Below are 142,202 nucleotides of genomic sequence, written 5' to 3'. Positions count from 1 at the left end.
GAAAAACCCCATGACTGTCAGCCTTTGTTCCTATAAGGGAAGGTTGGTAAATAAAATACATAAAGATGAAATGTGACCAATCTGGTTTGAACCATCCTTTCAGCCCAAGCTGTAACATTGGCATGTAAGCCTCCATGCTGCCTCTACTGTCGCCTGCGAACTACCGATAATCTTACTTTGGCACTAAAATGCTCAGACTCTAGAAACCCCGATGTACGCATGTCCCTAAATATGTTTGTGTTAAATCGCTTACTGCATTTAATCATAGAAGTTAGCTGTAATGATTTTACAATGATCACATCTGCTTTCTGTGCTTACTGCTCTGGTTGACTTAAGAGACCTCCGAGATTCTTTTAGGCTCTTTTCTAGGCACTTCAAAGGGAATTTATGGGGACAACTGACATCTAGGCATGCCTGTGTAAGTACTTGCAGATGAAGCGGATAGGATGCTGAAGGGAATGATTACCTGGAGCTTGTAGGCCAGCTTGACAGATTCTAACCTGGACATTCTGCCAATCAAATGCCTGTTGTCAGGCAAAGGGAATCCTGGTGCAGCAAAGCAGGAATCCTGGTGCTGCCCTGATACCTCCAAGCCTTTCTAGGGTTAACATATTTCAAAAAGTGAAAACCCGGACACAGAAGTCGTTGAGCTTTTTTTTAAAGTTGTGCACAAAACTTTCTGAGCTGTTTTTTAAGGGAAATCGCCAATGGGCTGCCATACGTCCGGATTTTCCCATACACTGCTTAAGGGAGCCGAATTCCAGCTATGTCCAGGAAATTCCAGATATATGGCAACCCTGCAACTGGTGCTGCATTTCCTGATCTTGACTTTGGAGCTAAACTAGACAAGATGTTCAGGGCTGGCAGATTTCTTTTATATATGCTGCTCAGATTCATAAAGGGTGTCTCCCCCCCCCCCCCGCCCAGGAGTCAAGAATTGAGTGCAGAGGTCTTTTGAGCCAAGTTCCCCTCCCTCCTCTTTTCTTTTGGCAGACGACACTAAGCCTTCAGGGGAAACTCAACTGCAAACCCAGGATCAGTCCAGAAGTATCTAACCATCTTTCTTTTAAACAAAAACAAAAACAGTTCCTGCAGGCTGTTGCATGAACCTAGTCAAAATAATACCGAAAGGTGAGAAGAGGTAGCTTTAAGGCACCCTGAACAGGAAACCACTCCTGTTGACCTTTGCTTAGTGGGTGTGCTAAATTAACTTTGAAAGCCTTTCTCTCCTTAGACTCCACCTACCCACTTTTCTTCTTCGGGAAGGAGGAACTGCTTTGAAGAGTAATCCTGTCAACCTGTCATACTAAGTCCAGAAAACTTACTGTGTCACTATGGTTACTTACTCACCTCCTGTAGATCATCAAATGGTACTGGCATTCCTGCTACCTCTAGTAGACGACATGGATGCCAACGTAGTGCGTGAGCTGTCTGATCATACTCATACATTAAACCTCATTCATCTAATGGCCTGGGGTATCTAATCAGAAGTTAGAACAAACACATGTGAGCGTCCTTCCTTGCATATGGGGAATACCAGCAGCACAATTCTGACCATGCATGCTCACAAGTTCGGTAAATCCTACTGAATTCAGTGGAGCTGACTCCCAGTTAGGATTGCAGCCTAAATCAATTGTAATGACTGGGTGATTTCAGCAATTATATTCTACTTAAACGAAAGAGGCAGAGACATAGCATTGACTATATAAATATGACCCCAGATAATCTAATCTAGATTAGATTAACGGTAAAATGGAAAATCTGGGTAGAAAGGCTAAGCAAGTCCATTGACTTGCAAATGGTATAATGAAAATCTTAAGTTTTACAATGATTGTTTTGTTTATTGACCAGTGTTTTAGCAGCCACAATGATTCAACAGAGAGAGTATTAGCTTGAGAACGGAGAACATCACCATTTAAATACTAGTGATCCACTGGCCCAATCCTAATCATGTTTGCTCAGAATTTAGGCTTGGGACTGGTTTACAGATCATAAACATCACTTGATTTCAGTTAATTACAAGAGCTGACTGTATGAACAAGGTGTCATAGAAAAGCTGTGTGCCTATGATACAAAAATTTGACCTGCGATGGCTTATTCACACAAGGAAGCCATCACTAGATGTTGCAAGTACCGGTATCCTTCAGGTGCTGATGGGTGAAGCAGGGTTGAGTCTGGCAGCCACAGTTCCCCATAGCCAATGTGCACATTGGAGGGGCCCTTCACACACACACTGGCTGCACATGAGGGATCCCAATTTGATGTGGGGCCATTTCACTCACACGCAGGCTGCACATGTGGCAGGCAGGGGGAGCATGGTTGATGTTCAGGGGGCTTGGCCCACAGCAACCTGCTCCCCCATCAACGCATGAGTGATGTTCATTTGAACATCCCTTCAGTCATCAAATAATAACCATGCACGTGTGAACTAGCCTCACTGATAAGGAAGCCTCTTTGGGCCTGCAGTGCAAGCTACCTTGTCCCATTGATTTTGTCCTAAGTTGCATTGATTTCAATGTGCCTTCTTCAGACATGAGTCTAGTGTAGATAATTCATTTTATGTTAACTGCCCAGGGAGTTTCTACTGAAGGCATGGGGATTTTTATAATACACAAACAGTACTTTGAAGATCTTAGCCTTAAAGACCAAATGCACTCTTGGTTTTTATTTGTCTCAAAACGAATGCGGTATTGCATAAATACTGAATTATATAGGGCCAGTGTGCTCAGACACCACAATGATGACTTTTGCAGAAACGCAGTGGGTTGTTATTATGAATACTATTTTCCCCAGGGGGCTAAGAGAGGCCGTTAGACATTACAGAGCTGTTTCTCCATATCCAGTGTGTTTAATCTGCAAGGGGTCTCCTCAAAGGAATCTCCTGAGTTGCAGAGGAAATATGGGCTTTGCCCTCTCCCATTTTCTTTCAGCCAAACATGTACAAGGGGCGTGCAATTTTGCAGGACGATAATCTCCCCCATGTGCTTTAAGCTGCTTCAGTACTGATGGAAGCGTGTTCCTTCACTTCTCTTACCTCTCAACAAAAGCGAAGGGTACTAAACATTATCCATGCAGATATATTTTTTGCTCCCCACCACCTCACCCATTATTATTATTATTATTATTATTATTATTATTGCAAAGAGAGGCAGCGTCTGTGTTTTCAGAATCTCGAGATGGAAATAATTGCTGCGTCAGAGCCAATGAGCACCTTGGCGTGAGATGCTCGTGCGCCCCACTGCAGTCTGTGGACCACTAGTAGCCAGCAAGGAGGTTGGGAAATTTGAAAGGAATCAGTCGGGCTATAATCGTTATCCGGTTAAACCCAGTGGGGTTTATTCCCCAACCAGTGGCTTGCGGGTCACAAGGCAGGCCTTCTTTTAGCTGGGGATTTATTTATTTATTTGAGGAGGGATGTAACTGCAATTTATGCCGCGTTCCCACGCTGCCATTGTTTGGGCTTTTGTTTCCTATTCCCATCACGTGTCCTAATTAGCCGGAGCCACTGCCTCGCTGGGAGGCGCGCGGCTGAAGCAGCGGCGGAGAGAGATCACTTCCTGGAGAAGGCGAGGAAAGCCGAACAATTCTCTTGCTTTTATTTATTTTTTTGCTCTCAGGCTTTCCCCCGACGTGGAAGCGTTTGTTGGCTGGCAGGCAAAACACTAGAGAGAAACGGCCCTCATTGTTAGAAACAATTAAAGGTACAGACATATTACTCCACCCACCACTTTGAATTTATTTTTGCAGAGTGGTTTTTTCAAAGGCTTCCTATTGCTTATAGGGCTTTAGAGAAAAGCTATATATTCGGGGGGGGGGTTCCTTTATATTTTTAAAACTACATATATCACTGGGTGACCTGCTGAGACTAAAGCTAGCTCAGGCCACAGGCAGTAATGTTAGAAACTGGACAATTCAGGATGCTGGTTTTCTATTTGCTGGGATTGGCGGTAGGGCAAGGCGATAGTTTTCTTTATGGGGTATCACTCAATTATGAACACACACACCCCCACAGACCCACCTGTAGTCACATCAGTATATACTCTAGCAAGAGTTTTCCATAGAATCTGCTGTTGGTATCAATTATATTCCTAGTGACTCATCAGATCACTGCTGCTCAGTCCTTGGGCTCCTCTGGAGCATTAATGGGCATTCAACCTGATACGCTTGCACAAAGCTTATGTGAAGGTGAGACAATGTCTGTCTTCATTGAGCATTCATTCTGATTTGTTTGCAGGCCAGCTATACGACAATGAACATTCATCCTGATTTGCTTGTGCAGTGGTTATATGTCTTATCCGTTAATCAACCAATTTTCCCACCCTATTTAGTGCAATTCACTTTCCTAGCTGCAAAAACTCCTGTGTTTCTAGGTGGGTTTGTTGGGCCAGAGTGCTTTAACCCACTTTTAACTGTGCAAATCTAAATTTCCAGCATGTGATCTCCCAGTTTCTTTTCAAGTCTTGCTACCCAAGGTCCTTTGCCAGGAGATTCCAGCCAGTGATTAAATCCAGGATGGGAAATGGACAAAACTAAGGCCCTCTTTAAGAAAGAGGCAATAAAATCTAAACTGCAGAACTTTCTTTCTCACAGAATTTATATCCTTCATTTCTAGCCCCAAAGGGCTTTTTGAAGTGGCTACTGTGAATTTCCAGCAATTCTATACACGTAAGCCCCATTGATTTCAGTGAGACACTCTCGGTTAAGTATATACCTTTTCTAGGAAATAAGTTCCAGTTTGTATTACTCTGAAGTAAACATGCAAATGATTGTGCTGTAAATGAATACATATATTAGTAGGACCATGAGACAATAGCCAACCTTAGGGTGAGAGACTATTCCTTATTACATCTGTACCAGCAGGTAAAGGTAAAGGGACCCCTGACCATTAGGTCCAGTCGTGACTGACTCTGGGGTTGTGGCGCTCATCTCGCTTTATTGGCCGAGGGAGCCGGCGTACAGCTTCCGGGTCATGTGGCCAGCATGACTAAGCCACTTCTGGTGAACCAGAGCAGCGCACGGAAACACCATTTACTTTCCCGCCGGAGCGGTACCTATTTATCTACTTGCACTTTGACATGCTTGCAAACTGCTAGGTTGGCAGGAGCAGGGACTGAGCAACGGGAGCTCACCCCGACATGGGGGTTCCAACCACCGACCTTCTGATCGGCAAGTCCTAGGCTCTGTGGTTTAACCCACAGGGAGCTGCTATATGTGTCGGATGATTTGATCTGAACTGATCAAATCAATTAAATTTGATTTGAACTGATTTTATAATGAATTGATTTTAGAATGCTGTATTATTTTACTATTTGTTACCACACTTTGCTTTTAAGATTCAATAGCTTCCCTTGAGAGTGGGCTGCCTTTAGCTTCATGAGGCAGTTGGTTGTGTATTTAGGTAAATGCGGAAGGGTGGAAGCAGGGCTTTTCTTCAGCTGGAACTCAGTTTTGGCACCTCTCACATGGGTGCCATTACCATTACCATTGACTGGGAGTGGCCACCTAGACCATATAACAACGGTCCTGAAAGACCTACATTGGCTCCCTGTACATTTCCGAGCACAATTCAAAGTGTTGGTGCTGACCTTTAAAGCCCTAAATGGCCTCGGCCTAGTATACCTGAAAGAGCATCTCCACCCCCATCGTCCAGCCTGGACACTGAGGTCCAGCTCCGAGGGCCTTCTGGCAGTTCCCTCACTATGAGGTGAAGCTACAGGGAACCAGGCAGAGGGCCTTCTCAGTAGTGGTGCCCGACCTGTGGAACGTCCTCCCATCAGATGCCAAGGAAATAAATAACTATCTGACTTTTAGAAGACATCTAAAGGCAACTCTTTTTAGAGAAGTTTTTTATGTTTGATGTTTTATCGTGTTTTTAATATTCTGCTGGGAGCCACCCAGAGTGGCTGGGGAAACCCAGCCAGATGGGTGTGGTATAAAGTAGTAGTAGTAGTAGTGGTGGTGGTGGTGGTAGTAGTAGTATTAAAACATGTTCATGGTGAGTTCCAGCATCTCTTTTTCTAGAAAAATAGCACTGGGCAGAGGTACATGGAGGCCACCCTTACAGTGGTTACGGGCAATGGGATATTATTATCAGAGGCAGTAATGCTTCTGAATACCAGCTGTTGGAAACCGCAGGAGGGTGGAATGCTCTTGTGCTTGGGTTGTGCTTGGACATCTCCCACAGGCATCTGGTTGGCCACTGTGAGAACAGGAAGCTGGACTAGATGGACTATAGTCCTGATCCAACAGGCTCTTATGTTCATGTTGTGGTCATCAGTAGTCAAGGGCACCTGGAAGGAGGGGTGTTATATACATTAAGTCCATTGCGCCTCCTGGACCACCCCACAACTATCAAAGTTGGGTTGTCCATGTTAGTCAACCCCTTGCTTGGTGGGTGTTATGAAATGCCAGGTCACTTCACAGTAAGTCATCTATTCTTCCTGATTCAATCATGGAGGACAGGGCCCACATGGTATGCGTTACAAAGACCTGAGTGGGCAAGTTGTGTGGACTGAAACACCATTGTTATAAACATTCTATCATTCTTACCAGAAAGCCAATCCACTCTGGGACTGGATTTGAGGATGCTGCTTGTGTGTCACCCACCTCTCTGGCTGTCAGGTTTCCCAGGCTGAGCTAGCAGAGGTGGTGTTGCGGGATTTCAGCATTCACACTAAGGTGGTCTCCCATGATGCTTGACACTTAATGGTCTCCCATGGTGCTGCTTCTGGTCTTAGTATAACCCTCCTACCTATGGGTCTCTGATTTTCTCTATCAAAGGTATGTGTTAGATATCACTGTCCACTCTACTCTCCTGGAGCACCTCCAGGATTTATGTGTCCTGGAAGCCTAGTTTTGCAGCAATTTCACTCCTGCCTCCAGGGTCATTTTCAGAGAATAACAATAGGAGACTGCTGCTTGGTCCCATGAAAACTGTCCTGCAGGGTCCCACAGGGTTCAGTTTTAGACTATTTGACAACTATATCAGGGATTGGGAACCTCAGGCCTGGGGGATGGGGTTCAGGTGGCAAAAAATTGGTAATTGGGACTTTTCCAAGACCACACACCATCTCCAGCCCTGCTCCACACCCTACTTGAGAGTTTTTGCCTGGCTGGAATGTGTCCTTGAACTCTGTTAATGATTCTTGTTCGCCTGAATGGATGATAGAGGTGTGTGTGTATGTGTGTAAACTAGCTTAGTGTACAAAGATAAAATTCACATTCGTTGCTCTGTCCACATTTGGTTCTGGCCTTGCTCAAGGGAATGCCCAGAAGGCCCTCAAGTTGAAAAAGTTTCTTCATTCCTGAATTATATGAAGCTGTTAGGAGCAGTCATCAAGGGATTTGAAGCAAGGCATTATGACTATACATAGGACACCCAATTCTCTTCCAGTGGAATGAAGGGAAGCTGTGCAGGTGCTGAACTAGTGCCTGGAGGTGGTAATACATTGGATGTGGGCCAATAACTTGAAGCTAAAGCCAGACAAGATGCAGGTGTCAGGTGGGGAAGACTGTCAGGCCAAGGATTGAGAGAAATCTCCTGTTATTGAAAGAGCAGATGTCTAGCTTGTGAGTGCTCCTGAAGCCAGCATTGTCACTTGAAGCCCAGGTAGCTTCAGTGGCTAAGGGTGCTTAATCCAAGCTCTGGCTCATTCTCCAGCTATGGTCGTTCCTAGAGTTATCCATGGCCTGATAACTTCCAAGCTGGACTACTGCAAACTCTGGCAGCTAGAATACAAATGGGTACCACAAGTCAGGCACATATAAGACCAATTCTCGTACAATCAAGCTGTTTGCCAATTGTGTTCCAGGCCCAATTCCAGGCACTTATGATGACCTACAAAGCCCTAAATGCCTTGGGGCCCAAATATTTGAAAGAATGTGTCAAATACCCCATGTAAAGCTGACCATGATCAGCAGATTCTACCATAAAGGGACGCGGGTTGCACTGTGGTTTAAACCACCAAGCCTCTTGGGTTTGCCAATTGGAAAGTCGGCAGTTCGAATCCGTATGACAGGGTGAGCTCGCGTTGCTATGTTCCAGCTCCTGCCAACCTAGCAATCTGAAAGCATACCAGCACAAGTAGTTAAATAGGTACCTCTGTGGCAGGAAGGTAAACAGTGTTTCCATGCGCTCTTGTTTCCGTCACAGTGTTCCATTGCATCAGAAGTGGTTTAGTCATGCTGGCCACATGGCCCAGAAAGCTGTCTGTGTACAAACGCCGGCTCCTTCGGCCTGAAGCGAGATGAGTGCTGCACCCCATAGTCGCCTTTGACTGAATCTAACTGTCCAGGTGTCCTTTACCTTCTTTTTTTTACCTCTGCCCCACCCCCAGTGAGGTCTGCAGTTGTGCAAGAGGACCTTCTCTGTAGTGGCTTCATAGCTATGGAATGACCTCCCCTCTGAAGTGGGTCATTAATTAAAATTATTGGCACACCTTTTTGCCCTGGCTTTGCCCTGGCATCTCATGCTAATTGATTGAATCTGCTTTCTTTGTTCACTGCTTCCATATAGATATTTAATTGACATTTTGCCTTATGTTCTAAATGTTTTAGCCCATGAAATGTTTTTAAATATGGTCATAACATATTAATCTGGTGAAGAGCGATTTATAAATTTACTAAATATAAGCAGGCAGGCCGCCCTGTCCTAAAGCAGGTTAAAACACCTTTTTTAAAAAAGAAGAAGAAGAAGAAGAAGAAGAAGAAGAAGAAGAAGAAGAAGAAGAAGAAGAAGAAGAAGAAGAGGAGGAGGAGGAGGAGGAGGAGGAGGAGCTAGAACAAAGGACAGGATGAAAGGGATTGAAAGGTTTGGCCAAATGACCATGGCTAAGGTTATTGGTAATTTGGAAAGGTGCTAATTTTAGTACTTAAAAGGGAAAATGGAAGCTGAGACGCAAACTGGGGCAGAATATAGTATTAAAAACAGACTGCACAAGCAATATGTGGCATTTACGAGGAGGGGGAGTCACATGCCGAACAAATTATGGTAAAGATACCTGTTTAGCAAAAACAGGATCTGAACTGACATGAAGTTATGCCGATTCCTGGGCACAAAGCTTATACCCAAAGCAAAGGGGTGTATCCAAGTCAAGACATGCATGTTAAAACTGGATTGCCCACTGTTTCTGTATTTTATTTTAAAACAGAATGAATCAGCAGAATTGGGCATTTTAAGTTTATGAAACTATACATGGGAAGCTGAAAGGAGACCTTCTGCCCACCACTCAATTTTGCCACAACAGCCAAGTAGGTGGATGGAGATTATTTATGTAATTCCCCCAATTGTTTTCTCATCATATTCCTGATTCTGTCATTATTGCATTTCCTTTAGTTGTGCTGTTTTGTCAGCCTATGGGCTTTATGAAGACCTCCTCCCGTCTCCACTCATGGCATTCTTCTTATTGAGCTCATTACAGATCTGGAATGCTTGTCTTGCTATTTGGGAAATAATTACAATTTGTGTGGTCTGATAAGTGGCCCCAGAGTGCTTCAGATGCAAACAGCAGGGCCTACAGGAAATATATCTGGATAGTACAGCAGTTGTACTAATCTACGAGGAACTAAACAAAGCACTTACCCCAGGCAAAAACAAGTAGTGAGGAGCTTAATTGCTTCCATGTCACCGGGAGAAATTACTGTTGCCATATAGACTAATGTGAACCTGATTCGGATTGCACTCCTCTACACACGTACCTGGGGATAAGTCCTAGTGACTTGCTTTTGAATAGGCATCTACAGAATTGCACTGACTTCTTTTTCTGATTAAAGACCATTTTGTTTAAATCATTTCAGATAACCCAGATCATCCATAATACAAAGATCCTTGGCTCAAAAGGACAGGTCATGTGAATAAGGGGCTAAAAGGGGACCTTTTAAAATACAGTTATACTGTTGTAGGCTTACTGTCTGATTACTGCGCACACATTTATCGCTATGGTTTTGCCTTAAAGCAACAGCTAATCAGAATGTGAGGTTTGATTAAAAAATTAACGTTTTTTTTAATGGACAAGGGGAGGCAGCTGTGAAAATGGGTGGGCAGCCTCAGGCCTGAGGGCAAAATGTGGGTGTCTTTATCTGGCCCTGCCTAGGCCAAGCCCCTTCCTCAGTTCACATCCATCACTGGTCCTTCTTAATATCCTCCTTTATTGCTTTTGGTTGGGCCAGTGTGGTGTAGTGGTTAAGAGCGGTGGACTCGTAATCTGGTGAACTGGGTTCACTTCCCCGCTCCTCCACATGCAGCTGCTGGGTGACCTTGGGCCAGTCACACTTCTCTGACGTCTCTCAGCCCCACTCACCTCACAGTGTGTTTTTTGTGGGGCAGGAAGGGAAAGGAGAATGTTAGCTGCTTTGAGACTCCTTAGGGTAGTGATAAAGCGGGATATCAAATCCAAACTCTTCTTCTTCTTCTGCCTGACTGGAATTTGTTCTTGACCTCTGATAATGCCTCTTGGTTGGTTGACTGAATGCACAATAAAAAGTTGCATGTGTATAGAAACTAGCCTTTCATATAAAGACAGAATTCACATTTGTTATCCTGTCCACTTTAGCCTCTGGCCATCCCACTTTTTACCTCTGTCTTCACCTACCACTGACATGTGGAGCCCAGAAAGGAATGTGGCCACTGGGTTCCCCACCTCTCTGTTAGAAAATTATCTTTCAATGAGGGGATGAGGTTGTAACCAGATGCCCGGCTTTCTCTTACTAGTGAGGCTGAAAGGTGTTTCACTTTGGCTGGATCCTACCAATTCCCCTCCGCCTTGGTCTTTTATTAAGGCTTGCCATAAAGACAATTACTAAATAAGCACACCCACACTTCATTACTTGCTTCCTCCTTGTTGCTCTAGCAACCTAGCCAGCTTACTAGAAATCTAGTCAGCCAGTATTTCATTAGGTCACATTAGGGTTGCCCCCTCTTTATGCAGCTTGACTCCTCTAACAGCTGCACAGCTAGAAGAAATTTTGAAAAAGCCAAAGCATTTCCCGGCATGCAGATTTCAAGAGGAAAACCACCTGCTGACTTCCTGTTTATCACACAGCAATTATAGGCACAGGAATCTGCCAGAGGAGATGGTAACCATGGGTCAAACAGGTAGTTCTCCAGCCTCCGAAATGTCTGCCTGTGCTACATAAAGAGGAGAGAGTACAGTAAGTTGTCACGCTACCATGTGTGCAATAAAATTAATTTATGGTGCACCTTTGACTGCCTCACCTCCACACATTTCACTAATCCACTCCAGCTGGATCAGCTTCTAACATTCCAAACTTCTGAGCTGCCTCCGACAGCTGCCGCTGTTTGTTCTTTACCAACCTGCTATAGAGAGACGTTTCATTTGTTTCTCCGCTGAAAAGTCTTGATTCCCTTCCCCCACACACAATCATCTATCACATTTAAAATTAGTTTCAGTAAAATGTTCAATCATATACTTTCCTTTAAAAAATAATGCTCCATACAATAAAAAAATATGACCGTATTTGTAGCAGGCAGGGAAGAGACTTATAGCCACCTCCCTTTCTAATGGCTTAAGCTAAAGGTACCTGTTTGTACACTTGCACTGGTGTGCTTTCGAAACACTGAGTCTCTTGGGCTTGCCGATTGGAAGGACGGCAGTTCAAATCTGCAATGCGGCGAGCTCCCTTTGCTCTGTCCCAGCTTCTGCCAACTTTGGAGTTCAAAAGCACACCAGTGTAAGTAGATAAATAGGTACCACTGTGGTGGGAAGGTAAATGGCATTTCTGTGCGCTCTGGTTTCCATCACGGTGTTCTGTTGCGCCGGAAGCAGTTTAGTCATGCTGGTCACATGACCTGGAAAGCTGTCTGCGGACAAACGCCAACTCCCTCAGCCTGAAGCGAGATGAGCGCCACAGTCCCATAGTCTCCTTTGACTGGACTTAACCGTCCAGGGGTCCGTTACCTTTACCTAATGATTTAAGGAGGACACCTATGACATCAGTTGATTGAAACTTCAACACTTACCATACTGAGTTCCTAATTCTTCCCTTGCAACCATGGCTGCAAATAAACACTTGTTTGACACACATGATCTGCATATGTCAAGATGGTGCTTCTGCTGTGAGGGTCCTGCGTGTTGCCTGAGAAAATGCAACACTTCCCTCAGACAGTGCATTCCATGTGGAACATGAGGGGTGTCTACCTATTTAGTATCTCTTGGTTTGCAATTCCATCCTTGGAATGGCAGTATTTGAAAAATGGGAAGAGTACAGCCCTTTCACCATCTCTCTTGACCCACCTTTGTGTGTGTGTTTTATGCTTTTATTTATTTTTATTTTTAAAAATTATGCACATCACACAGAAAACAATTCACAACACATCAACCACGTTGCTTTCTCAAATTCTTACAGTTTACTCCAAAAATCCTTTCCACATATTGCAATGAGATCTTAGGAGGTTATAAACACAATCTTCTTGATGCATATAATCCAAAAATGGTTGCCACACACTATTTAAAAAGATGGGAGTTAGAATACCCTTCAGTTGCACATCAGCTTTTCAGCGAGGGTTACTGTCCATTCTCTGGAGCACTATGCTTCAGTGTTCAAGTCCAAGACAGTGCACCATTGCATTGCTATTTTCATATATGCTGCCACGAGCAGAAACATTAAAAGTCCTTTATGAGCCATGAGTGGAGTAGACATGTCCTTTATTCCAAGTAAAGCAAGTTGAGGGAAAGGTTGTGGATCTGTTTTGTATATTAAACTCAATGCTTTAAATACCAAAACCCAAAATGAGTAAACAGATTTGCAAAATCACCACATATGGATGTAAGACCCTTTTGTGAAACCTTGCAAGGGAGGCTATGGATCTTTAGCATTACCTATGATTCTTTGGGAAAGATCTGACAATTAAACTGATTTAATTTTTTTAGAAGCACAAGGGCAGAGCAAATTTCTAGGTCATTCTCGCCACTCCCTAACTCCCCAATACTGTAGGAAGCTCATTTTTTAGAAGAATCAGTGGAAGGTGGTAGGACAGAATAGCAAAATGTCCCCAAGTCAGTCCCAACTAGCTAGGATCAGCTGACTTGTTTCTACTCTCACTATTGGCCTCTTCCAGCATCATTCAAGTTGGGTGAACAGATGATGGGGCCAATGTGGATGAATTTGCAAGCGCTCTCTCTTTCTCACATACACATCACTGTTTTGATCAAGTTCCATGGGCTGCTGCTTATCTTCTGTAGCAGGGAGCCCCTGTACTTATGGAGAAGGTTCCTGTGGAAGATTCCCCATGCATTTTAGAACCCTGATTTTCCAAGTTCACAAGTTTGCCCTCCCAACTCATGGAAGGCAACAGGAATGGCGAAGGGTTGGGGGTAGAGCTAGTGCACATGCTTACTGAACTCAAATAAAGAACGCCTGAAGAGGGTTTATGTTTTCATACATTCCTGGTGGTGCTTTCAGAAGATGGCCATTCCAATTGGTTGCTCACACAGACTCTTCCTTTCTCCTCTTTTTTGACACCTGGTCTGGGTTTTCCAAAGGAGATATATGATCTGGAGCAGGCCAAGCAGCTGTAGGACACTCATAGTTTCCTGATGTCATCAGCCTGCCAGCTTCAATGGATAAGTGCGCAGAAACTCCTGTGTGCCATTACCGATTAAATGCAAAACATGCGGCACCATTTCAGGAGTATCTTTTTTCTACTTGCATAGGAAACAAGTACCGTAACTGACTTTGCAGTATAGTAATATGGGGTAATCTCCCTCTTACAGACCAATTTCAGTCCCTTGGTCCCTGTTCACATCAAAGGACTGAATTCTGTATCTGATTTACACGTTGCTCAGCTCTAAATCAACTGAGCTTTGGGCCACCCTATCCCTCTGACTGCCAAAGTACTATATATATATTGGAGTGCTCTGATGCCTAAGTAAATGTGGAAATTAGGTTAGTCATACTTTCCTGTAATCTATATTCCGGCCCATTTGGCGACAAGCTGTACGTTTTTATGAGTGTTCTAGCAGGAGCCAAAGCTGAATGCTTGTCAACAAAAAGAAGTACCAGTCAAGACAAAAATGTAAACTTATGCCACAGTGTAAGAGTACGTCTGACTCATACAACAACAAATTACTTTAGAGTGCTGCTGAGGAACATGCTTTGCAAACAGAAGAAACCATGTCCTATTCCTAACATCTGAAGGTACAGTAAAGGATTTCAGGAAGCAGGGCTAAGAAAGACTTCTGCTTGAGACCGTTTATAACTTTTGCCAAATGGAATGAATAGTCCTGAGTGAGATGGGACTGAATGGATAAAAGGCAGCTTCAATCGCTCAAGGATTTCTTTGCAAAATGAAAGTTCAGATCAAGCAGGCCATGTTACAAGAATAACTTCTGACTTGTTCCCAGGAAAATCAGATAGAGATGATCCAAAATAGTTCAGATGCTATGTTACACTGCCTAAGAAGAACTAAAAAAGCAGTCTTCTCCAACCTGGACATTTTGGACTTTCATCAGCCACAGCCAGCACTACCAGTGAATGGTATGGGGTGATGGCAATTGTGGAAGGCCACAGGTTAGCCACTCTTGGCATGTCTCGTAAACTAGGGTCCACTTCATCAGATGTTCATCTAGCTGTCCCACCCACATGTCTTCATTGATGTTGGGGATATCTGAAATACCAGAAGTTGCAGACTCTGGTAGGCTAAGTCTACTGTCTCCTGCCATGGCAGCTGTTGAATGTCTTCCCAGCACACTGAATGGACAAGAGCCTCCTTTGACTGAATAATCAGCAGTACTGGCAAAGACTCTGAACTTAGCCTTGGGGCTTGATTTGTGCCAGGTTTGAGTTCCAGAGCTTACCCTCTGGGAATGCCAAAGTGTAATACTGATGGCAGTGCCAACGAGGAAATGCACAATTTTCTTCCCTTTACCACTGAACAACCACCTCCAGTAAAATCAAAGCAGGTGACTACCAAGCAAGTTCTGTACCTACCCCCAACTGCTAATTTAAAAATTAACCAGTGCTGAAGTTTGTCAAAATGGTTCAGCTAAGTCTTGGTCAAATTCACACCTGATAGCAGCGAATTTTTAAGCGCACACACAGAGAGAGAGAGACTTCTTGCCAAGCTAAGGCAATTGGAAGTCAAATAAAGGAGGATTGTCCTGAAAGTGGGTTGCATAATAAAAACAAACCCAATATTCTGTTAACGAGGGTTTAGAGGTCAGGTTCTCATCCCTGCCCACAAAGACATGTGCAAGCCCAGGAGATTAAGGGGAGGGTGAGGGGAAAGGAGCTGGAGGGAGACTGTTTCCTTCCTCCCCACCCTGGTGCGTTTCTCTCCTCCCACCCCCAATCTCCTTGCAGACTGACACTGAAAGAGAAAGGATCGTTTTTTAAGGCGCCGAGGTGCGATTGCACCAGAGAATGCCATGCATTGTGCACTTCATTGCAGGCAGGCCAGCATTTCAGTGCCAGTAGAGGAAACAAATGCTGCCCCTCTGTCTCCTGGAAATCCCGCTCTCATCCCTGCTGGGCGAGCTCATTTTGACGCCAACTGACTTTTTGCCCTCTTCTTAATAGAGCTTAAAAGGTTCCAGCTTTCTTCTGTCCTCTCTCTCTCTCTTTCTTCCCCCCACCCTGCTTGCCGCATGCAATGATCCCAACCATGAGACATGTGCATAATCCTGGTTCGTCACCAGGGAACATACTGGTGGGGAGGGGGGGAGACCCCGGGGTGGTAGGGATTAATAGGAGGGTGCTTCTCCTCCAGCTTGCAAGGGGTGTGTGTGTGTGTGTGTGTGTGAAGCTGCTTGGGTGCGAAGGCTTCTCCCCGCAGCAATCTGAGCAAAACACTATAAAAACAACTGATCTTAAAAGGTAGCAGCTAAAGCCACCCAAATCCCCTCTGGAGCCTGACCTTTACAGCTGCGGGGCTGGATGGGCCCCCCAGCAGATCTTTCTCATACTCTCTCCCCCTAATGATGTTTTCACTCCCCTGGAGGCGCACACTCAGCCCCTCTCTCCCCCCCCCCTCGGCACGGAAACAAAGGTTTTGTGTGAAGTGCGGCCTGGCCTGCCTTGGGCCTGCCACCGGGGAGCCCTTTCAGCCTCAAAGAGGCAAGGCTCCCAAGGCGGTGGCGGGCCTGAGGTAGGCCGCTCTCCAGTAATTAAGTTAGCTCTGAGCTTCTGTGAGCGGAGGCCTTCGCCCCAGCTGCACCCCCCCCCCCGTCCCTCTCTCCCTCCTCCCCCCCCCCCCCAGACTGTGTGTGTTTAGGAGGTGATGTTTCCCACAGCTCTGATCTAATTCAACTGTAATTCAATCTCCGTGTGACCAACACTCAGCCAGCGCTCTCCCACCCGCCGGCAGACTCCTCTCTCTCACAGGCTGTGTGTGTGTTACACATTTGCACTGTCAATCTGACATACTCCCCTCAAACAACCTCCCCGTATAGATTTACGGTGTCAATCAGGCAGGCTTGGGTTGGGAGGGGGGAGCCTGTCTGCAGCAATAACTCTCCACTCTGGACGCCTCCATCCGTTCCTACCTTCCTTTTCCACCCACCCCTTCTCTGTGTCCCCTTTTATGCTGTGGAGAGAGATACCCTATACCTGCCACTCAGCAACTTGCAAAGGGGTTTAATAGCGGTTTGGGAGCAGCCGCAAAGACAAAAGGCACCCCCCCAAACCAGATAAGGCTGAGAACCTGAAGCAGATGTAAAGGAGATCAGGCCCAGCTTGCCCCTGGATCGACTTGTAAAAAAATTATAATCCCTTTTAACCTCTGTCTAAATTGGGGCTGCTTTACGACTGATGGAACAAGGCTTGCTGCTTATCTTGAAAAGCAGCCTAAAAAGCAGACAGAAATGGTGAATTCTTATCATGCAGGAGTTTGGGCAGCTAACTACATTTCTTGTTGTTTCGCTCCCTCTCCCTTCAGTTATCTTCTTCTGGCTTCATTCTGTGAATCCCCTGAAATATCCCAGTAGTTCCAAACTAGTATAAATATGGCTGCATATGTATCAGCCCATTGCATTGACTGGTTGTTCCCAACTTCTCAACAACAGATTGTCCACCAAATTTCTCAGTGCAAGTATCGTTTCAGTTGGTTCAATCCCCAGCACATTCAGGTAGGGCTGAAAATGTCCCCAGATGCTTCTTCACACAGTGCATACATAGTTAAACTACAGAACTAGAGGCAGTGGTGGCCACCAACTTGGAAGAGAATTAGATAACTTAATGGCGGATAAGGCTATCAATGGTTACTAGTCATGATCACTACGTTCTACCTCCATTGTTTGGGGCATCATGTAGCTGGGAATCCCAGGTGGGCAGAGGGCTTTACGCTCATGTCTATCTTGCAGGCTTCCCATAGGTTAGCCGCTGTGAGAGTAGGATGTTAGACTAAATGGGTCATTAGCCCAATCCAGGAACATCATCTTATGCAAAGGAACTTGGGTCTCTCCAGACACTTAAGGGACCCACAAGCCTTCTTCAGGCATTTGAGTTGAATGCATGTGGGCCAAATGTGAGGAGAGGGGTGGAGTTGCACATGCAAGCCCTGACCCCAACACCCCCACATGTGCTAGCTCCACTTCAGACCTTCCCACATTTTGAGAATCTGGAGAAGGTGCACCATGAGAATAATATGTTTTCAGGCATATACCTGTGTAGTGCTACAGTGTGTGTTGTAATTATGCGGTGCAATTAGTCACAATTCCCCATCCCCAGGAATGTGAAGCGGTACAGCCCATAATTCCTTACTGGATCCCAGTGCCTCAATCTTCTGCGCATGGGCATAGCCAATATTTTTTTGGGGGGGGCAGGCCTTAGGGGGAGCAGAACCGCATTTTGTTATGTATTTTTGTTGTTTTTGAGGGGGCAGCTGCCCCTCCCTGCCCCCCTGGCTACACCCATGCTTCTGCATGTGCAGATGAAACCTTGGATACAGGTTTTTTCCCCCCTCATTTCCTTAACTGGTTTTCCCATTGGTAGAGAAAGCTCTGAACTACTCCTCCCCTCCCCCACCCCAGAAGTTTTTCATGCTTTTTTTGGTGCTGAAATCTACTGATGGTTAGAATGCCAGAAACATTGTTGTAAATCGCTGTGATATTTTCATGAAATAGCAGTGTGTGTGTGTGTGTGTGTGTGTGTGTGTGTGTGTGTGTGTGTCTGTGTGTGTGTATTTAAGAATGCAGTAGTATTAGGCCAAGTTTAATTGCTGGACAGCACCACTGAAAAAAACAACATTAAAATCGAGGAAATTTCTTCATCTTTTTTTTTTTTTTTAAGAAAACTATCCATCCTCCTCCAGCAAATTCCAGTTCTGCACATTAACCCTAACACTGCAGTTCTGTAATCCCCATTTGCCTGGAAGTATGCTCCATTGAGGGACGCAGGTGGCGCTGTGGGTTAAAGCCTCAGCGCCTAGGACTTGCCGATCGAAAGGTCGGCGGTTCGAATCCCTGCAGCGGGGTGCGCTCCCGCTGCTCGGTCCCAGCGCCTGCCAACCTAGCAGTTCGAAAGCACCTCCGGGTGCAAGTAGATAAATAGGGACCGCTTACCAGCAGGAAGGTAAACGGCGTTTCCGTGTGCAGCTCTGGCTCGCCAGAGCAGCGATGTCACGCTGGCCACGTGACCCGGAAGTGTCTCCGGACAGCGCTGGCCCCTGGCCTCTTAAGTGAGATGGGCGCACAACCCCAGAGTCTGTCAAGACTGGCCCGTACGGGCAGGGGTACCTTTACCTTTACCTATGCTCCATTGAACTTTGTGGGACTTATTCTGAGTAGGCATATAGAATTGCACTGTAAGCATCTAGTTTAGCTTAATCTTAAAGACCAATCTCACATTTACTCTGGAGAAAGAATTAAGGATCACCCATGACAGATGACAATTTTTCTTCAGCTCGGAAATAAAAGCGCCAGGACTTTTTACTTAAAGTCTCAGTGAAATATTAAAACCCCAATAGAACCATCATCTTTCAAAGGATATGTGGTGCTCGTTAAGCTTCATTAGACAGCCTTGAAGATTTGCGTTTTCCCCCTCGGAAAGTAGAAAGGGTAGCTGTATCTTGGTGAAATGTCTCCCAAGTCCTCAATCACTATTTAAGAGATTGTGGGCTTTTGAAGGGCCATAGAGGAATGAAGTTGTTTGGGGATTACGTGAATAGCTTTTATTTCCGCCCATAATGGTGTTGGGAAATGCAACAGATGCCCCTGGGCAGATAAGCTGATCCACAAAATACTGCTCAAGTGCCTTTGGTAAGCTAGAGGATCAGCGTCAACAATGCAAAAAAGAAAACCCAGCCTCTTTTATTCGGTCATAAGTCATAATGTTTTAAAGCACTGAACAATGAAAATGTCAATGGTCATGCAGCGCTGAAAGAACCTGCAGCCGTTACATGCACATCCCCTTTGAAGTGACTTCAAAGTGACTACTCCTATAAGCAGAGGGTGTGGTTTCACCCTGCTTGGCTAACGAAGGAATTCTAAAAAATATTTAAGAAAAAAGAAAAAAATGTAATATATCTGAGCGTGTTTGTGTGTCGTTGGAGCTCCTAATATTGTTAGCTAGCTACTGACACTTCATTTCAGCAGAAGATGTTTGTGCTACACTCCGAAGAGAAACTATTTATCTTTGGCATTAACTTGCACACAGACACCAATGAAGACCTTTTAATTGTGCACACCTAAATTTCCCTCCATGTGCTTGAAACCTTCCCACAAAATACCGACAATCTGGAGGTGCCTCTGGTCGGTTGCTGTGGAAGGCAGGAAGATGCTGGGCTACACTTGACAAATCCTTGGTCTGAACCAGCAAGACTCTTGCATTAAATCCTTTAAATTGAAACACCCTTGCAGTGAGGAATCCAGTCTTATAGATTGCACGCCTGTTCCTCTCAGTTTTTGAACTCAGGGAGATTCCTCTAGCCTGAATCACCTCCCACATCTGGTTTGCAGCAGTGATCAAGTGCACCAAACTTTTGATTAGTGGTTGTGGAACAAGATTGTGGAACACAAGGAACAGGAGCTTTCTAAATGATCCCCTCAGCTTGGCCGAAGATAACAACACAACTTAGTTATGTGTAGCATGGAGTGAGGGACACATGGTGGTCCCACACTCTGCACAGGATGACTCATGTTGAATATTCTGTTGCATGAAGACAGCAGCTGGGCTGGGACTCCTCTTTTGCAGGCACAGGTGGATAAAGCCCCAGCTGCAGCATCCTGAATACAAAGCCAAGGCAGCCAAATGGGGAAATTGTCAAAACCAAGAGAAAGGTTGGCCAAGATGTATACATCACAAAGCAACAGCATCCTCTCTCTCTCTCTCTCTCTCTCTCTCTCTCTCTCTCTCTCTCTCTCTCTCTCTCTCTCTCTCTCTCTTCAGCTGCTCTCTCAGGACATACTTGTTGATTTCTTGTTGCTTTCTTTTTTGGAAACATCACAAGATGATAGTGGAGCTTCTAAAAACACAAAGGGCACAGGAAGTTTCCTGCTCAGGCTCCATTGAAACAAATGAATGCCAGTCTCTTGCCTCTTGATAACACCGGGATTTTGGTAATCCTTGGTGTGTAAATAAAGGTAAAAGGACCCCTGGACAGTTAAGTCCAGTCAAAGGCGACAATGGGGTTGCATCGTCTATCTCGCTTTCAGGCCGAGGGAGCCAACGTTTGTCCACAGACAGCTTTCTGGGTCATGAGGCCAGCATGACTAAACCCGCTTCTGGTGCAATGGAACACTGTGATGGAAACCAGAGCGCACGGAAAGGCCATTTACCTTCCCACCACAGCGGTACCTATTTACTTGCACTGGCGTGCTTTCAAACTGCTAGGTGCGCAGGAGCTGGGACAGAGCAACAGGAGCTCACCCCGTCGTGCGGATTCGAACCGCCAACCTTCTGATCAGGAAGCCCAAGAGGCTCAGTGGTTTAGACCACAGCGTGTGTGTGGTCAGGGTTGACCCTACCATTAGGCAGAGTGAGGTGCCTTCCTCAAGGAAGGCAGTCAGGTGTGTGACATATAAACTCAGCTTTGCACCCTGAGCTTGCCTGCTGCCCACAGATTTGGTGGAGATTGCTGTTCTGCTGCCAATCTGGCTGGCCCCAGTTGTGAGTTCTGGGGAAAGGGGCATCCTGGGATGGATCCACACGAAAATTTTAAAGCATACTCAATGCACATTAAAAAAACAAAACATAACTTCCCTCAAAGAATCCTGGAGTTTGTTAAGAGCACTAAAAATTGTAGTTCCACTCCATGAGGGGGGAAACTACAGGTCCCAGTTTCTATGGAGAAGCCATGTGCATTGAATGTGTTTTAAACTTATAGCGTGTAGCTGTTCTTGTTCTTTCCCTCAAGCAGCAAAATGTTTTGGGTTGGCTCTGAACGTGAGGGGGAATTCTGGAAGAGGATAAGCAGGGCAAAGCTACTGATGGAGAATACCAACTACTAGCCACAATGGCTATGTTCTGCTTCCACTACCAATTTCTAGGAATCAGAAGTGGGGAGGCGCAAGTCCTGCTTGTGGACCTCTCATACGCATCTGATTAGCTACTGTGAGAACAAGACGTTGGATTAGATGGGCCTTTGGTGTGATTTTCTGAGGCTTTTTTATGTTCTTGAGGAGGAGAGAGAAATTGGTCTCTCAGTGGCCCTGACTTCCCCACTCCGAACTACTCAGATCACTTCACAGTTTTGTCCTTTCTCCCAGTAATTCAGTTTGTTGCCTTGTATGGGATAAATTTAGGGGACTATATTTGGGATGACTGCAAAAATTAGTCTATACCTGTCATCTTCCTCATCTCTTAGACCAGTGTTTCCCAAACTTTTTTGGGCAACGGCACACCTGTTTACTGAAAAAAAATCTCACGGCACACCACCATTAAAGCCCCGCCCCGTGACATCAGCGCGCAGCGTCACGCCGGGAGGGACGCACGAAAGTGAAAGTTTTTTCCCTCCCCCTTGCCGGGGAACCTCCAAGCTTTGGGGGTGGGAGGAGGCAGCAGAGCGAGGGACTGAGGGACGGCGGCAACTGAGGCGGCGGCGGCTGTTGTGGTGGTGGCGGCGATAGTGGGCGGAGGAGGGGGCGGCGGCGGGGCTTGAGGAGCCGTCGCCGGGAGTTGCTGCTGCTGCTGTTGCTGCTGCTGCCCGGACATGCCGGCCTCCTCCTCCTCCGCTGTCTCGCGCTCCTCCCTTTTGCACGCGCTGCCCCGCCGCTCGGCACCACCACCGCGGAGCCGCCCCCGGCTCGACGCGGATCCTCGCCGCCGCCGCCTCTCACCGCCCGACTCGCCCGCCTCCCTCCCACGGCACACCAGCCAATGTCTGACGGCACAGTAGTGTGCCGCGGAACACCGGTTGGGAAACACTGTCTTAGACTACCTCATAACACCTTTATGCTCGTTCACCCGGAGACATCAACACAGCATTTGCTTTCATAGGTCAAGGAAGTATCCATGGCTCATCCGGATCTGCACCTTGTTAGTTTATGGGAAGATTCTAAAATCTATAGCTTCAGCATTTGAAGCAATCACTTGGGGGCAAACAGAATTCATCAGTGCCAAAGCTACTGAGTATGGAGCTGAGGGATTAGAAGAATCATCAAGAAGCTTCAACATATAAATAATGAGATCAGGTAAAATGCTGGGAGGTACAGAAATAAACAGAACAAACTTCAGGAAAAAATTGGAGGAGCAAAAATAAATATTGAATATGGCACTGCAAAGCTTTTTTAATCCAACAATGCAAAACTAGAAGATAGCATGCTTGCACTGCACCTCATTGCCCACACTTTGGCAAACACCTTAAAGTTCTGTTAATCTCAATATGAGAACTAAGCACATGCTTCAATCTCTCCCTTGAAATAAACAGAACTTAAAACCAGTTTGACATCAGATGGATTGCAACCAGTGTTTTCAATACAGTAAATACTTTAATATAACTTCTAAGATTTTAAAAATGTGGACTACTAACATTGCACATTTTTTTCGTTTAATGTTGCAATCCATGTCCATGATAACTTGTAGTTAGTTCCATTCAATTCAATGAAACTTTTTTCTGTATGAGATTAGACTGTATTAATATAAAAGCAGCAAAAAAGAAAAAGTAAGCGTGAAATAGAACAGAAAAGGCATATTTAGGAATTCTAATTTTAAAATAATCTGTCCTTCACATAATACAATTTAAAGAAGTTATCTGCAGAGTTTTCTTCCTTCCCAAATTGTATGAGTCAACAACTGTCCCAGCAACATCCCACAAAAGTGAATGGCAACTTCATAAAAACACACTCCCATTATTTCTGTAGGACTCACTCAGGAAACATTCTCAATGGATTGTAATCACCATCAGGGGACCCCCCTCAGCTGATATAGCAAATATTAACAGGAGCTCTTTGACCCTGTACATGTTAGTTTTGCCATTGTTGTCGATGAAGAAAGAGCAGCCCAAACAACAATAGGGATAGTTCTGAAAAGAATTCCCAACTATATATGGAGGGTGGCTCCTTTTAAGAAAAGTACCTTTCTGCAGCTGATCAGGAAGTCCACAGTTAAGTTGTACAATTTCTCATTCTCAGAATTGTTTCCCTCTGCCTACAAACTTTCTATTGTTCCCTAAGCATTATCCTAGAACAAATCATATCCTTGAGAAAACATGCCCTTTTAAGCCACTCTGTTGTTGTTGTTGTTGTCTCCTCCCGTCCCTCCCTGGATCAGATTTGCCTGACGCACAGAAGCCAGTCTGTCCTTGCTGCTCTTGCTGCTGCTCAAATCTTATTAGGAGGGAAACAAGGACAGAAGGATTCTTACAAAATGTACAAAAATACATACGTGAAGCCCTCTGAACTTTCCTGATGTCACCCTGTGAAGTACAAGGACACATATTAACTCCCACCAAATATGAGTTCCTATATCTGCTTAGGGAAAGTCCATAGCTCAGTAGCAGAGCACATGCTTCGAATACAAGAGCCCCAGGTTCATTCCCTAGACTTTCCAAGTCTACATCTGAAAGCCTGGAGATTTGCTGCTGGTCAACGTAGAGGCAGTGGTTTGATTTGTACAAGGCACATTCCTATGTCACTTTGAAGCCCAGCTGATACTTTTCCTTCTTTTCCACTGACAATAGACCAATTGGTGTAAATATGTTTACTGTTGAAACTGCTCAACCATTTCAACATGCTTGAATATTCCCACTTGTGCGGTGCTGCTATTATGTTTTTATATGTGCTGCCCAGAATGGCTGGGGAAACCATGTTGCAGTGGCTTCTGTTGCTACTTTTCAAATTTGGCTGTTTGTTTTTGCTGCACTCTGAACTTTATTGGAAAATGACACGGTGTTTAAAAACAGGGTCTTTGCTTCATAAATAGTCCATTCATAAATGGGGACCCCACCGTAAAAGGGGTCGCCTCTCCCTTGGACAAGGTGGATGGAGGGTGACGCGTTGGACGGCCATGTGCGCTCATCCTGCCCTCCCTGCAGAATCTGGGCCCTCAGGCCTCCTTGGGGTCCCGGCTGGCTGTATTCTCCCCCTCCTTCCCTCCTTTGGCTCTGGGGGGCTTGGACCCCTGGCCAGCCTTGGCTTTCTCCCCCTTTGTCTCTTTGGTTTTCTTGGCTGCTGCAGGTGTCTTGGCCTCTTCCTGGGGGCCCCTCATCCTCGGCCCCCCGTCTTGCTTTCCTTAGACACAGCTTTCCGGGGGGGGGCACCAGGTGTGTTTGCCGGCAAGGTCTTGGAAGAGCTTGGTTTCTTGAGGATTTGGGCTGCTTTCTCCCCCTCGGGGGACTTCTTCACCTTGGGCTTTGCTGGAGGTTTGCCTGCATGCTTGCTAGCTTTCGCCTTGCTGGGAGCTAACTCCTTCTTCTCCCCTTCTGTGATTGATTCCTGCCTCGGTTTCTCCACAGGAACCTTCAACTTGGGGTTCTTGGCTGCTTTCTTCAGTTTGGGCACTGTTTTCCCATCTGAATCTGATTTTTTTTCCATGGCTTTTCTTTCCCTTGGCTTCCTCTGTACCCAGCTTGAATCTCCCCGTGGCACCCAGCGTGGAAGAGTTTTGGGGCCGGATGAGGCAGCCCCTTTCCAGGCCTTGGGCCAGGGTGTACTTCAGGAGGATGGGGTCCACCCCGGGGTAGCTGCCCAGGATGTAGCACTTTGTGGCCACAACAGAGACCCCCTTGCGCTTGTCCAGGGTCTTCACCACCTCCATCACCATGGTCAGCGTGGGTAGGTGCTGTGCCTTGGGGCAGTTCAGGAGGGCCAGGGGGCTGGCCAGTGGGGCAGAGGACTTGGCTATTGACAACGCCTCCATTGCAAGCAGCCCCCAACTCTTCCACCCCTCTCCACCTCTTTTCAAAGATGATTTGCACAGATATAGGTTGTTTAACCAGAGTCCCCCAAAACACTCTATTGTGAAGGGTGAGAGCAATAATTGTCAACATCGTGCAAATGTTCTGGCATGATGATGCAGTATCCTGAAGCATGGCTCTTGGTTTATTTTTATTCTGCTGATAGGGCTCACCAGGAATCTTCTATTCAGAAACTGGTCAGGCCCAAATCTGCTTAGAATCAGAGGTGGTTTTATATCACACCTCTTTCACTTCCCTGTGACATATCAATGGAAGAATGATCAAGAGAAATATTTCTTCCTCATTTATTTCTTTTTCAACACAGGACATCTAACACAGGACTTAAGAAGCTGTGAATGGTGTTCAACTCTTGAGTTCCATCAACTGTAGCCAGCATGGACAATGGTCAGGGAGGATGGGAACTGTAGTTCAACAAAATCTGGAAAGTCACAGGTCTCCCAGCCCTGATCACACAATTAAATTGATGCATCTTGGTTGGTTCTCAAAATATGGGTAGGAAGTCATGGGAATGAGAAGACCCGGGCACAAATTAATCTGTCATGTGAAGGACAAGGGTGAACCTAATCCCTTGTGCATGATGATACATTCATTTCACTTCTGCAGGCCTTTATTTGCCAATTAAATGCATTCACAAAGCCACTGATTGTGCCAATTGCTGGGGTTCTCATCGCAGTTCCATATTAGCAGGATAAGCATCCTTCTGTCACTATCCTCCTGCAAACACACTTACATAAAACACTGCTTGGCTCCATTAGCCTAACTTTAAAGCAGACTCTGAGAACTCTCATGCCAGCGGAGCGGGTGTGTGTGTGTGTTTTTCTATCAATACAAGAAGTCAAACTAGAGGAAACAATTTTAATTGAATCGGAGGCCTCCTGTGGTTGCAGTTTATGTGCCACCAGATCGGTCTCTTCGTGAACAAATTCATTAGACTTCAGGCCTGTCAGAACTGCTAGGCATGTTCCTACTTTAAAAAAATTAAGAGGCCAAAGTTAAATTATTTTGAGGTCGGGATTTCAACAAAAGTTGCCTAAAATATTATTATTTTCAGCACCATTTTTAAAAATTTCACAACTAAAGCAAAAAAGAAAGATTCCCCAGTACATCCCTGAACAGAACCCCCCATTCATTAGGGCCCCAGCACTCTTAATACAATTGCACAGGTGCATGGAGAACAGGTGCTCTAATCACAGGTGGTGGTTAAAAAAAACATTCTTTCCTCAAATGGGAAGAATGTTTGTGAGCCCATCATTTTCTCATTCCCTATTCAGATGGCTTCTCCTCATGAGCACGGTCTTCACTTTGCTCTCAAGAATGGTACAGTGTGCGGACTTGAACCCTGTTTAATATACATGGAGGGCAATTTTTATTGGTCCACAAGCATCTTTGTGTGCATGCATCCAGGTATTTGCCTATTCCTAAATACTCAAATGTGTAATACCACAGCCCTATGCTAAATTAAACTGGGCCAGGACCTACTTGACTTGTCAGTGTTGTTTTTTTGTACTGAATTCAGACTCCAGTCTTCAAAAATGACAATATGTTCATGTCATTGCTTTAAGTAGAGAGTAGGAGTGAATAACAGCACCATCCTATGTACACAGACTCAGAATTAAGTCCCAGTGAGTTATGAAGGAGATAGGATTGCAAACACAATCATTTTAATTTTACAACATACCGAGGATTCCCCCCTCCAAATCTCAGATGTGACTGTTACTGTGATACCCTCTTTATTTGCATGAGAATACTTTTGTTTTCTTTCACTTGGCTTTTATGTGCCAATTAAAAGTATTCCCAATGCCATAGCTGGCTGGCTGGCTGGCTGGTGTGGTCATCAAAACTCCATTTTACCAAGATATTTTGTCTTAGAGTGACCATATGTCCTATTTTACAGAGCAAAGTCCTCAATCTAAAGAGTACTGTTTGAAGGGCTGTTCAGTTTTAAGTCTGTAATTCTATTTAACTTAATATTTCTAAATATTCTATTCAAATCTGTGTCTCCTTTTGTTCTCTTTTTGGGTGATGCCAAGTGGGCATCTGATTTCCTAGGATAGTGGGACCATTTCCCAAGGTATTGCCCTTGTTCTCATTCTTGTGCAAAGCTGGGATAGCTCAGCTGGTAGAGCATGAGACTTTCCATCTCAGGGTCATGGGTTGGAGTCCCACATTGGACAAAAGATCCCTGCATTGCAAGCGGTTGGACCAGATGACCCTTGTGGTTCCTTCCAATTGTATGACTCATGTAATAAGTAGAACAACTAATTAACCCTATGAATTTCAGGTAGTTTTCTTGTCACTGATATAGTTTCAAGAGTAGTCAGTGGGGTGCCGTCTGAATGCTGCTGGACTACAACTTCCATCAGGCACAGCCACCATGGCCAATGGAGAAGGATGTTAGGAGTTGTAGTGCAAAAACATCCAGAAAGCATACATTGGCTGGTGGTGGTTAGAGCACCAAACTAGGGCTGGAACTCAGGGAAACAAGCTTTGAATCTTCACTCGACCATGAAGCTCACTGGGTGAGATGGGGCCAGTCACTGTCCAACAGCCTGAGCTCCTTCTCAGTGTTAATGTGAGGATAAAGGAGTACAGTGGTACCTCGTGTTACGTACTTAATACATTCTGGAGGTCCGTTCGTAGCAGCAAACTGCTCGTAACATGAGGTGAGCTTTCTCTAATGGCGCCTCCCGCTGCTGCCGCACCGGCAGAGTGCAACTTCCGCTCGCATCCCGGGGCAAAGTTCGCAACAAGGGGCGTCTACTTCCGGGTTAGCGGAGCACGTAACCCGCAGCATTCGTAAGGGGGACAGTACGTAACATGAGGTACCACTGGTAGGTGGGAAACAACTGTGTTAATTTCTGGATAGTAAGAACCGGGGTGTGGAATATTACAAAGACCACAACCTTCTGCCTTGGGGGGGGGGATATACCTTCCGTTGATTTCAATGGTCCTTAATACATGTAACTGAGCTGTAAGCAAAATGTCTCAAGGGCTTTAATCTGGCTCTGCAAAAGAGCAACATGCTGCATAATTACTCAGCGCAACATCAAGGCAGCCTTGCGAAAGACAATGTTGCTTTAAAGGGTCTGTAAAGCAGAGCACACATGTACCCTATTAAAGAGAACTGAGAGAGATAAATGTAGGGTTTGTCCACTGACACATTTTATTTCCCAGCTCAAGTCGGTGAATAACTCTGTGAACGGTTCTGGGGTGCAGGGGGAGAGAAAACAGAGAGGTAGCGAGCTCTAAATCCTCTTGCCAAGTACCCTTTTCATAATTTATAGTCTGTCACTGGTTTTATCACAGAGAACTGTCCCTCTCTCTCTCTCGTTCTGCCGGCTCCTTTCCCACTGGACAGTCCATGCCAGCTGTCTAGGCAGCAGGAACGTCCTTTTTTTCCCAAGCCCCGACCTGTGGGAAAATCTTCATTGGCCAGTAATTGATTCCACCCTGCCAGCTCCATTACTTTACTCTACAGTCATACTGCCAGCAATCTGGAGACAGGCAGCCTCAGCCCTCCCTTGCTCTCGCTATTGAAGTCTGCTCTTACCAGTGCTGCAAGCTACTGGCTCTCCCAGTTGATGTGTCAGCCCTCCCTGCAATTAGCACTAATCTGAAAATTGGCCTCTGCTTGCAAAGCCAAGCACCTGACAGCTAATTGTTTATGTCAGATTGATGTGCATTTAATATGGAAAGGTTATTTATCAAAGGGTATTCTTCCCTCCCCCTCTTTCTCTTCCCCCTTCCCCCCACCCCTACTGTTTGGCTTAGTTCAGAGCAAGAAGCATCGCCACAGGCTGTGTGAGTTGCCAGAACAACCGAGATCTACGTCATATACCTTAAGAAAGCACCTAAATAAATACCTAAAGCCAAAACAACTCCAAGAAGGCAGTTGACACAGTTTATCAGGGAATAACTGCTAGTGCTCTTCGCTTCTTCAGAATCAGTGCAGCTTGAGGGAAGGAGGCAGAGAAAGAGGGGGGTGGGATAAAATCTCCATGCAGTATTGGGTTGACCCAGTGGCACAAGCAAGCCAAGTTGTCATTTGGGACGGCGGTACCATTTTTGGGAATGCCCAGTGAAGCTTCCTGTGGTTCAGGAGGTGCACCCCATTGCATTGCAAGTCCCTGATGATGCCACAGAGTCTGCTGAGGTGAAGTAAAAGAGCTGAAACCCAGCAAGCGTTGCTACATTACAAGGGATCTCAGTCCATGCAGTGCAGTCTGTTGGGGTGATAAACTGCCCATGTTGTGTTTATGGAATAGGGGCGCTGCGATTTTTTCTAAGGTGCATGTTAAGGAAGTTATGGCTTCCTCTCCAACAGTTTCTTCAGTCATTGAGGCTGGCAACAGAGCAGAAAGTTGATGTTCCACTGGGTCTTAACTGTTTAATTGCCACTGCTGACACAGCTACATAGGAGCCAACTCCTAGGGGCTGAGGTCCCTTCAGCCCCCCAATAAAATATTTGAGGGGGCCACCCCTCAAAGTTGATGGGAATTGTGTGTTTGTGCCATGACATGTGATCAATTATGCAGGCTTACCTGGACCTGCCCAATATTTTATTTAAGTTGGCCTGAGGCACTGTTTTACAACACCCACTTGTTCGCAGCCTGACATCGTATGCAGGGCCAAATGGAAAAGGGAGATCTAGGTGTGGCCTCCACACTCACTTCCAGCTCTTTCCACTCACTGGTACTATTTGGTGCTCATTGAATTTGGTACCTTTTCCAATCATCCTATTGCATGGGTGTGAAAATAGGGCATAGCTTCTGGTCTCATCCAACCAAGAGAAAGCTAGTTGTACTGAAGCCTGATTGAAACCATTTGAATTTAAAGTAAGCCGTGTCAGAATAATTTCAATAGAGCTTAAGCCTATACGTATTATTCAAATGTCATTCATTCAAACATGCATATATATATTTTGTATTCTGCTTTTCCGTTAAAACAAAAATCATGCTCAAAGCAGCATACAACAAAGAAACAGGGATGTGTTTCAAGCAAACGCTATAAAAACAACTTCATAGAATCATAGAACTGCAGAGTTGAAAGAGACCCTGAGGACCATCTAGTCCATGCAATGCAGGAATCTTAACTAAAGTATTCAGGACAGATGGTCATCCAACCTCTTCTTAAAAACCTCCAAGGAAGGAGAGTCCACAACCTCCCAAGGGAAACCGTTCCACTGTCTAGCAGCTCTTACTGTCAGAAAATTATTTCTTATGTTTAGTTGGAATCTCTTTTCCTGTAACTTGAAGCCATTGGTTCGAGTCTTACCCCTAGAGCAGGAGAAAACAAGCTTGCTCCATCTCTCATGTGACAGCAAAACAATAACATAGGATAGGAACCATTTCATACTATCATAGCAAAACAAAAATCTAATAACATACAAAAAAACCCATGTCAGTACTATAAATATAACAGGATTACTTAAACAACATACCTATAGCATCCAATAGAAAGAAAAACTAGGGAGCCTCACAGTTTCACCTTAGCCCTAGAAACTCCCCTCCTGTGATGTTACTTAAAGTAATTGCTGTCATAACGAAAGGTTCCTTAATTTACCGTGGCATAAATATTATAATGTTAAATGTATCCATCTGAACAGTAAATAAATGGCCACACTACTCTGTTGGATGCAGGAAGCACTTTGCCACTTATTCAGTTACTGGTCTATGACTCTGAGGAAGACAAGGCTTGGTTTACACTGTCCAAAGGCTAGTAATAGAAAAAGATATTAACATTTCCATCGCACTGGGTCATTCACTGCTTGAGTCTTCCGCATCAGAAATGTTTTGTGTTACGGTACTTTAAAAAACAATAGCAGCAAAAGATGGCCCTTTAAGATATGATTGTGTAGCTTGCGATTTTTGAAGTTTTCAATTATATCAATGTATTAATAAACAGTGGAAACAATGGTCATCTTTGTAATTTGTAGGAAACACACATAGCATTAACCTAAGCCAGAACTTTCCAAACTTTTCATGTTGGCGACACACTTTTTAGACATGCATCATTTCGCGACACAGTATTTCAGTTTTACTAGCAAACCCTTTCCAGCCCTGGGAGGAGTATGGGGTGCATTCGTGCGACACACCTACTCACTGCAGCTGACACACTAATGTATTGCGACACACAGTTTGGAAAACTCTGGCCTAAGCATAACTCCCCAAAATAGACGGAACTTGGGAAGAATATACTACTAATAATAAAATCTATTACAGAATAGAGAACTGTCAGCTGCAGATTTAGAAGACATTCTTATTCATGAAAAGTGAAAGAAGGAGGTTAACAGAGCTTCACAAATGTTTCAGTTGTGTCCAGTTAATACACACAGATTAATACATACAGTTAATACACTCACACACACATACTTTGGCATAATTTATGAAAGATTATATGAATGTTAGACTCTTCACATGTTACACTGAATGGGAAATATCCTGATTCCTCCTCTACATGCCATGTCGGTTAGCATCTGTACATTCTCATTGTTGTCAGAAGGGTAGACAATCTGGTGCTTTCCAAATATTGTTGGATTACTGTTTCCATCCTCCCTGTCCATTGGCTGTTCAAGCTAAGTTAATGGGAGTTGTTTCTAAAAACATCTGGAGTACCACATTGGCTTCTACACTGTGGGAACAGGTGTCTCAACTGCCCTGCTATCTGATTTTCGTTTGCTTCAACACTTCTTTTCTTTTTTTAAAAAAAGAAGGAAAGAAAATGACAAGGAACATGCATACATTTTATCAGTTAAAGGAAGAAAGGAGAATCAGCATGCCTAAACAAACAACCAGAGGATGAAAGATTAAGATGCATCATGTAAATATTCAGAGGCATCTTTAAGGGAGCAGCAGGGAAATGGAAGCGAAACAAACATTGTGCATTGTATTCTACAGCAATGATTATCTGCCAGTATTAAATGCTTATCTCCCTATCTAGGCCTTTTCAGATAACATACTCAAGTTTGCTCCAAGGACAGTCTGTACCAAGGCACTGAAAACCAGTTGTGATTGAAGATTATGCAAAATGGTAAATCAAAGTGACACTCCTTTCCTCCCCACAAAGACCAGTTCTAAATTCTGTTTGCTTTTTCTTTCATAAAATTCCAATGTAATGAGGGGGAAGGTCCTAGGGGGGAAATGAAGAAGAGGGCTAACATGTCTCACCCCTACACAACTTCTATTCTATAATATGCAATGTGGTATCAAAGGTTTATTGCTCTGTATTAGAGTGGGCTGCTTTTGTCCCTCAAAAAAGTAAACTGAGTAAACAGTGGAGGTACTGTGTGTGATTTGGGTTGGGAGTGGAGGAAAGGGAAGCAATCAGTAGGAAAATAGATTCAATCACATTCTCCTTTTACTGTTTGCACAGGTTTCGTATTGCCTTCTGCGCACAGCTCAAAATACTGGATTTGACCTACGAAGCCCCAAATGCAGACCAAATGCTAATAGTGGTGTTACCAGTTCATGTTTTAACACAGAGATGGGGAACTTTGTGGCCCTCCATATGTTGTTGGACTACGACTCCCATCCTCCCTAACCACTGGGCTGGTAGGAGTTAGGAATTCAACAACATCTGGGGTCCAGATGTTCCCCATACTTGCTGTGAGATAGCAAACCTATTCTTACTGGCCATTATGAGATTGCTCTTACCACCCTCTTTCAGAATGGTAGAGCATCATGCTATGCAGGTGTGTGAGAGTGAAGGGGTGGGGAAATTACATTGGCAGAGTGCTACATTTGAACCAGCAGAAAGGCTACTGACAACTAGGGATGGGTAAAAATTGTTTCAGTGTGTGATTTTCACTTTCCTAAACAACAGAAACCTAATCACTGGCATTCTTCAAAATTAAAACTTCTCTGAATTTTGCAATGCAGTTCTCCAGCCAATTGCAATACTGCAATATTATGTTGGCCTGAATGAAAACACTAAGACTGAAGTTAATGAACAAGCCAAAATGCCTTCACTCCATTCCTTCCTCTTTGTCCCACTCCCCGCCCAGTGTTGTAGTGGTGGTTGCAATTCTGTCTGCTTCCATGGCTAATTAAATCATTGTATCAACAGAAGGACAGATCCTGAAGCTGAGGCTCCAATACTTTGGCCACCTCATGAGAAGAGAAGACTCCCTGGAAAAGACCCTGATGTTGGGAAAGATTGAGGGCACAAGGAGAAGGGGATAACAGAGGATGAGATGGTTGGACAGTGTTCTCGAAGCTACCAGCATGAGTTTGACCAAACTGCGGGAGGCAGTGGAAGACAGGAGTGCCTGGCGTGCTCTGGTCCATGGGGTCACGAAGAGTCGGACATGACTAAACGACTAAACAACAACATGACACCAGAGGCATATCAGATCTAGCAAAGGAAACTTGCTGTCCCTTATCAAGATGTATGGCACAGGGCTGCATCGCTCTAGCCTTATATACCTTGCAGCACAGAAATGAAAACACGGATAAAATGTCACCTTGCAAGAAAAAAAGAAAAAGACTACCAAGGATCACAATAATCACAACAATGTAGAAAGTGCATATTGCTAACACTTGTCTTCTTAGGACCAGAAACAACCATCAGGACCCAAAATACTCCCACAACTGGGGCCTAAAGGATAGGGTTTCCATATTTCAAAAAGAGAAAATCTGGACAATTTTGTTTTTTAGTTTTGGCCAAAGTTGTTGAGCCGAGCTTTGTTGGGCCAAAGTTGTTCACAAAGAATTTGGATGTTTTTGAGCTATTTCTGAAGGAAATTGGCAAAAATGACACTGGCAACATGGGCTGCCAAAAATCCAGATTTTCCCAGACATTTTGCCAATTTTCACGAGGACGCTGCTTGCAGCTACAGTATTCCGGATATGTCTGGGAAATTCCGGACGTATGGCAACCCTACTCAAGGACATAGAAATCTACCTTATATTGTGTCAGAACATTGGTGCATTGGCTATCTTGACTTGAGAACAGCTCTACAGAGTTTTAGTCAGGACAGAATCTCTCCCAGCCCTACCCAGAATGCCAGGAATTGAACCTTGGAGCTTCTGCATGCAAGGCAGATGCTGTACCACTGAGCTATGAACTCTCCCCAAACAAATGGGAGCAGTTAAATTCAAGTAGGACTTGCAAATATCCTACATCCCTCACTCTGTGCACAAGAGCAAGCAGAAGAGCCCACCGCCCAATACCACCAGATGACTCCTCCTGAACAGCTGCAAAATAGGGAAACATGTATTATCTTAACAGCCTTCTCTTAATCCACAAGCTACATATATTGTCAACCAGCAGGCCATGACAATCATCCAAATGAAGATGGAAATATGGTTGGACAGCATAATGGGAGCTGGCTAACATGGAAGGTTTCTGGGGCATAAATGGGCCAAGTTAACAATGTGAGGCTATCATGCGTGTTAGTGTGTGTTTCCATCCCTTTTTCCCGGGGAGATGGTGGCAAGATCTCAGTTTGCATAGATGCTTTGTTCCCACAGTGGAACTCAAAATACTTGGGATCCCACTTGGATTCCCCATGTAGAGTACCTGTCCAAGGCACCATAATAATTCAAACACAATTAATTTCCTTTGCTTCCTATGAAACATCACAAAGCAATTAAACCAAATTTTCTGCCTCACCTTTCCCCCCTTGCTGTTAATTGGTGGATGAGTGTGATCACAAATATGTTACACTGGCATCTGGTATGTTGCTAGGGGTGGCCTGGAAGGGTGGCAGAATGAGCTATGGATGCTGGGAGAGTCTTCTGTTGGCCAGGTGGCCACCTGACCTAACTCCCAGGAGCATTCATGAATGCATTGCTTCCAAGAGAGCCAGTGGCTAATGTTTGACTTTAGACTGGGGAATCCAAGACTGGGTTGTTTTTTATTATTGTTTTTTTCATTATGTACATAAACACTCACCTAGAGAAGTTTTCTTTAAGGGGACAAATCAATCAATTAATAAATAATGGGGGGGGGGAGAGGATAGAGAGCAAGCAAGCAATCATTATCCTACACCACATCTTGTGTCCTACTTAGCTGCCCACTATCCTTCGTTTTTAGAAATTAAGTGACACCACAAGACTAATTGAGCTTCCATTGTGAATAAAGGCTGCCTTGAAGGATGGGCCATATGGGAGCTTCCTGGTCAGCCCTTCTTGTTCAATAATAATAAAAAGGGGGGGAAAAATATTTGATGGGAAAGAGGGTGGAGGAGACACTCCCCACAGCTCCCTAATCGCTCGCGATAGTACTGCCTGTACTATCCCTGTCACAGCAAACTAGCAATTACAGGGAATATCCTGTGGCAATTGGATTCTGATTCTCACGTCAAAGGCAGGTCTCACCATTTGCATGCAATAAATTATGCAGGGCTGTCAGCTGCTCAGATGGGAATTGGTACGTCTGTGGTTAAACGCTCGCCACATGGCTAATTTGAGGTGTGCCCACCAGAGCCTTACCCCCACTCAAATTAAATATTATCTGGGGTGCAGACAATCCCCATCTGTGCCACAAGCTCATGTAATTTGGGTGAAGAATTGTGGTTTTGTAGATGTGTGTTCATGTCTCTGTGTATATCCATCTTCTGGCTAAGGGGGCAAAGCAGTGTGGGTGGAGGAAGATAGTATCGTAGTGGGACGATCCAAATTTCAAAAAGACTAACGTATTTGCAGCCTGCAGAATACCTTGCTAACGTTGTTATTTGCACAAAGTAAAACGAACATTTTCAAATATGCTCCACATTTTCAAAAAGCCCACCAATATTGAGCAAGCAATAAATTATACAAGATGAAACATAAGGTCACCGTTGTTAACTAATCTTGGTTGCTTATTTAATTAAGGTACCGTACTTAAATACTGGGACGCAGGTGGCGCTGTGGGTTAAAGCCTCAGCGCCTAGGACTTGCCGATCGAAAGGTTGGCAGTTCGAATCCCTGCGGCGGGGTGCGCTCCCGCTGCTCGGTCCCAGCGCCTGCCAACCTAGCAGTTCGAAAGCACCTCCGGGTGCAAGTAGATAAATAGGGACCGCTTACCAGCGGGAAGGTAAACGGCGTTTCCGTGTGTGGCTCTGGCTCGCCAGAGCAGCGATGTCACGCTGGCCACGTGACCCGGAAGTGTCTCCGGACAGCGCTGGCCCCTGGCCTCTTAAGTGAGATGGGCGCACAACCCCAGAGTCTGTCAAGACTGGCCCGTACGGGCAGGGGTACCTTTACCTTTACCTTACTTAAATACTGCTTTTCAGGCGGTCCTCACAAAGCTGTTGCAATAACCATCACATCTAAGATTGCCATCACTTGTCTGGGCAGGGATAGTTGAAGGAAATTGCTCATCATATTAGATAATAGAAGATGTTTATATGGGGAGACATTTCTGCTGCTGCCTATCTGGAACTGCAGAGCAAATGGGGTGGCAGGGAATTCATGGATGTGTGCAAACGTATCTGTACACAGAGAGTCCCCCAATCTGAGCTGGCAGTGGTGCAAGCCCTGGTGAGGCCGAGAATGAAATAGGAGTGTAAGGCAGCTTTCCCCCAATGAAATGCTCTCCAGCTCTTTTGGACTACAGCTCTCATCTTCCCCACCCAATGACCATGCTCTCTGGGGCTGATGTAATTCTTCAGCAAAGGGTTCATTCAAGGAAACTGACCCATAAGACTCATGCACCATACTCCCTGATCCACCGAGTCTGCATTTAGGCAGAGGGAAAATAAAATAACAAATGAAGAGTCCTGCTCCAGCCCAGTATGCTCTTCTCACAATGGCCAACCAGTTGCCTGTGGGAAGACATGAGCTCAACAGCACATTTTCCCTCATGTTCCCCAGCAATTGGTTTGATCTTTGATACGCTGTGGCAACACCTACATAATGGCCAGAAAGGTGTACTGCTGTTACGCAACCCATTCAGATCATCTTAGGAGCTAATTGAAGGCCAATCGCAGATGCTTCAGTTCAAGCAATTTGTCAATTAAAGCAGCCTTTATAGCACAATTTTATGCATTCCTGCTTATATTTATTTTGATGGATTATTTAATTTCTTGACCGCTTAACGTATCTGTAAGCGGTATCCAAAATCTGAAGCAACAACAGACAACTTAAAAGATTACAAAAAACACAGAGTTACCCAACTACAGTTATCCTACATTAATTTGCCACTTTAGAATTGTGACTTGGGTCTTACGATGCACAGAGCTCATGTCTCCAAACGCAGCAGATGGATTCAGGACAGTTTTATATGATTACATAATTTAGTGTTACATCGCACAGTAGACACACTCCCCCATCCCTCCACCTCCCAGTGTTATTTGTAACATTCAAAGCAATCCTCAGGCTTCTGGGTTCATGTGGGAGATGGGCCCCAAGATGGTGGCAACGGAAACACTTTTCCTTGCTGGTTTGAAGTTCCATGCCCTTGCCTAATGGGGCTGCGAGAGCAGCAGGGAGCAACAGCTGTGGATCCTTGATCTAGGGAAGCCCTAGAAGTAATGTGCAGTAAGCAGGTGTGGTGCTAAGCCGGGGGCCTTAGTAAAGGGTTTGGAAATGTTGGGTGGGATGTTAGTGGGGAGTGAGTCCGTCACTGATTATTTTAAGTATTAACTTTTTCTGGGAAAAGACCTAATGTGTTCATGTTTGAAATATCTTGAAAATGTATTTTGAGTCTGTAAGTCTCAAAAATCCCATTGTGACTTTCAAGTTTATTTTCACAGGTGCAAAAAATACTGATGGATTAAAATGTGGTTACAAATGGGTTCCAAGATACCACCTATTTTAAGAGCAATCTTTTGTTCCATAATATCATAGTAACAGAGAATGTGATATTTCCACTCATTCTTTTAAGAAAAAAAATATTGTTCATTTAATCATGTTCCCTGAACACTTGGTAGCCTATAAATCACTACATTTTAAACCATCATGGTAAAAATGAAAGGGCCTAGGAATCACGTGTGTAAAATGAATTTTTTATTATGTTAGCAACAAAAAAGGGATGGATCAGGAACGAAGGTGCTGGACATTTGGTTTTTCTGTTGTAGTAGGTCTTTCTCCAGTGTCCCTCAATGAATATGTTCTTAGTAAATAAAACAAAAACAAAAGGCTTCTGAGAAATTATTGGCACTTGAACTTTCAGGGCTCTAAATGAAAAGCACGACTAATTTTCCAATTAAGCCGTTTGATAGGCACGATGACATGTGCAAAAGAGGAGGGCAAGCTTGAAGCTGCATTTTTTATCAAAATTTCTCATGACTACAGCGGCCTCTCTCCTCACTGACAGCTGAGAAGTACACTTTCCCATGCCGTCAGGGGTGAGAAGGTTACAACTTAAGTATTGTGGCAGTTGTTTTTCACACAAGAATCCAGCTCGCTTGAAAGAATCCAGTCCCTTGAAAGAGATGCAAGCGTCCCCCACCCCCCACGCACCCGGCTCTTTCCTCTCCTTTTATTGCACGCTACGCCCCCCACTTGAGTGGGCAGCTCAGTTTAACCCGCCATTGATCTGGACAACTTGCAACACTAATTGGGAACAGGGGCTTTTTTTTCCAAAGCTGCTCAGTCGGTAAATGAAACTTCAGCTCCCCTGTGATCCAGCGTGTGCAGGGAAGCTGCAGCCCAAGGGGCAAAGAGCACAGCAAAGAGAGATTCCAGGCAGCCGCTGCTCTTTCACAGCTCACGCTTGCTTTGCCCCAAAGCCAGGCAGCTTGCTTTGTTTGGCAAAATGGGGGGACACACACAGATCTTGATCTCCCAGCACTCCTCCCAACCCAGGGTTCATGGGGCTACGCAAGGCACCAGCAGGCTTTTCACTACTGGTCTCATTACTGTAATAAATATTCCTCCAAGCAGCTCTTCAGCAGCGGAGGTAGCCGATCAGGTACCTGGGGTGGCGTAGAGCCTGCAAGTGCCCAAGCCTCCACGTCACTCCTAGGAGAGACGTGTGGCTCCCAGTGCCCCCTGCCGCCCCCCCAGCTATGCCTCTGCTTCTCTCCCTCTCCCATTTCATCTTCAGAGCTACCCTTGTGAGTAGCCTCAGAGGTGATGGCCGGCCCAAGGTCACCTAGGAATCTGTACTGTTTAGTGGGGCTTTGATAATAACTGTGCTGAAACCTCCTCCCTCAACTACTCAGAATCGTAGAATTGTAGAGTTGGAGGGAATCTCAAGGGTCATTTAGTCCAACCCCCTGCAATGCAGGAATCTTGGCTAAAGTATCCATGACAGATGGCCAGCCAACTTCTGCTTAAAAACCTCCAAGGAAGGAGAGTCGACAACCTCTAGGAGTCCGTTCCACTGTTGAACAGCTCTTACTGTCAGAAAGTTCTTCCTGATGTTTAGTCGGAATCTCCTTTCTCCTTGAAGCCATTGGTTCGAGTCCTACCCGCCAGAGCAGGAGAAAACAAGCTTGCTCCATCTTCCATGTGACCGCCCTTTAGATATTTAAAGATGGCTATCATATTTCCTCTCAGTCTTCTCTTTTCCAGCATAAACATTCCCAACTCCTTCAACCGTTCCTCATAAGGTTTGGTTTCTAGACCCTTGATTATCTTGGTTGCCCTCCTCTGCACATGTTCCAGCTTGTCAACACCCTTCTTAAATTGTGGTGCCCAGAACTGGACACAGGACTCCTGGTGTGTCTGACCAAGGCAGAACTCTTCATTCCCTGGAACACTATACTTCTGTTAATGAAGCCTAGAATAGCATTAGCTTTTTTTGCTGCTGTATCACACTGTTGACTCATGTTAAGCTTGTGGTCCACAAAGACCCCTAGATTTTTCCACATGTACAAGCCGGGTGTCCTCCATCTTGTGTTTGTGCAGCTGGTTCTTTCTGCCTAGAAAACTCAAATGTTTTCTACATCTGCAAAAGAGGCTTTCAGTTTTCTACCTTTCACAGGACACTTTAGAATTTTGGTATACGTTCATCGCATAGAATTTCTCTTTGTAGGGTGCCTCTGGATAGTGTGTTTGTTTTTTTGTTGCAGTTAAATATTTTTGCAGCCTCCCAAGCTGCCTGTGCCTCTTGATCATTGAAAGCCCTATGGAAGGAATTACCTCATGACAGCCTTCCCTGAATTTTAACTGATGTGGGAAGTTGTAGGTGGATACCAAGCACCTAAGACTGGTGTGCATGCCCATTTTGTTTCTAAAGGGAACTCCCTCCATCTTTCTTTCTTTTTAAGCTTTCTGCCCTGATTTATTTACAAGTGAAGAGCTCACTTAAAAACCACAACAAGCAGCAGACAGGCACAAGGTAGTTAGCATCCCTGCCTTCTGTACTCAGAGTAGCTCAGCCAAGGACATTGTGGGTTTTCCAAGAAGTGTAGGCACCCAGGAAGGCTGCAGAGTGCAGACCAACTGAATGTTTATTTGTGTAATGTTTCATTATGTTTTTATACAGTGCTACCTCGGGTTACATACGCTTCAGGTTACATATTCTTCAGGTTACAGACTCCGCTAACCCAGAAATATTACCTCGGGTTAAGAACTTTGCTTCAGGATGAGAACAGAAATCGTGTAGTGGCAGCGCAGCGGCAGCAGGAGGCCCCATTAGCTAAAGTGGTGCTTCAGGTTAAGAATAGTTTCAGGTTAAGAACGGGCCTCTGGAACAAATTAAGTTCTTAACCCGAGGTACCACTGTAATTCCTTATCACAAAATACATAGCCTTTTTTCAAGTTCTACATAACTCATTGGGCTAGATCATGGGTAGGCAAGCTAAGGCCTGGGGCCCGGATCCGGCCCAATTGTTTTCTAAATCCGGCCCATGGACGGTCTGGGAATCAACGTGTTTTTACATGAGTGGAATGTGTCCTTTTATTTAAAATGCATCTCTGGGTTACTTGTGGGGCATAGGAATTTGTTCATTTTTTCCCCTTCAAAATATAGTCCGGCCCCCCACAAGGTCTGAGGGACAGTGGACCGGCCCCCTGCTGAAAAAGTTTGCTGACCCCTGGACTAGATGGTAAACAGAACAGTGTGGCAGGGTGTTTGTGTGTATGTTGGTGATGCTGAAGCCATAGATACTTTTGTCTGTTTATGCTAGCTCCTAGTACTCAACCGACCTACCTCACTAACCACAACATATGAAAATTTGCTCCAATCCATTTAATAAGCACAGCTTTAGCCACTGGCATTATGTCTTATGCAACCTCATTCAGGACACAGTAGTCTACCTGAGTTCTGGGTGTACTTTGCAAAGTCTGTTTGAACATGTGGTTACACTGATTAACCCAGACAGTATCGGTAAGTTTCATAATTCAATTTGCATAACCAATAATATCTCATAGTTCTCAGGGGGAGGGAAATGCATATTGGATTGTGACTGACAGGTCAGAAGAGTCTCTACATATTCCCAATCCAAAGAACTTCATTAAGCAGGGTATAATTGTTGGAGAAATATGTTTCCCATTGATTTGATGCTGAAGAGTCAAAAATGAGCAACCACAGACATAGCCATGTCCTTGAAGTGGGAAGGGTGTGTAAAATAATGAAATGCGATTGTGGACTTGCTAGTGATACTGTAAGTTCTCTGAGGTGGCTCACAAAACAATACAACATTTAAAATGACAACTGTTAAAATGAAAAAGGCATACAAAACACAGATTTTAAGGACTTGGTCATAAAACATAAGTTATTTCAAAGGCCTGGATGTTCACTTGATAGCAGATAAAAAATAGTACCAGGCAAACCTCTCTGGCAATGCTGTTTCATAACGGGGGGACTACTACTTTACATGAGTAGAATGTGTGATTCTATTTAAAATGCATCTCTGGGTGATTTGTGGGGCATAGGAATTCGTTCATTTCCCCCCCTTCAAAATATAGTCCGGCCCCCCACAAGGTCTGAGGGACAGTGGACCGGCCCCTTGCTGAAAAAGTTTGCTGACACCTATACCAGGTAGCCTGACATCTGGCTGGTTGATAGCGGATCAAATACTTATTTCACTCATTATAATGCACATCAATCTCTGGCTTTCTGGGGGTTTTCCTGTTGTTATTCTGTCTCTCACAGCTACAATAAACCTACCATTAAATTATGAACTGAATCATTTCTTCGTCAGAGGGCAAATGGGCAAATTTAGCAGGGGATCAAATACTTTCCCCCCCCCCTCACTGTTTAGAAGAAGGCAGTCTGTCAGGTAACCTGGTCCCAAAAGTGCTTTGAGTTTTAAAGTTTAATGCTAACAGTTTTATTTGGGCCTGGAAACAGTCTGGGAAGCAGTGCAGCTGTAGAGTATGGTCAGCTCACCAGTTAATAATATTCTAGACTTGCATAATTTCTAAAGAAACACACTGTAACATACAACATTTTGCCAGACCTGGGGGCAAGGCTGAAGTGGAGCAAGATTTAGTTTAATTTTATTTTATTAAAACATTGGAACCTGCTTTAATTGGGCAGTTCTGCATCTGAGTCAAGGTTAGCTCGCCTACATCCAAAATAATTAATTTTAATTTAATGTACAATTGAAGCTAACTAAAATTACAGTATTGTGGGGAGGAATTCAATGTAACACTGTGGCAATCATTCTGTCAGCACAAGCATTTCAACTTGCCAGATGGACCCCCCCCCCTCCTTCCCCCATGCACTACTCTGGGGTAGGGGGATTCTGAGCCAATTTTAGGGGGGCACAGGGGGAGGAAAAGCCCTGTTCTGCTAGCATAAGTCCTTGCTGGCTGAATCTGGCCCAGCATTTGGTGTTTAACTAAACAGCTCACAGACAAGCCAAGAAGGATGGTAATTCCTAGCAATACCAAAAGCTCATACCAAAGAAGTACAGATGTCATATTTTGTATGGAATATAAAAGAAGCAGGGACATAAAATTATTTCTGGTTGCTGCTCCCTTCCCCCAATATTTGCTGGTGACACTTGTTGGTTCCTGAAAATGTATTGCCCATCTCTTTGTTTTTTAACCGGAGGGTAACATATGGAATTCATGTTCAAGCTCTCCTAATAAATAACACCAAGAGAGATCAGTTGTCTTTGGCTCAGAGCATTTCCGATCTGACAAGCAACCTCTCATTATTGGTTGGTATGCAGAATATGCTAAAACATGTCTCCATTCCAAGCATGTTATTTTTAAAGGCATCTTATTACCCAGAATGTGCTGTGAGAAATCTGTTATGGCTGTAGCTTATTTTAGAGTCAGAATTACCCTTGATAACTGGGCTGGACTTAAATCCAGTTTATTCTTTTACTTACCAGAAATACTGAAGAGAAGATCAAGAGTAGCTACACAGGACATTTCAAATAGTCTGGTCTTAAATGTGGAAGAAATAATTTATATACAGTGGTACCTCTGGTTACGTACTTAATTTGTTCCGGAGGTCTGTTCTTAACCTGAAACTGTTCTTAACCTGAAGCACCACTTTAGCTAATGGGGCCTCCTGCTGCTGCTGCGCTGCCGGAGCACGATTTCTGAAGCAAAGTTCTTAACCCAAGGTACTATTTCTGGGTTAGCGGAGTCTGTAACCTGAAGCGTATGTAACCCGAGGTACCACTATACTCTGCTACGCTTCTAGTTAAGACTTGTAATTCTATGAAAGACAGGTTTAATGGGATTCAAGATACGAGTCACAAATGCATTATGAACTTACAAATGCATTATGAACACATCACTGAAATGACTGGAAGTGTTGAATAATTCCTTTTAAAAGTTGCATATACTGAATTTCTCCTGACTTATCATGGAGACCAAAATACACATTACATTTAAAATATTGTGAATAAAATGCGCTTACACCAGCAGCTTTTATTCTGAAGGAAAGATGAGCTGATTTGGAAAATGCTTCTGCACCAGTTTCCTGCTGACCTCCCTCCACCCCCACTGCTATGTGCAAACAGCTAGTTTGTGGTCAAGTAGTAGTTGGGGGTGGTAGTGTGCATTGGCCTTCAGAATGTAGCCAGTTGGTTGTCACTCTGGAAGCTTCAGAGTTTAAGACATTCAACAGTTCACTCTTTAATCAGAAAACTTCATATTTCATCTGTCATGAATTTGTGTCGCTGTTTTGTCATATAATCAGACACGGTGAAATATACCTCTTTCTTGGATTAAATATGAATACAAAATAGAATTAATATAAACAATTAATAGTATGGAGACAACAGAAGGGAAATAGATATTACAGAACCAAATTTGCTAAGATGGTTTCTTTTAAATTTATATTTACTTGCATCAATTAGGCAACAGAAGTGGAAGAATGGTTTCAACATTTTAATTCAATTCAAATCTTTATTGCTTAGCCAAGCCATCACAAAAAAAACTAAAAGTGCTGAACAAATCAAATAACTACCTAGATTTGCTAAAATGTAGTCAGGAGTGAATCTATATTGAGGGTTTTTGGGAGGGGAAATAGCATTTGCTATTTTTGTCTATTTTCTTTGCTTTCCACAAGTCCCAAGAGTACTGCATCAGCTTCCAGTAAAGTTGTGTCTGTTTTGGCTCCCAAGAATCTAGATGAAAGTTCAAGGTCAGTAAGTCTCAGCCGGACTTTGGATCCCTTCTGATATTTCCTGGTGAGAAAAAGGAAAAAATGTTCAGCACTGTTTGTACTTACATCTTCTCAAATAAGGCATTTCAAATTTGGCAATAATGTGACTGTGTTGAATTCTTTCATTTACCGTAAGATACAGGGATGCGGGTGGCGCTGTGGGTTAAACCACAGAGCCTAGGACTTGCCGATCAAAAGGTCAGCAGTTCTAATCCTCGCGATGGGGTGAGCTCCCGTTGCTCAGTCCCTGCTCCTGCCCACCTAGCAGTTCGAAAGCACGGCAAAGTACAAGTAGATAAATAGGTACCGCTCCAGCGGGAAGGTAAATGGCGTTTCCGTGCACTGCTCTGGTTCACCAAAAGCGGCTTAGTCATGCTGGCCACATGACCCGGAAGCTGTACGCTGGCTCCCTTGGCCAATAAAGCGAGATGAGCGCCACGACCCCTAATGGTCAGGGTCCCTTTACCTTTACCTTATCCTTTGTGATCTTCAATAAGCTGCTTCAAATGAAAAGCTATTTTGTTGTGGTGCTTGTCACCCAAGGTACAGATCCTCATGGAGCCTCATGTTTTTTATATAGTTTGACAATAAAACAAACATCAAATCACAGAACACATCTGTGGCCTATAATCTGAGAGGACCCCTTGTAAAAATTATGAGGGTACTTAAAGACCCATGCTTTCTATTCATGTTTTTGTGTTGTGATAGCACTAGAAAGTACCAGCGCCATAATTTTAGGGTTCAGTCAATGGAGACATGAGATCTGTGATTCGATGGTGGTTTGAGAGAGGGGGGAACTATGGGGAAAATATCCAATTTCAAGAGTTTCCATTTAACTTAGTCTGGCTTTTGTGTGTGTGCATCTCTCCTGTCTGCTGCAGTACCTTCCTGGTCACCTTGTAGCACTGGTAACAGTAACAAGGAGCTATACAGTTGAAGGCTTTATTGCATGGGTAGGCAAACTACGGCCCAGGGGCCAGATCCGGCCCAATCGCCTTCTAAATCCGGCCCACGTATGATCAGGGAATCAGTGTGTTTTTACAGGAGTAGAATGTGTACTTTTATTTAAAATGCATCTCTGGGTTATTTGTGGGGCATAGGAATTTGTTCTCCCCCAACCAAATATAGTTCAGCTCCCCACATGGTCTGAGGGACAATGGACTGGCCCCTGCTGAAAAAGTTTGCTGACCCCTGATATTTTGATCAGTCAATGCAAGCTATATCTGGAAACATTCTATTGTTATCCTAGGTTCTGCCACCACCAAGTTCCTCTATGGTTACAAGAAAGGAGAAATCTCATCATTAAAGATTGAAATGGCAAATAAGGTATAGCATGTGAAAAGTTCAGTTCTGACTTCCAGTTGCACTTTCCATCGCTTAATTTTTTTTTGCAATAGCCGGAGCCAAACAAATATTAGTTTTTGCCTTAAAGACTCTCATTTACTATGCACCCAAAGGAGCCTGCTTGTCTGAACAGGATAGAAAGAGAGCAATTAAATCTGATTTTGCAATTCTGCATGAGGGGGTGATTTGAAAGCTTTTCACTTGGAGATTTTTATTTTTACTTTTTTACATTTTCCCCCATAGGCATTCCTTAGCATGTGCCAATTCTCTCTAGAAATTGCTTTGCTTTCTTAGAAGGAATTCTCTGTGCTAAGGCTTTGACATGATGAATGCAAAGCACACTGAAGTGAAGAGACCCATCATCTGTTTGGGTATGGATTCATGCTAGAAAAAAAACTTACTGGTACTTCTTTATAACTGGAGCTTCCTGGCTATTACATACACCTCATCCCACTAACACCTGCCATAGCCTTGAAATTAGGAATGGACCTAATTAGTGAGAGAACTCTCACTACAACTAGTTGGAAGAACTAGCTGTCAGTTACTGTTGCAAGCCAAGCCACTATAAAATTTTTGCTTTGTTTTGCCGATCATCAGGGCTTCCAATACAGTTATACAGTACAGTACGTAGTATTCAAAGCCTAAAACAACTGTCATAAGCAGGCCACAATGGAGTCTCCAGTGTAGGGGTAGCCTATGTATCGCTCTCTACACATTGTGGGCTATACTGTTGAGCAGCTCCATCCCGCATGGCTAATGGTCGGTGATGATGGGAGATGAAGTTCCCAACACCTGGAGAGTTCCACACTGGTTCAGGAAAATTCAATATACAAGATGAGTGCTATCACAGGATGTTTTGGTTTCTCTCCCCAGTCCAGATAAACGGCCAGGCATGCAACAGAACACACTTCAGTCGGATTTCCTGTGATGAGATATTCTGATTTTTAGGACAGCTGAGAATAAATTATTATTATTGCAGAATTGTTTATTTTTTAGGAACAGCTTTTTGTATGGTAGAAAGGGGGTGGGTTTGCATTATACACGTCATTTTCATTCAAATGTACACAAAGCCAATCTCCTTCCCAAAGTACTGGACAAAATAATACCATTTAAAAAAGAAAGGCCCATGTGGGATTCAGAAAATTACAGATTTGCTAATCTAAGTGCTATAAAACAGGCACACTGCTGAAAACATTAAAACAAAAGAACTAACTGTATAAAAGAACAAGCCGTATGAAAGAAAAATCTGCATGGCTTCTGCAGTAGGTCACTTTTGACAGGTTGACAGATCCACACTAACTTGACACCATTTGGCATCAGGTGAATCTGTGCCCACCAGAAAGCAGAGGAGCCTGCATTTGGTGCTATATTTAAAAAGCTTTCAGTAGGGATTGACTTCAGCCAGGAGCTCCTGAGTGGAACCAATCTTAGCAGTGCTTAGACTCAGCACCAGATTTAAATAGCACTGAATGTAAGCCCTAATGTGAAGAAACGATCAGGAATGCACACCTGCTGCTGCAACTTTAACCTGTCTCACACCTGATGTCATATGATGACAGGTAGTGGGGTGGCTGGTTGAACATTCTGCCCACGGACCAGAGGTTTCCCTTTCCTGGCATAGGGTGATAGCAAACAAAATCATACTCAAGAGTAGAGCCACTAAAATCAATGTTCCTAAGACAAGTGATTTCAATTGTTCTGAGAGTATGACTAATATCAACAAAAAATAAATTTATTTTAAAAATACATAAGTAAAGCATTCTGGGCTGCAAACTCTCTTTTAATAAAAAAAATTCCAACAGTAATCTGTATACTGTTGCTGCTGCCCATTGAAAAAGTTGTGTGCTGTAGAATGTTGCATCTAGAGAGATTTTTTTTCCAGGGGATGGGGGTGGGGAATCACCTTTCTCTTCTTTTTTAAGGCATATCTGCCTCCCTGTGGGACTTATATACATTTCCTTTCAAATCAAAGATGAAACCTGTAACCTTTTCATTGTGGCAAAACGCAGAAGAATTTGACAACTGAAACTCAGGAAAAGTAACTCCTGTCATCGCAAAACTTGTATTGCATGTGATTATGTCATAAAAAATAGTTAATGCCAGTCACCTTTCAAGGCAGTATTATAGAATTTATCACCTAATTTGAGATGAAACGCCATCTCAAAAGGACAGTGACAGGAGATAACTGTCTCTTTCCTTCAGACTGTCTGAAGTACCTGCACATCTATGCATAACATCAAAATAACTCTTCCTTGCTCTGCCAGCCATATGTTTCCAGTACCATAAGGTTTACATACTTTTTGGGTGCCTCTTGTCAAGCATCAGAGCTTGAATAGCAAAAAGACAGAAGCAAGCAAGCAAGCACACATGCCAAGAGCCCTTAAATGTCACAATAGCCCGCTTACATCAAGACATCTTTCTGTACCCCATATTATCGTCTGGTTCTGGAGGGTGAAGTTGCAAAATGCTAAAAAATAATGGGCCGAACCATAATTCTCCCCATAGCAGCCAGTGTGTGCAAGCAGATATGTAACAATATGCAAACCTTTCCCAGTGTAAGATCTGTGAAACTTGAAAATATTTCACTGAATCCAAGGGTATGTTTTGCCTCTCATTACTATTTAACAATAATGATGTGGGAAACATTTATTTGTTACCACTCTGAATGTAATAATATTTCAGTTGGATGAAAAGCAATGCAAGTTGCTTTGCGTGTTCATTCAAACTGTTTTTAAACCTATTTTTAGTTGTTTTATTGTATATCTTATTGTAAGTACCTTGAGAATAATAAATAAAGCACAGCTTCACAATGAGAATGTAAGGCAACAAGACATCAAGCTGCCGTTTTACAAATGTTTTCGAATTTCATGCAGTTTTCTTTTTTTTAATGTAACTAGCTACTGTATTTCATTAGCCAAGTCCGTGGATTGTCTGTTCTTAGAAGTCCCATTCTGAGGGAGTGTAATGATTACTGCAGTGGTTTGCACCTTGAAAAGAAAAAGAATGACATGCTATCTGAGGTACAGAACTGACAAGAGGAGTCTGTATTCTGTAGTGTAGTTCAAGGCTGCTGTTAAGCTGAAATTTCAGCAAATGAATGGGTTTGTTCCTCAGCATCTCTCACACTTGAATTTCAACAGAATCAGGTCTCACACAAGGGAGAATAGTGATGATAGGGACTCCCACCAATGATATGGCTCAGCTTCCTTTGGTCATGTAAGTTCAGAGCTATGTTGGTGCTCCCAGAGGCTCAGGTTACAACAGACTACTTTCCTGATACAGGAAGCTGGGCTACCAGGAGCAAACAACAATAGTCTGTCAACATTTGCATTGGTTCCCTATTTATCTTGTCTTCTAGGTTCAAATCAAGAGCTATTTTTGACCCACACAACCCAAAAATTGTTATGGTCCAAATACATAAGCCTGCATATTCCTGTACTGTATTAAGTAAGATGCATTTCTGCCACACACACTCCTAAACACAGTTAAGTCCTTTCTATTTCAACTTTTTCAGCGACAATGGTGAATCCAGCAGGTTGGCAGTTTCAAAGTTTGAGGTTTTAAGCTTTCTTACATTGGATTTAAAATTGGGATTCGTGGTTACATCCAATGTTGTATGTGCAGAAGGCAGCTCATGCAAGCAATCTTGCCCTTCTCACACCCCACACACCCCTGAAAAGCTTTCCCAAGGGCCTGAAGACCTAGTGAACATTGTGAGCTGCATTTTGCAGGGCCTCATGCGAGGTGGGAGGAATCTTGCACCACACAAACAAAGCTCCTAGTTTCTCCTTCCACTACAGTCCTGTAAAACAAAACCCACAGTTGTCTGGTAGGTCCTCTATCCAACTTTCTGGAAATGGTACAGGTAACTTCAGAGGAACAGAGAAAGATTTGTTATGTAAACTGCTGTTGACTCAAGCACTACTGGGTGTACCCCCAAGATCTTTTGTCCTTTTCTAATTTTGTGGATACTTACTCCAAGCCTCTGGGAAGTGGTAGCCTATACAGTTACAAAGATAGATGTTTATTGTGTGGCTCTTTTTTATTATTTTTCAAGAAGAGATTCTATTCCACCTCTAGGGTCAAAACTCCTGTAATTCATGTTGTTAAATCTTGAAACGCACAGAAGCGGCATTGATACCTAGAATTGAAGCAAGCCACATGACTATGCTAACTATGTGAAGCATACCTCGTAAGACTGTCTGCCGGAGGAGTATGTTATTAGCCAGGCTTGGATGAAACAATCCACTGCTCACAAAACTACTTTAAATGTACAGTCTCCACTAGAGTGGGGGGAAAGTCAGAAAACTAAAACAATACATTATACTACATTCCCATCACTGCAGCAGTTCCCACCACAGGCAGCACTTTGTCTTCAACAAAGAGACTCACATTCTATGCTACTAAAATCTCTATACTGGCTAATACTGTAAGAACGCCAAGAGGAACATCTGTGTGCTCAGAACTATACAAACCCAGCTTTAAATAAAAACCCTCACAAACAATGCTCATGTGATTGCTTGGTTAGGAGGCACTCCTACATTCTCTTCCCATATCCTCAAATGTATTTTATTATTTTTATCCAAACGCATGTTTCATTGTCTAAATTAATTGAGTTTCATGAAGTTTATCTTCTATCACCAACACTGATTTGCATTTCTTTTTAGAATAAGCAACTGCTGTAGAAGCAGAATTCATCACTGAGTAGCATTAATGCCAGGTATAATGGTTGCAGTTTAATCACAGAATAAAACTAATATGAGATTACTGTAAATCCTAAGGATAATGTATATTGTACTACAGAAAATCATGGTGACAGCCACCAGTTTTTCAAACCGTTATAATGGGGAAAATGTTGTAATTCATCATGATTTTAACAAGAGACTCACAAACACATATATGCACACAATGAGCTGCAGCATAAAAAACTTCAAAACTGCACATTTTAAAAATTATTTATATGGAGGCATAATCTTCAGATATGGGGAATTCAACTAAAAGTACTTCTTCGTTTTATGGTTTGTGAGGTTTTTATTGTGTTCAATGGTATGTTATTTATCACAGAATTATAGAACTGTAAAAGTTGGAAGGCACCCAGAGAGTCATCTGGTCCAACCCCTTGCAATGCAGGAATCTCAACTAAAGCATCCATGACAGATGCCCAAACAACCACTGCTTAAAAGCCTCCAAGGAAGGAAAGTCCACAACCTTCTGTGGGAGTCTGTTCCACTGTCAAACAGTTCTTACGTGTGTTTAAGAATTACTGTCAGGTGCCTTGGTGGGTCTCTTCAACTGAAGGGCTGGGCAAAATTATGTCAGTTAATAAATGAAGCCAGAATCAGACATTGCTCCTAAACACTCCCAGTTAATTAGTAAATACACATTTTTAAGCATTTTTAGTTCTAAGACCACCTTGCACCAAACATTAATATGGTAGCTGAAATTTATAGTAATAGCTATTAAAAATGAGAAAACATTAAAATGAGAAGTGGGAAAAAGTGATCATGTGCACCACGTTAAAGTCTATTTTAATTAACTTAAATGATTGCCCCCCCGGCAAAAAAAATCAGGATCATGCATATATGAAGTATGGATGCAATGCATACCCTAAATGTAACTTGTATTCACAGTATTTCTTTCAAACAGGACAAAACTATGTTTTGAAGTTAAAAAAAAAATACTTCTGATCTTATTGATGCTGCACAAAATGTCAATAATAACAATAAGGAATATCATTTTTTCAACTCACTGTATCTGGGCCTTGTATTTTTTGTTTTTGTTATGTGCAACTAAAATAGCCCCCCTACTACTTTTCATATATTCCCTTTTTTGGGGAAAAAATTATTGATTCATATCCCTGTAGACATACTGTTTGAATAAACCATTATTCTGTATGTTATTTAAACTGTATGTTCTTTAGGATGTGTCTGAGCAATTTCATCTGGGAACTGTTGGCCACCACAAGGGGTTTTCTATCATCGTCTTCTCCAATAAACCTATAGTACAGCAGATCTACTGTGGGTCTTAGTCTGATAACAAATCTGTCGTTTCAGATCAAATAGGTGTCACAGGTTCATAAGTTCCCACTGTGAAGTCCTTCAAGTGTGTGTGTGCTTAACACTGAGGAATATGTGGCTGTATTACAGAACTTGGCTACAGGCCACAATTATGCAGTACACTCTAGAATGTAAGTGGGTAAATAATGGTTAATTGTGTTGTATTGTATTTTTTATTTACTTTGTTGGAAGCCGCCCAGAGTGGCTGGGGAAACCCAGCCAGATGGGCAGGGTATAAATAATTTACTAGTAGTAGTAGTAATGGGACATCAGGGTAAGTATAGCAGTCAGTGCAAAAACGGGGGTTTTCAGGACCACCATAGTAAATTAATTTAAATTTTACATGGATGCAATTCATAATGGGCACAGTTAGTAATAAAGAATACTTGGTTTGAGTCAAACATAAAGCTGTCCTAAAATAAGTGGATAGTGTGATAGGATTATGGCATATTCTATTTATTATAGCACCACCTATAGGCCATGATCAGAGTTTTTGCTCTTTGCCTTGTTTCTCTCAAGCACAGCTTGTTGAGGTCCCAGGCAGCGGTGATTCAGCTTGCTCCATCTAACAAAGAGATCATTCCACATAAGGGGCAACAAAAGGGGGCATTAAGGAGGCAGGTAGATTTCTTCACAGTCTCAGTTCATCAAAGTCCCCTGCTTGGTAACATCTCCCCACCCCACCCCCCACCCTGGAATCATCTGCATGAAACAATTCAGTACTGCAAATCAAGATGTGTTCTCTTAGTTGTGCTGCTGCAGCTTTGTAAGGACCATCAGAGCTACCACCTTCCAAGGAAAATGCTGTATTGTTTAGGCAGATGTTTGGATGTAAAATTTTCTGCATAGCTTTTCTGTGATGGAAAGCATTTGTTTTCCTGAGTATGGCTGCAAATTAATATCAGCTGCATTCACACATGACTAAGCCATGGCCTGTTTAACAAATCACAGATTGTCTCACAGATGAGCAAACAAGCCATGGTTTGTTTCTCCAAACCTTGATTTGTTCTCCAGTTGCTACTGGCTCTGTAGCTTGGGAAGGTTGGATGGCTGAACTAACCACAGCTATGCCATGCTGTTCCATTTCGACCAAATAAAAACAAGCCTTGCCCTAACATTGTGATTTGTTGCCAGGAAACAAACCATGGTTAATCTGCTTGGCTGGGTCTGGGCATTCAAACAAACCACACTTTTAAAAATGTGCTGCACTTCAGTCTGACGTTTTCAGGCTTATAACCTCATTTAAACGAAATGAAAGTATATAAAGGCCTCCTTCCTTATACCAACCATCTTGGGTCCTATGACTGACAGGAGAGGCCCTGTAGGTAGTAGTGCCAGCAGGTGTTGCTTGGTCAGGGCCTTCTCAGTGGCTGATCCTCATTTGTAGAATGTCTTCCCTGGTGAAGTGTGTCTGTCTCCCATGTTAATATTCAGGAGGAATGGAAAACCTTCCTGTTCAGTGAGTCATTTAGTAACTTAAAACATACTGTTTCTGGCAATGCTGAAAGTATTAGCTATGAAGGTATGTTACTGTTTTATAATGTTGTGAAGATGTTTTTAAATGTGTTTCTATTTTATTTTAATTGTATTGTTTTACTATTTGTTGTTTGCTGCACCATGCTACTTTGGCAGGATGGTAGGAAATAAAATAAATCTATGAAGATACTACAGTACTAAGAGCATAATGAACCCATATTTTTTCAGTAGTATACATTTCTGAGAAAATATAATAAATTCAGATTAAGTTTACTGATTTGATCATAAGAAGTTTAAAATACCAACTAGAAATTATATTATATGTAAGCCTACATATTGGTGAAACAATCACAGCAGCTTTAACTAATTTTGCTCTTATTAGGAAAAACAAAATAAATTACTATGCTATATTTATCCTTTCTGACCCAAAGAAAGTCAGCAAAGTACCCTATTAAAATAGGAGGAAGTAGCTGATGCTAAAATGAAATATAAACAGGCCTTTTGTAGTTATGTTGCACAGATGCATAACATATGCATAACATATGTAAAACCCAGCCAGATGGAAAGGGTATAAATTATTATTATTATTATTATTATTATTATTATTATTATTATTATTAATACATGCTATTTTAAAAAATAAGCAACCGAAAAATATCAGAAGTCCCCTTCATAGCAACTTGGAACAAGCCTTTTCAGTGTAGCTGACCCTGTATTGTCATTCAACAGCATCCCTGTTGAAATCTGACAGATACCACTATTTGTCGTTTCCAGAAATAACTAAAAACATCCTTATGTCAACAAGCTTTTCAAAGCTTGGGGGGGGAAGCCGGATTTAGGTCTCTGCCCTGGTTGTTTATTTGCATTGTTTTTAAACTTATCTGTGGGAGAAGTTGCATTGTTTTAAAACCTACTTTTCATGATTTATTGCATAGTTGTAAGTCGCCTTAAAATTCATAAAATGTTGACCCGTAAATCAAATAAATAAAAATAAATGAATGGTTATACCTAACAAAGTCATCCATTAATTAGCACAAGGCCTTTTATCTGGGGGCAACCCAGTCAGATGGACGGGCTACAATTATAGTAGTAGTAGTAGTAGAAGAAGAATTACTACTACTACCTGTGCAATGGGACTTCCCTTCTCTCTTTCTCTCTCCTCTCACTATGCTACCCCCTGCAGCCCTCCCTATTCCGAGAGAGCAGGTTTGAGGGGAGAGGAAGTCCTGTTGTGGCAGTGGAAGTCACTGTGACTTGGTGGGAGCCAACAACAACAACAACAACAAAATAATAATAATAATAATAATAATAATAATAATAATAATAATAATAATGGTTTGTAGAAATGGAAGAGCCAAAATTTAGAGAACTGTACTGCGATTAAGATCTATTTCTCAATGAGTTGGTAAACCAGTATCTGGGCTGTCCCACTTGGTTCACATGATGAAATGATCTTCTACTTTCCTCCTGGATCTTAAGCCCTTCCTTCTAAGTCTAGCCTTCTCTATGACAGCAAGTTTTCTACATACAGGGTATGTAGTGGACAACATGCTAAACCTTGCTTTTGAACTGGCTTATCACAAACCAAACCATAATCAACATGAACTGCAGTTTGTTGATTTGGACAGCATGATAAAACTGTGATTAAGCAAAAATAGAAGTGAAACATTCCAAACTCCTCCTGTTGCTACCTGCTCCTGTCGCATGATGGAATGTCACAAAGTTTAATATAATAGTTCAGCCAGTAAAGCATGAGACTCTTAATCTCAGGGTTATGGGTTTGAGCCCCACGCTGGGCAAAAAAGATTGCTTCATTGCAGGGGGTTGGGCCAAATGACCCTTGTGGTCCCTTCCAACTCTACAATTCTATTATTAAGTCCCATCTGTAACTTTTAGGTGATGCAGTCTGGACACAAGTCTACAACATCAGTGAGAACCAGGCCCAAGGAGGACTAAATTTCAAGATCCTGTCCCTTTAAAAAAAAAAATAAGCAGGCCTCGTGGCCTGAAAATGTTGTATGAATTCATTTTTTTTAACGAATTAAAAAGACAACCAAGTCATGCCTTTTCAAACAGCTGATCTCTTGTAACTTAAAGCCATTGGTTCAAGTTCTACCCTCCTGAGCAGGAGAAAACAAGCATGCTCCCTCTTCCATGTGACAGCCTTTAAGAACACTCCAGATTGTTCACAGATTTCTACGGGTGAGAATCAAACTGCCAAGAACAAGAAAAAAGCCCACCTTCAGCTGGCGAGGGTTATCAGCCATTTCACAGCAGAGTACATTAAGACACACTACACAAATCATATACCTGAGTGTGAGCAAGATTAATTGAACCTAAGTATCTCTCTTTTTATTTGCCATCTCGGAAGGTGCTTGAAGCTTTCCCACAATATCAAGTTGCCTCTGTGTGTGGGTGTGGGTGTGTACACACCAAACACCTCAGAGATAATTCATTTCACTTTCAACCACTTTTTCAAACAAACTTTTCTAAACAAAAGCATTTATCTGCATTTAAGTGGCAGGTGAAATTCTAGCACACTTCTCAATAAAAAGAACAGAGCCGCTTTACTGTTCAACAAAAGATTGAGGAAAGTATTGGCAGTACCAGCAATCTAGAAATACCCTTGGGGTAAAGAATTATTCTGAAAGTTTTCTCACACTCAGACAAAAGGGGGAAAGCAGTGCGTATAAAGTGATTCTATCCACTGATGTACTGGGCCATCCAATCCCTCGTTAAACACTTTGAGACATCTAAATAATGTTAACAGTTGGCTCTCTGAGACAGGAGGCTCCTGATTTGGAAACCTAAACAGGAAAGCAGATATTGACTGCAGTTTATGAGAATTACTTTCTTTTAAAATATATTGTTTATTAAGATCATAATTTGAATAGCATTTAATTGTGAAGTTTATTTGACAATAAAGATATTATTATTATTATTATTATTATTATTATTATTATTATTATTATTATTTTACTAAAATATTATTATTAAAAAATATACAAATATCAAGCGCATATCAACATGGAACCAAACAATAATTTTCAAAATTTACCATCTAATAAATTCCAAATCCAGTTCAGATATAAAAAGAAGTTAGTATTCAATACTTAGCTTACAACTTTACATCAGCTTTTGCCATTCCACTGCCCATTTTTTCAAGGCTGTTCATTTTACTATCTTTAATTGCTCTGGTATCATATTTAATCATTCTCTCTTTTTTTTGGTTCTTTGTTTACCTCTCAATACATAACACAGAATTCCAGTGGTGCTTAATACATATATCAGCTATTTCTGATATAACTTGTGGCAAATTTGCTTTATATAATCAACGGGTTGAGGTTGAATCCTGACGAGACAGAAGTACTGTTTGTAGGAGCAGGGTAGGCGGGTCGGGGTGGGCTCCCTGGTCCTGAATGGGGTAACTGTGTCGTTAAAGGATCAGGCATCAGGATCAATTTGGACTCACAGCTGTCCATGGAGGTGCAGGTTAACTTTGTGTCCAGGACAGTATCTACCAGCTTCATCTGGGATTCTGGCTGGGACCCTATCTGCCTGCACACTGTCTCGCCAGAGTGGTACATGCACTGGTTATCTCCCGCTTCGACGATTGCAATGCACTCTATGTGGGGCTACCTTTGAAGATGACTCAGAAACTACAACTAATCCAGAATGCTGCAGCTAGACTGGTGACTGGGAGTGGCCACTGGGACCATATAACACCAGTCCTAAATGATCTTCACTGGCTCCCAGTACATTTCCAAGCACAATTTAAAATGTTGGTGCTGACTTTTACAGCCTTTTACAGCCTCAGCCCTGTATACCTGAAGGAGTGTCTCCATCCCCATTGTTCAGCCCGGACACTGAGGTCCACTTCCAAGGGCCCTCTGGCAGTTCCCTCACTCTAAAAAATGAAGTTACAAGGAGCCAGGAAGAGGGCCTTCTCTGTATTCGCGTGTACCCTGTGGAACACCCTCCCGTCAACTCCAGTAAACGTGAAAGAAGTAGAAACGCATCTTTTTAAATTCCAAGCACTCTACTTCTAAGATTTTAATTATAACCATACCACAGAAAGATAAAATATTTATAAGAAAATAGAAATTTCCACATTTTTAAGTGAGCATTGAAGTGAAATGCAGGGACAAAAGAAATAAGAATAGAAAACTTCTAACATGTACTCCAAAGCCTCTCTGCCTATATGGAAGAGACATCCATCACATTGTTGCTGAACAACTTGTTTTGGGTACTAGAGATTTTATGAAACGTAGGCCTTCCTCTTCCATAAGAAAGGGCATTTTGCTCAATACCAAGATCCTCTCATGCCTTGCAATTTAATTTTCAAGCACTCCTTATCCCAGAAAGTTTATATTAAAAACTACAAGAGGCTCAAAAGTGTAATGCACTGTGTCACTGGAGCCTGATCTGAACAATGGCTGGTATTATCACATGGAAAAGACTAGTACAACTGCATATTAAATATCCCATTCTGCTTCTGGCCTTTCTTTGCACTCCCCACTTTAAAGAAAATGTTCCCTGCATAATTTTGAAGAAAATGCTGAATGAAGTAACAAAGTCTGAAGTGGCTTAGGGGAAGGCGTTGGTCATTTACTGTTGACAGCCTGGCTTTATGTTACACACAGTATTTTTAGGCTTTTCACTAATCCCTCTTCTTTTTCATTCAGAACCTTATGTTACTTGAGAATTTGACAGGAAGTTTCGTACAGACAAGGCCTTCCACATATTGGCAGCTGATGACCAGATCAAACACCCGGATTGGAAGCTTTCATCCAACAAAGACTAAGCAAACAAATGCAAACTTTATTCTCTTTCTACAAAGTAGAGGGAGGAATACAATTTTCAAGTTTCATGAGTAACCCCAGGGGACCCACTGAAATAGGACTGTGACATATGATAGAACCACAGAGTACTGTAAAATGTGGTTTATTCTACTTATCTTTGGGGAAACTCATTTATGACATTCCTGCACTGCAGGGGGTTGGACTAGCTGACCCTCAGGACCCCTTCAAACTCTACAGTTCTATGATTCAATGAACCTATTCTTCCCCACAAGCCTTCATATGACAGCTGATGGTGGAACACTGAGGGGTGGGGTGGGGTGGGGAGGGAGACGGTGTTTGTCACGTACCCACCGTGTCGCCTTCTTAAGGAAACAGCTGCCAGAAAAACTGTTAAGGGGTTTTTGACCTTTTGCATCCCATTATAAAAGTTGTGTGTGGCCACCGTGGGATATGAAGTGGCTTTTTGATAAGTGTTATGCTCTCTTAAATAAAATTAATTGTTGAACTGTTAGTGCTATAGTCGTATTATAATCTTAATTCTATACAGTGGTACTTCTGGTTGCGAATGGGATCCGTTCCGGAGCCCTGTTCGCAACCTGAAAGGAACGCAACCCGCGTCTGCGCATGGGTGGGTCGCAATTACCACTTCTGCGCATGATGTCATTTTGTGTGTCTGCGCATGCGCGAGTAGCGAAACCTGGAAGTACCGGTAACCCTTTCCGGTACTTCCGGGTCGCCGTGGGACACAACCTGAAAAAACGTACCATGAAGCAAATGTAACAAGAGATATGACTGTATTATGGTTGTGACTCTCACCTTTGTACAGGAGACATTCCAGCCATGCAAAAGTAAGAGGTTTCTACACACACACACACACACACACACACACACACACACACACACACTTCTACATCCAGACAAGCAAGATGCACTATCCAATTTCAAGGACACATTCTAGCCAGGCAGTGGCTCTTGGGGAGGGCTCAGAGCAGGACTGAGGAGGGACGTGGCCTGGGAAAAAGTCAGGGTGGGGGCAACATTCAGTGGTGGCTTACAACTATCAACAAAGAATTATACCAAACAAGAATATCTACACCCTGAACCAATTTCTTGGTTCACCGCTCCCATCACTCCCTGTTGCTGCAGAGGAAACATGCATTTCCTCTCTGCTCCTCCAGCCAGTTAGTCATGTTACAGCTGGGGAGAAGCCAGAGATGTTTGGGGATTTCACCCAGTGCTGGTCATCATACAACTGACGGGCGAAGGAAAGATTATTTGTTGTGCTTTTAAAAAAACCACAATGCACCATATTCTCATATCTATCTTTTCAGTATGTCTGACTTCTGGCTAGAGATATAAACCTTTTTTGATTGTGCACCAATTGTAAATTCTTCTGAAGTTCCAAAGCTGATGTCAGACCCCACTGACTGAATAGTGCAGCTGTCAGTATAGGCAAAATGGTTCCTGTCCTAATCCTGTTCTGACCTCCGAGTGGAGCCTGAGAACCTGCCAGAAAGGTGCTCTCACAGTACCAGACATCAAGCAACAGCTGCACAAGTTGGGCAAATTCAGCAGCTGTTTTTTGTTGTTGTTTTTTGATATCATTCTGGACAGACTTCACATTTCACAATGATTTTGCAGAGCAGAAGACACAAAACATCTAAGAATTTCACGAATGTCTTGTTTTATTCAGAAGAAGATATAGAGAAATTGCCTTCACCGCTACCCAAGTTCTTTTCAAATTTCATGACTGATGCTCTCTCTCCAAGGCAGTACTGCCTTACTTTTTTGGTTTGTTTTTAATCTACTAAGTTAGCTTTAAGAAACAGACCTGAAAGAAAAAGACATTCATATGCCAATATGGAACATTAGATGTATTATTTGACTCTCCCTGACTCCTCAAGTGTTCTTACATTATCTCTTCTCTGTTGCTTGTTATCTGCTTTGTTTGCTTCTTTTTTCTGCTTGCTGTTAAAAGGTTGCACCTTGGGCCTCTCAAAAGTGGGACAAAAAATGAATGCGATACTGTATTATTATCCCCGACATGCTCCCACTGAGAGGAACAGTAGGGCTGGATCTCGATGCATCAAAGAAGCGTTTCAGTTAAAAGCGTTGTAAATTTAAACAGGGGAAACAGGTAGAGAAAAACGGGACTCCACATCGCCATCTGGTGGCACAATGTTATATATACAACGCAGATAAATCACTTTTTCTTTACCAATCTAGCTGAGACCTAGGATATCAACAGGAGGAAATAAAGGGCTGAGCAATCCAAGCCTGCCTCTGCCCCCTGGGCAGTCACAGCAGCAGGTGGTGGTGGTTAGGAGACAGACTGGGTCTGATCAGGCCTGGATTGGACACTATGCCAGAAGACGCTGGCTGTGAGAGGAGCTCAGGATCCAGGAGATTCCACGCTGGGCCCTTTTATTATTTTGCTGTACATGCCAATAAAAAAATACCCCAATTCTGAACAGTGGACAAGATTGAGGTACTAGGCATCCTGCCACCATCATACCCACCCACCATACCCTTCTCGGTGCACTGTTTGGGCTCTAGAAATCCTTCTGTATTTCACATGCCTACAATCTAATGAAAACAAAATGCAACTAAACTTACTGCCATTTCTGCTTGCGCTGAAATTAAGCACACGGTAGACAGAAGAGGCAAGCGCATTTCTTGCATTCTTTCAGACAGGGTTGTGGCACTATGCAAGTGCAAGGTACAGTGATACCTCGGGTTACAGACGCTTCAGGTTACAGATGGTTCAGGTTACAGACTCCACTAACCCAGAAATATTACCTCGGGTTAAGAACTTTGCTTCAGGATTAGAACAGAAATCGTGCGGTGGTGCGGCAGCAGCAGGCGGCCCCATTAGCTAAAGTGGTGCCTCAGGTTAAGAACAGTTTTGGGTTAAGAACGGACCTCCAGAACGAATTAAGTTCTTAACCAGAGGCACCACTGTAGTTTCTTTTAACCTTTCCACAATCCCTGTTCCTTCCCTCAAGGTATCACACTCACACTATCAGAAACTCTGCAACCAGCATTTAAGAAATGCCTATTAATCTGACACAGTAATCTGGTATCTTAAAAATGAGATCAGAAAGGCTTGTTCCTATATATTCTTACTCATATTCACCTAAGAAATAAATGGTATCCATAGTTGCTCTTTGTGCTGTATTCTTATACGGAAAAGCATTTCATCTGGGCTCAGATTTCAGATGCAGAGGAATGAAACATAATAAAAAATACCAAGTTGAAGCAAAAGCAGAAGATCTGAAAGAGAGGCACTTCTCTGTATCTGGTACAGTCTGACAAAGCTGACATTTTTCTAAAGGTTTAATTAGTCCATCCACTTGTGACTGAGTTTTGTTGAGTACAGTGGCTCATAACAATGACCATGTTCACTGACAGTTACCCTTCTTTCCGAAACCTTTATAGAGTTTTTAGACTTTCACTGGGAAAATGTCCACCTGCTTACTTCAAGCCTGGCCAGCATCCTACTTTCTCACAACAGGTAAGTACAAGCACAGAATGTTGCTAAGACAGTCAAGACCCTGCTAAAAACTGATACTACGAGTTTCTGCTGTTGTCTTAGGAAAATCCCATTTTATACTGGCCATGGCTTTCAGCCAATACCTAATTAAGACACTTAGCAAAACAGAGAAAGAAGCGTCTTTTATTCAGCCTATAGGGAGTTACAAATATTGCAAGGAAGCTTTTTAAACAACATGTTGTTCTTTAGACATGGTGTCCAGAGGAAAATTGGTTTACAGTTTCATGCTGTAACATGCCAAGGCTTTGGGTTCTTTTAGTTAGAACAAAGGAAGGGAAAAAACTGAGCAAACTATACTAATAAGATTACAAGGATGCCTAAGGGTTTCAGGTTATATAGATTTTCCAGGGACACAAATTAAAAATAAGCACCAAAACTAGTGGGTAATTTCTTCTACACTAGTGTCATTCAGCTCCTATAAAATCCTTGGAAGGCAGACAAAAAGAAGGAAAAATAAAACATTATTCAACAACACTATCACTTATAGACTGTGTAAAATATTATTTTGTTAAACCCTTTTACCCAGGATACTCCTTTGCTCTTAAATATGCAAAAACACGGGACTGAACTGCTGGACTGATCTAAAGATTCAAAACTACGGTTTTATAAAGTATGGTTGAACGTTCGGCTTTCTTTTATCTTTGTACACTAGCTTGGGTGAGCTTTACCCTAAAAAGTAGCTTATTAAGTATTTTAAATATTCAGAATAGGTGAAGTGCCTGCATATAGCATTTGCCCAGCTTCCCCACTATCCCTTCTGAGGCAAAGAAGAAGAAAAAGCAAACCAGCATTCCTACTGAGCCAAACCTGGAGACAGAGACCTTGTTCTATAAGCAGGGTACTTCAACTGGTACAAAATATAGCAGTCAGACTTTTAACTAAGGCTTATTGTTTGCAAAATATCTCAATCGTCATTGACTGCCATTTGTTTCTGGGTCCAATTCAAGGTGCCATTAGCCATTAAGGGCTTTTAAAGCCATTTGGCGCTAGAATACCTGAAGAACTGTATCATCCCACATGTACCAATTTGTGCATTCTCGTCAACAGCCAAGTCCCTCTCCTCATTCCCCTGCATTTAGAAGTGAGGTGGGTGAGCAGTAGAGCCTGAGACCTATCAGCCATTGCTGATTATATCTTCCTGAGTAGGTCTCTTTGGCCCAATCACTGCTTGCTTTTTACAACTGGCACTGAAAACCTGGCTCTTCAATAATGCTGATGCTGCAGCTTAAGTATTCCCCACCCTCTGTATTTTACATGATTTGACTGTTATAATTTTAATTTTTATATTCTACACAATTTTACTCTTTATTGCTTTTGTGTAAAGCCACTTTGAGAGCCCTTCAGGGGGAAAGTGTGGGCTACAAAATAAAATAAATAATAGAAGTAAACTCATTGTAAGTCAAAGCATTGCATTGCCCAACTTCTCCCACATATTAAAAAAAAGCACACAACACAATTTTTCAACTCTGCTGGTCTCATGCTACGTACAATAAGGGAAAGCAGCTACAATGGTCAGTGTATGGGTGGCAAATGCCCACAGCTGAGGCTGGCACGTACTGATTGTAATATGCATTTTCATAGTCTATAAACTTATTTAATTACTGTATCTTTAAAAAGAAAAGGGTAATGGAAAGATTTGCAAGTATGCCTTGCAATACAGAAGAGGGGTGGGGTGGGGACTCATTGCAATCCTGAAGCTAGAGAAGACATGGCTTGTCCGTGGGGCTTCTGGGATAGGTGAAGCTGATTACTGTTTATATTTACTACTGTATGCCTGATCTACTGCTTGTTGGTGTTGCAGCTATGTGTATAATTACTGTTATGTAATTAAATGATTATTTAATTGTTTTATTGTGATTCTATTTTGTTAGCCACCTTGCAAGTTCTTTTGGATGGAAAGACTAGGTAGAAATAGTTTACTTAAAATATCTGATACTAATAAATAAATGGGTCAGTAACTGAATACAGTGGTGCCTCGCAAGACGAAATTAATTCGTTCCGCAAGTCTTTTCGTCTTGCGAAGCACGGTTTCCCATAGGAATGCATTAAAAATCAATTAATGCGTTCCTATGGAAACCGAACCGCCTTCAGACCAGGTCTGGGGACAGTCTGTCCCCCAACCTCTTCTGAAGGCTGGCGGGGGCGAAAGTCTTTGCTTCCCCCCCGCCTGCCTTCCCGGGACAGTCCCGGGGGCTTTGAAAATGCTGGCGGGCGGCAGTGAAGGCTTCGCTGCCGCCCGCCAGCATTTTAAAATCGCCCCGGAACAGCAGAGGAATTCTCAGCTGTCCCGGGGCGATTTAAAAGCCCCCGGAAAGGCAGGCAGGGGGGAGCAAAGACTTTTGCCCCCCGCCCGCCTTGGGAAGAGGTCTTCCCAAGGCGGGCGGGGGGCAAAAGTCTTTGCTCCCCCCCCGCCTGCCTTCAAAAGCCGTCCGGGGGCTTTTAAATCGCCCCGGACAGTCCCGGGGCGATTTAAAAGCCCCTGGTTAGGCAGGCGGGGGGGGGGCAAAGACTTTGCGATGCAAGCCCATAGGGAAAATCGTCTAGCGAAGCGTCGCAAAAACCGAAAAACCCTTTCGTCTTGCGGGTTTTTCGTCTTGCGAGGCATTCGTCTTGCGGGGCACCACTGTAAGGCTAATCTAGATGCGCCCCTGAAAAACTCAGAAGCTTATGAAAATATGGAAGTGACTTGTATATTATCAAAAATAATAACCAGAAATATATATTCAAAAGTTATCTCCCCGCTAATGTCCTAGTTTTTTCTTATTATTATGGCACCCACCTATCCATGCCAAATGATATATCCATTTGTCAATATGTAGGACTGATAAATATAGTGTGTGTGTGTAGCGGTGGCTTAGACTCAAAACTCAAGTAGCCAGCTAAAAAGCAAAGAGCTGAGAGATCAGTCAAGTTGATCAAGTGAGCTGGAATTATATCTGACTTTACATTCACTACAGCCTTGTTTTCCAAATTCAAGTTCATCACCAAACTTGCAACAAACATTATTGGGCCCTGAGGAGAATAGTGACTTTCAAAACATCTGCCTTCAAAATCCCCTGGAAAATACACTGGAAACAGGCTTTTACATTGGAGGATTTTCAACTGGTACAGTGAATGTCAACCTTTTTTATGCTGAAAGCAAGGCAGCTGCAATAAAAATAATTTATTGCCAGGAATGCTATTACCACCCTAGCACACTTACCACTTAAGGATTTAAAGTTACGCATAATAATGCTATAAATATTGAGCTCCTAGCAGCTCAGCCTAGAGGGATGGTATAACATACATATGTGCCACAGCAGTAAGTCAGTTATGAGAAAGAAAGTGACAATGGTATTAGAATATGAAAAGAGGCAGGAAGGCAAGATACAAAATGTACTCCCCAAACTTGGCTCACAGTCACTGAGAAACTAGATCGGGAAATACAAAACAGCCAAATGTACAGCAATGGAAAAATGCTGAAACAGGTAGGATGAAGAAGTTCATATCACAGCTTTCCCCCCTTACATGTATAAAACTACCTTGTTGACCTGTCAGTCTCACTAATCCATCCTCTACTTCCACTTAATATCATTAAAGTCAAGCTTTCAAGGACCTAGACACTGTAGAGAAAACCACCTATTTTCCCCCCTTAGGGCGGTAACCAGATGTCAATAGCTGCAGCTGTGACTACATAATTACCTGTTTGCATTAACAAAGACCACAGTTTAGATTTAATAGGTCAGATGACAATGCAGCAAAATGCATTTACCCTATGATTACCCCTTTTCAAACATTCTCTCACTCGCAACTTCGACCCTGGGAACATTGCAGGCACAGACTTGGGTCAATAAGAAACATTGGCCGGCACAATAGGCCTTGCCTCAAACAGCGCTGTTGACAGACACCAGCACAAAGGAAGTGAATAGAGTCCCCCTCAGTTCTCACACAGAGCGAAGAATGAGTCAGTGTACTGCTGCTTTGGTGCTCTGTTTGTACAGTGTATACAGCTTTTGTCCTCAGCCACTGTTCCCGGCTCAATGGGGGCTAAAGAGCCTAGGAAGTGAAGGAGGAAGAATGGCGCTGCACTCTCTTCTGCAGCCAACAGAATATCCATGTGCACATGACAAGGTCAAATGAGAAGCCTAAAGTCACCAGTTGACCCTCTCCCACCTTAATTACTCCCACAGCACCTCTGCTCTTCCCCTGAAGATCCAGCAGCAGGGACTTGGAACAACTTCTACCACTAGGATGTGAGCTTGAGATTCACTTTTGCGATTTTTTCCTCTCTCTAGTCAGTCCTGGTGCCTCGGTACATTATTGCTTTGTTAGACATCTGAGAACTGCAACTTCTAAAAGAATACAAGTGGCCTGGGACGTCGAGTGTTAAAAGTGCACAAAGGTTGCAATCCTAACCCACTTACCTGGGAGTTAGTCCTACTGAATTATTTCTGAGTAGAAATGGTTCAGACTACACTGATAGTAGAGTCACAGCCAGTGCTTTTTTTCTGGCACTACACAATGGTAAGCAGTACCGCCACATTTGGGAGGGGGGGGGGACAAGGAGGTGGGAAGGCTCTTGGACCACATCAGAGCCTTGCGCCTCCTTTCCCAAACCCAGAAAGTGTTTGCCCAACTTAGGGAAGGAGACGTGATGCTCTGACAGGATTCTGGAGCCTTGCTGCTTCCTTCCCAAAGTTGGACATGGGAGGCCTCTTCACCTGAGCAGGAACAGTGCCTTGGTAGGTGAGTAGGTGGGCAAGGGAGAGTCAAGCAGCTAACCAGCCCTCAAAGCCCAGAACCCCTTTCTCCCAATTTTTAAAAAGCAAATGTGGAACCAGAAAACATGAGGCCTTCTCCATTTCTGAGGCATGTTTGGTGGCAACATGCAAAAATGATTGCTTTGTTGCAGCACCCCATATGGGGAACTTGCTGTCCCAAGAGGTTTGAGCATCTTCCACTTTGTGTTCCACCAGCACTTAAAGACTCTTCTTTTAGAGCAGCCTATGATTATGAGTTATTCTCTGGTTAGTACTGGCTCTCTGGACCCCATTTTTAATGCTGCTTCACTGAAACTCTGTTATTAAGGTTCCTCAAAGGGAATTGGTTGGAGGTCACATACAGCCAGAGCCAAGTAAACAAGGAAATTCCTTATTTCTATCCATGCCACCATAATCTCTCTCTTTCTCTTTATTTTCTATAAGGGAGAAGGTGTGAAGCAGGGGCGGGGGAAGAGAGAAATAGCTACATTAATCCGGTGACCCTATCCCTATCTTTCTGCTCAGATGTCCTCGACCTGGCAAGGGCAGGAAACCAGGAAGTTCTATTCACCACTGATAGAAGCACCACCTTTGTCCCAGCCTGTACAGCCTCTAGAGGCAATAGGAAAAAGGTGGCACAAGGGAAGAGATATATTCCTAGCCACTGCCGCCGCTGGGATACCAAGTTCTCCTGAAAAGAAATATTTTAGGGAGTTGCCAAAGTTATTGAGCCGCCATGAACTGGTTAACGTTTAGTTCAGTTCAACAGTGCATCTGGCTCTGGTGATCCTTATGTTAACCCATCTACATGTGCAAGCAAAGGATACGAGTTCATTTAGAAAAAGCTGAGTAGACCCTCAAGTACAATGACAATACTGATGGATTATGTTTTGCAATGACTGGCTCCAAGATGTAAATTCTGCTAGCTAATGCTTAATTGTCTACAGCGCTAAACAAAGACGTACTCCAAAAATGGGTACAGATTCATGGTCTCAGCAATTTGGGCAACAGTGTTTTTGTGGAATACCGAACCACAGAAAGCAGCACCTCAGTTTGCGGCTGAAAATAACTTCTTCAGAACAACAAAGTGGGTGGCAAAACAAAAAGTACACTGTAAGGCAACTAAGCGAATAATATGATGTCCACAGTAGATAAAGAGTTATAATTTCCAAAGTATATACTACTATAAATAAAGTTGGGGAGTTATTTGCTGGAAGAATGCATAGATTCAGCCTGCAATCACACAGCTACTATGTGTGAGTGCTGTAAAAAAAAAGAAAAGCTGTCTATTGCTTGACAGTAGACATACTGGCACCACATGCATTGTTTAGACTAAGAGCTATGGTGAATGTGTAACAGCAGCTCTAAAATACTACCCTCTTTGAATTTAAACTTCTTTAAATATAAAATAGCAACTATTCTCTTAAAAACACATACACTTCTATGATACAGAAACAGGACAAGGAAAACCATCTTGTCAAAGATTTCTTTCTGGGATTTCAGTAGTTTGTGGCTAGAAGCGTAAGCATTACATACTTTATTTGCCAGCAACCATCTCAAGTCACTGAAACTCACACCACTTTTTCTTTTGAGGAGGAAGTTAAGGAAAAATGAACACACACAAAAAGAAACTGTTAATAATCAGATAGCTTTGGTTATTCATTGTTAAAGAGAGAAGAGCTTGCAAGGGTGTAAGTCAGCACATCTATTTAACATATTTTACAAAGCTTAGGAATTCCATCCAGTGAGGAAAGGAACAAGTTACAACAAAACCTTTTTGTTATAGTTTACAATCCTGGTTTACAGACTATTTTTGAAACACGTTTTCCTTTAAATAGCTTACCTTTTGCACAGACGTTTAACCAAATTTATTTAACTTAAAGTATTTCACTTAAGTCCACGGTTATTACTTGTAAACTAGCTAAAGAATTATAAAGTTTCAAAGGCATGTTAGGGGACATGGGGGGCAAGTGTTTCAATCCTTCTCCCTCCTATTTTCTCATCTCCTGACCTCACAAACCAACCCTGCCTACCACTTCCAGTCTCTCCTTCCCGACCTTCAATAGCAACAACAACTTCAATGATGGACAGAAAGATAAGAAACTCTTCTCCCAGCTTCCCATCCTTTCATCCATCAATGTGGGGTTGTGTAGGGAGTGAAGTCTGCTTTACTCCAGTTGACTGTAGCAATTAGTGCAGATCCTCTGAAATGGACTGTGTTACCCACTCTTCAAGCCTTGTGCTCAGCTAGCAGACAAAGCACAGGAAATAGACCCAGTACCCATTGGAATGAGAATTCAAAGTGTAACTCTTTTTCTTTGAATGTGATGGAGTGTTGGGAAATAGCTGGTATGTATACAGTGATACCTCGGGTTACATACGGTTCAGGTTACATATGATTCAGGTTACAGACTCTGCTAACCCAGAAATAGTACCTCGGGTTAAGAACTTTGCTTCAGGATGAGAACAGAAATCGTGCTCCGGCGGCACAGTGGCAGCAGGCGGCCCCATTAGCTAAAGTGGTGCTTCAGGCTAAGAACGGACCTCCGGAACGAATTAAGTACTTAACCCGAGGTACCACTGTATTTTAATCTTATCTGACCCCACTGTTGCATGGCAAAATTATCTAAAACCAGAGACCCAGAGCCACATCTGTCTAGTTATTTCAATTCGGTCAGCTCTCATCTCCCTTCTGCTCCCCATACCTCAATTCCTAGAACTATCTCAAACCCTAACTTCCCATGAACAGCATAGAGATCTGTGGGAAGGGCCTCTCTCCAAAATCATTTTTCTCTCTTCTGTTAAGACTTGTTTTACTCAGTTTGCTTTCTACTCTACCCTGTTCCTTCACCCATTCTGTGTCCTGAGGCCCATCTGATGCCTCATGCAATTCCTACTAGAATGCAGGAGCACGTGTGACAGCAGCAGGAGATCATTGCCAGCAACACTATGAGCAGATTTAAAAAGTACTAAAAGCAATCTTTAGCCATAGCTGCCTGTTTTAGCTCCTTCCCTTCTTCTGGAGCCAGGACAAGCAGGAGAAAAATTATACACCTGTACTGCCTCATTAAGAGGCAGAGGGGTGAACAGGTTCCTATACTGTCATAGAAGCCTGTCTATGACATTAAATGCAAAGTATCTTTTATGGTCACTTCCCTTAGCAGCTGGAAAGAAAAGAAAAAACAGACTTTTAAGGCAATGTCTAAACCAATGATGAGATTGTGAAGTTTCAATATCTGAGGGTGAACTTGCCTGAAATACATGAATATTCAACTTTTATCACACATATTATATAATAATAATAATAATAATAATAATAATAATAATAATAATAATAATTTATACACTGCCCATCTGGCTGGGTTTCCCCAGCCACTCTGGGTGGCTTCCAACAATGGTCTGTTAAACATTAAAAGCTTCCCTAAACTTCCATCATGAATGTTTTACTTACTCGCCATCTACTTCTGGTCGCTTGCATACACAATGAAATTTGCCACCAAAATCTATATACAGATCATCTTCTGTGATGTGGAAAATTTCTCCAATGGCAATTTTGTCTTTGCAAGGTCCCATCTGAATTAAAGGAGAGCGCCTCAACATGGATGCAAAGGATTCCGCCTTCCTGGAAGGAACCTAAATAAAAAAATATTAATTTTTCTTTTAGTTACACATTTGGTGCGCCAGCTCATTCAACAAAACACTAAATAAGCATACTTTTGTTTTAGATCATTTGATTCCCAATCTAGAGACAACAATAGGCAGTAATAGCCTACATTCAATGATCCACCTATATAGCAGTGTTTCCCAACCTTTTTTGGGCAAAGGCACACTTGTTTCATGAAAAAAATCTCGAGGCACACCACCATGCCAGATGGGGAAAGGTCACTTTTTACTTATGTAAAAAAAAAAAAAAATAGTAACAGCATAGAAGGTAATGGTAGATGACTGTTAGGGTCTCCCCCCAAATGCAGAATTCTATTAATATCTTCCTTAGCGAGCTGCGTTAACCCCTGTAATGCTTTCTATAGAGTAAGCATAGGGGACACTGGGGGATGTGGAACCAAGGGGGCAGTGGGCCAAAAGAGTTCGGGATCTACTGCTTTAAACAGAAATAAGAGCCAGTGGGTTCTTCCTTTTTTAAAGTATCGTTTCAGCGGGGACAGCAGTCCGGATTTCCAAAAAGCGGCGCTTTTTTGCGTCTGAGCAAAGAAGAGAGAGAGGGGAAAAAAGAGAGAGAGATTGATTTGTGGCTGCGCAAAGGGGGGAGGAGCCCAGGAGTAAAAGTAGGAAGGACGAAGGGAGGGGAAAGGAAAGTTAATAGAAGGAAAGGCGGGTGGGAGAGAAAGAGAAAGAAAGAGGGAAGGAAGGGGGGAAGAGAAGTGGAAAGGAGGGAGACTGAGGCGGGGGAGAAGCGTCTGGAGAGTTGCTCCGAAGTTTGGGGGGCCGCGGGGGTGGGCGCGCGTCCCAGGAGGCGGAGGCCAGCCCGGGCTGGGAGCCGCGCCGCGGCCCGGGGGTGGTAGGCGGACCACGGCTCCGAGGATGTGGAAAGGGGACGGCGGCGCAGGGGGAGGAGACCCGCATGGCTAGGGCAGCGCGCAGGGGGAGGGGAGCGGGCCGGAGGCGGGCGAGGGGGGCCGCGATCCCACGCGCCGCGAACATGGCCTCCTTCCCCGCGGGCCCCGCCGAGCCCCCCGGCCGGGGAGGGCGGCGCGCCCCCGCCGCCGGAGGAGAGCAGAGGCAGGAGGAGGAGGACGAAGGCGCTGCCGAGGAGGCGCGCCAACTTCTGCCAACTTCGGCGCTCGCCCCGTCGCCGCAGGCTCCTCCCGGCCGAGTCACGTGGCCAGCGTGACGAAGCTGCTCTGGTGAGCCAGCAGCAGCGCAGCACACGGAAACGGTCCCTATTTATGTACTTGCACATAAGGGTGCTTTCGAACTGCTAGGTTGGCAGAAGCTGGGACTGAACGACTGGAGCTTGCCCCGCCGCGGGGATTCGAACCGCCAACCATGCGATCGGCAACCCCTAGGTGCTGAGGTTTTACCCACAGCGCCACCCGCGTCCCTAGTGCTGCATGGTACAGCATAATTTATCATCTCCCCACTTCTGATATAAATGATATACAGAGGATGTAATTGTACTAAAGTTACATGAAGAGAACTTTTAAAATAAGGTTGTCTACAACTGCTTGTCGTCCCCCCCCCCCCTGCACTGGATCAGGGGTAGGGAACCAAGCTTCTTCTGCCTAATTTTATGCTGATAGGGGAAGTCTGGAGAGAAAGTTGAAAAAGAAACGGGGGGGGGGGCAGTCAAGACAGACAGAATGGTGGAAAGCAGGGAATCCTCTCAAGTCCATCACATCTGACCTCTGGCAAGAGCAATCTGTTCCTCTCCAGGCAGAGAAAAGAGATGGCCTGGCATTTATAGCTAAATAAAAAAGATAGAAAAATGTAACTTATTGATTAGTGTCAAAAGGATGTTAAAGGATATGTTGATGGTTCAAAGGGGAGTCAAGAGAAAACTTGCTTCACCAGCAGATCAGTAAGCAATTAGGAAATAAACTTTGGTGCTCTGAGGTATACAAAAGTTAACCGTGGAAAAGAATGTATATGCTTGCTGCAAATAGTGAGATGATGCAACATTAGTTATGGGGGCGATCCGTCCAAATGTAACACTTTTAGGTCATTTTCAGTAGGAAAGATTTAAGAATGGGTTGCATCTCCCCCCCCCCCCCCGGAATGGCTTAAAATAGTGATTCACTTGGGTTGCACACCCTGTTCTATGCATTTGTTGTTGAGAACTGGCGCATCTGGGACTCCTGGGCCAGGTGAGAGGGAAGTTGGCTTTGCCTCTTGGCGGTTTGAGAAGCATCCCTGACCTTTGCGGGTGTCCACACACTTCCACGTCGCGCTCCTGGGATCGTGTGGGGACTAAGAGACAGCCGGAGGGGGATCTGGCGAGCCCCTGGGCACGATCACCCTCGATTACGGGGAGCAGGGGGCTCTTCTGAGGGGAAAGCGGAGCGCAAGGGGGGGGAGAGCGCGCTCCCCGCCAGAACCGAAAGGAAGAGCCGGTTCGGGGCGGGGGGGAGCCAGAGCAGCGGCTGCCCCCCTCCCGGCTCCCACGGGGCCTTCCGCCTGAGGGAAACCCTTTTCCCACCCCCGGAGAGCCTCGCGCGCGGGGTCCAGAGGGGGGAGGGGGAGAGAGGCAGAGAGCAGAGGGCGCGCACCCCCCAGCCACGCATGCGCGCCTCAGCCGCGCCTGCTGGGCGGTCCTTTCCCCTGGGCTCCGCCCCTCGCGACACAGGGCCGCTCGTCGCAGCGTCGTCCTGCGGGGCTGGCGCCGGGCGCGGCCACGGAGAGAGCGAGCGAGGAGCGAGAGCGCGCCCGCCCTCGGCTGGCTGACTGGCTGGGCCGGCGCGGCGAGGGGCAGAGGCGAGAGGCTGCGCGCGGATCCGGCGGCGGCGCGCCCCCGCCGCCGGAGGAGAGCAGAGGCAGGAGGAGGAGGACGAAGGCGCTGCCGAGGAGGCGCGCCAACTTCTGCCAACTTCGGCGCCCGCCCCGTCGCCGCAGGCTCCTCCCGGCCGAGAGCCAGAGGACGGCGGCGGAGCAGGAGGAGGAGGATCGGGTTTGGCGACGGCTGCTGCGTCCTCTCCAAGCGCGGGGCTGGCCTCTGCCGCGCCCGATCCTCTCCCCTCTCGCCACCCGACTCGCCCGCCTCCCTCCCACGGCACACCAGGCAACGTCTCGCGGCACACTGGTGTGCCGCGGAACACCGGTTGGGAAACACTGCTATATAGAGTCAAAAAACTACTGAAACTATTTTTTTAAACCTGCTATGTGGAGGAAAGACTGGGATTGAGTAATTCCACTCTCACACCAAATGAGTGATTGGTGCTGTCAAAACTAGCACGTCCTATCAACTGCTGTAATGATAAGCTGGGATAACCACCAAGGTGCCTTCTAGATGTTGTGAACTATTAACTCTTATCATCCCTGACCACTCTAGCTGGGGCCAATGGGAGTTTTAGCCCATAACATCTGCAAGGCACCATATTGGCTACCCCTCAGCCAAGGACATTTACTTGATCGGGACTGATTCTACTGAAGCTTCTTATCAAGGAAGTAGCACAGGCTGATATATGAATAAGCCTTTCAGTTGCACATGCAGTCCCTTCACTTCTGTGTCAGCAAGGAAACTAACTTATTTTGTTTGAACCAGCTTGGGAGCAAGCCAGAATATCAAACCAACTTCCAATCATGGTTTCCTATCCAGGCATGTTCCGAAGCTTTTAACCATAGTTCTCTGGTATGGGCAAAACAGGAAACCTGTCATGACCTCAGAGCCTAGTGGCGATCAAAACACAGAGCTGCAGATTCACCAGCTAAGTAGTCAAACTCTGAGCCTGATGTTGGTGTTCAGGGGATCACTAAATCCAGAACTGGGGGCAGGAGCAACATAAACCAGAACTAACAGAGCTAGGTCTGATGGAGATAGAAATGGAATCCTCATGGGCACCTTCTTCCCTGGGTCTGAAGAACCAAAGACCTCCCAACCCACCACGGAGGTCCAACAGGACAGAGAGTGCAGAAGCACTCATTGGAAGGCATTTTGGGTTAAATCTATATAGTTAGGTGCCACAAAGCTCCACTGCTCTAATGTGACTTCTTCTTCCTCTTCTCCCTCCTGCCTAGTGCCTCCTAAATGTGATCTGGAGGGTCCCTAACCTCCCAGAGCTGGTTTTGGGGACATGTAGGAGGCTGGAAAGGGATGCAGGTGGCGCTGTGGGTTAAACCACAGAGCCTAGGACTTGCTGATCAGAAGGTCGCCATATCGAATCCCTGCGACGGGGTGAGCTCCCGTTGCTCAGTCCCAGCTCCTGCCAACCTAGCAGTTTGAAAGCACGTCAAAGTGCAAGTAGATAAATAGGTACTGCTCCGGCGGGAAGATAAACGGCGTTTCCGTGCCGTGCTCTGGTTTGCCAGAAGCAGCTTAGTCATGCTGGCCACATGACCCGGAAGCTGTATGCCGGCTCCCTCGGCCAATAAAGCGAGATGAGCGCTGCAACCCCAGAGTCGGCTACGGCTGGACCTAATGGTCAGGGGTCACCTTAGGAACCTGGAAGGGACAAAAGAAAGGTGCATTGCACACACACACTGAAGTCTGTTGCACCAGCTGAGCTGCAGCACTACATATGAACCATCGTTCCTCTAAGGCAGTGGTGGAGAACCCTTGGGTATCCTGAAGGGCCAAATATTCCCTAATCCTGCTGTGAAGATTGCAGTTCTCATGAAGGGAATGGACCTTAGAAGAGGACTGAAGGAAAAAGCTCAGAAGGTCTCAGTCCACCTCTGTCACAGGCAGAGCTCTCTGAGGTTCTGCAACTGCTCACCTGCCCAGCCTTGTAGGCTACTTCAAAAGATCAGAGCAGGGCAAAACTATAGTTAATTGAAGACTTCCTGATTTACGTGTTCTTGCCACAAAGGGAGGAGCAAAAGGACCTGCCTGTATGCACACCAAAAGGAATGTTCATCACTTGGCTCAATTAAACTAAGATATGATCAAACTGCGCATTACCACAAGGCCAGATAAACAAGGAGCTGCTATAAAGTTACTGCCAAAGGGCAGCTTATGGTAGAAAAGCTAATTATGTAAATCTACCCTCAGAATTCTGTTGCCAAGTGTAGAGTTTCAATTTAGAACATTTTTAAGTAGCATGGTTAAGAACACAAGAACGTGTTGATATCAAGTAATGCTGAATGTTTGACGATATAGGACACATAAAGTACTTCTTCACACAACACAGGGTTAAAATATGGAATTCAATCCCACAAGAGACAGTGATGGCCACCAACTTAGCTTTAAGAGGATTGTTTGTTTGCTTGTTTCATAAAATTTATACACCGCTTGATTGTAAAAAAAACCCTCTCAATGCTGATTAGACAATTGCATGGAGAATAAGGATAAGGATATTGATGCTAGGCTACACAAGCAACTGGCCTGATCCTACAAGGCTGTTCTTATGTTTTCTTAACAGTGAATGAAGATGTAACATCCAGATATTCATATTTTCCTTACTTTCACAGCGATCATTCATGACATTCATGGTACAAAAAAATGGCATACAAGAGACATTGTCCTGAACCATCCCAATTTGCATCATCCTAGCAGCTAATAAAGCCACTAGAAAACAGGAAAGTTATCACCCCTCTAAGAAAGATATCCTAGTGGTGCAAATGCACAAAGCCAAGTAAGTGTCTCTGAGGTTAGGATGCCAACTCAACTGAGTCCTAGAATCCAGTCCATAACCAAGAAAAGAAAAGAGGATTTATGATAACAACATAGTTTTTCCCTTTAAGCCACGGGTAGCTAACCTTAGGCCCTCCAAATGTTGTTACACTCCAATTCCAATCATCCCCAACCAGCATGGGTAAAAGATATGTAACATTTGGAGGGCCAAAGGTTTGCCAACCCTGCTCTAAGTCTGCATGGCTGGAGCAAATACATAGATAAACTTTGAATGTTCATATATTACTTAATATAATATTGATAGAATGAATGAAAATAAGCATACTGTATAAAAAAGTGCAAACAAATTGAATAACAAGCTTTAAGTGACAAGCCAAGTGGAAACATATATTAGCACCATTCTGCTTTACAAGTACACAACCTCTCTCAAAAACTGTCATCAACATTGGGGTAAACAGAATTTTAAAAACCAAAAGAATAACTATGCTAGCACATATCAGCAATAACAGAAACTTCCTTCTACCTTAGAAACTACTTGGTTTATCTGACAAAAGATTTTGTACCATTATTTGGCACATGGTGGTCAATAAACATATTAGTGTATGTACATTTTATATGTATACACAAGCCAACAGCAAATAAAGTTAATAAGGTGAGAACTGAAGGTAATGAGAATACAAACACATTCTGACTCAGAAGAACAATATACAATGGACAATCTGAACATTTGCTGAAGCATGAAACCAAAAATATCACCTAGATGCTGAAAACACTAGACATTGATACAACCCAACCCAGTAAGAGACATGAGAACCACTCCTAGTCCTTGTTAGCACTGCTTAAAAAATAGCAGTCTGATGTGTTAGGCGAGCCGACAGAAAACAAACAGCAGGAGCAACCTAAGTGAAGTATTGACCTAGAATAATTTGTCAGCTAAATCTGGAGCCAAACTATTCTTATCCAAAATACCAGACCACTTGTGTGTGTCATCTTACAAACAAATCACTAGTTTTGAATTAGAAATAAAGGCAACTATAAATATTAGGCACTAACCAATAGCCAAATATGATGAGGAATTGCATATGAGTGGGCCAGCAGAGGGTAGATGGAGTGCTAACAATTAACTAACAATTTAAACATCCTTTCTCAGTTCCCACCATAGAAATCAAGTGGGCTGCTACAAGACAGAGCCTCCTCCTGCACATTTAGTATATAAATGCAGTTTTTCCTCCCTCCTCTGCCAGCGCCCAGTTTGCCATTAAAAAAGAAGAAGTACCCTTTGTGGGGTTATTTGCAAGTAATGCAGCAAGAATAAACACATGCATAAAATGAAGTTTTGCAAAGGTATGTTTTTATACATATCTGTAGCTCACACAAACCAGATATATGCAAAGAAAAGTATGCCATACATGCTACTCTAACCAATCTATTACCCTCTAACTGATCTCATACCTCTAACCTCTCCCCCTTTCTTTTCTTGTGTGTCACTTCTTAGCCTAAAGACAGGGCCTCATATTTTATGTACTTCGTTAATGTATTTGTCCAAGAAATATTCACCTCATTCTTAGACTTCTGGAGATTAAATATAGCTAGTTTGTAGCTCTGGAAAGTTACATTTTTTCCCTAACACATTAAGAAGCTGTTTGGAGAAGATTTGGGGCTGCTCCACAAAATTACTTTTCTACAGATTTAAGTGGGTCCAACGGTTTTTCAGTACAAAGCAACAAACCAGATTGTATATCTAGCAGCAGTCTGCAAGACCAGAGCCATATTTCCCAGCTGTCACAATCAGAAATATAGCCTGGTTCATATGCTATGCTTGTTTGAGCACACGTCTGAGGATGGCTGCAACTGTTTGAATACCCTAAGATTCCAAGCTGTGACTTGGAAAGGACTTCCAGGATCAAGCGCCACCTTCAGTCTTGTGTACAACTCCATTAAAAGCTAGGTTAAAAATATGTATTTGCCCAATGAAATGCATGTCTGGATTGTGCAAAATGATCCACTGAGAATTGTTAGAAAGTGCTGTTTCCTGAGAGGAACTAAAGAGAAAATAACAAGAGACTATGAGAAAAAGATTCCAACACAGACTGGGTATTTCTCTGTTCCTACTTCAAGCTATGAGTTTAAGTGTTAAATTTTATTTCTATAATTTTCTTTTCTAATTAAAACCTAAATATTGCATATTAGCTGATAAAAAAGAGCTAGAAACAAATACTGTGTTTTATATGCTGAATCTATGCACACTTATTCAGATTAGTTTGTGCGCTATGCCTACTTCAGTGTTGGTGATTCTTGAAGACTGCAGTCTCAAAAGCAAAAACTTATGCAGTCTTTTATTTATTTTGTCTGTTTATACAAAAATGTATATCCTGCCCATGGTGTTGTCTGTTTATATAGAAAAGTATAAGAAAATATACCCAAATGAAGGAGCTTGTATTCAAAAAATTTGGCTTCATTGTGAGTACTTATTCGGTTTCATCATGAATACTAAAAACCGACGGCCCAAAAAACCTGTGAGCTCTATTTTGTTCTGGTACTCGAAACAAATTCCTGGGCTCAGAATTATTTAATTCACAAGACCTATTTAAGCAGTCAAATTATGTGTGTGTAAACAACCAGGCTGATGGGGGGTGGGCCACTGCCAAGCCCTGACCACTTTGATCTTGTTTACAGCCCTCCACATATTTGACAGAGGTCTGAAGCTCGGAGAACTCTTTTTTCATGGAGGTTCCCTGAACAACAAAACAGAATTTACATGTGAGTAATCTAAATGCCCAAATTAGTGTATGTCTCACAGATCCACCACTCCAGTTGGTGGGTAGCAGCATTCTAGTAGAAATCTATTCAGTAGATTCTACAAGCTTGAAATCTGCTCATCCCTATTTTACACTACCTACCAAGGCTGCAGCCATGTACACTCTGACCTGGGAGTAAGCCACATTGGGCAATAACCAGGGCTTACTCCCAAGTAAACATGCACAGACTCAGATCTTCCCGTCTTGGAAACCAGTCCCGCTACGTTCGACGAGCTTAAATGGTAAATGTACCCCTGACCATTAGGTCCCGTGACCGACTCTGGGGTTGTGGCGCTCATCTCGCTTTATTGGCCGAGGGAGCCAGTGTACAGCTTCAGGGTCACGTGGCCAGCATGACTAAGCCGCTTCTGGCGAACCAGAGCAGCGCACTGAAAAGCCGTTTATCTTACCGCCAGAGCGGTACCTATTTATCTACTTGCACTTTGACGTGCTTTCGAACTGCTAGATTGGCAGGAGCAGGGACCGAGCAACGGGAGCTCACCCCGTCGCGGGGATTCGAACAGCCGACCTTCTGATCGGCAAGTCCTAGGCTCTGTGGTTTAACCCACAGCGCCACCCCTGTCGCTTACCTACAAGCAAATGTGGAAACATAAGGCTACAACTCTCTTGTGTATTTTACCAGGGGATAATTAATTACTCCATATAACTCTGCGGGACCGGCTTCCGAGTAAACGCGCACACACGTGGCCAGGCAGTACCTCTCAGAAGTAAATGCGAGAGGGAAAAGAGAGGCAAAGAAGGGACTGGGAGGAGGGGAGATTCCCACACAAAAAAGCATCCACTGACACACATCCACTAGCAGGGCTGGGTTTGTCGCCCTCCGCCCCGGAACAAACTCAAGCCATGCTAGAAGGAAGCAGGGGGAGGGTAAGAAGGGATGCACGTCCGAACGCGCCGCACCTCGCTTCCGCCGCTTCCTGGCCCCGAAAGACCTTGGCGCCGCCAGCCAACTGCCGTTCCTGTAGCCCCGCAGAGGACTCGCGCCTCTACCAAAGAGGCTCTCAGGTGTCTCGCGACGATAACGGCCGCCGCCATGGCAAACACCTGCCACGCGCTTTGCAGTCAGCCAAGCTCCTCCTGCGCCGGAAACGGTCCCTTCTCAAAGCCCGCCCCCGAGAGGCAGAAAGGCTTAAACGTATCTGGGCCTCACGCCGGAAGTAGCCTAGGGAGGCACAACCCTTCTCACTGCAGTTCCGCCCCAATGAAGTTCCGTAGCAACCAACCCGCGCGTCAGCGACGGCCGTTGACGCCCGCCCCTTCCCTTGAGGAGAAATCACGCCAGGAACCATCTCGTCACGTGGCCGACCACGCTCGCGAGGCGGAAAGGAGCTTAAGTGTCTTGGCTTTGTGAACGCCGACAGCCTGTTGAGAGAGAACTGCGCATGCGCTTAAGCCAGACAGCAAGCTTGCTTATTTACTTATGGGAGCTGTAGCTACCAGTTACTTAATGGGCCATTTAGACATTGTAGAATGTAGATCCTTATATAGAAAGACACGAGGGAGGAAGGAGCAACCTCTGGAACTTAAGAGCAGAAATGCAAAAAATAAAAAAATGGGGTGGGGACGAGGACGGGGGGGGGGGTTGAACCCCAGAATAGCTCACTGTAGATGCTGACCAAGGGTGGAAGGAAGAAGAGGGCAAAGTGAGGTTTGGAGAATCCTGGAACAGGACCTGAAGCTCCACACAGGAGCATCCCCACACTGCAACATTTTGTTGCAGATCTCACCTATGACAGGGTATAGGGAAAATGGAGAATATGCAGAGCTACTGTCTTTTTTATTTTATTTTGTCCTATATCCCACAATGTAAAATCATTCTAATGCTACTTAAAATAGCAGTAAAATTATACCAATAGTCGTACCTTGGTTCTCAAACGTTTGACTTCTGAAAATGTTCGAAAACCAAGATGCAGCTTCCGATTGGCTGCAGGAGCTTCCTGCACTCAATCAGAAGACGTGTCGGACATTCGGCTTCCAAAGAACATTTGCAAACCGGAACACTTGCTTCCGGGTTTGTGGCGTTCAGGAGCCAAAACGGATGAGTACCAAAGCGTTCCGAGAACCAAGGTACGACTCTAGTCTACAAACATTAGCCCCAATGAAGCCACTTACTAGTATGTATATTCCACCTTTTCAAGAAGCTTAAGGTACCATCCCCGATTCTGTCCCCCTTTATTCTCATGACAAGCTTATTGAAATACTTTATTGTCATTGTACAACTTGTACACAGTGAGATTACACAAGCACCCCCCCCCCCCGTTTTCTTAGCCTTAATTCCCCTAGTTTACCTGAAAGTCAGTTGCCCTGTTGTTATCTTTTCATTCAGCAGCCTAACAACCCAGATAGAAGCTGTTCTTTACCCTGTTGGTGTGACTAATCATGATTCTATATCTTCTGCCTGAGGGCAGATCAAGAAAGAGCTGGCCAGGGTGTGAATCTTCCCTGAGAATTTTCCTTACTCTCCTGAGGCAACATTATGAGGTACATGAGGCTGAGATCAGGGCTAGCACAAGAGATTTCACCACCACTGCCACTCTTACTCATCCACTTCTCCTACTGGCCGTGGTTATAGCTCCTTCACCTGAGTTACTTTGTTTTGTTGCTGCTAGATTGGTGGAGAACAATTGCTGGGAACAGCAAGTGGGGAGAGTGCTATTGCATGCAGGTCCTGCGAGAAAGAATTGCTGGACTAATGGGCCATTGGCCTAACCCAGCTTGCTCCTTTTTATGACCCTCTTGAGCCAGGCAGGCAAGATGTGTAGTCTTGTCACTGTTAAACCAGCAGTAGCATACCAAGAAGAAGAAATCTCCTTACAAACAATATGCCTGCTTCAGTCTGCCCAATGGTATGCTCAGTTTTGTATATAGCTTTTGACCAGCCTCTATAGATCAGGTTGCCATGAGCATATACCCCAGGCCTCTGGTAATGGCCCCTGAACCGAAAAAAGGTTCTCCAATATTGTGCTGCATTTTGGAGAAGACTAAAACAGAGCTAGATTTGTTGTGCATATTGCGCATGTTGTGCTCCAAAACCCAGTGTTACTTGAGAGACATCACCACTCCTCTCTAAGGCCAGAGGGGTGCATGTGCCAGAGGAAGTAGGGGAAGGGTGGGTAACTATCACAAATGGCTCCAAGTATGGATCTGTTAGTTACTATAATGGGAGTTCTTAAACTGAAACTGTTCTTAACCTGAAGTACAACTTTAGCTAATGGGGCCTCCCGCTACTCTGTTTTAGTCTTCTCCAAAATGCAGCACAATATTGGAGAACCTGTTCTCATCCTGAAGCAAAGTTCTTAACCCGAGGTACTATTTCTGGGTTAGCAGAATCTGTAACCTGAAGCGTCTGTAACCCGAGGTACCACTATACAAGGGTCTACCACATGAATTTGAAATCTAGGTAAGTTCTAAGTCAACTTTTGAAGAATAGTGTCAAATACTTTATATAAGCAGGTGATATAGGTTGGTGCACTGCACTGAATGTTAATCATAGTTTAAGTATAATGAATCACACCACCTTGAATTGTATTATGTTTGCTATTTTCCATTGCCCTGATACTGTTTTATTAAACAGGACTAACTTCAAGACAAAAATGGGGGGGGGGAGAAATTGTTGATTCCCAAGAATTTGTGCACAGGCGTCTAACCCTATGGCACTAGCAGAGCAAGACTGTAGAGGACTATAGTTATGTACTGTTCTTGTGATCCTTCTGTTACCGAAAAATCGGGATATTAAAGTAACAGAAGTAGATGCTTGGTTGGTTTCAGCACAAGACATAAACCTGCCTGACACATTACTTTTTCAAAAGTTTAGAAAACAAAACGCCCTCTTGCTGTTGTAAATATAATGGTTTAGCTCAATATCTTCATTTAAAATAGTTTGTTCAAGTGCTTCCACCTTGTGGCTACTGTGAGACTAGCCTATTTTAGGTATGATTAAAAGGTAAAGGTACTCCTGACTGATAGGTCTTGTCGCCGACTCTGGGGTTGCGCGCTCATCTTGCTCTATAGGCCGAGGGAGCCGGTGTTTGTCCGCAGACAGCTTCCAGGTCATGTGGCCAGCATGACTAAGCTACTTCTGGTGAACCAGAGCAGCGCACAGAAACGCTGTTTACCTTCCCGCCAGAGCGGTACCTATTTATCGACTTGCACTTTGACATGCTTTTGAACTGCTAGATTGACAGGAGCTGGGACCAAATAACGGGAGCTCACCCCATCGTGGGGATTCGAACTGCCAACCTTCTGATTGGCAAGCCCTAGGCTCTGTGGCTTAGACCACAGCGCCACCCGCATATGATTAAGTTCCTTATATTTAAAACAGTGTGTAAGACCTAAATATTTTTGGAGACAGAGTAAGCGTTTTAGGTGAGGGACAGGTAAGTATATCAACACTCAATAACAATCAAGACCCAAAGCTTGACACCCAATTCTCTGGACTTTTTTCTCCCAATCAAATCCTGGAATTCCAGTACTTACTTGGTATATGACCATTCTTTGAAACTGAAAATGGATCCAAACTGAAACTGATGTCCAGACATGACTTTTGAGAATGTGACCTAAAACAGCATCCCATCACAATATCTGGGTGCCCAGGTTGCATCAGTGAGCAAAATGCTCGCTCCTCCTCCAACCCCATCTAGAAAGGAGGTGCTCTCTCAAATGCATATTTAGAAGCTCTAATTGAGATCTTCATTTGAAAAGGATAACCTTGTTTAAAAGACACAAGCCAACTCAAAGTAGCATTTTACATTTGAGAAGACAATGCTTTTATTTTAACAAGTAATCAAGTATTGAGGCTAAATCTGATATGCTACAGAACGCTGTCAAATACAGCAAAATTGCTTAATAGGCATTATTTGTGGCAGCTCCGGTGCAGCTATAAAGATGAAGCCTAAGTTGCAATGCACCTTTTAAGAATGTGTTCTAGTTCATTTCAAGCTTTGTGATTAATGTGGCAAAACACTTCTCCTAAATATAACCTTACAGTGTGCCAGAAATTTGTCTAATGCAGGCACATAGTATACATACAAGGTGGGAGTGCATTTAGCTTCTAAGAAGCCAAGTCTTTTTACAAGATCAGCAACAGGTTTTAGTTAAGAGAACATTTTTAAGCATAGAAAGAGTTGACCATGCTCATTTTTGTATTTCCAGGCTGTGAGATTGCCCACTTTATCTTATTCCAATCTTCCACTGCAGCCAATTCAGAGCTTGGGTCTATATTGCCTACATTCCAATGTGCATTTCCCTCAAATGGAAATGCATAGCCAACTTTGCACTGTTGGTACCATACACTTAATTTATTGATTGATTGAGAGGGAGGAGTGTTATAAGCAGCAGAAATAACATGGACTTTTAGTCGAATGTTCCTTTTCATCAACTAGCAAGCGGAAGGGAGCAACCATTTTATTTTTATAAGTATGGTGCCTCTAAACCACTCCCTTTGCAGTAGGCTTTCAGCCTATATAATTTATGTTAACAGCCTGCCTCATTTTACATTTTGGAAGTCAACTTCTAATACCCAGGAGAAAACATCATCTCTGCTACTTCAGTTCAGTTCAGAGAAGTTTACTATCAGGATTTTTATTTTTTTAGGGAAACCATAAAAATAGTGAATGTTTGTTGGAATCGCCCTACTTTCAGTGTCCACTTACCAAGACCACAACACGTACACTGAGAACTTAACATTGCAATATCAAAGCAAACTTATTCTGCCTGTGGAACCTCTTGCAACAAAACCAGTTAAAGGTACACACTTAAAACAACAATGAAGTTTTCAAAGGTTTTGGCAGTGAATTAAGTATGAAGAGACATGGCATGAAGCAACTGCTATTCGTCCCAGCATCCATCATATACAGTGTTGAGTTTCCCATTTCTAAACCTTTTGTAAAACCTTAATGATTTCTTTGGACCAGAAATAAATCTTTTTAAATACTCAAAATGCATAAAAATTCCCCATCCCACAGATAACATAGGCAAGAGTGTATTTTACGGTTTCAAAAATACTCTGAACCTATAGAAACGATTTACATTGAACAGCTATAAAGCTAAGTGCTAAACAGAAGGACATCCTGGAAGAGTCTACAGCAGAGAGGTGTTGTGCTTCAGCATTTGCTTGCAGCATCTGGCAGTGGGTAGCACAAGGAAGGCAGGACAATCATTGAGTCTCCTCTTCAGTCTGCTTTGTAGTAGCTTCTGTGGCACTGGCATTGGCAGCAGAGTTCAAGACCTCTCCAAAGTCACCCCCAGCAGGCTTGGTTCCCCCAACCTTATACTGAAGAGAGATTTAGAGACTTCAGATTACACTCTTTAGAAGTTAAACTGCAATTATGGTTAACAGCCTATGGCTATATACCCAAATATTATTTCTCTCTGTCTCTCTGTGCAATCCAAATTTAGACAGCAAGGGAACCCAGGTGTCTCACAATTATGAGACTTCCTTCTCCCAATGTCCAAAGCAGAAGCCTGAATACAGAATAATGTTGTTCTTCATGCAGTAATTAATGGGGCAATTTAAAATCCATTATGTATTTCTATTGGGAACAGTCTCAGTTCTGAGCTTTCAGAAAACAGGCTGATACAACTGAATAAAGTGTGTACACATGAGCACCTTAGCATACAGATTAAGTTTAGCCCCAGCAATAGTAGAGGAAACTTTGTAGTAAAATACCAGAGGTAGATAAATGATATAATCCCCAATTTGACGTGCAACATGTTAAAACAACCATATCTGTGCCTTATAGATAAGGTAGAAAGATGGTTATGCCAATTTGCATAATTATGGTTGCAGAAATGCTACACCTGGACAGACATACTAAAAAAAAATCCAGTAAGGTCAGTAGCTAAAATGCTGCCCAGTAAGATTTATTTTCTTTGCTTTCATGAGTTCTTTTAAAAGACACATAATAATAATGATATTACGGGTGTACAAAATTTATATAAATCAGTTATAATTTTAGTAGCCTACCTTAAGCATATCCTCAGGGTGTAGGTGCACACAAGGCATTGCATAAGCTAATGTCCTAATTCAATGCAAGTTTGACTTCCTGAGAGTTTCAACTGTGCTTCAAATTGGTATATGGGGAGAGAAAGGGGGAAACTAACACTGTCCTGCTAATGCATTTCTCAGGCTGTTTTTACTGAGCACACTTCATTCTGGTCCCCTTAAGAAACAATAACCTGTCCTCTGTTTTCTCTTCCAACAATGCAGAAGTTAAGCTTTATTTAGTTCCCAACAGTGTGGTACTGCTAGTAACAGATAGGTAGCCGTGTTGGTCTGCCATAGTCAAAACAAAAAAAATTCCTTCCAGTAGCACCTTAAAGACCAACTAAGTTAGTTCTTGGTATGAGCTTTCGTGTGCATGCACACTTCTTCAGATACACTTCTCACTATATAGAAGGGTCTGGAAACTTCTGTTTCAGTGTATCTGAAGAAGTGTGCATGCACACGAAAGCTCATACCAAGAACTAACTTAGTTGGTCTTTAAGGTGCTACTGGAAGGAATTTTTTTTGTACTGCTAGTAGACACCATAGTAGTTAAATGTTCTCCATTGTTCCAAGGAAGCAGAATACCTACAGATCAAGTATTCTTAGAAATCTCAGCTAATTTTTAAATTTTATTTTAAGAATGAAGTTTGTCGTTAGATTTACCTTTAAGTTTTCCACTTTTTCTTCAAAGGACTTGAATGTTGGGGAATTTCTATTCAGGAAAGAAAACAAGAGTTACATTTCTTGTTTGGCCTTAGAAAATGTATATGCAATGGCCAACCACTTAAAGAAAAGCTTGAAGAGCAGAACAGTACTTTTAAGATGCAGCTATGGTGCCAGTCAGTAGCCTGGAAGATTCCAATTATACAATTTCCTTTTTTTATATTTCATTATTTTCCAGCCCAATCCTATACACCAGGGGAGGGGGAACTAGATCTGGCCAGTGGGCCAGATTCTGAGACACACGCTCCCTGGGGGCACTTGCCAGACAAGTTGGGCCACCCACCTCAGTCATCTGTTGTCAGATTAAACATTTCTGTTTACAGACCAGCTTAACCTCAAACTGGGCTGCAAAGAAAGTTCTGTGCAGCTGATCTTAGTAAGAGCTTCAGTCAGCACCAATCAGTTGAACGCTGGAGTGTAGCCTATCCCACCTTGCATTTGGCACCAAATATATAATACACCAAATGAAAACCCCAATTGCCAAGAAGCCATAGGCAGCACACTTTAAAGCTCCCAATTATTCCTTTATTTTATTTAGGTTTGTTTCTCCACCCCCTACAACAGACATCATATACAATGCTATGCGTCACATACGATACCGTGTGATGTTCTCCACAGCTGGTATTTGCAGTTATGCAGAAGCACATAGGTCAAATGAACCTATCTATCTATCATCTATCTATCTATCTATCTATCTATCTATCTATCTATCTATCATCTATCTATCTATCTATCTATCTATCTATCTATCATCTCCTTTCCCACCTTCCTTATTCTAACAGAAGTCCACAGAATCAGTGGTGACAACGCAGGGTATGTTCCTGCTTCAATACAAAATGGCATTACTCAAACACTCTATATGGGGCAAGTCAAATACACCCTTACCTGTTTTAAATATGCATTTGCAGCAATCAATATTATTTGTCCCTGCTTACATTAGAATAGGAACTGAAACTTAATGCAATTACATACATTACCTCATAGCAGGCATGCTAATTGAATGTTGTAGACAACGTATACTACACGGCAGCGTTAAAAGAAAGGAGAATCAATCAGATTATGAGGAGACGTGTGCCATGTCCCTGCCATTTCGTGTAGCAAAACATTATCAGAATATTTATCCAACACACTCAAAACAGGCATGCAAATCTGTCACCATGCACCACTAAGAGGCAAGCAGTAGCAACATATAAGCACATCATGCTAGGTTAGTAAACAAACTCCACAGGGTGGTTCTTAAAGTAACTGATCAGATTTAGTCAAAAATGCCAAACGTTACAGATTAATCAGATGGGTGTAAACTTCAGGAGTAAGTACACCCAGAATTTTAAAACCTTAACCTAGGGATATAAACATGATTCAGCATATTAGTCAATATCAATGTGTTTTCAGAATGGGGCCAATCAGCTTCTGCCAAAAACCACTCCTCTTTTTATATTAGCACTTTATGTTCATGTTCCTTATAGTACATTTATGTTCATCCTCACAACCATCCTACAGGATATACCAGGCACCTATTATTTTATCTGTTCACCCAGCCTGGAAAAGTGCAAGGAAGAATCGGATCTGGACTATCAATAACTATACAGTGGATCACAATAGCTTTCAGTATACTAATAATGCTTGTTCCTTCAGCAACACAGGAGTAGATAATGCCTAGGGGCAGTCACTACACTGTTATGGTGAGCTGTTACTTTATAGGCCGTTAGATGCTGCCAAGCCTATCCAGATTTAGTGATGCGGTAGTTAAACAAGTCAGTTTTATGACATGTTCCAGATGATCAGGAAGCTAAAACAAAGCTATAGAAAGCTATCAGTTCATAGCAAGGGACAGGTTGTTCTACAGAAACGCTTTCCATCTAGAGAAAAAGCAAAAATGGTTCTCACTTAAGCTGGTCCAAATGTTTCAATTATGTTCCTATATAAACTATTTCTATATACAGTTTGGGCAACACCAATTAGCCTGCCAACTACTAGCTACATAGGGTTGAGTCCAACTAAGTCATGATTAACTTCTGAACTGATTTCAGTGGGTCTGCTCAAAGAGTATGATTTAGCGGAATACAAACCATGGTTCACACTGTAGGTTGTCTTCTACCTTGCAGTTTAAGTAACTGGGTCATATTTTAACATCTGATTTTTTTTAGCCTTGTGAAGACTGCTAACAGCTCCTCTGAATGCTTGGGCATAGAGAACCAAAACCCCACCACCTACATAACAGGAAGTTGGCATTCATACCACCACATATACCCCAAAAGTATATTCACACATGCACCTCTAACTCACCACATCATTTCCCCCAGGTGCATCAGTGCTTAACCCAGGCATAGGCAAACTCAGTCCTCCAGATGTTTTGGGACTACAACTCCCATTATCCCTGACCTGTTAGCTAGGGGTGATGGGAGTTGTAGTCCCGAAACATCTGGAGGGTCGAGTTTGCCTATGCCTGGCTTGACCTCTCATTTTCACCTTTTAACATCTATTCACTTTCTTGCCCTATCATCTTGGTTGCCACTTTCTCTCACACATAAGCTCTTTTCTGTTTTCCTCTTCCTGATTTCCCAGCTGTTCTGCTCTTTGGTGATGAAGCAGTCTCAGGGTTGTCAGGTAGTAGCCCCAGTTCTGCCGCTATCCCTGCATCCCCTTGACCTATATTGCCACAGATCCAATTTCCCTCAAAAGTGCTGCACAATCATTGACAACAGAACTGGAAAGAATACAGCACACTTTCCACTTGCTTAGGGCTGGGATTTGTAGCAGGTGTTTAAAGACAAGCTATCCTTCTTGAAATGCTTACTGCAGCTACAGCACACCCCAAGGGGGCATAGCTCAGTGGCAGAGCATTTGCTGTGCATGCAGAATGTGCCAGCATCAATCCATTGCACCTCCAAAGTAAGGCTGTGAGAACCCTGCCTGAAATCCACTGCTGGTCAGTGTAGACGACACTGAACCTAATGTACCAACTGGTTATGATTCAGTATAAAGAAACTTCCAATGTTTCTAAAGGAATATAGTGCCCAGCGTTGCAAGTGAGCAATAGTCAAAATTGCTAAGAATTAAAAGGTAAAATGTTTTTTGGCTATTGTGATCCTGCACAGGGAAGTTCAGCAGACACATCGTTTGCTTTTCATTCTTCCAGTGCCGCCATCCAAAGGAGGATTATCTTGCCTCTGTTCTTGTTTGGTGCCCGGGTATCTCACTGTGGAGGCAACAGAAATCTCCCTCTTCAGATGTTCCACTGGAAGAATGTGTTATGTGCCCAGCACTATCCCCTTCTACTTTCCCCAGCAGGTCTGGAACATTCAGTCATATAATAGAAGGAACTAGAGAGGGGACAGGAAAAATATCTGAGTTTTAGGTAAATAAGAAAAGATATTGCTCATTTCTGTGCTGAAATTCTGCTCCAGTAAAGTAGAAGAGTATTATCACTGCACAAGTGGAAGTCCTTGCACAGGGCTTCCATGGTTGAATCCCACCCACCAGTGTGGTTTGTGCTAGGGGCAACGAAACTGTTCTCGCTAAGACTCTCTTAACACTAACTACAAAGTCAATCTGCTGTTATTTGATCGTTGGTAACATTCCCTTGAAACAGGCTATTCAATATGTTTTAAGTGCTCAATCCAGGGGAAGCTTGGTTCATAGGAACTTGCAAAAATTAGTAAAACAATTCAAACCAACATATGTAACTATCAAATAACAGGTCTAACATTTCTGGTACATCTTGTAATTGAGAGGTGGCAAAACCTGGTGTAGACCTGACCTCTGAGAAACCTGGTCTATCCCTCTGTTTGGCTCTCAACAGGTAAGGCACCTGTCCATGGATGGATGGGTGTGGTATCCAGACAGCATCCTTCCACTCACCACAGAAACCCTCTGTTCTTTCCCTGGCTCCCTTCACCTCTTCCATTCCTTATTTAATTGCATTGCTATTGCAATCAACTTCACAGGGCTCTCCCCCCTCCCCTGAATTTCACATATTATATATGGCTAACAACATTGAAGTGCCCTTCAGAGTTGCCATATGCTACCTCCCACGTCTTTTCCACAAATGGGTCTTCTCTGTGGACAACTTCATTGGATATAACCTAGTATTTCTAATAATCTATTAAACACTTTTTTTAAAAAAAAGTTTTTGTGGTGGGGAAGGAAAACTACTTTAGCCCTCTTCAAGTTACCCAGTATTATGGTCAGTCAGGAGCTATTCACTAGACAACAGAAAGACTACTTGCATGCTCTACAGCAACTTTTCACAATCTTACCTAAAGGAATGTGTAAATGCGTGCACTCTGTAGGACACCAAGCAAACATTTAAAAATAAAGAGAAAGTTCCAGTATAAACACACAGGGATTTTCACAGTAAAAGTAGTGAGCTTGAGCTAGTACACTTATATGTTAACTGACTACACTCCAGAAGAAAACGCAGCAACAGAAGTGAAGGGTTCGTTTTCTGCAATGAAATCTAGCTCTGAGATTCAGCAGTTCCAAGGAAATATTGTGCAATTAAATGCAAGTGATTTTAATTCTGAGTGAAGAAATCTGAGTGCAAGCACCCACAAACTGAAATAAGAAAGATGCAAATTTTTGTGTCGTCTACACAAAAAGCAGCCCAGAGTGTAACGAAGAACCCAAACTTGGCTTAGTGCAGGCTCCCAAAGAGGAAATTGCAGCCACTTTGCCCCTCCCCAGTCCTTTTTTGCTGCCATGTTGAGCTGGACAGAACTAAGCCAAGCTTAAACACAAGCCCAGATTGGGACACCATGCTAAGCTCCCTGTATATTAGCCATGGAGTGCAGCCAAAAGCAAGCTGGTTACTGCTTGTTTAATGACATGTCCAGGTTCGGGTGACATGCTAAGCCAAACCTTATTGCAGTGCAACAGCTATAAAAGGGCCAAGGAGGAGCAATGCGACTGCAAGCTCTTCAAGCGTCCACATCTTCATACATTCATGTTCAGTCAAATTTTGGCTTAACTTGACATGCAAACCAGGTCACTGTGCGGCTGCTGTTATACCATTAGGTTTCATCACAAGTTCCCACAACCACTGCTTTAATGAAGAAAAACAATTGGGTCCTTCAACCTCAGAAACAACGCAAATATTTTAAATCTTAAAAAAATAAAAAAATAAAGCTTCCAGGATATAGAATCCAAAGTTACAGCTCACACATGCTCTGCTAAGGATACTTAGAGATGTTACACAACCCAACACAAGCACGTTCCATCCCTCACCCCCAGAAAACCTCACCAACAGTACAAAACATATAAACAGAATAAAAGATGAGAAGTTTTGTAAGGCACAATTCTAGGAGGGGAGTTAGTTTTCACAAAAATGCAGGTACTCAGAACGTTCCTGATTTATTTCTATGTGCCTGGGATTCATGCAGCTCTCACATGCTTGCTTTCGGTAGCTTGATGGCTACTTTCTTTCCCGGTGTACAAGTAACCGAAGAAGAGAGAACATGCAACTTGTTTAATCCCATTCCAACTGATGTTTTATTCCCTACTACCTACCCTCCAACATGATTACATCAAGAAAGGAACATCTAGATGCAGGAGCTCTCCAGGATTAGTCTTATCAATTCAGTGCAGTACCGGCCCAACTATTAGGTAGGTTGAGGCGGCGTGCTTCAGATTGCAGATTTTGGGGTTTCGTTAGAGAGAAGCACAATGTAGCGATAGCTTTGTTAACACTCGGGAAGGAAATGCAATTTGCAGTCTCAGGCACCTAATTATCTTGGGAAGTGAACTGAATAGGAGGAACCAAATCAAGACACATTGGGAAGATGCAAGTCTCAATGTGGATCACTATTAGTCCATTCAATCGACTGGGGACCATTTCACATGTAAGTGGCACAGTCCCCACCCACCCATTAAAAAAATAGAATGCCATTAGCACAAGGCCAGAGTAGTTCCCTGCTTGTTCATGTCAAAATAAATAGCTTAGTTATAGAATCAAGCTGTCAGTTCCCAGCTGCAATCCACAAACTCTGCACTCCTGGAAGGATTTGCAATTTTGTGTTTGGCACTGTTGAAACCCTATGCAGTGTAAACAGATACTACTACAGGCGAGGGGAAAATTAAAGTCATACTTCACATCTTCCAACTTCTTCGTTATTGCAGAGCCAACTGTTGAGAATGCAGCAGAAGCTTTCTGCCCAGCTTGAGACAGTGTTTCTGATGTCTTCTTATACCTAAATAAAAAAAAAAGAGTCAACCTATTATCACAATTCTCAAACACCTGCACCACAAGTGTTGGAACAGGCATACGTATTACTTTGCTCCTAGTGCACTTGAAATTAAGAAGTCATGCATTGCTAGTAAGGCAGCTTATGTAAGCTTCTTCAATCCTTAGCATTTCCAGTGAACACTAGCTTCGGTACATCAAATTTATCTGAAAAGTTAGCTTTTGTATCCTGCATCCCTTTCCTCTATCAAAATGAGAGAAACTGGGTTTAGAACTCTTTCCTCTTTTTTTGTAAAAGTGGCATAACTAACAAGGCACAACAAGGCATCTATAGGAGAGCACAATGAATAACTGATTTGGTTTAAAATTGAAAAGGTTTGCCAATAACACATCTCTTTCGCAACACACATGGCAAAATATTTGCTCCACGATACAATTTGTGTGGTAAGAAAACAGTTGGGAGAGTTGCCTCATCTTCCTATCAGACTTAACCAGAAAAAGTTCTAGAAAATTGCAAGACACCCAGGTTCTTTTGTCTGAGATGATGGTGCCAAAATGCCATATTGAGTCTTTTACACACAGTTGCATTAGGTGTTTTCAGCAACTGTAGCATACCACAAAAAATGAACCATCTGACCACACGTTCAACACACATGCTTAAGAGCAGGGACAGGAAGCTGTGGTCCTGCAGACGATATTTAAGTGCTAAACCAACTGTATCTAGCCCAGCATTCTGCTCTCACAGTGGACAATGAGGATGATAAATTGATGTAATGTTGAGATGTGTGTGTTTGTGGTGTAGAAATGAAGAAAGTATGTATCTGACTCCATTTATCAATTGCTTCCCATAAAATACATTGGAAGTGTTTTCACAATGAAAACATCAATGTTCAAAAACAATTGCAACGGCCTTCTCACACCCACAATCTCACAGACAACAAAAAAAACAACACACTGCCTCCAATATATGTGTGTCGAACTACAGCTTAACCCTGACCAATGGTCATGCTGCCAGGGATTGATGAGAGTTGTCGTTAAACAACGTTGGAAGAGCCAGATGCTTAATGGTATGACAATTTTAACCAACCCTAGAAAGAAGCTCCCTTCTGCTTTGACTAAACCTTAATTTCTTATTAAGGACCAATTTACAAAGTTTTCCTAGCTCAGACTTCATGCGAAGTGTCTGAATGCTCTCCCACCACCGAGGAGAATCCAGGTGTACAGAAAACTAACATTTCAGGAAGAATGGTCTCCTCTGAATGGTCCTGCTGAAACCCTCGCTACAAAAATATAATCTGCCATCACTAGATCCTGAAACAAAGGCCTCTCAGAAAGCCCACCAAATTCAGCTGATGAGGAAACTCAAGCCCATCCCTTGCATTCAGGCAAAATAATTTAAGTGAAGAAACATACGCATTTGTTGCTGTGACATCTTGCCACCCTTTGGAAAGGTTCTGCCTCAGCTCCTGCAGCGAACTGATCCCCAGTTTTCTCTTTATTTCTGCTAGATGCTTCTCTTTAGCAGCTAGTACCTGTGACAAAGTCTGGATTTCTTCTTCCACCTACGAGATAGAGCCCATGAAGAAAATCAACTAGGGAAGCATAAGCTACTGAGGAATTATTTTAGAGCAGATGTTTTCACATTTACTATGAACATTTCCTTGTTTGGAACAAATTACACTTGCATCCTTTAAGGATTTAAATATATGTTAATTATAGGTTTCAGTTTGAGACAAAACACCAACAGATTCTGATTCAGTAATCAACTAATAGTGCCCCAATTCAATTGCATGGGTAATTTTCACATCTACTTATTAATGAACTTATTAGTTGCTTTTGGTTATTGGTTGCTTTTTTTCCACAAAAGCAACTCAAAGCAACTTACAATCAAAATAACATTCACATTAAAAACAGCATAAACCAAAACAGAAAAATCTAAAACTTGTAATGGATTGAAGGCAATATAATTCCCTCTGTTCCCAATGTTCAGGCTGCAAGATAATCAGGGTTGTTGGTTTTTCGTTGGGTTTTTTAACAGAACTACAGAAAGCCCTCAGGCAAAAAAAAAAAAAAACCCCAAAACCCAACAACCCCTAAGCGACGGTGAACCCCCCAAAAGTTTGGTGTTGACAGAATGCTCAGTGGCCATGTTGGTTTGGGGCGGGGTAATGGAAAAGAATGGTTGAGTTCCTGAACAGAATCGCTGCACAGTAGAATGTTTTGTTTCAGGTCCCAATGTCACAGAACTAAGAGCAAGAAACATGAAAAGCTTTGAAGGCACAATCAGAGCAAAGTGAGTGCTACATCTGCGATGTCTTTCAAGTGTTCTTATTCTAAACCAAAGCCTTCTGCATTTGCAATTCCAAATGCCAACTTCTGCTTCAGCTCTTTTTTTTAATTCTGTAAGGAGACAGAGCTGATCGAAGCAAGTGTGGCAACAGGTAACCAGGAACTACTTTTGCTTGCAAAATAATATACTGATCAAGGTGTAAATTAAAATGGATGCATTGTATTTCTGTGTGTTTTGTTTTCCCTTTAATGAATTTGCAATTGTTAAAAACCCCAAATATATGAAGCAAACAAATCAGCTGAACCTTTCATGCAGAGAGGTAGCTTAAGCCATAAATCAAGGTTATACATATTGTACTTTTCTTCCAGCAACCACAGAGCTGCTTTACATTTACCTTCCACTGAGACCAAGACACAATTAACTACAGAACAGCACCACACAGCCTTAGGCCATTCACTGTGTCCATTATAAGAACTCTGCTTATTACAAATTATTTTCCAACAGCACTATCAGAAAGACAGCCTCATAACTCCATATTAAATGCAACAGTGGCTCACATATGTGAATCAGATCAGTTTTGAGGGCCACTCATAACAGGTTTACCTTAGCAAGCTCTCTTCTAAGTTCTTCCTGTTCTTCTTCTGACAAAGCCTCTGCAACATTAACTGAAGCAGCAGCATCTTCTCCAACTTCAGGAATTACTTCATTTTTCAGCAGACCTTTAAAAAGAAAAAGAAAAAGGCAATAGATTTGTAATTTGGGATCACTACTTTAAGATTGCTTTGTTGTCAAACATTCGTCATCAAGGCTGGTGGGGTGTGTGAAAAGCAAGACTGGGGGTTTCCCACCACTGCAATGGTGCAGGGATGGTGAACTTGCAGATCCTCACACATTGGACTGCATCATCCCCAACCTTTTGGCTGTGCTGAAGGGTCACAGGTTTCCCATGCCCCTGATAAGAGGACTGTCTGATTTATCTTGCTGTAAGGAGTGTTTCAATGAATGGATGCTTGACAACAGATGATATTTGACAGTGAATACAGAGTTCAATAGAGGCAGAAGCAAAAACTACATTTACAACACTGAGCTGCTTTATCAGGGTTTTGTTATTTTAAGATCAGAATTAACTGCTACTCAGATTTCAGTGCCTTGGCCTCATCTAACCTCTTAAAACCTTCTATCCTTACTACTTCTGTGTGATCCAAGATTTCCCCATTTCACACCTTCCCTTTCACATCATATTCATGCCCTCATGGTATCTTCATCTTGGGCAAAAACTGGGCAAAGGTTTTATAGATCATATGGACAACGCAGAAATGGCAACCAAAGACGCTGGTTTACATGAATCTGATTCCTGAAGCTTGGAAATCTGAAACTTGCAAATCTGTGTGCCAAACAACTCAAATACTGTAGAGGGTATACCGTTCAACACTGGTCTGTTCCGGAAGTCCTAAGTTGTTCCCAATGCCCAGAATGCATCCCAGAGCACAACCAACACAACTATGCAGCTGCACAGTAAGTTCAATAATGGTGGGAAAGCTATTTTGCATTACCAGTCTTCTCAAGGACATAACTGCCCCCAATATGGTTCCCTGGAACAGTCTGAAAATCAGAGGTTGGTGCTAAAGACCGATGTAGTAAATAACACCAATACAATCTTGTCACTCTACATACCAAAGAGAATGTTCTTTTTCCAATAGCAAACGGAAGTATTTCCTGCAAAGCTCTCTTCAGATTACTATCAAGAAGGCAGTAAACCAATTGAGAATTATTCTGCATTACAGGAACATAAAAATCATTTATGCAAAACCTATCCTCAAAGGATGGTAAATAGTGTTTTAAGTTTTCCTGAGACAGCAAGCAACTGAATTAAAACATTCCGCCAAACGCCTCTAGTTCTCTGCAGTAAGTGCATTCTGGTTTAATTTTTTATACAAGTAGATTATTCTAGTTATATTTTTAGCTGTGCTGTGACTTTATTGGGGATATCCATCCAGGAATGTGCCATCTTGCATCCCCCAGAAGGATGGTGGGCAAAAGGGTTTTTGGTTCTTGTGCTGCACAACTCTCCTGGCTGCCTCCCAGTCACGCTGCAGGGAAGTTGTCTCAGGATGCACAGAATGACAGCTGAACACATCAGCAGAAGAGAGTCAGTGCGGTGTTGCAGTTGGAGCGTTAAGATTGGGATCTGGGAAAACTAGGGCTCAAATCCCAAGTCAGCCGTGAAGCTCAATGGGTAACCCTGGGCCGGTCACTTCCCTTCACAAAGAATGGAGTGGGGAAGAGTTAGATTTGCTTCTCTTCCACAATCAAGAGAAGTACTGTAAGGACACTGGTCATCGGTAAACAAGTTTATGTGGAATCCTACCCACCTTGCTAAACATGCATTGCTACTAATGCCATTTAGGATCCTACTAGGCCAAGAAGCATTTCAGATATATTCTTCCATACATCTCATTACCATAGACGAAATTGCAAAGAAGTAATTTCCATCAGGTGTACTCAAGGTAGAAAGCACCAATATTCACAGCAAGAACCCGCTTTTCATAGGATGTATATAGTAGTTATGGGGTACATAATAACCCATCACTCTGCAGGAAGATTGTTGTGCAGAGCGTGTCTAAGTGCAGATTCCAAATTCAGTTTTATCTAACTAAGTTGCAATCTTATTTAAATACTGTAATCAGTTTTAAAAGTATGCCAAGGTCCAATTTTAAGAAAATTGTTGTAGTGGCAAGTATCTAGCTTTACCAAATAACTTAGTAAGTTAGTTATGGCCTGCAAGCATGAAATAGTATTAAAAGTTTGGTGCCTTAGGCATCAAACCATCTCTGCAGAACCAGAAATTCTAGTCTGTCAAAACCTAGCATGCAATGTCTAAGGAAGTCTTTCATGTTTGTAAATTCATTTCTCTCCACACACACACACCCCTTTAATTTTTTGCAAAAAGGTTTGCTGAAATCTGAGCGTTATTCATTCTTTTTTGAGCATAACAAAAGGTGGTAGGGTGAAAATATGCCAAACTATGTTCAAATTTGTCGGAACTAATTTTATTCTAAGTTGTTTGGAATAGTTTCTAGCAGTTATGTTGAATATATATAAGCACTCTGAAATTCACAAAGGTTCCACTCCCAAAATCTTCCCCAAACTAGTGCCCTCCCAGATGTTTTGGACGACAATTGGCTGGGACCGATGGGAGTTGGATTCCAACATCATCTGAACAACATCAGGGTAAGGAAGGCTGTGCTATAGTTACCTAAATCGATGTTTTATGAACACTTGGGAAACACACACATTTTTTCCAAGATCCAGCACAAAGGAGAAGTTCAAGTGAGCTCTGGACCAAGAACCAGAAGAACATTTAACTGGTTGTGCATGTCTCTAAGAGCTTAGAGAGTGTTGGACTATGACCTGGGAGAACCAGGTTCGAATTCTCACTCAGCCATGAAGCTCATTGGGGGACCCTGGATCAGAGAAACACAGAAAGCTTACAGCCTCTGCCCAAGTCCTTGTTGTCAGATGCATGTGAAAGCTTGTTTTGGTACTGGATGCTAATACAACATTCCCCATTCTCTCAAATCATTCTCTATGCCTGATAGTGTTTAAGGCAGCTCTGAGGCAAAGTTCCACTAACATTTAATTACCTATTATTCAAATCAGGCTTTCAGTTGCTTCCATATTATTGAGTGCATCCCTATTTCTTCATTCATTAAATCTAACACACTATGTTTTGTTCCCTTCTGGGAACCCTGTTCTGATCACTTCCATTCCAGCAGAAAAGCACAGAGCACATAACAAACACTTTAGGCTATAACTTTCAGAAAGCATACTGAGCTATGATCTGCTCTTATAAGTATGGATTCTCTTAAGAAGGCTGTAGATATAAAAACAGTTACCAGAATCCTTCAACACAGGAGATCCAGGAGGAGAAAAAGCCATGCTAGGCGACAGGTAGAGATATTTTCTATTAACTCCAGTATCAAAATCAAAAGGAGATTTGTAATCCTCATATAAATCCATATCCAGCCAGTCCATCACAGAGATCTCAGCATGCATGGGGGCCATTCATGTTGCTCCTGCATCCAGTCTTCTCTCCTTTTCTTTGCACAAGTCATTTGACTTGTTAAAATCCGAGGCACCGATTTAAAGATGCTAGGCACTCACACCGTGTACCAGGTTTCCACTAGAGAACCATAAGCAATTGATATGTGAGGTTTAGGATACCAACTTAAAAAGCAATGGCTCGGGTACTCCTTAACTGCAGTAGTTTGCGCAGCTGATGGTTAAGGCTACAACTTTTCAGTAAGCCCAAATCCACTGTACGCAACAAGGCATTTTCAGGAAACTGAATTGCCATGGGCTCTGGGAAGTCTCAGTCCTGTGCAGGATTACACCAGAGTTTTCAGTCTTTTTTTTTAAAGCATCAGCTGACTGCTGTTGCACCAGGATATTCTTAATCTTCTAGGGCACAAAAGGATTACCAGCCATAATCTATCCTATAAGCCATCTGTGTAGGACTTTATGCCTGATTAATGGAATAGATTTTTCTTCTCCAGTGTGTAGCTTGCCAGCCCTGTGTGTCTTTGTATATATAGTAGACAGCTCTAGTCAAATTTCCTGGGGGGGGTCTGTATTTATTGCTTGGACACAGCAGGTTTCTACGAGTGAAGTGCCTCTTTGTCAGACTGCAACAATCCCTTTTCTTACTTCTAGCTTCATCACGTTGCTGCTGTGCATTCTACACTATCAACTGCAGAGATATGTCAGCCGACTGACTTCACCTCAGATGAAGGTCCTGGCGTGTAATGTAGCCTTTGTCAAGCTCTGCTGAACTCAGAAGTGGTACGGGGTATGTGGCTCCCCATCGTTCAGGAAAGTGCAACAGCAAGCATAATAGCTTACAAAGGAAGAAACAAGATGCTAACTGTCATCCTTAGAAAGGATCCATTTAAGAAAATGGGGGAGAAAATGAGTAATGAATACAGGCACAGAATTGCAAGCGGACAGTAGATTCACTAACTGGATGCCGAACTAATTTGACTGTGTAGGATACAGAATCAAGACACATTTTTTAGGGTTTGGTCCAAAACTTAAGTGGTGGTGATTATTTTGGAGGGGAACATAGGAAACTGCCTTATACCAAATCAGACCATTGTTCCATCTCAGTCAATACTGTTGACACCGACAGGTAGCAGTTCTCCCCAGTTGCAGGTAGAGTCTCTCTGTCAGTCCCACCTGAAGTCGCTGAGGATTAAATTTGGGACCTTCTGCATGCAAGACTCTACAATTGCACTACAGGCCTCTTCCCCTGCCCCAAAGCTCTTGCACAAAAAGCTGGCTTATTTATTTATTTATATTTTATTTATTTGTTAGAGAGTTGTATACTGTCCTTCATCTGAAGATCTTAGGACGGTTCACAGCGTAAGAATTATGCAAGAGCTCCTCTATACTTGAGCCACATTTCAAGTATTGAGTGGGCATCTTGCTAGTGTTGTGTTACAGACACATGGTTTTAAGAACTCAAAAGAGCTTAAAGAAAATCAACATGCTTTATTTGTAAAATATTACTGTCCATGATTTTAAAAAAGTTGTTTTATGGAACATATTTCTGTCTCACCCTTCATCGACAGTACTGGGGCGGTTCACAAGAATACAACACAACACATTAATATATAAGGTACATCACAATTCACAGAACATACCTCCCAAGCTCAATATTAACCTCCAAATGCCTAGGTGGACAGATGCATCTTTAATAAGAACTGCAGGCCCATCAAAGTTTGTGCTTGCCATGTTTCAAAGTGGAGACAATTCCATACGCTGGGTGCCTTCATGGAAAAGTTTGAGCTTCTTTTTAGATGGATTACCACACTGACCCCTGATAGTTATGCAGGTCATTTAAAGCCCCCGGAAGCCTCTAAAAAGTCTTATTGCAAGAGTAATAAAGTTACAGGGAAAGGACAATTTGCAGGAGTGAGGGAGAGAATAGGACTGACTTTTAAAGTACCTAAGTATTAATACCTTTTAAGGAACATAATACAAAAAATATAGCATGAGTTATCTGTGTTCCTTTCAATCTCATTGAACACTTTAGTGGTCATTAATATGCCACATGCACCAACAGAAATTGGATGCACCATCTTGTTCATTAATTGGTTCTTTTTTGGTGCTTATAAATGGCGCCAACACCCCACATTTCTGGATGCTTTATTTAAAGATCTGTACTCCCAACCCAACATTTTCCAAAATAGTGAGCATAAAGGAGCTGGGGAGGATTGACAGTAGGTACAATTCCTCTGCAAATGCTGATCGTCTTGTGCAACTACCACCCTCCCTTCAAGGCTGGGGTGGATATTTCAAGGCAATACAGAAGGCACGTCATGTTCAGCTCCACCCTCAGCATTCAATTGTGTGCTTTCCTTCTCCAAAGAGTTTGGAGCCAGTATATGTCTGTTGAGAAGGTGCAGAGAAGTTCTGGAGCACAACCCCACAGTACACTTGTTCACAAGCCTGTAAGTACCTACTGCAGTTGAATCTTAACACAATTCCTTGTTAACTGTGGGCCAGAAGCTTTAATTTTATTACAGAGGTGTTGATGAGACAACAGAGTATATTGCTTGTGGGCAAGGCACTTGAGCCAATTATAATGGAATTAACCTGAATGCGCAGCAATGTAAATTGGCTTGTTCAGGCTCAGCCAAGCATTATCAAGTGTCTTCAACGCTGGTTGTAGTAATTGGATTGCAATATTATCTGCTGAGGCACCGTTTCTTTTCCAATCATCCCTCAGGAGCAGTCCTGGGAAAACCAGCAAGCAGCCACCTAAATAGATACACACAGACGCAAAAACATATTGCACTGCAGAGGCAGTCTGTCACAGCTATGTGGGGAAAATTCATACACCCCTTCCGAGGACATGGCTGCAGCAGAATACTACTAAAATGGATTAATTTGGGGGACAAAGCATAACACCTCTTCCTGAGTGGCATTGAAGCACACTGCCATGCTCCTTCCTTCTGAAGAGCCTAGTCTTCCTTCCACTAAGTTGCTAAACCATTGCTTGAATTAGCAACCATCAGCGGTTAATTGGGCAGCTGAAGGAGAGCAGGTACTCTAATAAGAAGGCGGCAGCTTGTGCTAGTGCATCCATGTGGCAAGGTTGATCCAGAATCCTCTCACATGAAACAGTGCAGAGAGCTGGAAAAGCCCGTCTTAGAGGGCTTGCAGATCATTACAAAGAAGTCTGTGTGAGAGAGGTCCTAAGACAGACAGAGACAGAGTGCACGATGCAACTCCAGGAACCTGCTCTAATCCCGGGAGTGACAGGCTGGCATTGTTACCATTCCATCAGAGGGTTGTTGTGCTCTTCTTCTTCCTCCTAGCTTTAGTACAGATTCACCCTCTACACGCCTCCATATCAAAACAGGACAGGTTAGAACACTCCTTAATATAGCAAGTTACAACTTCCTGGTCCATCTTACCATGTTGGCTTTGGTGGTGGTGGTGGTGTTGTTGTTGTTGAGCTGTTTAGTCGTGCCCAACTCTTTGTGACCCAATGGACCACAGCATGCCAGGCACTCCTGTCTTCCACTGCCTCCCCCAGTTTGGTCAAACTCATGTTAGTAGCTTCAAGAACACTGTCCAACCATCTCGTCCTCTGTCATCCCCTTCTCCTTGTGCCCTCAATATTTCCCAACATCAAGGGGTAGTATCCCCAATTTCCCACCAGGTGTGTAGCTAAATGATGAATGAGAGCAACCTGCAAGTGTGGAAACATCTCAATGTAACCTACTACAGTGTAGTTTTCAGTATAATCCCTCAATGTTATTGTCATAACATGGGAAGTCCTGCAGAAAAATTAAGGCAAAGGAGGTCTGCAATTGCAAGTAGCAACATTTGCAGAGTTATATTCCAAACTAAAGAAATCCTTCACTCCTGCTTTTAGGCATACTAGCAACTACCATGTACCAAATACTGTACAAGTTTCAGTATGGATCCCACTTTGGCGCTTGAGAAAGTCACCTCGTACACAACCCACTTCATCTTCAAAACCAAAGTCCATCTCAGTAAATCCAAGGCTTTGTCTGGATTAGTCTCTGGGCAATTTCTATGCAGATGGAAACATCAAGGGTAAGTCATCAGCAAAATTCCAGCAGAGAGTTTTAAAAACAGATTGAATTTTTTATTTTATACTCAGTTGACACCTATGGTACATCCCTTCCAAAAGAATTGGGACAAGTAGTAAAAAGCAGAGCCCTAGTAAAGGTATTTCCTGGCAGAAAGCTAGACCCATTGGTCACAAAACTACTCCCCACCCGCGCCAATGCCTAGACCCTAATTTTGAGAAACGCAGCAATTTTAAACAGTGACAGTTGTGAAGCAGGCCAAAGGCTTTGGGAGCAACAGGACAACTCAGAGGACAACTGCTTCCCATCAAAGGAGGCCTGAATCTTTCTGAAGCAGCCCAATTCAGTTCAGGATTCAACTGCTTCTCAAGAGCAAGAAGGGGAAGGTGCTCATTTTACAGCACTAGAAATGCAGGTTTGCATCGTCTTCCTCTAAGTGCTCAAAAGACTAGCTTTTCCTGATATTCTGCTGTTGCCAGTCAATTATACCTAGGGGCTTGATCAGATTATACTCTCCCCACTAGAACTTACAAACATCTGAGACAGCAGCAGAGGAACAGTGACTCCACACTCAGTGAAATGTGAGATCTTCCTTCTTCCAAAAGTCCTCTATGTCTTTTGGGGGGAAACAGGATGGACAAAAGGATAACTAGAATAAGTCAACATCCTGGATCAAGTCAAGGTGCATATGAACAGCCAGCGATTGTGGAGGTTGTGCTTCGGGAACTGTTAATGTATTTAAAAGCAGATTCTTGCCTTTGAAGTGACTGCTATTTTTGAAAGCAGGTAGCATTATAAACTTGTTTTAGCTTATACATCACAAAGCTGGCCTCTGTGTCCATCTGGCAGCCAGCCACGAAACTAGAAGCATCATTCTTACATAAACTGCATCTTACAGCTCTGACGTCTCTGTTCTTCCAATTTGTTTTAGAGGCTGAAATGGAATAGAGAGAAGCCGGGACACTCCATACCATTGGGGGGGGGGGAGTGTGTTCAAATAAATATATATTTAAGAGGATTTTATCTAGTAGAGGATTATCTTCTACAAAGGGCTATAAAGTTTGGTTCTGAAATGTCATTTTCAAGTAGCTTGGAGACTATTATTTGAGAAAAGGAATTGATTTTAACATTTTAAGTGTTTCAAGTAAAGAAATAAAACTAGATTATGAATGACATGATCTTGGCATCCCTTGCTTTCATTAAAGATTTGAAGGAACATTTCCTATTTTGTGTGCTTAACTACAGCCCTAGGAATGGCATTAAAGCCCATTTATTTCTCTGCAGATTTCACTCCGAGGAAACCGTAAAGACCAGGAAGTGTCTGGTAACATCAGGTCCAAAATGAAACATTATTATGGAACTGGACCAGGTCTTTAGTTAGAGTGAAGAAACAGCACAGAAGTTTTGAATATAGCAACTGAGGAATAACACTCCAGCTGTGACGGTCATCATCATTTGCAAGGACTCCTTTTAGAAAACAAGGTATATTTTGACAACCAGCCAAAAACATCAGTCACCCAAACCCCTTTCCACATTCCCAGTCTTATGCTGTGCCTCTGTGCATAGAATCGTAGCCTTGCAACACTGGGTCACGGCACAGCTGAGGAACTCCCAAGCAATACAGCAAATAAACAAGCACGTATCCTTCCCTCTAAATTTCGGAATTGCACAACTGCCAGGGCAATCTCTGTCCACTTCAGTTCCAAGGATGTGCGGAAGGCTGGAGCATATCCCACCATGGAGAATCCAGAAAGACAAAGCGTGAAAACCTGCTTAGGGTGCAACTACAGGCAGCCTTTCAAGACCAGGAAAAAAGTTAATAGCTCTAATATCAAAATCAATTTAATATGTTTTCCAACACTGTTTTCAAATAGTGATAGAAGGTTGTGAGGAATGTTTCAAAGGTTTGAAGATTTTTCCCTCCGCAACTTATGAATGCCTGCAGCTGTTTCAGTTATTTATTCTCAGTCGTCTATGTTTTATTTTTAATGTACCTATCCATTTACAAATTTATAAACTTCAATGGGTGTTTTTTGAAGTGGTGCGTAACAGAAATTTCAGAAAACAGAATACAGTATGTACTTGGCAATTTAAAAGCACATTTTAAGAATGTCAAGTTACACAAATTCAGTATATATGGCTAAATATTTATTTATACAGTACTTAAGACAGCACAGTAACTTTTTTATAAGCCAGAAAGAGAACCCTGGCTATGGAATGGTACAGAAATATTGTAAAACACTGTAAATTTGGGGGTGATTATAAACCGAACCTCAATGCCCCGTTTCCTAGACTACTTTTCCACCTTTAGTCCGCTCAATCTAAGTAAGACAAATACAGTGTTAGCTACATGCATGTACATCCATTTTGTATTTCTGAGTTTTAGAAAGAGAAGTGATCCCGGTTTGGGGTGGTGAGTATGGTGCCATTTGGTTGTCTATAAGCTTCTGCAAGACTCCAGCATCCTAAATCTTTTATGCCCATTGCATAACTGTAAAGAAGCAATATTTCCTGAATACTGGAAGATGTCGCTAAATACCAGTTACCCTTGGACTATATAATGTGATACAGCAGTTCTACCATGGGAAAGCACTAATAGATTCTGAACAATTGTGAGCAAGTTAATGCTCCTTTCACTTTGCTCCCCCTCCCAAGTAAGACTAGAGTGACTGGATCCTGTTTTCACCCACGGCATATGGTTTCGGTTTCCAAAGATGGAGTCTCTATACAACAAAACAGTGCTGTGTAATGGTAGTTATTTATATTGCCCTGTTATCTGAGGGACGGAAGGTCAACGTAAGGATGACTCAATATGTACAATCTCATTGGTAGCCAAAATCAGGGAGGAAATGCCCTATCAGGGTGCAGTTAAATGTGTGCATGCAGAACAAGTAATTGGCCCATATGTCAATAATCAAAGAGAAATCTTCTACCATCTCCTAAACATGGCATGCTATGCAGATGCCACTTCCACCCACGCTCTTGCACAGGTAAGTTAGGTGCAATTGTGCAAATATTTGTCCACCTGAACGCGAAAGCCAGTTCCATGGGGTGGGGCTATCAAACAGTTGCTTTTATAATTGCAGACAAGGGTTGCACAACCATACCTCATAGCTTTCTTGGCTGATCTTTCAGTTCAGAAGCTGAGAAGTATCCACAAGTTGCCCAGACATCTAGTTTTTCAGGAAGGAAGAATTGCAAGGTAGCTTATCTGCAGATATCACAAATGTTCATGGTTTTCTCCTCAATACAGCACACAGCTGCCAAGTTTCCATCTCACCTCTACCAGAGGAACTCTAGAACTAGTCTTAAGAATTTAGTGCCTTTCTAAAATATGCAAGCTTTTAAAGCATTTTTACCCAGCAAATGACTTCCTATATTCCTTTCTATTGTTTATTCAAGGTCACATAAACAATCACCAATATTTATTAAGATGTCTTTAGCAAACATCCACCTACACAGAAATTGCACAAACATAATTTTCTACAAACTTAAAACACTTGAGTGTAAGCATTCTACACATTCTGCATTTTTATACAGAATACCATACAGCCATATAAATAAAGTAAGAGAGCTCCCCCTACTGACATTCTGTTGTGTCTGTATGCTTGGGGGGGGGTGTTTGGATGAATATTTACATGCAAAACTGCATACAAAAAATCGTGCACCAAAACAAACATATATACAAAGCTACTCGGATTTCTAGACTTGTATCTATTCAACCCTTGTTTTCCACACTAGTTTTGTTTGCTAGTTTACAAGGACATGGATACGGCAAAACAAATTTTAACTTAATGCAGCGTTATCTATACAAGCTTTTTCGGGGGGTCCTACTTCCCACAGGAGCCAACAGCTGCCTCCAGTCTGCAAATGATACTTGTGTTTTCTTTGCACAGAAATGAGTAAGATGGGATAACATAAAGACAATAATTTTGCCGCAACAGGCAGTGAGACAACTTGAGTTTCTGGTGGGAGACAAACTGCAGCAGAATGGAAACACTGCTGTGTGTAATGAATTGCAGGGCAGAATGGGAAGCAAGGCCTTCTGACAGCCCTAGTGACAGATGAGAAACAGAGAGGAGTGGCTCTTGCCCTGCTCCAAAAGCAAACAAATGGATCCCTTTGAGAAAATGTGGCCCTGGATTTCTTCGGAGGGCGGAGAGAATACCTTCTACACTAGGTAAAATAATGCCTATAATGTTATTCTTCATTCTCTAGACCCAGTATGGCTTTTAACACCCCAAGATCAATAAGACTGTCAATTATTACAATGTCAAGAGTCTATTCAACTGTTGGTATTTTACTTATTTATTAATTATACAGAGTGCCTTTTCCTCCAAGTAGCTCAAGGTTCTCCCACTGCCCATTTTATACTTACAACCACCATGGGAGGTAGGTTAAGGCTGAGAGATAGTAACTGACCCAAGGCCACTCAGTGAGCTCCATGGCCAAGTGTAGATTCGAACCCTGTCCATCTGAAAGGCATAATCCACTCTATGGTTAAACCACAGTGGCTCTCCTCTGCACCACGGAAAGACCAAGGTGTCACAAATTAGCCACATGCACTCGTGTTTCAGATAAAGCACTTCCATGTGAACTATGTCATGTCTTGATCCAAGAGATACACTCTGGCCCAGACCACTAGAATTAAATCCTTCTGACAGGAAAGCCTATGTTTTCTAGACTGCCCCATTTATATTTTGAAACAGAATGGATTTCAACGTACAGTAAGGCTGTTGCATGAAATCGAGCAAGACAGTCATGAGATACTAATCACAACTACTAAAAGCTAGTTTTGTTTCGCCAGCTGTCATGAGTCTGAAGTTAGTAACTTCCTCTGAACTGTACTTTTACGAAGCGATTCATTTCAGAATACTGTATAAAGTGTTAGAAACACATAGCTATATAAGCTAGGCATGAAATGGCCCCTGAAACCTAGGTTACAGTCACCACAACAGAATGTCTATTCGCCAGGGGATTGGACTAAAAATGACCCTCGGGATCCCTTCCAACGCTACAATTCTGTGATTCTATTATCTCAACTACCTTGCTTGATCTTACAACAATTCCCTTTTTTCAGTAGGCAAGGAGGAGAAATGGACAAAGTATTAACTATGGACCAAGGCAGAGGTTTCTTAATTGTGGCCTGTGAATTCCACCTAGGCAGCCTGTGGAAACGCGGCAGCACAGTAAAATGTACCTGTACTCAGCCCTGCACTTACTTTCCTTGACGTGATGATGGAGGACTAAGATGCCCAGTCCACGATTCGTGGGGCGGCGCAGAAGCAGAAGATGTGCATCTCTTGCTGAGAGTGAGTCACCTGGCTCGATGGAGATGTCCATCGCCACCCCAGCACCCAGAAATCTCCATGTAATTGCAATTCAACCTATTTAGTTGAAACCTGGTTTTCACCTGCACTGAACGGCAGACATTAAGCAACAGGTGCGACAAGAGGAAGTTTACACATAGCATTATCGGTATTGTCTAGCTTTTGTCAGTGTTGTGAAAGAGCCCACAAAGTCCTCAGGTTTTTGCAAAGACATTAAAGCTAGACATAAGAGGTTGATTTCTACATCAGTAAACACTGCTTTTAAAAAAAAGTGTGCTTAAAGAAAGCTGTCACGAGAAGAGCCTTGACAAATCCACGTTTGCATTAACTGTACCAGGTCAAAAGGCTGGTACTGTGAAATTGGGAGCTGCAAATAGCATTGCATCACAGATATTAAGAGTTTATTCCCAACTGATCCATAGACTTGACTCCCTGGTGCTAAATTAGCTATCCTATGTACTTTAGATCGTAAGGCGCATTAGAATTACTTACTGTGCTTTTAAGGTGCTGTTCTAATAAAGTAAGCATGTGTTTGGTACTCGGTGACTCCACTTTGTTTTATTATTTATTTATTTATTTATTAGATTTATACTCCACTTTTTCCTCCAAGGAGTTGAAGGTTGTGTACATGGTTGTCTTCCTCCCTACTCTATATTCACAACAAACCCTGTGAGGGTTGGGCTGAGAGATAGTGACTGGCCCAAGGTCACCCGGTAAGCTTCTTGGCTGAGTGGGGATTGGGGCCCTGGTCTCCCAGGTCATAATCCAACACTGACTGACTCCACACTGGTGCTTGTGCACCAAGAACAGTATGGCAGATTTGCATTTTAACTCGTGGTTAACAACTCACCTGGCCGTCATAGTGCACAGAATTCTATGCTGATAAGTGTATGGACAAGTAATGTCATTCTGCTTGATAGAAGACTCTCTTTTTGGGTACTTGCCTGCAAAGAGGTCAGCAGTCTGTGCTTCTATGTTGGCTGTGGAGAAGGGAGCTTGCTCTCCACTGTGGTCAGTTAAAACTGCATATCAATAGCTCTTGTGGGCTTGTTTTAAAAGGCTGTAATACAGTACAGTGGAACCTCTGGCTACGGACGGGATCCGTACCTGAGGCCCGGCCGTATCCCCAAAAGTCCGTAACCAGAGGCGCCCTTCTGCGAGCATGTGAGGCCCTATTGAGCGTTTCTCTGCATGCGTGCAGGTCGCTTCTGCACATGCGCACATGGCGAAACCTGGAATATACACTTCCGGGTGTGCCACATTCGCAACCCGAAAATTACATATCCAGAGGGATACGTAACCCGAGGTACCACTGTACAGCACTCTTTCCTCACTAGGATGCATGAAAATGCCGAAAGTTCTTACTATAATACAAGTATCAATCTTGGAAGCCCTACTTGCAAGTAAAGCTTGCTCTGACACCTATATCCAGATTAAACTATGCCTTTAATGCAATAGGATTACCAGGACACATACAAGGAAATGTGCAGTTCATATTAATAGTAGGTGGACGTGCACTCACACCTTGGGCCACGTAAGACAAACTAAGCCCAGGGCCTGCCCATTTCGTATTTTAGAGCTGCTCAGGCACTGCAAGTCTTGTTTGCTTTTTCCACAAGTGCTTTCAGACATCCTCCCCTCTTCAGAGGGATTCTGCTCAATTTTGCTAAATCATTTGTCAAAATCAGTTGAGAATGTAAAGATACATGAGCCCTAGAAAGCAGCTACTGCCTAGTCAGATTGTTGTATTCTGAAAACAACACTGTCTCAGCAGCAGAGGAAAACAAAGAGTTTTGATAGTTTGGTTTCTCCCTTGAAAATGTAGTTAGTTGCCCAAACTTTATAGTTTGCTGAAACTCCAGTGGCCTCATACAGAAACAAATTCCCTGCACTGCCCATATCCGCATTCCTAGGAATGGGAGAATAATTTGTTCATTCCCTGTTGGTAGGTCCCCTTTTCCTACCATTGTGCAGATTCAGGCAATACATAATGAAGGTCTATTGGCAGTGCCCCCCGCCAAATCTTTTTTAAAAAAATTAGCACATGGCCCTTTGAACAGGTTTGGAATCCTTAACTAGGAATTCAGGGTCAAAACTCTAGGAAGCCCATAGCTTGCACTGATAATTTGTAGGGAGACTTTGTTCTAACAATCTGACGCACTGATCTGCATTTATGCCTTTTCCTTACTCTTCCTTGTTTCTGCTGGTTTTCATGGACTGCTGTCTCTTGTGCAGGGTATTGTAGAGGTGCATTATTCCTTATTACTCAAATGATGGTGCATAATTAAAGTGAAATGCAATACCAGTGGCAAGTGGGTGTTGATGTGCAAGAGGAGAGCAAGTCCTAATTATGCAGACAAAATGGCAAGTTTTAGACCAGGCTGTTACACAAGCTAAAAAAAGATGACTTGCTCAATGCATATTGGCAAAGTTAGGGAAAGTATTTCCAAACCATTAAAAGTGTCAAATGGGAGTCTAAACACTCATTTGTCCTGCATAAAGTTTATCTTATCTTCCACTATGCCAAAAATACTGAAGAGGCTTTGCTGGCAGGCAAACCTCCCCTAGCACTGGTCTTCCCACTTCAAACATATTTTTGGAACATTGTCTGAAGGTACTATAATAAACCCTAGGAAAGAGAATTGGCAATGTTATGAAACGTTTAACACTTCATTCTAACTGAAGCTGATTCTGCACAGTTGCCAAGAGTACAATAAAACTGTCACTTTTGCATAATTTTCATCAGCAGAGGGGATGCACCAGGAATGACCATGTACACCCACAGAGTCATTACTTATGCATGCTGAATAGGTCCAGAATGTCTCTAAAGCATGGCAGAAATTACGCTGAATATTGGCCATGCCAGCTAAAGCTGATGGGAGTTGAAGCCCAACACATATTAGAAGGTCACAGATTAGTCATCCCTGAGATAGAATCATAGAATTGTAGAGTTGGAAGGGACCGCAAGGGTCATCTAGTCCAACCCCCTGCAATGCAGGAAACTCAGCTAAAGCAGCCATGACAGCTGGCCATCCAAATGGCAATAATACTGTACACGATACTCTTAATTCTAGACATGACAATATGAATAGAAACAAGCATGTTCTACACATTCCTTTTAACTGTGTCACTTGAATTGGTGTCAGAATTCTTAAAAATTGAAAACAAGCACAGGGCCTTGATCCAGATTGGACCCACATAGAGAGAGATGTTCAAACATTCAACCCCTGCTGTGGCCCTGAATAAGTCTCTCCCCAGTGTCACAAATAGTAGTAGCTTTAAAAACACACAAACCTCCCATTGGTATTGTTGGGAGCTTTTTATGCATCACCAACTACAAAAAAGTAAAATGTTTGCTAAAAGAGGGGAAGGCATTTGCAGAAAAGCTGAATGAATTATCTGCATCCTTCACAACAGAAGACATTGTTGCCTGAACTATCAGATGTGTCAAGAGACCATTTTTGTTCTTCAAAGATCAGCTTCTATAGCAAAGGACTAAAAAGTATTCACTGCAACACCCATTTTGTAAGAGAGATCCATGAAATTACAGGCCAGTAAGCTTAACTGGTATTAAAAACAGAATTACTAAGCATAAAGAAGAATGAATCTTGCAGAAGAACCAGCACTAATTAACTTTTCAGAGCTCTCAGAGAGTCAACAAGTATTTAGAGATGATCCAGTCAACCCTGTGTACTATAAACTGCAATCTGAACCAAACCTACATGGGAATGATCCTCAATGAATTCAATGGGTCTTACTTCTGAGTAGGCATGGTGAGGATTGCAGTCTAAGACTTCCAAACAAGCTTTTTATTAAGCCCCTCATCAAAGACTCATGAGTAAGCTTAGTAGTCATGGGATAAGAGGACAAGTCCTCTTATGAATGTGTAAAGAGCAGAAAGTGGAGAATAAAAACAAATGGACAATTCTCACAAAAAATTATTATTTATATGCCACCCATCTGACTCTGTGGGGATGTAAGAGGTGAGGTGCTCAATGGTTCAGTGAATCTGAGCTTTTAAAACTTGTCCATAAGTTATCTAGAGCTAGAGGTGATCAGTGAAGTGGGCAAGCTTCCTAATGCCAAATTGTTCAGGGTGGTTAAAACAAAGGATTGCACGAAGCTCCAAAAGACTCTCTCCAAACTGGGCTCTGACATCAAAATGGCAAAGATGACCCAATGTCAGCAAGTGTCAGCACACTGGGACGAAAACTCTTAACTTTATATTTATGATGTTTGAACTGCTAGCATTCAAATTGGGAGTCATGGCAAACTAGCGTGCAGCAGCTGTGAAAAAGGTACATTCCATGTCAGGGATCATTGGAAAAGGGATTGAAAATAAAACTGCCAGTATCATAATGAATGTCATTTTAGAAATATATAGCACCTCAGAAAGGTTATTGTAGAGCTAGAAAAAGTTCCAGCCAAGTGTTTATGGAGCTAGAACCTCCGTATGAGGAAAGACTACAACATTTCAGGCTTTTTAAGTGTAGAGAGAAAAGGCAAGTAAGAGGGAACCGACATGCTATTGGAGAGGGTGTTGTAAATAAAGCACACTTAGTATGGTTTAAATATTATATTCAAAGAAATTCAAATATTTATTTAGACATTTTTATTGGAAATACTTGTAGATATTTTAAGATACAATTCAACAGCTTGTTGTTTCCCTTGCATTGCTTACGGTATATTTTAAGAGAAATTGAGAGTTGTTAACATACTAATTTTAGCATTCCTCAAGAACTGGGGCACATAAATATGTGCTTCCTAGTGCTAGTTATCTGAAGTAAAGTTACTTATAACTTTGACTTCATTTGTTTATTTCACTTCTAAACCACCTTTCATTTGAAAGAATCCCAGGGCATTTAAACGATTTTAGCTTTAACAAAATACCAGCCACACACTGTACTAACTAGCTTATCACAAAATGCATTTCTTAAAAATGAAGTATTTTCCACAGAAATATATAGTAGTGGAAAATTCCTAGAAGTGTAAACTTTTCCATTGCTACATTCTTCCGTGGAAACTTTTCTGCCATACGTCACGGGTCAACACTTGTGCCTTCTAAGTGCAATCTTCCCAATAACTTAAACATGGCCATTTTGCAAGTTATATTCCTTGCCGTCAGTTCTGTCTGAATCCCAGCCACAGACAGAAAACTGTACTCGATTCAGCTGCTCTGCAGAAGTCAGCAGAAATAGCTCAGCAGGCATGAACTCTTCAGAAACGCTGAAACGGCATCAAAAGGACGAGGGAGCACTGCTGATATCCACGGATCGGATTGACACTTGATCACCTACCCTTGATAGCAAAACTGGCAGAAACAGCAATACAAATTGAAGATAAGCAGCTGAAGTAATACCCACTTTAGACCTGACCATTAGAACTGTTAGTAGCCACATTCCATGTTATGAAAAATATTCCTAGTAAATATTGGCTACTCAGATGTGACTGAACGCATGAGGGCCAAACAAGATGTGATGTAAGAAATACACAAATAGGATTTTCTCTGTGTGTGTGCATGCGCTTTAAAGCACTAACAGTAGCCCAAAATAATTCTTGGCACTGGGGAAGGAGGTTAAACTCTTTCTTCCTACATACCATTTCCCCCAATTAAATGTGGACCCTCAGAGCTGTTTGCCCACAGGATGAAAACAGTCATCTGTAGGAGAACAGTCTACTTTGCTTACTGAGCACATAGCTTGTGGGGGAAGGGAGTTCAATTTTCACCTGGAAAATGGTAAACATCATCTGGCAGTCCTTCCCCAGTGCCATGGTCACTATCTAAATTCTCCCCTGCGCCTCCCCACTGTTATTGACCTTTTAGTAAAAGAACGGGAAACTCTAAATGTGGAACTGTCTTTTGACAACAGTTAACTTCCATGTATTGTTAGATCAGCCACTTTTGAAATTATGCGAATAGTGGTCATTTCATATGACAGAATAAATACAGAGCAGTCCTAAGCATGTTTACTTTGAGATACACAGGACTATAGTACACTGGCGAGATTTTACGTTTCCTACACTAAAATTGCTCAGCCTTATAGCGCAAGGTATTTCCAGGTCAAGCAAATGGCACTGTGCTTGGACAACCAAATAGTCTAGTGACACAGGGCCACGTCATCCATAGCTGTTATCTCTACACAACGTGTGAAAAAGACCACAACCTAGGGTTTGGCCTAGTCATGCGCCACAGCTAAAACAGGCAATGTAGAAAGCTTGTGAGCTACATCTGACACTTTAGGCTAGGGTGGAGAATCAAATCTGGCCAGCAGATATTTTCACCAACCCTCACAAGCCAAGCTTTATAAGTGAACAGAGGTACCCACCTGTTAATTGCCTGATATCACAATGTCAGGTGAACTTCTCTTGCCTGCAGGAGTCTTGGCAAAAGGGTTTGCAAGGGGCCTAGTAAAACCCAACAATCAGCTGATCAGCGGTGACCTGCAAACTCCATTTCAGCAAGGCCAGATTTTTACTTGCTTTACATCTGACATCATAAATGTGAGGTCCACTGTACTGGCAGGTGGCTTGCCCATAATGGTCTGGCAGGACAAATGGGGAGGCCTGCTTTATGCAGATTATAATGCAGGGGTAGGCAACCTAAGGCCCATGGGCCACAAGCCCACGGGGGTCGTTTAACCGGCCCATGAGCCACCCCCGAACCAAGCCACCCGCTCAATGAGTCCCCACGTACTGCGCTAAACCGGCACAGTGCGGCACGGGGACTTACTTCCATGGCACTGGAAATCACGGGCGCGCACACTCACACAATCCGGCCCGTGGAGGGATCTCTACTGGAGTAAACTGGCCCAGGCAAGGTAAACCTTGCCGACCCCTGTTATAATGTACTGACTTTCTTCTTTTCTTTTTGAAGGTTAGGGACCAGTTTTCAGGAGTTCATTGTAATGACTGAGAAAATAATGGAAGAGACAGGCAAATTTAGCTTTCCAGCTCTAAGACCTACTAAATTTTAAACACATAGCAGCATTGGTTATTATCACGAGGGACTGTAAATGAACAAAATTTATAGTTCCACTTGAAAAACATCATTCTGGGAATTTTCTATACCACCCAAAAATAACTTTCAACAGCTGTCATTTTGGACCTATAATAACCTCATAAGCTTCATCTGGGATGTTGTAACTGCTCTAGCAGCTACGCAAGCCATGCACCCTTCTAGTTCATGCTAATGTGGATCGAGCATAAACATCCCACTCAGCTGCACCAGTCCAGCTTATTAGATGTTTTTAATGTGACCCTTGGTGTTCAACTGCTCAACTTTGCTGAGTAAATTATCTTTCACATATAGGCTATAAAACTAAAATCTGAGCAAGCCTCATTGAAATACCAAGTATCACAATCCTGCTCCTTAGAAATGGGCACTTTGCCACCAACTTCATTAGGAGGTCTGCACCCTGATCCATTTTAATGCATTATTCATTTCTAACCATCTTCCTATAAAAATAAAGCAGCTTACATTTGAAAAAAAATAAATGTAAAGAAAAGAAACACAAATGTAACAGACAATCTAAAAGGAAATTGCGAGTGTTATATAAAGTTATATAAAGCATGAAAGAGGACTGTAAGACCTTGAACTAGAGTTGTTTTGCAGTCTCACTGAATGATACTATTTCAGTGACCTTGGTGGTTAGCCATTATTTGGTTTCCACGGCCCATGCTGGGCTTTGAAGATACTCTGAAGCAGTGATAATGTCTTGCTCTCTGGGGCTCTAATGCCTGCCATAAAGTGACAGACTACTACTTCCTTTCAGAAGATCCCAATATACCTAAAACAAACCAGAGAACTTAGTGGGGCAGTCTGTCTCTCCTGCACAAACACAAAATGAGGCCCTAGCCACCTCTCTGAGATGCAGGAAGAAATCAGCGCTCTCTTGCTTTATCCTGGGCAAGCCAAGTCACATGGTCACCAGAAGATCTGTGGCTGCTGCTGGCCACACAGAGGCATTTGGCACCTGCTGTGCTAGGAGTATTTTGCCTTCTTCAGCACAGCCCACAAACAACTGCTCAAGTCAGCTGAAGCAAGTGGAAGACTTCAAAAAGGCTTTCCCAGGCATTTGTCTCTTCCTCAGTCACACACCCTAGGCTACCATTGTCACAGCAGATCCAAGGAGCTCAGCCTTGGGTGTCTGAAAAGCAGGCAGACCACGAGCGAACAAAAAGACAAATGGAAACTCAGGGTGGGTGTTGTGTTGCTTTCTGTTCTCAAACAGCAATAAATGTAAAAGTGCAATAAATGTGCCGTAATACCCGAACATGAATAATGGTACATACTCTAAAATATCTCTCTGCTTTTCTTTTTCACTTGCACATACACACAAGACAAATTTAAAGGCTTCAGTGCCCTAATGTAGGGTGCAGAACAGAAAAGGTGTGTTACGGTAGGCTTGCAAATGCCTAAGACGACAAATGACGGGTGGGAGAGGCAAGGAATCTAGTGTCTCCTCTGAAACACTTTGCTTTGTCCCCACACCATTTGCCTCAGACCCTTTCAAACCACCCAATTCAAGCCTGGAAAGAAGACCCCCTTCCAGCCCACACAGGGTTACGTACAAGTCTTCCAAGATGCCATTTTGGCATCTAGCAGCCTCCTGGAAGGAACTGTACCTCTGTTCCTAGATCAGTGGCAGTGGGCCTGTGGCCCTCCAGATGAGGCTACACTAGGCCCGACCATTGGACATGCTGGTTGGGGCTGATGGGATTTCATAGGATCATAAGACTTAGAGGGGACCCTAAGGACCATCTACTCCAACCCCTTGCAATGCGATAATATGCAGTTGTCCCTTACGGGGATCAAACCTGCAACTTTGGGTGTTATCAGTGCCACGCTCTAACCAAGCTGTTCAGATAGGCAGGCCAACAACATGTGGGGTGCCCCACAACTCCCATCAGCCCCAGCCCACAAGGCCAACATCAAGGGGTGCTAGAGTGGTGGTGACCCAACAACATATGGAAAGCCACAGGTCGTCGTCGTCCCACTTCTGGCCTCTTCCTGCGCCCTTCAGACGCGCGTCTATAGCCAAGAGCCACACTGACGACGACGGCGCCCCCAGCCACCCCCGAGATCCAAGCCCATCTTGCGCCGACAGGAAGACTCTGCTCGACAGCTGCATTCGCGGAGCCATAGGAATCTCCAAGCCAGCCAGTTCCCGCCTCCGGATGCAACAAGCAGGAGGAGGGGGAAGAAGAAGCAGCAGCAGCCGCCGAAGGAAGCCAGCCAGATAAGCACGGGGTGGCCGAGTGCTTCGACGCCCGCCGCCCTCCCGGAAAGGTCCAGAGGGGCTGCGAGGCGAGCTGCCGCCTTCTTCGCTCCTCTTTTCCACTAGAGACTCTCTTCGGGCTCGTGCTGCGAGGCAGGAGAGCGAAGGGCGGAGCCGACCCGCGGGGAGAGAGAGAGGCCTCAGGCGGAGCTGCGAGGGGGGCGGCTTGGCGGGGGAGCCCCAACCCGAGCGACACGCCCACCCTCCCCCCCAAAAAACAACGTGCACTTTTACACCCCCTATTTTTCCTTTTTGCACGCACGGCGAGGGCCAAGAGCAGTTGCTCGTCCCTCTCCCACTCCCACCCGGAGTTAAGCGCCGCGCCTCCCCGAACAGAGAAGGGGAGCCCGCGCGCGAAAAGCGCAAAAACTGCTAGCGAGGGAGGTGGGGGCGGTTGAACAGGAAAGGGGGGCGCGGCGGGAAGAAAGCCGGTCGGAGCGAGGCCCGAACAATGCCCCTCCCCGCCCCCCGCGAGGGAGCAAGCGCCCTCTCGCTTTCCCGCTTCCCTTACCTTGCTCGCTGTTGGGGTCCATTTCGGCAGCCATCGCCCTCAGGACGCTCTCTCTCGCGGGCGCGTTTTCCTCTTCGGGGCGTGCCAAGAGGGAGCAAGCGGGGAGGAGGAGGGGAAACGTCGAGGGGACGCGCAGCAGCAGAGCAGCCGGCTCGTCGCCGCCCGCCCCGTCCGACCTCCTCCACCCTCACAGGCGCTTGGCTCCTCGCTCCGCCGCACTCGGCGCGCCCGCCCGCGCCTCATATAGGGCGGGTTCCTGTTGGCGTCCACGTCAGCCAGGCAGGCAGCCGGAGCCACCTGACCAGCGGCTCTCGCCCCGCCTGGCCCGCGCGGCGGAAAGGTGCGCGGCAGGTGTGTGGGAGGGGAGGGGAGGGCGGGGGCGGGGACTGGCTGCGTTTCCTTTCGGGGGTGCCTCTCTAAGGGGTGCGCAAGAGTAACTGTGCGGGGCTCTATGTGTGTGGGAGGGAGAGAGAGCACACACGTGTGTGTGTGTGAGAGAACAGACATACTCCCGTGCCAAGTGGGGTTTGTCCCTAACAGGGTTCAGCCCATAGCTGTCAACTTTCAGATTTGAAAATAAGGGATCAGTAGCCTCCACTGTCCAGGGGACAGTCCACATCTAACAATCCGGGGAAGCATCGGGAAACGGCGCTGGAATAAGGGAATTTCCCGCAAAAAAGGGGAAGGTTGACAGCTATGGTTCAGCCCAGAAAACCCATTTGCTGAGACAAGACATTGGAGGTGACAGCACTCCTGAGCATGCACAGAGTGCCTTCACTACTGACTGATAAGCAGAATCTGCTACCATCTGGGATTGGGCGCGGGGCGGCCTTTATTTGCTGCTAGGATTGAATCCAGCATTTCTTTGCTTAGAAATGAGCTGCTGAACTTGAGTTTAACAATCCCACTAGCATGCTATGTATGTATTGTTGCGTGAATAAATAAATAAGATGCTGTTATCTGGAAAACACTGTTGGGGAGAACTGCCAGGAAAGCCGTTACATCTGGTGCATGCTTCGTTATTGCACAATAGTTTTGTTTATTGCACTTTTTTTTTTACATAATGCAGCCACACTACTATTTGGCATACATTTAACCCTTTCGCTTTAATTTTGCAACCTTTATGCTCTTCATCTTCCCAGCTATCTTGTGAGATTCTTGTCAGCTCACTGCAATTCCCATCGCACTCACCTTATGGCCTCCAGCCATTTGCTTGGGAGAGCTTCAAGCTGCGTTTTTCATGTCAGAGTAAAATATTATAAGCACATTTTATCATAATTCTACCTGCTGCCCAGACACATGCTTTTCGTGTGTGTGTGTGTGTGTGTGTGTGTGTGTGTCCCTCTCTTCTGCTAACACAGAATGAAAAAAGCACATTTTGAATATGCATTTGACTGCATAGTGAGGAATACAATGCATACCAAAAATAACCTCACTATAGACTGACCTTGCAAACATATATCCATAGTTATGTGTCTAAGGGTGCATTCAAAGGGTATATACCACTGCCCATTTATTGTAGGCTACATTTCACTTTTCAGCAGGTACATTCCCCTGTCTTTCATCATGTGAATTCCTATTCACCTTTTACATAGAAGACAGTAGAAATTCCACATTAGAACCCCTAGTGTACCCTAAGACCTCCAGATTTTGGAATCCAATTCCCATCAGCCCCACTCAGCGTGTCCAATGGTCAGGGGTGATCCTGGTGCCTAAAGATGTATATTGAAAGCACTGATTGAACCTCCCTTCCACAAACAGGCAGGCACTGCAAAAAGGACCCATTCTCATGTTGGCACCTTCCAACCCCCTCATGGGGGAAGCATGTGGGCTCCAGCAAATCTTGCAATATATTCTCGCATATAGATACAAGGTTTTCCCAGTAGTGATGTATGGAAGTGAGAGCTGGACCATAAAGAAGGCTGATCGCCGAAGAATTGATGCTTTTGAATTGTGGTGCTGGAGGAGACTCTTGAGAGTCCCATGGACTGCAAGAAGATCAAACCTATCCATTCTGAAGGAAATCAGCCCCGAGTGCTCACTGGAAGGACAGATTGTGAAGCAGAGGCTCCAATACTTTGGCCACCTATGAGAAGAGAAGACTCCCTGGAAAAGACCCTGATGTTGGGAAAGATGGAGGGCACAAGGAGAAGGGGGCGACAGAGGACGAGATGGTTGGATAGTGTTCTCGAAGCTACAAACATGAGTCTGACCAAACTGCGGGAGGCAGTGGAAGACAGGAGTGCCTGGCATGCTCTGGTCCATGGGGTCACGAAGAGTCGGACACGACTAAATGACTAAACAACAACAACAACAATAGATACAAGGAGGAAAGTTTGCATAAACATCCTCATAGATCTACTTAATTAATAAATAATAACAAATAATCCTCAAGCATGACCTGCCATTTAGCTTCAACTTTGCCTCTGTTGGGAGCTCCTGGAAACAGACCTCCAAGCCATTTCACTTCTCTCATGCTTAGGCCTGGAACCTTAGCAATTTCACCAGGCACAGCAGTGTATAAAACTGAGCATACCACTTTAATTCTTAATCACATTTTCAAAGCTACTTTTTTTTCTTTGGGGCATTTTCACCGTGTCGTATTTAACTTTGAAGAGGAATTCCTGTCCTGCTCCTCAACATGACAAAATAATGGATTTCTTCAACCTGTCACATGTATTTTCCCCCTTTGGCCAAGAATTAGCAACGTGAGAAATGTTCCTGTCCACATTTCAGCTTCATTTGAGATTCTGCAATGTACCTTGCCTGCTGCTCTAGGCTTGAAACGCATCAGTTTTACGCAAATAAAACAGCAACCTCAAATTACTTTTGTGTCTTCGGGCTTCTGAAATTCAATACCGCAGATCAATATATATGACTCAGGGGTGAAGACCTGCAGAACGGAAATAAAACGGAATCTGCAGCTCTTGCATTAGACACAATTACTGGTGAGCATAGAATTATATAGGTACCAATGCCCTGTGTTAGTATAGCACAAGATGCTCAGGTACATAATACTTTATGTTTCTCAAGTGCCAGAAAAATTATCTTGATTTAGAGGAAGGGGTTAAGGCATTCTAAATCTATTTAACAGAACAGCAGCTCATTGTTTCAGGCATGGATATGAACAGTGCGCTTCTTAAACTGCTGTGCAATCATGTTTATATCAGTAATTATTGTTATGCTACATTTATATAAACCAGCCTCTGAATGATCTACAGTTTGGGAGACATTTTCATATTCCCTGCAGCTCAGCTTTGGCAAAGTAGAGATTGTACTGGATGTGCCCCTGAGGCCGGAAGCTAACTGTAAGAGATAAATAATAAATAAGGGCAGGGAGTTATGGTCTTTTTTTTCTAGATCCATCCCTGTAACTAGGGGTGTGCATGTGTGTTTTATCGGAAGCATTTTGATATGAAACAGGAACATCAGGTTTTAGTGTTTCCTATGCTCAATTACACACTTGAACATTAGAAATTAAATTCTTTAAAAGGGTGTGCATTAAAAAATTATACGCATGGCCCATATTCATATGCCAGTGTGCCCAATCTGATTGGCTGTTCCAGAGACTTGTTGCCATAGCTACTGCCACATCATACTGTGCGGGCTGCGTCTTTAAGTGAAAGGGCACTTTGTAAAGAAACATACGGAGACATACAGTGCAGTCGTCCACCTGTCTATTTTGAAGTAAGCTTCATTGAGGTCAACGGGACTTACTCCCAAGTAACTGTGTCCAGTATTGCAACCTTAGTCCTGTTGACTTTCGTACAATTGTATGATACGGGTCAGGGCAGGAGATATCATATGCTGCTGCTCTTTGTGGCAGTGGAAATAATCTGACAGAATTTATATGAAATCTCTTTGGTAAGAATTGTGGGTGTATGCCACAAAACTTTAGGGGAAATCTTATTTTCTGGAGAGTAATGCAACCACAATTTTTATCCTAAATGCACCTGTAGTGCTTCTCTCACCTTACGAATCTACAAGTGAATAAGATCCCCAAGGCTTACCTGGCACTTGGGACAAATGGCATTTCCCCCCAAGAATCCTGAAGAGGAATTATTGCTCATCACATGAAGACTCACCCCAGTGTTTACTTCAAGTAAGCAGGTTGTATGAGTTCATATATTTTTTTTAGAAACCTACCAGAATTCACAGAAATACACTTCTGAAAGCCTATACAATTCAAAGACACTTTAACAAAGACATTTTGATAATTCCAATGTGTCTTAAAACTTGAATAAACTAGAATTTGTTTCAGCTGTGGCTAAGAGAAAGAAAGAAAATCAGCTAGATGTTGATGGGTAATAATGTAATCTTTGGAAAGTGAAGTGTCATGCAATAGGTATTGGTACCTCCATGATATAACAACACAGCAGAATCAAATCTCTTTGATAGTAATATAACTTCCCTCATTTCAATTTATCTGCTCTCAATACTATTTTTATATATTTCTTTCCTTTTGGATAGATTTTAATATGAGCAGTGGCAATGTATTACATTTAAATGTGACACTTCCACCATGGTGCTCCTGGCATCATAAATACATCACTCCCATCCTTATTCACAACACAACTGTGAGATAATAATACTAATAATAATTTATTATTTATACCCCACCTATCTGGCTGGGTTTCTCTAGCCACTCTGGGCGGCTTCCAACAAAATATTAAAACACAACTGTCTGCCAAACATTAAAAGCTTCCCTAAACAGGACTGCCTTCAGATGTCTTCTAAAAGTCTGGTAGTTGTTTTTCTCTTTGACATCTGGTGGGAGGGCATTCCACACAGCGGGCGCCACTACCGAGAAGGCCCTCTGCCTGGTTCCCTATAACTTGGCTTCTCGCAGTGAGGGAACCACCAGAAGGCCCTCAGTGCTGGACCTCAGTGTCCAGGCAGAACGATGGGGATGGAGACACTCCTTCAGGTATGCTGGGCCGAGGCCATTTAGGGCTTTAAAGGTTGGCACCAACATTTTGAATTGTGCCCGGAAATGTGCTGGGAGCCAATGTAGGTCTTTCAAGACCGGTGTTATGTGGTCTCGGCGGCCACTCCCAGTCACCAGTCTAGCTGCCACATTCTGGATTAGTTATAGTTTCCGGCTCACCTTCAAAGGTAGCCCCATTAAGAGCATGCAGTAGTCCAAGCGGCAGATAACCAGAGCATGCACCACTCTGGCGGGACAGTCTGCAGGCAGGTAGGGTCTCAGTCTGCGTACCAGATGGAGCTGATAAACAGCTGCCCTGGACACAGAATTGATCTGCGCCTCCATGGAAAGCTGTGAGTCCAAAATGACTCTCAGGCTGTGAACCTGGTCCTTCAGGGGCACAGTTACCCCATTCAGGACCAGGGAGTCCTCCACACCTGCCCACCTCCTGCCCCCCCTTCTTTCTCGTCAGGATTCAACCTCAATCCTGGGGTTACGCTGAGAGTGGGACTGATTCAAGATCATCCAGTTTGCTTCCCAGTGGGAATTTGAACTCAGGGTCTCCCCAGTTCAGGTCTGAACAAGAACAAAACCATTATACCATGCCAGCTTGATACATTAGCTACCTATTAAACTGACCCCCAGTTTAACACAAGAGCCGGCGAACATTATCACATTCTAAAAATCAGCAAAATGTACATAGAAGTGAGCCTCATACTATTCTTTTTATTTCAACTTCCTCCCCAGGCAATATACAACTTAGGTGCTCAGTAAATGGCAATACTTAGGCACCATCATCGCACCACTTCAAGAAAACGCCTTTCCTGATTTTATCTGTCTACACAGTAATTAATACATATGTAAGGGGACACTAATTTTAAAGCTCACGTTTTTGTTCGTTAGGCACACATCTGTGTTATCATGCTTGTTCAGGACATGTCTCCGTATGATGATTATTTATTAGATTTGTTATCTGCTTGTTACCAGAAGGAGTCCAAGTGACTTACAACACTGTTATTATTAATAATATTATTTATTAAATTTATATACCGCCCTTCATCCAAAGATCTCAGGGCAAATCACAAGATAAAAATACAAGATAAAAGCACAAATAAGTAGAACAATAACAAAACAATAACCATTGCTCCTACAAATAAATATTTTATAGCATGAAACAGAAGAAAAATCAACAGCCACAGGAAGCTTTGGCAGCATACTAATAAAGGCAATATTGCATAGGTGCCAATGCCCATGAAGGCATCCACCAATTTCAGTGCCAGGGCCATGCACACTCCATGGCATCCACAGCCCCAGGCACCCTCAGTCATGAGGCCAAGTTGGCACTCCTACAATATTGTCTTGATCAAAAGCCAGGGACAGGGAGTCACTATTTGGTGCTGAAAATATGCCCGTGAAGGTGCCTGGCAGACCTCACTGGGGAGTACATTCCACAGATGGGGAACAACAACCGTAAAGGAGGGGACCTGAAGAAGGGACTCAGATGAAGATCTAAGGGTCCAGGTAGGTTCATATTAGGGCAGGCATTCCAGAGGAAATTGGGGTCCTGAACCCTAAGAAGTTTTAAAGGTCAAAATCAGCACTTAGAAGCACAAAGGCAGCCAGTGTAACTGGAGCAGAATTGGTGTTATCTGTTCATTTCAAACCTGTCAACAACCAGGTAAGTCACCTTCTGCACTAATTGAAGCTTCCAAACCATTTTCTAAGGAAGTCCTATATAACATGCATTGCAATAATCTAATTTTGAGGTGAGCAGAGCATATATTACTGTAGCCAGGTTATCCTTGTAGAGATAGAGGCATAGTTAGGCTACCAACCAGAGGTGCCAGGTTGCCCCCTAAGATTGAGGGGGCCCAGCATGCAATGCCACAGGTGTGTAACATCACACATCTGGTGGAGGCTGAGCACTTTGGAGGAGCTGGCCACTGAACCTGCAACATGCAATGCACAAGACATCACACATGCACAACGCGCGCTGGGCCTCCTCAACACAAATTACCAGGAAGAACTTAACTGAAAGGTGCTAGGGGAACAGCTTCTCACTGCAACCATGACTGTGTTCTGCTGGAGGACAGGCTTTCTGTCCATTAAAGCTGACCCAGAAACCAGCATTTTCCAAATATAGAGAAGCACAGTGTGAGTAACTTTAGACAAGGTAGTGGAGTTTCCATGTAAGGTTATTGGGGAGCAACAGGGATAAGATCAGAGTTTATCCAGAAATGGGGTTTTATTGGAAAAGCATTAAAATCTTGGAAAGTTGTCCCAGAGAGGGGAGAAGGGGATGAGAACTGAGGCAGTGCTGTTTCAGCTTCAGCATCCAGGGACATGGAAAAGGAGGAGTTACATCTCTTCCTTAATCACCCAGGCTGCTTCTTGGCTGAGTAGGAATTTGAAGCTTGGTTTCCCTAATCCTATTCCACTACCCTAAATACCACACTGTGCTGCTTGAAGATGAACTTGAAGAGAAAACTGGCTAGGATTAAAACCCAGTCATGACTAAGCTGCAGGCCTCCAGATGTGGTTGACTCCCGAGCATCCTTCAGCTGCTGCCCAATACTCTGGGATTATGGTACTAGTAGTTCAACAACATCTGGAGGGCCAAAGGTTAGCCACCCCCACAATAAAGCAAATAAGTAGATTTAATTGCTTGGAATGGGCTCAGAATACGTGGGGGTGGTGAGTTCTATTAGTGTACTCTCTCATCCACCAGCCTTTCCTCTGAAGATTCTGCTGGTTTTGTATTTGCTCACTTGTTTTATTTACTACAATGTACATCATTCCACACCTTTACTGTAAACAATTTGGATTATTCTGTATGCGATCAGCTGAGTTTTGCCTAGCTTTTGTTGTTGTTGTTGTTCCACCCATCATCATAAGATTTCAGGCCAATTCACAGAATAAAAAAATTATCTTTTAATTCATGTTTAATTTAAAATATATGTGTGTTTGAAATAAGAGTTTATTCACAGCCAGCTATCAAGAAGAAGGAAATGATGTGTTTATTCAATATCACACTTGCTGCAGAGATTGTCACTGCTGGAAGTTAAGATCATGGGCGTTTGAAAATGTGGCATTTTTGCCTGCAGGCAATCTGTTATTTAGTGATGCGATTAGAGAATTTTCTAGAAAAATGTTCCTTCTTCACTACATAAAAGTAAATCAATCAAAGCCACCAAGATAGCAACAGTAAGTAGAATTTGTATTCTTGCTGTAACAGAGACCATTTTGCAGCTTTTCAGCAACAGTTTTATAGAAAGGGGTTGATCAATAATTCTATATCTTTGCCAGACTCATTTACAAGGATCTGATAGCATAGGAAGCTGCCCTATACCGAGTCAAATCATAGGTCCATCTAGCTCAGTGTCTCCTCTCCTGCGTCTGAGTCTGATCCACTCTCTGCCACAGCCTCTTCCTGCTCACTAAATCCTGTTGCCTCTTCAGCTTCCGACTGCTCCTCCCTCCTCCCAGTCTGCTCTCTCTGCTCCTCATTGTCATCCCACCACCAACCCCCTGACTCTGAGCCTTCTTCCGCTGGGGGTTTCCTTAGGGGTTGCCCAGCTGGTGCCTCCCACCACTCCTTTGCATCTAGCCAGTACATGACATCATACTATAATATTCTATTGAGTGAATTGATGGTACATTTATTGTATATATCTTTTTAATTAGATATGTTCTTCACTGCTTTGGGGGCTTTAAATTATATAAATAAAACATAACACGTTAACACAATATCATGAATCTGTCAGAAGCTATAAAGAGAGATGAAGGAGCATGCTAACCTCATCTTATTGGACTTCCATGACAAATTTTATGATGGTGTTAAGAAGCAGGCCTTGATTAACCAGCAAGTTTAGTATGCTACAGAGCAGGTCATGTGCCTTGCGTTACTTTAATTATTATCTGAAAGCCGCTCTGTGTGGTTAGCATGCCTTTCTGATTTCTTCTGCAGGATTTCAAAAATCATTCCTTGGGAATTTCGTAGGTAAAGCTGAGCTGAATCAGAGGGTTAAAGTGAAGGTTAAAGAGACCTTTCTTTCACTTGGTCTTCAGAAGTCTCCCAGTCACCTTGTGTCCTCTTTCCCCTTAAACAGCTTCACACCTGGGGCGAAAGAGCAACATCTTCTTAGCATGCTTAGGATTAAAAGCTTTAAACTTCTTTTAACTACTTAACTTCTTAAGTAATTCAGCCTTTAGCCTTTACAATTCAATTATGGACACTAACAAAATCTCACTTTCATTACAATAACAAAACTAATGGATTAAGAAAAAGATAATACTGTATTTTAAATAGTTTATCAGGGAGGGGGATAGAATTAACATTCCTATTTCAATGCATACTACTGAAAAGAAAAAAGAAAAAAAAATCCTCCCAGTAGCACCTTAGAGACCAACTAAGTTTGTTATTGGTATGAGCTTTCGTGTGCATGCACACTTCTTCAGATACACTGAAACTGAAGTCACCACACCTACCAGAAGTTTACCGCACCTACCAGCCAATCACCCATTCCCACCACCCTTCTGAGTAATACCCCTTCCCCCCCTCTCACTATATATAAGGGTTTGGTGACTTCTGTTTCAGTGTATCTGAAGAAGGCTGCATGCACACAAAAGCTCATACCAATAACATACTTAGTTGGTCTCTAAGGTGCTACTGGAAGGAATTTTTAAATTTTGTTTTGACTACAGCAGACCAACACGGCTACCTACCGGTAACTGAAAAGACAGACAGGTTTCTAAAGACAGATAACATGCATACTCCTAAAATCTTGTGTGTGCTGTGCCTATAGACAAATAAAAATTTCTTTTTTAAAGAACTCTTCAGCTCAAATGCAGCATCTCTGGAGGGCAAAAGCTTTAAGGAGACCAACCCCCTCACCAGATTGCCTTTTTAAAGCATTGCATCCTGTTTTGTGGTTCTGTTAGTGAAAGCAAGTTACAAGATCCCCCCCCCCCAAAAAAAATCTCTCAACATAAGGCTCCTGGGCAAGGGAGGTCAGGAAGGAATGTTTTCACTTTGATTTGGTTTCAGACATCATAATGAAAATAGGTACCGGTATTTCAAAACACCATTCTCTCCATGTGCCACTACAGAGTCCTTCTTGAGGTCTGCATGTGGGAAAAGTAAAATATTGTTTAGTGTGATGCATATACAGTGGTACCTTGGGTTACGGACGCTTCAGGTTACAGACACTTCAGCTTACAGACTCCGCTAACCCAGAAATAGTACCTCGGGTTAAGAATTTTCTTCAGGATGAGAACAGAAATCGCACAGCGGTGGCACAGCGGCAGTGGGAGGCCCCATTAGCTAAAGTGGTACCTCAGGTTAAGAACAGTCTCAAGTTAAGAACGGACCTCCAGAATGAATTAAGTTCTTAACCTGAGGTACCACTGTACAAGATAGTAGGCTAACACTAGCTAAGCAGGGGCAGGCAACCTAAGGCTCATGGGCCGGATGTGGCCCAATCGCCTTCTCAGTCCGGTCCACGGACGGTCCGGGAATCAGCATGTTTTTACATGGGTAGAATGTGTCCTTTTATTTAAAATGCATCTCTGGGTGATTTGTGGGGCATAGGAATTCGTTCATTCCACACACACACCCAAATATAGTCCAGCCCACCACATGGTCTGAGGGACAGTGGACTGGCCCATGGCTGAAATAGTTTGCTGACCCCTGATCTAAAGCCTCCTTGTCCTGAGGCTCAATATAGCTAATGCTATCAAATAATCAGCTCACCTTTTCAAGGAAGTTACCAGCTCACGTTTGAATTACTTTCACTGTCACATTTTCTTTACCTTTGACACACCACTTTAGAACCTCAGGTTCTTACCGGATTGATTTAGTCAACTGGTACTTGCAGCATTCATTCAGAGTGATGTATGAAATCTCCAAAATAATGGTGCACATCCAAGCAGACCCCAGTGCCACAAATTTGATTCCAAATACTGCTGATAATATTTCTCTAAGGATAAAGGTAGGAGGAAGGAATGTGTGGAATGGAAGAGATGCTGGTATTTTCATTCTTTTAAGGCTTTGCTTATGAACCACTGACAGTATATTAACATTGACCCAGATCATTGACCCTGATCATTCTTGACCTTGCATTATTGGTTTGTCCAAAATGCCATAGCTGCCATGTGTTTGGAATGTCACACTGGCAGAAAACCTGACTAGCCAAAGGAAAGACAAATCCATTCTACTTTTAGTCTCCCGGACAACCATTCATCTCCTGTAAACACAGGGATGATCAAACAAGGCAACCAACCCAAGCCCACAGGGGAGAGACTCGTTGGATTAAGCCGTTTGCGTTACGTTCTGCTCTTCACTTGTGTCTCCATGTATTAATTGCTAAAGGGTCTTGGCTTTCTTCTCCATTAATTCGCCAAGTTACATTTTGTTGCATTTGTATTTAAGCATTTGTTTGGTTTACAACTGAAAAGCGATTTAAAAAACACAAAATAAAAAAATTCCTTCCAATAGCACCTTAAAGACCAACTAAGTTAGTTCTTGGTATGAGCTTTTGTGTGCATGCACACTTCTTCAGATACACTGACTATGGCAGACCAACACGGCTACCTATCTGTAACTGGAACTATGGAAGGCACCACATTGAGCAGCATGAAATGGAAGTCCATCAACCTCACCAGTGTATCTGAAGAAGTGTGCATGCACACGAAAGCTCATACCAAGAACTAACTTAGTTGGTCTTTAAGGTGCTACTGGAAGGAATTTTTTTATTTTGTTTTGACTATGGCAGACCAACACGGCTACCTAACTGTAACTTAAAAGACACAGTCATGTAGCATGGTCACAACCATGCCAGTTTCTCAAACAGGGAAATGCAGGATTGGACCCTTAAAAAAAAGCTGGGAGAAATTGCACAGTTGTACGGCCGTCAGAGCGAATGCACCAGCCCAAAAGAGCGGCAGGCAACTTCCAGCAAAGGGGCACCATATCTGTGCTCTCTTGCCTTGGCTAGAATCCCTCTGCCTCACTCATGGTGGTGCTGCAGTTACAGCAGTTCTTGTCTGCAAGGTAAGTGTGTGGAGGATTATTTTACGGGGGATAGAACAGCGACCCATGGTTCTGCCCCTCTCATAAAGAGCCGATTTCATTTTCATCCTTTTTTCATTTTTGGCTGAGCAGCCGCTGACGTCATCTCACTTAACACAATAAGGCTGCCAGTTTTAATCCAATCATCTCTTGCTCACGTAAACACTGATCCTCAGAGAGATGCGGGAAAGGATGCCCTGCGACTCCATTAATTATTAATTGCTCTTCTGCTCACAGCTGGGCTTCCTTCCTGCCATCCCTACGTAGGCAAAAGCCCAAATAGGGTGCCATCTGGCTCGTTTTAACATGGCCTCAACCAGGTAAAAGGCTTTAAGACTCACAGTCAGGAGGTTGGTTGGCTTGTTTAAGAAGCTGGTTTAAGAAGGGTGTGCATGTATGCAGCCCTTAAACAGCAGCGCCCAGATTTTCAGCGTTTACTGGGGACTACAACTCCCAGGATTCCTTGATGAGAAAGACGTGACCGTGAAAGCAGTTTACACTCGTTGCCAAGATATGCCCTTCAGTGGCACCAGCTTGATGACATCTGCTGCAAAAAACACGTCATACTGATTAAATCAAAATGACTACAGCAAGTAAACAATGTCCAGCAAATGTATTACGACTAAGTGCTTTGTTTTAATCAGTTGCTGGCAGCTTTTATATTGTATTTTAAGATTTGTTTCCTTGTTTTGGAAGCTTTCTAGTGAACTCTTGTTATGAGGTCTAATGAAACAAACAAATGCTTAAGCATGTTAAATCTGAAACTAAACTTGAAAACAGAGCCGGGGCAGGGAATAACACCTTCCTATTTTAATACAGGGTACTCAAAATATTTCATCCCACTCCTTGTGATATTCTTTTGAGCAGGAATCACCTCAGCAGTTGAAAGTAAACACGTGGAATAACTTCTTACAATATATTTAATTGTTCAGTTCCAAAGTCATTTGTGGATGACTCCTTACAAGGACTCGAAATTTGATTAGGTAATGGATTGTGGAAAGCAATTCATAGCTGTAGTCTTGGTCAATTCATCTACCACATAATGAAAGTTTGTGCAAACTTATGCGGGGGGTGGGGGGAGAAATATTTTAAAAATATGGCTGCCATCTCTTCCTCCCTTCTCCACCAGAGGCAGATTTAGGGAAGCACAGCCAGTTTGGTCACACTGGGCACGGAGCCTTGGAGGTGCCACAATAACTATGTTGTTGAATGGAAGGTTAAATAAAAAAATTAAGGGGGGGGGTGTATACATCTGCTGCTGCTTCAGATTCCAGCCAAAACCTACAAATGCTCCAAGTCAAATACTCCTGCCACACTGACAAGTTTATTCCATGCAACTTTAAATGGTTGCTGCAAACATTACTGTGGGTTTTGTGCTCCAATCTTACTCCATTGCAAATGTGCCTCGGAAGGGACCTGACCTATTGCAAAGTCCGGTTCTGGATTCCTCTCGGCATCCTCATTTCCAAGGAAAATTCACAGGTTAGAGTGTGAAGAGCCAGTTGTGGCGTGGTAGTCTGAATAATGGGCTAGGACCAAGGAAACCCAGGTTCAAATTCCTACTGATGAAGCTGTATTGACAACTTCATGCCAGTCACTGTCTCTCAGCCTAATTTACTTCATAGTAAATGCTGTGAAGATAAAATGGTGAGTGGAAGAACAATGTGTGCCACTGTTATGTACTAAAGTTCTCACCATGGGCCAGCAGGGGGATACTGTAGATAGTTATGCAAATAAGGGATCGAAAGTGACATTCAGTGATTGGATAGTTTTAGAAAATTGTTACAGTTACGTTGTACTGGAGCTCTATATAAGCAGGCTGACTGAACCCTTCAGTTCAGTTCTGTTCTGGCCTGTGAATAAACAAGAGCTGTTTGAAGAATTGATGTCGTCTGATATGTTCACCCACAACTTAACAGCCACCTTTATCTCCTTGGAGAAAAAGATGTGGCATAAATGTAATAACAAATATATAAGTTGGACTGTCTAAGCACCAGGTATCTGAAGAAGTGTGCATGCACACGAAAGCTCATACCAATAACCAACTGAGTTGGTCTCTAAGGTGCTACTGGAAGGAATATTTTTTTTATTTTGTTTCGACTATGGCAGACCAACACAGCTACCTACCTGTAACTGTCTAAACAATTGATTTCAGTGGAGTTGAAGCAGCTTAAATCTAGTCAGGAGTGCTGGCATCTTGAGGTAGGGTTTTGGAAATTCCAAAAGCCTGGAAAACTGCTGCCGGTCCTTGTAGAACAGGGTTAGTCAATGTGGCACACAAATACCCCTGATGCTGCCAAGCCACAACTTCCATCATCCCTGGCCATGCTGGATGGCACTGACAGGAGTTTTAGGGTCTGAAGCACCACAAGTTAGTCAATACTGAACCATAGGAACCAATCCTCTGAGTGCAAGGACAAGGCAACTTTCTGTGACCTCAGTGCTAGCAACAAGGTACCATATTTATACTCCACCCTTCATCTCAGAGTGGCATACATGGTCCTTCGCTCCACCACCCATTTCATACTGACAACAACCCTGTGAGAAAGTGACAGGTCCAAAGCATACCCAGTAAGCTTCATGACTGAGGTGAGTTTTGAATCCAGGTCTTCCCTGCACTATAGGCATAACATCACACTGGCTCTCTTGCCAGTTATGATCCTGCCACAAAACATCTGATTTAAGCCAGTCTTGGCCAACCTGGTGTTCTCCAGATGTTTTACACTATGACTCCCATTAGCACAGCCACTCTCCATCTATGTGCTGCACCCAACCCTCTCCTCGCCTGTGTGCTGTTCCCCACCCTCGGGAGTGGATTTGGGTGGCGAGGTGGAGGAGAAGTGGGAAGCCCCATTGTCCTAGTGGGAGCCCTTGCACTGGCTTCCACTAGTGTGCTGAGTGAGTTGAAATGTCCCATTTTAAACTATTTGGCCCATGGTTAATTCGACACTGGTCAGGTCAGTGACAGACCTATGGGTCTCAAATTTCAGCAGTGCCCTGTGTGACTCCAAAATTTGGCATGCCCTCTCGTGCTCCGTTCTAAATCATAGTTTTGATGTCCCCCGTGGCGCCCCCAAGTCTCTGCACCCAGTGCCAGTCACACTCCCCTAAATCCGTCCCTGGTCAGGTCTATTGTGTGGGTAGCTCACTTGCAAACACAGTGAAATATGTGAAGCATAATGTTGCAATGTAAAGGACCTCTTCTTAGCCCAAGCTAAAACGGACGGAGGGTTGCGCACACTAGAAAGGAACTGCTGCAGCGAACAATGTGGTGGCCTATGAAAGAATAAATAAGCACACATCAGTGGTTCTGCACGTCCTGCACAAACTGCGTAGGTTAGACTTTTAAAAATACAATCACTTAGGAAGGAGAAACTTTTGAAGCGGCTCCAAAGTGCATAGCCGGAGCCAAGAAAATCCTCTCGTGAGTTTTGATTTATTTACGGATAGGTAGCACTAAAAGAAACGACAGGAAGCACGAGCTGGCTGGGAACTAGCAGACTCCCGGCAGTTTGTTTCAATCTCCAGTTCCTGGAAGAAAGTCCTCTTTAGCTCCCTCTGCTGGAGTCCTGTTACAATCTGTGTTGCAGAAGTAAAAGATCAATCAGAGAAGCCCGTCTCAGTCTGGAGATGGACAGTTTTGATCTACTGCCCACTTCCTAGGAAATAACTCACATAAACCCTGCTTAAAACAGCTGCATTGGCTACCAGTTTGTTTCTGGGCCCAATTCAAGGGACTCACATTAGTAGGGGGTCCATCTTCTCAAGATAAGTCGTGTGTGTGACATCACAAGGAGCAATATCAAATGCCCTCTGAACAGCCCAGAGGCCCAGCCCCCTCAAAAAACCCAAAGAAACATGGGGGGGGGGTCCCAATGTTTTATCAGGGCTGTTTACAAGATAAAAATACAGGATAAAAACACAATTCAAAAGTTAGAACACAACAAAACAAAATAACAACCCCCCCACAAACAATTTAAAAGGCCCAATAAAATTAATCATCCAAACGCCTGGTTGAAGAGGAACGTTTTTGCCTGGCTCCTAAAGGTGTATAATGAAGGCACCAGGCACACCTCCCTGGGGAGAGCATTCCACAAACGGGGAGCCACAACAAAGAAGGCCCTCCTGCTGCCAACTAATTTGCGTTGCCACCCTCCGGACCTCTTGTGGAGGAGGCACACAAAGAAGGGCCTCAGATGCTGATCACAGAGTCCAAGTTGGTTTATATAGGGAGAGGTGGCTTACATGAGGAGAGTCCCCCCCCCCTGCATACACACAACCTGAAGCAGCAACTCACCAACAACAATGGACCATCCAATGGATATACAAATCCAGGAAGTAACCATATAGCAAGACTTGGTGCTAACTCTGTCCTCATATCTGTTCAGGTAACACTACTGCAGGACCTCACATCTTCAGCCATACCATCAAGGGAGTATTCACCAGCAAATGCCCGAACATATGATGTAAATACACAGGCCATAATGCTCCAGCAGTGCCATTCAGTTATTTACATCAGCCAAACCACACAGTTTCTGTGCAAAAATAAGAAAAGGACACAAGTCAGGCATTGAAGATGGTAACACACTGGCAAGAGAACATTTCAGCCTGTCAAGACATTCAGTAACAGATGTTGAAAGATGCTATACTACCCTTTCATGAGCGTGCAGTTACCAAATAACATAAATATTTAAATAAAGAAATAGTACAGTACTCAAGTTTTAATGGCATTACAAAGGAGGAGAGATCCTATTGGTGGTTCCCGTGCTTCCACCCACCTAGAAACAACAGTTTGAACCCCAAATTTCATTTTTAAAAAATGCTGCTGAGCTGCTATCAGTATGCAGATTTGACACAATCACAGATCAATCGAGATTAGGATTGGCAGCCCACTAAATAGAGTAATTCTCCCTCTGAATCACTGACCCTTTTTGCTTCTTTGCAGTTGGCTCTGCATCATAATGGGATGCTCTTATCTCTTGCATTGTTTGGTCTCCACCCTTCACTTTGTAATAACATCCCCCACCTCCTCCTGCCAGCTAATTTAGCGTCACTAACTAGAAACCCTGAAATTTTGGATCCCCTCCAAACTGGTGCCACAAACTTGCCAGTCTTTAGGGTGGCACGGGACTCTGTTATTTCCCCCCCCCCCCCTGCAAGCAGGTTAGCACAGTTTCCCCTCTAGAATTTATCAGCTACTCATCTGGTGCTCTGCTTCCAGGAGTCTCCCACAAAGGTTTATTTTGCAGAAGGCTGTGCTGTTCTCCAGGGAATGGCTGGCTTCTGCTAATTAGGAGGGAAGTTATAAAGAGTGTGTTAATTTTTAAAGCAAAAGGATGATAAACCCATGGTGACTCTTGCGTCTGTACCTATACCCCCTAATACAAATAAGGCTGCGTTCTGGACAGAACCCTGTTAATAGCATGCACTTATGAATAAATAGCTTATGAATTCTATTTTGTACCCTGCACTTCAGTGCCGGGGAGCCCAAATGCTCAAAACAGATACATACCCTGAGTAAAACGTAAACCTGCGTAGGAAATCCTCATTGGCTCTCAAATTCAGTGCCACCCTTGTTGTTTAGTTGTTTAGTCGTGTCCGACTCTTCGTGACCCCATGGACCAGAGCACACCAGGCACTCCTGTCTTCCACAGTTTGATCAAACTCATGTTTGTAGCTTTGAAAACACTGTCCAACCATCTCATCCTCTGTCGTCCCCATCTTGTGCCCTCACTCTTTCCCAACATCAGGGTCTTTTCCAGGGAGTCTTCTCTTCTCATGAGGTGGCCAAAGTATTGGAGCCTCAGCTTCACGATCTGTCCTTCCAGTGAGCACTCGGGGCTGATTTCCTTCAGAATGGATAGTTTTGATCTTCTTGCAGTTCTTGGGACTCTCAAGAGCAGGGGTCAGCAAACTTTTTCAGCAGACAACCGGTCCACTGTCCCTCCGACCTTGTGGGGGGCCGGACTATTTTTGGGGGGGGGGAGAATGAATGAATTCCTATGCCCAACAAATATTCTACTCATGTAAAAACACCAGGCAGGCCCCACAAATAACCCAGAGATGCATTTTAAATAAAAGGACACATTCTACTCATATAAAAACACACTGATTCCTGGACCATCCACGGGCTGGATTTAGAAGGCGATTGGGCTAGATCTGGCCCCCAGGCCTTAGTTTGCCTACCCATGCTCAAGAGTCTCCTCCAGCACCATAATTCAAAAGCATTAATTCTTTGGTGATCAGCCTTCTTTGTGGTCCAGCTCTCACTTGCATACATCACTACTGGGAAAACTATAGCTTTAACTATATGGACCTTTGTTGGCAAGGTGATGTCTCTGTTTTTTAAGATGCTGTCTAGGTTTGTCATCACTTTTCTCCCAAGAAGCAGGCGTCTTTTGATTTCATGACTGCTGTCACCATCTGCAGTGATCATGGAGCCCAAGAAAGTAAAATCTCTCCCTTACACCACAATTACAACACATAAGTAGCTGCCTTCTGCCAAGTAACACAATTGGTCCATCTAGTTTACTTTTCTCTACACTCACTGACTGGCAGCAGCTCCCCAGGGCCAGATTCCTGCTCCATGATTGCAGTCATAGGATTGTTGTCTATCACATGAGGTGTATGTTTTGACTCCACAGAGTGGAAAGTGACGGAGACAGGATGTTTGTGTTACTGTGTTCCATGAAGTGGGACTATTGTTCTTTGTTCATTATCTTTGCTGTCTGATGCTACAGAGAGAGGGAGCCATGTTGCAGTGCTCCGTGTGTGTTTATACGTAAATAAAGTAGATTAGCCAAAATGCTGAGTCGCTGAGGTCTGTTACGTAAGCTGCGAAGACTCTGCAGATCCCTAAGTGTGTCGTTGTCTGTTGGCATCGGTCGTGTGATGTTCAGACAGAAGAAAGCTTTTGAAGCTCCCGAACGATTGACCAGGAGAGAGGGAACATGCCAGTCGGGCATGTGTCTCTGCCAGGGTTCTACTCGAGAGTAGGACAAACTCCTTACACTAGACACAACAAAGAAGCGTTTCAGTTTAAAGCGTTGTAAATTTAAGCAGGGAAAACTGGTAGAGGAAAAAATGGGACTCCACATCGCTATCTGGTGGCACAATGTGACACATACAACACATATACTGTAAATCACTTTTTCTTTACTGGTCTAACTGAGTCCCAGGATTTCAAACAGGGGACATTTCCAGCACAGCCTGGAGATGTTAGGGACTGAACCTGGCACCACCAGCCTGCAAGCTAGATGTTCTACCACTGAGCCATGGCACTTTGCACCTGACTATTTTAAAAGTAAGCTACTGCAGGTGGAAGCTATCCCATCTATTTTTTGGTTCAGAGCTGAATGAAAGTGGCAGAACCCTGCAACAACTCCCTTATTGCCTTTTCATGGCTGGAATACAGTTCGGCTCCAATGGAACAGCACTTAACCTCAGGGTTTTGCTTTAAGCAACAACTACTTTGGTGAATATCCTTGATAATATGCTCAAGGTTCTTATTGGATACTAAAGGTGGGGTCTTAATGGAGCAGTTTGCTACACCTTATAGTGAGCAATAAACACTGAGATTCCTAAAAGACGAATGGAAAAAACCACCACCTCCCTTTCTTCCGTCATAGAGTTCACAGGTGGTCTCTATCCAGCATTGACCAAACCAAGACTTACTTAATTTCTGGAAAAAAATAGCAATGTAGGAAGCTGTCTTATATTGAGTCAAACCACTAATCCATCTAGTTCAGTACTGTCTACACTGACTGGCAGCAGCCTGCCAGGGTTTCAGACAGGAATCCTTCCCAGTTATACCTAGAGAGGCCAAGAACTGAACCTGAGACCTTCAGCATGCAAGATGCATATTTCAATGAGCACAGCCCTTCTGTGAAGTTGCAACACTTTATGCCATTTGACTATGCCCTTTTATACCCTCACTTTTCTATGTAATTTTGGAAGTATATTAAGCACCTCAATTTATTTTTTTGTGAAGAAACAGATATAATCATCTTTTCATCTAACACTAATTTTGGTGGTTTCATGCCTATGAACTTGACCAGAACAGGAAAGGTCAAAGGGGTCTGCAAGATTCCCTTGCCATTAACCTTTAAGGCTGTTGGTTTTTTCTACATCATCTCAGGCCCCTAAACCAAATTTTATTATCAGACTTTACCAACCTGCCCCAACCCTTCTTTTCTAGCTTCACACTGCTAACTGAAAGTCCCCTTCATTCTGCTTTCCTCAAATTTCAGCCTCTTTTGGCTTTACCTTCCTTGTAAAAAAAGAAAGAAAAAGGCCGAAGGGAAACATCAAATCTTGAAAGCGCCTTAGCAGTTCATCAAAGAGAGCCTATGTGAACTTGCTTTACTGAATTCATTGCTGGTTACTCTTAAGTTATTTGCTGCCACTTACTGGATAACTATATATCACGAAACAGCCTGGAACCTGGTTGCAATGAAGCTCACAGGTTTCTGAGAATATCAGAGCAATGTAAGTATGTTTTGTATATTATTTTCAGAAACATTTTTCTTTTTTTATGCATTTCCCAAAATATAGGCATTTTTGCAAGCACTGGTTGGAGAAGAGCATCACAAAATCCAAGTAAATATGAATTTTGGAGGGTGGCTGTATTTTGGTTCTAATATTGTTTTAGAAAGTGCAGCTTTCATAAATTTGGATTTGGATGCGAAATGAATAAAAAAAAAATTCCCCACACTTGCTCTGAACTAAATCCAACAGTTAGCAAAATGGAACTTAGAGAGTCACCCAGTAAGTTTCATAGCCAAGTGGGGATCTGTATATGGATCTATTTGGTCTGAGGCTGCATGCAGACCATACATTTAATAATAATAATAATAATAATAATAATAATAATAATAATAATAGTAATAATAATAATAATTTATTTAAACCCCGCCCATCTGGCTGGGTTTCCCCAGCCACTCTGGGCGGCTTCCAACAGAACACTAAAATATAATAACCTATTAAACATTAAAAACTTCCCTAAACAGAGTTGCCTTCAGATGTCTTCTAAAAATCTGGTAGTTGACATCTGGTGGGAGGGCATTCCACAGGGCAGGTGCCACTACCGAGAAGGCCCTCTGCCTGTTTCCCTGTAACTTGGCTTCTCGCGGTGAGTGAACCTCCAGAAGGCCCTCGGCGCTGGACCTCAGTGTCCAGGCAGAACGATGGAGGTGGAGACGCTCCTTCAGGTATACTGGACCGAGGGTTTTAAAGCACATCCCCCAGAAAAGAGTCAGGGGAACTTTGATTTGCCACTCACTGAGTTACACATCTGAGCACCTCTAACAAACTACAGTTCCCAGTATTGTTTAGGGGAAGCCATATGCTTCAAATGTAGGGCGTGTATGATGCCTAAGTCCAGTGCTCTAAACCACTACACTACACTGGCTCTCAATACAGTAGTTCTTGACTTGCATTAGATTTTACCAGTTGCTTCCTAAAGGGGCAAGTCAGAGTCTGTGTGGTGCTTTTAAGTTCTTTGTTTATAAACGTACATACACTTTCCCAAAGTAATCATAGACTATTGTAGAGTTGGAAGGGACCTCAAGAGTCATCTAGTCCCATCTCCTGCAATGTAGGCAGTGGCGTAGGAAGGAGGGTGCAGTGGGTGTGGGTCGCCCCAGGTGTCATCACTGAGGGGGGTGACAAATGGCAAAAATATAAGTTTTTAAAATAAGAAATTCCCATTGTGGAAAAAAAGTTTTAAGTGCGTATGCTCACAATGTTATGTAAAATAAACCAGAAAATAACACTTGCAACTGTATAATAATAATAAGAATAATAATTTATTATTTATACCCCGTCCATCTGCTGAGTTTCCCCAGCCACTGTATCTTATTTTTCCTTCTTTTAATAATTTCAATGTGGGGGGGGGTGACAAGAAATTTTCTGCACCGGGTACCACCTGACCTTGCTACGCCACTGAATGTAGGCACCTTTTGCCCAATGTGGGCTCGAGCGCACGACCTTGAGATTAAGAACCCCATGCTCTGCTGACTGAGCCATGAGCCAACAGTCTTCCTTTCTAAATTTTGTCCTGCCAGGGCTCGGAGAGAGATGAAATCCCAGGGAGCCCTGAGGAGAGAAGCGATCATATGCACACAGTCAAGAATGTTTTAGAGGCACTTAGACCACCAAACTAATCTCACACTTTGTTCGGAATCATTTGACAAGACTTGAGAAGAGAGAGAACACACACACAAAAAATCCTTCATGTAAGGAAACTTGCAGAAAACCAGGAAGATGAAAGGAAGACATGCTGGGACTTTCTTGTTTTATCCCCTCTTTGTATCACCATTATCACGTTATCTTTTTTTAACAAAGTATATCCATTTTGTTATCTGAAGGCGTACGAAGATGATAAAATAGCTTAGTTCCTTCTGAACTCAATTCACGCTAGGAAATAAGCCTTTGAAAATCATGCCTTAGCAAGACAGGTGTTTAATCTAAAATGTGTTCTTTTGCTCTTGATTCTGTTCCTAATTGTATCATGAGATGCTGCTTAAATTTAAATTATGCCACCTACTTGTTTTTGTTTTTTGAGGGTGGGTTTTCTTTTCATAATGAAAGGGAAAGGAGAGCTAGCATGGTGTAACTGAGGGGCTGGGAAACTTATCTTAGCCTTCTCTTCTGGGTAACCTTCTGATCAGTGGCGTAGCGTGGGGGGTGCAGGGGGGCCGGCCGCACCGGGCGCAACATTTGGGGGGGGGCGCTCACACTCGCAGCTCTCTGCCCCTACCTGGAGGAGGCGCAAATTACTTGCCTTGCCCCGGGTGCTGACAACCCACGCTACGCCACTGTTTCTGAGGACCATATCAGTGATGGATGTTAAAGTTACCTTTGTACAGTAGGCTGGTGCACAATCTCACACACAGCCTCTCCATCTTCCAGGAGAGCAAAAGTCATTATTAGAAGTCAAGGACACATTCCAGCTAGGAGGAAATTTCAAGGCCGGTGAGCTGGGCAAGAGAGGGACAGGAGGATGTTCCCTGGGGAAAATCCCAAGAACCAGACACAGAGGCCTACAGGGCTTAAAGATTCATGCACACACTGATTCTACAATTTTTAAAATGTAGAATGATACAAAGGGCCCGTTTCTACATGCGACACTGTTTTAAGAAGTGTTGAGATACTTGTTTGGTTGGATGTTGCTGTTTTCTTAAATATTTAACTCAAGGTGAAGTCCAGTCACAGGTGCCCATATGAAATTTGCTTTCCATTTTGTTTTTACGTACACTGATTTGAAGAACCAAAATACAGCAAAGTTATCAATTATCAGAAACTACTGCTGCCATGTGTCTGGATCTTCCCAGACATTGCCGAGATTTCAAAGGCAGAATTGATGTCCAGGGGAAATTTCCAAAAGGCGACACATCATCCTGGATCTGGATTTTCCAATCAAAAAATCACGTTCTTTAGCGTACTTGTAAAAAAAGCTCAAGAATTTCTGTGTTTTTCTTTTTTAAAAAAAATCCTATCATTTTTCTCTATATGAACGAATGATTCAGACACAACAGGAAACCCTGGTTTGCTACTACCTGAGCAATCCAGAGCAAGCTTTATCTTGTTTGCTTCCTGATCCTCTCTTCTAACAGGCACTAGAGAGAAAGATCAAGAGATTTTCAACAAGCAAGAGTTCTTTGAACTGGGGGGAACTGGGATGAACTGGGGGGAATCTGTGTTTTGCTTAAACTCTGGTTAGTAAATAAGCCAGGAGTTGAAACAGGAACCTTGGCTTCTTTGAATGAAGTTTAAACAAACTACAGCTCTCCAAGTGTGGTAGAGAAACTGTGGTTTGTTTAAAGCAGAAGCAAATGCATTCTTCTAATCTCCTCTTCTCAGTGGTACTTCCCTTCAACAAAATGTTTAGGTGTGAAATAACAGCTGTGCAAGATGTCCTAAATCCAACACATTGGGCTTCTTACCTGTTTATAGCTCTTCCTGCATGTTCATTTGGATTTGATTGTATGCAATCCC

General features: G+C 43.2%; 2 protein-coding genes across 4 annotated transcripts; both read right to left on the bottom strand.

Annotated features, from left to right (window-relative positions):
- Positions 1 to 44,473: 44,473 nt before the first annotated feature.
- On the bottom strand, positions 44,474 to 79,986 carry MRPS28 (mitochondrial ribosomal protein S28). 2 transcript variants are annotated; one of them, XM_081919903.1, is made up of 3 exons: positions 79,686 to 79,986; positions 70,174 to 70,355; positions 44,474 to 44,774 (listed from the first exon to the last, which is right to left on the bottom strand). In XM_081919903.1, the coding sequence occupies exons 1-3, from the start codon at positions 79,818 to 79,820 to the stop codon at positions 44,624 to 44,626; spliced, it is 468 nt and encodes a 155-aa protein (XP_081776029.1). In that variant the 5' UTR covers positions 79,821 to 79,986; the 3' UTR covers positions 44,474 to 44,623. The 2 variants fall into 2 exon arrangements, with proteins under 2 accessions (XP_081776029.1, XP_081776028.1); XM_081919902.1 differs by lacking the exon at positions 79,686 to 79,986 and adding an exon at positions 79,405 to 79,620.
- Positions 79,987 to 83,527: 3,541 nt separating this feature from the next.
- Positions 83,528 to 118,405, bottom strand: LOC309374695 (tumor protein D52-like). 2 transcript variants are annotated; one of them, XM_081919888.1, is made up of 7 exons: positions 118,210 to 118,405; positions 95,568 to 95,683; positions 94,088 to 94,236; positions 92,580 to 92,681; positions 87,471 to 87,512; positions 86,434 to 86,482; positions 83,528 to 85,056 (listed from the first exon to the last, which is right to left on the bottom strand). In XM_081919888.1, exons 1-7 carry the CDS (start codon positions 118,241 to 118,243, stop codon positions 84,940 to 84,942), a joined length of 609 nt encoding a protein of 202 aa, XP_081776014.1. In that variant the 5' UTR covers positions 118,244 to 118,405; the 3' UTR covers positions 83,528 to 84,939. The 2 variants fall into 2 exon arrangements, with proteins under 2 accessions (XP_081776014.1, XP_081776015.1); XM_081919889.1 differs by lacking the exon at positions 87,471 to 87,512 and having other exon boundaries at positions 118,210 to 118,394.
- Positions 118,406 to 142,202: the final 23,797 nt, after the last annotated feature.

The sequence above is a fragment of the Podarcis melisellensis genome, assembly GCF_964234715.1.
Source record: "Podarcis melisellensis genome assembly, chromosome: 7".
In the NCBI taxonomy this organism is placed as follows: domain Eukaryota; kingdom Metazoa; phylum Chordata; class Lepidosauria; order Squamata; family Lacertidae; genus Podarcis; species Podarcis melisellensis.
This window is presented reverse-complemented; position numbering and strand designations above follow the sequence as displayed.

What these genes read in the sequence shown, in the direction of transcription:
- MRPS28 (XM_081919902.1), bottom strand. Translation starts at nt 79,563, where the DNA reads ATGCTTTTTTGTGTGGGAATCTCCCCTCCTCCCAGTCCCTTCTTTGCC. An exon ending in GAGTAATTAATTATCCCCTG is followed by an intron (nt 70,356 to 79,404) that starts GTAAAATACACA and finishes TTTTTTATTTAG; the next exon opens with GTTCCTTCCAGGAAGGCGGA. An exon ending in CGACCAGAAGTAGATGGCGA is followed by an intron (nt 44,775 to 70,173) that starts GTAAGTAAAACA and finishes TTTTCTCACCAG; the next exon opens with GAAATATCAGAAGGGATCCA.
- LOC309374695 (XM_081919888.1), bottom strand. Translation starts at nt 118,243, where the DNA reads ATGGCTGCCGAAATGGACCCCAACAGCGAGCAAG. An exon ending in TTAGAAGAGAGCTTGCTAAG is followed by an intron (nt 94,237 to 95,567) that starts GTAAACCTGTTA and finishes TCTATCTCGTAG; the next exon opens with GTGGAAGAAGAAATCCAGAC. An exon ending in ATTAGCATGCCTGCTATGAG is followed by an intron (nt 86,483 to 87,470) that starts GTAATGTATGTA and finishes TTTCCTGAATAG; the next exon opens with AAATTCCCCAACATTCAAGT.